The sequence below is a fragment of the Oncorhynchus keta genome, chromosome 11, assembly GCF_023373465.1.
Source record: "Oncorhynchus keta strain PuntledgeMale-10-30-2019 chromosome 11, Oket_V2, whole genome shotgun sequence".
In the NCBI taxonomy this organism is placed as follows: domain Eukaryota; kingdom Metazoa; phylum Chordata; class Actinopteri; order Salmoniformes; family Salmonidae; genus Oncorhynchus; species Oncorhynchus keta.
Window position 1 is genome coordinate 50,853,418 of NC_068431.1, and position 144,179 is coordinate 50,997,596.

Consider the following 144,179-nt stretch of genomic DNA (forward strand, 5'->3'; position numbering starts at 1 on the left):
TTGGCGTTATTATCATTGACATTGATGGGCACACAATTCCCATGGACGTTTATCACCAGTAGTGCATTATCACAGTCCCCAAATCCAGAACAAATTCAAGAACGCGTGCAGTATTATATATAGAGCCCTTATTGCAAGGAACTCCCTTCCATCTCATATTGCTCAAATAAACATCAAACCTGGTTTCGAAAAACAGATAAAGCAACACCTCGTGGCACAACGCCTCTCCCCTATTTTATCTAGATAGTCTGTGTCTATGCATTGATATGTAGGCTACGTGTGCCTTTCATTTTGTTGAATGTAGTTCTGTCTCTGAGCTGTTCTTTTATAATGATGTTCTGTATTATGTCATTCTGTATTATGTTTCATGTTTTGTGTGGACCCCAGGAAGAGTAGCTGCTGCTTTTGCAACAGCTAATGGGGATCCTAATAAAAATACCAAAATACTAAATACCAAAAATACCAAAAAATATGCTGTCACTTTAAACCATGCATGTGCCTTTGCCTATTGAGTCCCAGTTTGGTTTCGGTGGATACATTCAGATACAGTAACACAGGCGCCTCTCCAGAGGCCAGATGCCCTCACTGCAGTCCTTCCAGGGCCAAATTAACTACACAGATTATCCACGGGGTTACATTGTATAAGGTAAAAACTTATTTGTTTACAGTGAGTGGTATGAACCTGGTCAAAACTATTGTTCAGATTGTTGTTAAAAAAACAAAACAGTAATTAAATAGAGCCAGACTGACCAACCAGTACATTATATTTTTTAAATATATATTTTTTAACCCAAAACAGGCTCCATGTGGTATAAAACATATTTTCTTGCTAAAAGAATACGGGTTGTTTAAATATCTTCTACCAAAAGCCAAAAGAGTCAAAGTTAACTTGATATTTTTTGCGGACAGTCAGAGACAACACTTGGCTACCTACTAGGTGTCTGACTCTAAGAGCAGTTGTCTGATGCCACACATTGTATTTCACTACACCTCACCTCAATAGTCATCACCAGGGACCATACAGACTTGTTGCTTTCATGTTAGGCTACTGAATACATTTTTTCTTTAGTTTGACCTCACTAATACTGAACACGTTACAAATAACTAAGGCACTGGCACACCTGGGCCTATTCTCAGGCAGATGGCAGTATTTCAAATGAAAATCTTCATGTTGGTTAAAAAAAGAGTCTGAGAAATTAATACAGGAATAATACTTAACCTTTGGGCTCTTCCATTCTAGTAGGGAAGATTAATATTGTAATGAGTGCTTAAATGCCATGCAATTTTTTTTTGCAAGTACCTGGTTAAATTAAAAAGCTAGGTAGCAATCTGGAAATTAGAAACATATTTTACCTGGGTTTCAATTGCACCTTGCTCCTTCATCTTCTATTTAATCTTAATGATTGCCTGATTAGCATAGCCAGCCAGCTAGCAAAGTTACCAGCTCCAGCCTCAAACCACTCCCCAAGCAGCAGCTTAATGTCTTCCCCTCTATGCAAAGTGACAACTCATTCCTCATAGAGTAAATGTATATAATGATGCCCTCCCACCCTCTCAGCATACAGTGATGGACTGCTGCATTGGAACATTGTACAGAGTAATCTCCTCTTTTAAGGGCAGGCTCTCAAACTGGTTAAAGAGCACTTATTTCCCAGTTTTTCAGATTTTGAGTTGTTCTAACACTTAACAGCCTGGTGATATCAATTGTGAGGAAATCTCTTCTCGTATCAATTGTCGTTCTGCCAACACATTTAATCCTAAACATTTGACCATTTTTGGAATTTGTATGATACAAAATATATAGTTTAGCATTTTTTGTGACAACGACAAAAAAGAGGGTTGACATTAGGATATCAATAACAATTTGTTTGGAAATTTTGTGCTTAAAAAGTGGCACCATCTTAATCCCATAACCTTCATGTTGCTCTGCAATTATTGATCAAAATCATTTGTCACTGACATTCTTTCTCAGAATCATTTTGCATTCAGAGATATGTTGTTATGCATTCTTTGACGTGACAAAAATGACAATAATTAATATTGCTAACTGTACTGTAACTACACTTAGAATACACTGTAATGAATGTGGACGAATCATAAATCCCTATAAAGTTCCTTCAGTGGATGACAATTGTACTTGGTTGCTGTAGGAAGAATACATCCATTCCTGTATGCTTGCCATTATAGTCTATGCACCATGCAGACAAAGCGGTTGTGTGAAAGACAGAAGACGTAGAAAAGGAGAGAGTGAGAGAGAGAGAGAGAGAGAGAGAGAGAGAGAGAGAGAGTGTGAGAGAGAGAGAGAGAGAGTGAGAGAGAGAGAGAATGACTGCCTCATCTCAATTTTGCATCCTTCCTTAGAGTTATTGTAATGTGAAATATTGCAGTGGGGCCAGATACAGAACACCATCTCCCTTCAGAATAATGAAATGTTTTTATTAATGCAAGCATCACACAAATCAATAACAACAATATATTACTGGTGATTGTAATTGAATGTTTTCCTAATTTTACTGTCACTTGTGATAGATACTCATGCCCATTACAGCGTTTCAAATTCATTACACTTTCTTGTCTCTTGCTGGATTGAATGTTACAGGAGTCAAGTAATCCATTTGGGCTGTGACATGTGCCAAAAAGCTGATGGACTCTTAATTTAAATAAAATATCGCTCCTTAATTCTACTTAAAAGGACAAGCTTGTTATTTGAGTGTGGGTGCCATGCTTAATTTTTTCAAGAAGGCCCACATTGATGATATAATGACACTTCCGCTATGCTTGCTGCCAAATGAAGGGTGACTGATCCCTGAAGTAAGACCGCCAATCTATTCTCTGCCTTGGGATGTGGTTTGGTCTATAAAGCTGAATCACTGAGCCTGAATTACTTGTCACAACCATTTTGGCATCTTGAAAGTCATCTTGCTATATTTGTAATCACATTGTAATTACATTTATTTATATTTTTCTATGTGTTCATTTGATGTATTAATTGTAAGTTGTTCCCCACATATTTCCCCCAAGTTGAAAAGAAAGAAGAACAAAAAGTTCAGCTTTATTAGAGCTGATAGAATTCAAGCCAAATCTTTGAATAAGCCCTTCGAATACTGGTTGCATTTTCAGGATTTACATATAACCACAGCCCTTAATCATATGATTCCACTTGGTTGTCTGTCCAGTTCTGAGAGAACTTGAAATCCAAGTCTCTTTCATTGACTATACCACTATTCACAGCACCCTCAACACCTGTCAAGTTGCACTGCTCTGGTTAACTTCATGGTTCTCCATATCATATCCCTTCAAGTAGAAGGAACAGGAGGACGAATGGCCTAAGAAACCTTCATACCCCCCTCCCAAATAATCCACAGCTAGAATGAAACAGAGCCGATCAGACACTCTTTAAAATGCATGAGCCATGATAAAGAGTTAGCTACATCTCTAACGGTTCTCTGAAGCAACAATCAAAGGAAGCGGAACACATAGAAGTGAACAGGGAAAGGTGTGGGCACTTGGAAGATAAAGAGTTCTTGATTTTTCTCAGAAAGCAAGGCAGTGCTTGCTGCATTGATGGTCTTTTGTAAGACAGCCAGGAAAACCGCCTCTGAACATACCCCTAAATGGCACAGGATGAAACTGTTCCAACCATTTCAAACCACACAGGTTTTTTCTTTTTAATTTTACTTGGATTAAAAAAAGAAGCATATCCCGTGAGAGTAAGCAAGTGACACCAAGACACCCCTGCATCACAAAACTTGAGACAAACACTCCTGTTAAAAGCTTCAACACTGCGGTTCAAATTTAATAGGGAAAAGAGGGGGGGGGGAGAAAATGCTTGTTTTCAGCCATCTGTCAGGGCTGTTTTAAGTTATATGAGATTTTTGAAAAGGAGACCGGTGATGATCAATTGATGATTCCTCTAAACCAATAAACACCTGTCTGCATAGCTTGGCCCAGCGAACAACAGGGATAGCTGCAAACACTACCTAATGAGCAAGTCTCAATATTCTCGAGGAACCCTCTCTGCTTGGTGACATAGTAGGTTACTGCCCAAAACCTTACACGGGATGGGAACAAAAGTTAGTGGAGTTTCTACAGCACAATGCCTGGTTAGCACAAACAGACAGCTGCTGCCCATCATGTTGAACAGTGCTTGAGACAAGTATGTTGTCTGGGTATGGAATGCATGATGCATCTCATGCTATTGTGACAAAACAAGTGTCCTATCAATGTAATGAAAAACGTCACCCATTTAAAACCATGACTCACTTGAATGAAATAATGAACATGGAGATGACCTCTACTTGTGTAGAATTAAACAATGTTTTTAGAAGTACTCTCAAGGCTGGTTCTTTTTTTTAACTGCAGGGCTTTTAGAAAGCACTTAAAACCACAAAAGGCAACCGATGATAATGAATCCAAATGGTCAAACTACACACTGGTTGAATCAATGTTTGTTCCATGTCATTTCAATTAAATGACATTGAATTACCGTGGAATAGACCTTGAATTGACGCCTGTGCCGTGGGTAATGTGTACTACTGTCTACAGCTCCTAGCTAACTGTATGCCAGGTGCAGCTTATATCATCAGCTTAGTTTGACCTCTTGTTCTTTCAATGTATTGAACCAGGATATAGACACAGTGTACATTCATTGAAACGGCATTTAAAGGGAAATTACAACCCTCATAATAACTCTTTTAAATGCATGTTCGTTTTCGAAACAACACTCAATACATCATTACCTTTACAACCAGCACATCACTCAACAAGCAATCAGTCCAACCCACTGAAGTTTACAGCATACATTAACAGGATTGCAGGCTAAGCAGCAGTCAAGCACCGGACGTTTGTGAAGATTACCTCATTCTGGCTGAGATGGAGAAAGGAAAGAAAGGATAATGATGAAAATCTTTACAAATATATACTTTACCTGATTTGTCCGTTGGCTGAAACAGTTCCTATACGCAGAATCGGGTCATTGCCATGTTCTGCCATTGACAGTAGTGATGCCAGCTCTTGGCCAATGTGGCTAGTGGGGTATACCATCTACAGTTGTCGACCAGGAGAAGTATGCCCGGTTGAGCCTAGGTTACTCTTTACTGAGTTCGTCATTATATTTGGTTGGCCGTCCTGTGAATGGTTTGTGACCGGAGTGTATGCTTGATGAAATGGTGGAGCATGTGTTGTTGTATTGTTGTAAGTATGTGAAGAGAGGGAAAGATTGATGTGTATGGGTTAATTGAGGTTGGACGGGGTTGGGGAGGTTTGAAAGGGATTTTTGGAATGGGGGAGTGTTTGATGGAAGTTAGTATGACTCTTTTTTATTTGAACTTAGTAGTAAATAATAAGGGAGATGGATTTAGATGTTTGTGTTAGTTTTCTTTTTATCCTAATGTAATGTGAACTGTGATTGACCACATACTCCAGCACAGTAGGTGGCGGCATGCACCTTTAACATTTCTTTGCATGAAGAAGAAGAAGAAGGAGAGGAGGAAGAAGAAGAAGAAGGAAAAGAAGGAGAAGGAGAAGAAGGAAAAGAAGGAGAAGAAGAAGAAGAAGAAGAAGAAGAAGAAGAAGAAGAAGAAGAAGAAGAAGGAAAAGAAGGAGAAGAAGAAGAAGAAGGAGAAGAAGGGTATGCAGCAACCACCAGTGCACAATGATGATCATATGCATTATCATATTCTGACCATTTCAGAATGTTGCCTTTTTATTCTCATCCCTTTTGCAAATCCCTCAGAAGCCTGTCTCAGTTTGATCATTTTGTTTTAGGGATAACTCTAGTTAGGCAAATCGTATATATATAAACCTGAACAAAACAAGCATTGTTCAGGTTTGTTTGTTAAAAAACAGGATAGCACTAAAAAAGATACACAAACAGGTTCTTATAACTCCGACAATAAAACAGACTCGCGACTAAAGTGTGACCATGCTTTCACAGACCATGCTTTCACAGACCATGCTTTCACAGACCATGCTTTCACAGGCTTTCCTGGTTGATTTACAACTGAACAAAAGCAGTGACAAATCATTTCAGGATGAAAGAAAAAAGAGAAAACAGCTATCCACTGCATTTAAAAATAAACAGTGAATAGAATTACAACTTCATTCAAAAGACAATCACCTTAAGACTGCTTAAACTACAAAAAGGTGTCCCCAAACACATGAAAACAACTGAAAAACAAAATGACCTTATTGCAGTGTCATAGCCCTAACCTACAAAGCAATACACATTTGGATTGTGTCGACCAGTGTCAATCAGCACTGATACAAATAGCCTACCTTATCAGAAAACTCCAACCACACCAAAAACATTTCTTCAAAACAGCATAGTCACAAAATGGTTACCCTGGCTCATAAGTAGACTTGCACAGTAACAGCACAAAACACACAGACCACCTTCAGGGAAAATGGTAGGGGATGCGATTATCTGGCCCGGGTTGCCCCGGTGGGAGGAGTTTGCACCGGGGGAAAAGTGATTGCATTCGCTTTGGAACCAGGCTGCCTCCTGGGCGTGAACCAGCGGCCACGGACGGCGAAGTCGGCTCACAACAAAGTCACATAGATTAAGCATGTGGAGTAATAGGATTCTGTGTTTTCAGATGCAAAATGTATTGCTTTTGATAAAAAAAATATGTAATCTGCCTTCACAATGAAAACTAGTTAGAGAATTTCAACATACTGTATATTTTATGGAAAAACATATGTTGTATGTTTCTGAATTATTGTTGACAACATGACCGAGTGGTATAGATTACTGTTCGATTTGAGAAGGGCGCTCCTCCAGGTGGGTCTGGAGTGCTTTTATATGTTGTACATGTTCCCCACCAATTAGGGTCCCCTGGGAAACATGGACCAAAACTAAGATACCTCTTACCCTATATGAATGCCTGAGATATTAGGGATTGATGGAAAGTTTTAGGACTACTGGAGGTGTTCATCAGTGCTGATGCAGTGTATCTTGTTGTTATTTATGTTATCACCTTAATCTCTATTTTAGTTTACTTATAGTTACATCTTTACTAATATGATATTACTCATGTTTATTATTTAAGAGAAAATACATGGGATACTTTTTGATTTAATCATTGTGTGTGTGTATACACACGCGCGCACGTACATGTGACGTCACAGCTATTCTGTCACATGATACAGTGCTCACCATGGCGGCGGACAACCTACCATCCGAATTTGATGTTATCATACTCGGGACAGGTAATAAACTATTGTTGGTTTGCCAGTGTGTGTACTTTCAACCTGTTTCTTGATAACTGTGCCTCTGAAATTGGGGAGGGTGCAAGAATATTGTCTAAAGGTTTCATCCAAAACTGTGAAACGGCTGATAGCGTTTGTTGCTAACGCTAGCCGCTTGTTGTTGACGTTAGCAGCTAGCTAGGGAGTTACCTTGCTAATTAGGAGCACGGAATATCTAACATGTATACCTGTACCATTTGAATATAAAACGGATAACTAGCTATAGCCTTAGCAATTCGTGTCATTTTCTGAACGCGTAAAAAATGTGTGTTTATAAACTCACCATTTCAACATCGATAGCTAACTTTGACAACGTCATCAGCTTCCTTGATGGCAACGTCTGTGTGAATGTTAGCTATCAGCTATCTGAATTCTTGCTTTCGTGTCCATGTTTGATGTGAAGAGTTAGTTAACTGAATTTAACCCCAACAACCAACGTTTGCACATGGTACAAAAGGTAAAAATATACAGCCAAACAGCTAGCATTAGTAAAGGCATCTCTCTAACTTAACTTACTGCTTGCTCGCAGTTGAGAGAAGCATGCACTGTCATTGTGACTAGCCTGGGCTACTGTTAGGTTTAGCGTTCGCTACCCATGTTTAGCCAATGAAATGTAGAACTGTTTGTGTCCAACCACCACATACAGTATATTTTCCTATCTACCTGTTTATAAATGCTAACTAGACTACAGGATATGAAATGTAACATGTCATTATCAGGTTCTTCAGAATAGAAATGGCTTGATCAAATGTTCAGCCACAGATGAGTCTAATGTGATGCTATCTATCTTACACATTCTGCACCTAGCTAATTGTAATTCTACATAATTATTTTGAAACTAAAACGTCTACATGCGTATTTCTCAAATCCCTAACACACCCATGACTGTTTCAGGGTTGGGTATTTTACTTTCTAAATGTAATCTGTTAGGCCTACAGTTACAGTTATCTGTCCAAAATTGTCATCAGTAATGTAACTTTTTGTTTGACCAAACTCGGTAACGTAATCTCATTACTTTGTTACTTTTTGATGCTTCCCATCATATATATTATGTTTTTTCCTCACACACAAATTTCTTGAGGCAAGCCAAAGTTCGGTAGCTGAAGTCTTTACCCCTTGGTCAACAGTATGGATTCTTCAATTAAGTGTTTGTTGTCATTCAATGAGAGACTCATTGAAATTCATTTTCATGCAAATTGTTTCACTTGGGAAATACTACCCCACACATAGTTATCTAAGATTAATTTGTACTATTTTGAGGAAATGTATACTGGCTACGGCATCTCAAGAGGGACACTATTGCCGCTTTTTTCTTGTTTTTCAAGCGCAGGTCTTTTAAGGGAGTATGCCAGGCACAGACTTTCACTTCACCTAGCGGAGTTCTGTTAGGAGCAAACAGCTTTTGGTGCAGATGACTTTAAAGGACATTAAAAGAAGACAAATTATCTAACAAACGCATTTGTTGTGTCATCATGGTCTCTGGCTTGTGGACAGACTCACTCTGGTGGAACATACTTGCAGCTTCTTTTTAATGCTGAATTTCATGTAATTGAGTAAACAGAAAGGTGTCATAGTGTATTTTTCTCAAACATCCTTTCTAAAATTAAAAGTAATCCGAAAAGTAATCATCTAGTTTTTCAAAAGTATCTGTAATCCAATAACAATATGTTTTGCTGGTTACGTAACTAATTAGTTAGTTTTTTTTGTAATCAGATTACATGCCACCGATTTACATGTAATCAATTACTCCCAAACGGTGTTAGTAATGATATGAACTCCGTTCACGTCACTGGGTTGATCTTAGGCTACATTTTAATTCACCAGTGGAGACTGCTGAGGGGAGGAAGGCTCATAATAATGGCTGGAATGGAGTCAAACACATCAAATACATGGTTTCCATGTGGTTGACTTGATACCACTCCATTCCAGCCATTATTATGAGCCGCCCTCCCCTCAGCAGCCTCCACTGTAATTCACTATAGGCCAGCTGGCCTACTCTTTGATGAATCCCCAGCACTGGTTTCATTAAATGTTCTGGTAAGACAATGCAATGTTTTTTCTTCATTCAGAATGATGACCTGGGCTTACCAATAAGAATCTAGCCCCAGTAATAGCACAGGAAAGGATACAGGTGCTCTAATTCATTATGTTCAGAAATCAGTCCATGCACAGACCTGGTACAAGGCACAGAACTGATGCCAGCAGGGGATCCACTGTAGGAGCTCACCAGTGCTGGGATTCGCTATGCAATGGAGGAGGAAAATAAATATTAAAAATGACAGCTCAGATGCCTATTGCTATAATTCAGCACTATGATTGATGGTGTGCAAATTGAATATCTCTGGCCCACTTCTGGTTTTGCTGGTGCAAAACTTCAAGCCAGCTGGTCCCCATACTGTGGGTGACAACACTGCACTGATGACCCAGTCTATTTCTGTGCAGGCAGTGTTCTGTGTCAAGGTTGGTCAGACAAGCATTTTTTCCCCCAGGTTCCCCAGCCTCTGTCTTTGTGTTGGGTCTGTGTGCAATAGGTGGCCGTGGACAAGGAACAGTTGTTTATGAATATAGTGGCCCCCTAATGACACCTGTTTTCCATCTGCTGGCCCTTCACCTGTGTGAGGCAGGGTGTTCCTGTTGGTTGCACCCCGTCAGTCCCCTGTTCACACACCTCTGACGCTCACCAGGGGGTGACACAGGGGACCTCTGGTCTACGTGGCTAGTTCTCTTTTGGACATCTGCGAGTTTGATGTATGAAAGTCTCTTAAAGGGGGTCTAGCCAATTGTAGGCCTAATTCTCTGCTTTACAAATATTTTGTCAATTTGTTTTTTAAATTTAAATAATTTGACCTTGAAATAATTTTCATCAGCATAGCACCCCTGGGCCATTGCAGATCTTTTGTCCAGTCATTAGATTAATATCCCTTAAATAGCCTACGTTTTGACATTTTATTCACTTAACATACACCCATATCCAGACTAGTGAGTGTATCCACAGTAGTGAGTGCATACGTTTTCTGACTTTTTTTGTTTGTTGCACTGGTCCTCCGTGGGAATCGAACCCACAAGCGTGGCGTTGCAAGCGCCATTCTCTACCAACTGAGCCACACGGGACCTTTATTTTGAAATGTTCGACAACAGCCAAGTGAGCTGGATGGGAGGTAGCAAGTCAGCACAGGTAAAACCTACAAGGACGTTCTACAAGCTAGCCTAAGTGGAATGGTATCATGGCAAATCGATTGTGTTCCCGGGACAGCAGTGACAGAGATTCACAATTATTCCCGTTCTCATAGTGGAACTGGTCTTGTGCAGAGTCTTAATAGAGAGGCAATAAAGCAAACGGAGCCGGCATCTTGCTGAGCCGTTCCCTGCTGTTGTGTTAATGTAACTATCCATCTTGGTAGGACCTCCAGTCACTGCCATGAAGGGCCTCCATTAGCAGGACATGTGATTATGGAACTGAGCCAACAATCTCCAGCTTTACTAGTTGACACATCTCTGACTTGCACTTAGACTTCTTGCTTTGTCGTCAGGTTTAAAACGACAACAAATTGTCTGGTAAAATAACGCACGAGTTGATTTGACACCTTCAATCTCCGATTGTTCTGAAATCGTTTGTTGTTAGAAACCGATAAGTTTAGCATTCCTGCAGCATTATTTTGTTTAAAAAAAAATGATCTCTGAGAAATTAAGCTTATTGAATGCACCCAAATTGCTTGTTCTTTTAATAGGATTCATTAAAAAATTAATAATTATAGTACCTAACATCTGATTTGTACCAAACTTTTTTCTAACTATGAGTATGACATGAGGAATCCAAAGAAAGGGTTGTCTTTTGACCATGGACCCCCTACCACAATTCCACCCCAACAACGAGTATGTAGTATCAGTTCTCTATGTCTTGACAAGTAGTATGGAGCTGCGGCTCAAATTATTGTTTATCCTATGTAATGAATTTTGTGACTTTTTTTCCCCGTTCATAGACATTACATCCTGATAGTACCAGGTTCCGACCACTAGATGGTAAAAGTTTGAAGAATGATCAATGTTAAAGGGATAGTTCACCCAAAATACAAAATAACATTGGTTTCCAGTTTGAGTTATGACAGCAATCCATGCTTTGGTTTTGTTGGGCACTGTGTCTAATGCTAACTTTTTAGCATTTGTGTCACAAAATGGAAATAAAATTACAAAAAGATTTCACCTTTTTATTTTCGGCCTGGCAGGCTAATGTGTTTCGGCAGTTATGCCTTCACCAGAGCATCTAGCATTGGATGGTATTGGATGTGTGCCACAAATGCTAAAAAGTTAGCATTTGAAACTAGGGCTGTGACAAAAAAAACAAGACGTGAATTCACAATTCAGATATGGTGCTGCGTACAACCGCTAGGGGTCAGTGTAGTTCAATCTACAGCAGTCCTGGCTTCTTACCAGACAGCGCTCACTTTATTGCTGTTTCCCCACCCACTCAACAACGATGGTATTAATGCAGTTTTAGGTTCTCTGTTGTGTTCCTCTCCCTTTATGTTTTCAGTTGTCAGTACATGGGACTTCATGTCCCACTTCTCATCAATGTGATGGCTCGTTGCAGTGATGTACCACAAGTGTGTTCATAGACGTCTACAATCTGTTGTTAACGTCACATGTGGTGTTTGAGCGCTCGTACTTTGTACTTGCAGAGCAATCATTGTACAATTTCTCCATCGGGGCCATCACGTTTTTTTCTTCTGGTTCCAGATATGCCATTAGGGTATTGAAGCCGGCATCCTCTACAATTGACAATGGCTGCATATCAACTGCAATCATTTCTGTAATAGGTGCTGTGATTTTTCTCCCTCTGTCCCTTATCGCACTGCTGCCAGCAACGTGTTGGGTGTCACGGTGCCTCCCTTTCAGCATTGCACTTGTACTGCCACTGTAGCTCAGTTCCACCAGGCAAATTGGGGGGTTCTTAAGAAAATAATAACCTAATAGCAGGAACAGCACCATCTAGTGGTCAGAACCTGGTTATATCAGGATGATAGGATGGGACATAAACCCAACAACTTCTGTCTCATTTATCTGAACAGGGGGGGGGGGAGACTATAACAAATTCACTGAGTATACATTGCATAGGATGAAGATACAATACTTCCGAGCCGCAGAACCATACTACTTGTCAGACATAGAAAACTGAAACTATATACTGGTCATTGGGGTGGGATTGGCATGGTGTGTGGGGGGATCCGTGGGTAGCTTCTGACCACTTCTTTGGATTCCTCATGTCTTACTCATTGTTAGAAAAAAGGGATGCAATCAATTAGCTTAATTTGTCAGAGATCAAATGATGTTTCAGCAAAATAATGTTCCCCGGAATGCTTATCTTATTTTCAGAGCAATCTGAGATGGTGAGTGTCATGGTTTGCAGAAATTACACGGAACGTCCCAAACACAAAACACAATGGCGATTTCAAGTCACTGGGTCATCATCTTCTTGTATTGTAAGCTGGATGTTAAAACAAGATGGGCCTACCGCACAGGGTAAGAAAGTCTATCAACTATAAAGACTTCACAGTTAAGACTGAATAGAATGGCTGGATTTCATTTTGAATCCCATTTTAACGGTGTGTGTGTGCGTGCATGTGTGTGTGCGTATACGAGTGACAAGAGAAGAGGATGTGACGGGGTGGTGTTGACTGAAGTGCCTTCCCATCCTGCTCTGTCTGCTGAGGGCTTGCTAGTTTCTTTTTGCCTTCCCAAGCGCTCTCAGCCCGACTATAAATAACACGTCAAATGACTTTCAAGGTGGAGAGAGAATCCATTTTGGAATGTTCTCTGAAATGAAGAGTGATTTATGATTACATACAATTCCTGCTGAAAGCATTTTGGCTTTGCTCGGTCATCAAAGTCCTGCCGGCCCCCTATCTATTATTTATCGTGAGGCCTGTCTGTGTGGCATCAGTGCTTTATGGCAGGTAATGTTTGTCTTTAGCAAACATGATGTGGAAAAATCAATACCGGACCCGATAAATGGCATTAAAAGATGGCATCGGAGGTTATTTACAGTTTCTAAAAACATCTCAAGAATGGCCTGGTGGTTAGAGATACAACTATGTCATTTTTTTTTTTTTTTACGCGATGTAGTTCATTGAGAGAGAGAGTATTTTATACTTAAGTGTCCACGTAAATCTTTCTTTGTGCTGTCCCACCATTGATACGATTGGACACTGGCTACCTATACTTCATGTTCTTGCATAATCCTTGGTGAGGCTTGCAGCTGTGTACATCTTTGGCAGCCTACATGCCTAATGTCGAAATGGTGAGGACACAAATGGACAGAGTAGCATATGTGGAATGAGAGCGTACAGTGCCAAGGTGAAACGGCATAAGCCTCTGGCTTTCCGTTGTGACTGAGAGATGCTCTCTGTTAAATGACACCGGGAGAGGTTTGGAAGTGGCGGCATGTACATGAGAATAAATCACTTTCCCATTGTGTGTGCGAGATGGGACAGTGCAAGGCCAGATGAGAAAGAAGAGCGATGGAGAGACCAGGATGCCTTGGTGGCTTAATGGAGTTGTTTTCTGGGCTCTATCTGTGGCACTGCCTCTCAATCTCGCTTACCCTAACCCCTATCTCTGTGGTGTGACTCCTCTGCCCTGGCCCTTTTTTTTACCTTTTTGTCTTCTCCAGGAAACGGAAACCTCCGGAATGAATTAGGATCTTTCTCTTGGCTAAATGAATACCAGGTGGATTTTTTAAAATTTTCTTGATGTGCTCTTCACGACAGAGGATAGCGCTTTCTTTCCCCTCGGGGCAGGAGCCATTTGTGCTGTGGAAAATGTAGCGCTATTCAAATGGAACTCTTCATTTTATTTGATGCCTATTGTTCATGAACCTTGTTCAACTGCCAACACCACTAGGACTCCAAATGCCGTAAGAGTCTCATTCTAGACATTTCTTTCCCATTTGACAATAGAATAAGCAATACACTAAAAGAAATACTCATCACTTCCCGATTCAGCAGGCACCGCCAATGCAGTGAATTGCTTGCAAATAGGTTCAGGTTGAAAAAAAATATATCTTAAATTAAATTTAAACTATTCCATTCAGACAAAAGCCACGTGGAAATAATGGGTTGAATGGCTTCGTCTTGGGCTTGACAATGTGTCTCCTGTCTCTGTTCCTTTTCAGGCCTGTCTGAGTCTGTTATTGCAGCCGCATGCTCCCGTGTTGGACAGAGGGTCTTGCATGTTGACAGGTGAGTCTGAGGGGGGTGAGGTGGGTGGGTAATGGTATGTTGGATTGCACTGGGGTGAGATGGTGCTCTGGTTAGGCATTCATTCTGTGATTATTTTAGATACAAATTCCAAAATAGCCTATTTTTAAAAAAGTACATTCTGGGGTGAATATTTTGTCAAATTGGTTCATTTTAAAGTTACTGGTGCATGATTGTGTATTAAGTCATGAAGACATGACTTAAATTCTTACTTGCAATGTATGCTCCATCCTACAGGAGAAACTACTATGCTGGAAACTGGGCCAGTTTCACATTCAATGGACTGCTGTCCTGGATCGAGGAGTACAAAGTGAGTTTAGCTGTGTTTGCGATTATCTTTTGAAATGTAGCACATCATCACAAGCATCACATTAACTGATTCAACCAATGTGACTAACTGGAGGTGTGAATATAAAATGGTCCGCCTGCTCTGACCTTTTTTTAAAGAAGATAATGTGTTAACTGTGATCGTCCTGAGGGTTCTTGTGAGAGGCCTGGGTAATGGCTTCACGTTGGCCTACAGGCCGGGCGCGTGCAATATATTGTGTGCCCATTTGGATGTCACACATTTTCTGTAGCTGTGGCCTGTCTCCTGTGTCAGCAGGCTGGCCAGAGTGAGGAGGCTGTACGGGAGGACTGGAAGGAGAAGCTGGAGGAGGGAGAGGAGGCCCTGGCGCTCAGCTCGATGGACACGTCCATCTCCAACCTGGAAGTGTTCTGCTACGCCAGGTACCACTGAAGACAATCGGTCCCCACACACACACACACACACACACACACACACACACACACACACACACACACACACACAGGGGACAAACCTCTGCCCCACCTCTCCATTCTTCTAATTTTCAAACAGTCTCCTTGATGAGGGCTTCATTTAGAATAAAGCACTACAGAAAACTCTACAGGAATTAGCTTACACGGCACTGCCAATGGCCGTTTATAGTTTTGTTTCGACACCTACACACCTGTTTTAATGTCCTCCTAACCTGCTTTGTGTTGTTGGCAGTGAGGAACCTGAGGAGGAGGAGGTGGCTGAGGCTGCGGCTGCAGCCTGGTCCGTCCCTCAAACACCAGACTCAGAGGGGGAGGTAGAGAGGTGTCTGCTCGAGAGCAGTTCTGTGGAGGAGGAAGAGCCAGTGGTGGCCAGTGATGAGGTGTCTCCAGCCTCTGGACCTGATGCTGGGACAGAGCAGACCCAACCGGAGGGGCAGGAGAGAGAGGTGCCCAGCCAGGCAGAGGAGACTCAGGGGGAGGCGCAGCAGGCCAGCCCCTCTCCAGCTGAGAGGCAACCAGAGCCCAAGAAAAAGATCACCTATACCAAGATTGTTAAGGAGGGACGGAGGTTCAACATTGACCTTGTGTCTAAGGTTGGTACAGTATATTGAGGTGTTAAAACATTTGAGGGGCATTGCTCCAAATGAACACATTGTTCTGTGTATGTGTATTTGTCCCTGTAACCTAATGTTTAATTGACTTTAAGGCTAGACCATTTTAAATGATGCAGCTAAATGCATTCTGTTGCTTATTTGTTCAATTGTGACCGTCCCCAGCTTATGTTCTCTCGTGGCTCACTGGTGGACCTCCTCATCAAGTCCAACGTCAGCCGATACGCAGAGTTTAAAAACGTCACCCGCATCCTTACCTACCGTAACGGGAAGGTGGAACAGGTAGAGAACACACACACACACACACACATGCAGAACTGTAAATTCTGTCAGATTTAAGTGACTTTCCGATTAATGTCAGATTAATGCTGTGGCACAAACAGCTTTTTAATCTCTGCTGAACAACATTTTTACATTATCTTCAATGTGATTTACTGTGATTTACGTTTGATTTACTGAGTGGTGGTTATGACCATCGGTTTTTAATTTGAGTACTTCAATCACTCTGCTCAAGATAGCTGTCCCATGTTTGACCCCACACACACTCACCCCCCCCCTTTTTTATTTTTTACGCCTCCCTCACACAACCTCACAATTACTTTCTCTCTCCCTCTCTTTCTCTCCCCCTCCCTCCCTGGCTGTCTGCAGGTGCCCTGCTCCAGGGCTGATGTTTTTGGCAGCAAGCAGCTGACAGTGGTGGAGAAAAGGATGCTGATGAAGTTCCTCACCTTTTGCCTGGACTTTGAGCAGCACCCAGAGGAGTACCAGGGTAGGAACTCCCCCCTCTCCCCTACCCCTGGGGATTTTTCTCCGGTCCTCTACCCCCAATGTTCTCTCTCTATCGCAGTCCTTTACCCCTGGTCCTCTCTTTTCAGTGCTCTCTCCCTATCTCAGTCCTCTATCCCTCACTCCTCTACTTTCTCAGAATGGCGCTACAATGGATAGCAGCCGTTTTATAGGCTCCGGTCCAAATCTACTTTTACGTTGATCTGAACTGTTTTTTTGTACATAATGTTTCCGCCATTGTTTCCTATGACCGGAAATTGCTTCTGGACATCAGAACATCAGTCACTAACCACGATTTGGATGAAGATTACTACTTCAAAGAGTTGGAGGCGCAGGACTTACTGCTCACCCCGGACCAGGCCACAGTCATCGAGACTCTAAAAAGGTGGTGTAAGAGAGGCTGACGTGCGGGCACCCTGACGAAACTAAGTCGGCGAGTACATAAACCGCCTCCACCCTCCGTTCTATTGGTGAATGTACAATCACTGGAGAATAAACTGGATATGCGCCGTTCGAGATTATAATATCCTATGTTTCTCGGAGTGGTGACTGAACAAGGACATGAATAATATGCATCTAGCAGATTATTATTTTTGTCTGGAGGACAGAATGGCATCGTCGGGTAAACTCAAGGGGAGAGGTGTGTCTCTCTTTGGAGGACGTTTTAAGGTTCTGAGTCTCATGATAAGCTGTAGACGATATTATTTACCAAAAAAGTTTTCAATCCATCATACCTAATTTCTACCAGCATGTCAGCTGAGGCAAAAAAAACCTCTAGATTGCCTTTACTCCACGGATAGAAATGAATATAAAGCTCTCTCTCGCCCTCCATTTGACAAATCTGACCATAATGCTATCCTCCTCATTCCTGCTTACAAGCAACAATTCAAACAGGAAGTACCAGTGACGCGCTCGATACAGAAGTGGTCCGATGAATCTGATGCTCAGCTACAGGACTGTTTCGCTAGCGCAGACTGGAATATGTTCTGGGATTAATCCGATAACATTGAGTAGTTTACCACATCAGTCATCGACTTCATTAATAAGTGCATCGACGATGTCATCCCCACGGTGACCGTATGTACATATCCCAACCAGAAGCCATGGACTACAGGCAACATCCGAACTGCGCTAAAGGGGAGAGCTGCCGCTTTCAAGGAGCGGGACACTAATCTGGACGCTTATAAAATATCCTGTTATGTCGTCCCATCAAACAGGCAAAGCGTCAATACAGAACTAGGATCGAATCATACCACACTGGCTCTGACGCTCGTTGGATGTGGCAGGGCTTGCAAACTATCACAGATTATAAAGGGAAATCCAGCCGCAAGCTGCCCAGAGACGCAAGTCTACCAGAGGAGCTAAATGCCTTCTATGCTCCCTTCTAGGCAAGAAACAATGAACCATGCATGAGAGTACCAGCTGTTCCGGAAAACTGTGTGATCACGCTCTCCGTAGCCGACGTGAGTAAGATCTTTAAACACATTAACATTCACACAGGGCCAGATGGATTACCAGGATGCGTACTCTTGAGCATGAGCTGACCAGCTGGCAAGTGTCTTCACTGACATTTTCAACCTCTCCCTGACCCAGTCAGTAATACCAACATGTTTCAAGCAGACTACCATAGTCCCTGTGCCCAAGAACGCCAAGGTAACCTGTCTAAATGACTATCGCCACCTTGGCACTCACATCTGTAGCCATGAAATGCTTTGAAAGGCTGGTCTCAACACCATCATCCCAGACACCAAGGACCCACTCCAATTTTCATACTACCCCAACAGATGACGCAATCTCTATTTCACTTCAAACTGCCCTTTCCAACCTGGACAAGAGAAACACCTATGTGACAATGCTGTTCATTGACTAAAGCTAAGGTAATTTCCCTGAGACTGAACACCTCCCTCTGCAACTGGATCCTGGACTTTCTGATGGCCTCCCCCAGATCGTGAGGGTAGACAAACGCATCCGCCACACTGACCCGCAACACGTTGGCCCCTCAGGGGTGCGTGCTTAGTCACCTCCTGTAATCCCTGTTTACCCATGACACGACTCCAGCAACATCATTAAGTTTACCGACGACACAATGGTGGTAGGCCTGACCACCGGTGATGAATAGACCTGGCAGTGTGATGCCAGGACAACAACCTCTCCCTCAACAAGACAAAGGAGATGATTGTGGACTACAGGAAACGGAGGGCGAGCACGCCCACATTCACCTCGGGGCTGTGGTGGAGCGGGTCGAGAGCTTCAAGTTCCTCGGTGTCCACATCACTAAGGATCTATCATGGTCCACACACCAACGAAGTCGTTAAGAGGGCACAACAACGCCTCTTCTCCAGGAGGCTGAAAAGATTTGGCATGGGTCTTCAGATCCTCAAAATGTTCTACAGCTGCACCATTGAGAGCATCTTGACAGGCTTGCATCACTGCTTGGTATATGGCAACTGCTTGTCATCCGAGTGCAAAAACTACAGAGGGAAGTGCGTATGGCCCAGTACATCACTGAGGCCAAGCTCCCTGCAATTCAGGACCTCTATACCAGGCGGTGTCAGATGAAGGCCTTGGAAATTGTCAGACTCCAGCCACTCAATTCATAGACGGTTTTCTCTGCAACCGTACATCAAGCCGTGCCGATGCACCAAGTCTGGAACCAACAGGACCCTGATCAGCTTCTACCCCCAAGCCATACGACTGCTAAATAGTTAGTCCGGGTAGCTATTTGGCTAAATATCTGCATTCACCCTTTTTGCACAAACATCTTTTACCCATCACATACACTGCTGCTACTGTTTATCTGCCACCTTATTCCTAGTTATGTGTACATGCTGTATCGACCTCAGTTACCTCGTATCCCCTGCAAATCAACTCTGTACTGGTACCCCGTGTGTATCGTCAAGTTATCATTACTCATTGTGTGTTTGTTACTTTTATTATTACGTGTTTTCGTTTTCTACACTGAACAAAAATATCAACGCAAAAATTAACGATTTTACAGAGTTACAGTTCATATGAGGAAATCAGTCAATTGAAATATATTCATTAGGCCCTAATCTATGGATTCGACATGACTGCGAACAGAAATATGAAGATGTTGCTCACCGATATCTTAAAAATAATAATAGGTAGGGGGCATTATTCAGAAAACCAGTCAGTATCAGGTGTGACCACCATTTGCCTCATGCAGCGTGACACATCTTCTCATAGTTGATCAGGCTGTTGATTGTGGAATGCTGTCCCACTCGTCTTCAATAGCAGTGCGAAGTTTCAGGATATTGGTGGGAACTGGAACACGCTGTCGTACATGTCGATCCAATCCAGAGAATCCCAAACATGCTCAATGAGTGACATGTCTGGTGATTCCAAGAATTATGTAGGTATCCTTGCGACGTGGGGCTGTGCATTATTATGCTGAAACATGAGGTGATGGCGGCGGATGAATGGCACAACAATGGGCCTCCAGTATCTTGTCAGGGTATCTCTGTGCATTCAAATTGCCATCGATACAATGCAATTGTGTTCGTTGTCCGTAGCTTATGCCTGCCCATACCATAACCCCACCACCACCATGGGGCACTCTGTTCAAAACGTTGACATCAGCAAACCGCTCGCCCACACAACGCCATACATGCTGTCTGCCATCTGCCCGGTACAGTCGAAACTGGGATGAATCTGTGAAGAACACACTTCTCCATGGTGCCAGTGGCCATCGGAAGTGAACATTTTCCCGCTGAAGTTGGTTACGTCACCGAACTGCAGTCAGGTCAAGACCCTGGTGAGGACAATGAGCATGCAGATGAACTTCCCTGGAACAGTTTCTGACCGTTTGTGCAGAAATTATTTGGTTGTGCAAACCCATCAGCTGTCTGGGTGGCTGGTCTCAGACGATCCCGCAGGTGAAAAAGCCGGATGTGGAGGTCCTGGGCTGCCGCGATTACACGTGGTCTATGGTCGGTTGGACGTACTGCCAAATTCTTTAAAATGACATTGGAGGTGGCTTGTGCTAGAGAAATGAATATTAAATTATCTGGCAACAGCTCTGGTGGACATTCCTGCAGTCAGTATGCCAATTGCACGCTCCCTCAACTTGAGACATCTGTGGCATTGTGTTGTGTAACAAAACTGCACATTTTAGAATAGCCTTGTATTGTCCGCAGCACAATGTGATGATCATGCTGTTTAATCAGCTTCTTGATATGCCACACTTCAGGTGCATGTATTATCTTGGCGAGGGAGAAGTGCTCACGAACAGCGACGTAATCACATTTTTGCCCAACATATGAGAGAAATAAGCTTTTTTTGTATATGGACAACCTCTGGGATCTTTTATTTCAGCTCATGAAACATGGGACTAAGATGTTACATGTTGCGTTTATATTTTTGTTCAGTGTAGAAACTTTTTATTTTCTTTCTCTCTGCAATGTTGAGAAGGGCCTGTAAGTAAGCATTTCACTTACGTAACTCTAAACCTGTCATTTATGAAGCATGTGACAAATAACATTTGGTTTGATGAATTGATCTCTCTCCATCTTAGGCCTCTCCCTCACTCCTACCTTCTCTCCTCTCCAGACTTCTCGGAGCATTCCTTCTGGGACTTCCTGCAGACCAAGAAGCTGACGGAGAACCTGCAGCATTTCATCCTTCACTCCATTGCCATGGTGATCCCGGAGGTGGGCACGGTGGAAGGCCTGAGAGCCACGCAGCACTTCCTGCGTTGTCTGGGGCGCTACGGCAACACGCCTTTCCTGTTCCCCCTCTACGGCCTGGGGGAGATCCCTCAGTGCTTCTGCAGGTCAGTGGTTCCTCATGTCTGGGTTTACCTCACACCACTGGTACATGATGACGAGTCTATCCTACTGTACATATTAAAATGTCCACACGACTATAAAGTCACTGAATTCCAACTATGTGTTTGGATGGGAGGTGATCTTTGTGATTAGGGGGATGGCGATGAGACCTGGGTTTGTGCTCTGACTTCGAGGCTCTCTGCTCCGCTGGGCTCTGGATGGCAGCTTTTAGCACTGCAGGTCTTCAGGGAGCTCTCCTGTGAAACTGTAGCACTTAGAGCCGAGTGAGCTTCAGGATGTGTCCCCCACGGCTGCTGCTCATACTGGGCCATGGCGGCTCACAGCCAGGCAATGGGAGAACAGCTCCCCAAAGGCCGTGGATGCTGCTGGATATAGCCTATAGCCCTGAACACTTGTCTCGGGGTTATGCATATGACTCTGCCTGCCTGCCTGCATTTCCATCCTCTGAATGGGAGATATCCACACCAGAGGTGTGTTGAGCTGAATGCATGGGTGCCAACATCCCGAGCGGAGCTGCACATACGACAGAGCAGCCTTGACCCTGGAGATGGAAGGTAAATGTTCTTTTGCAGCTGCAGTGCTGTCATAGTCAGTGCCATGCATCTGCGTCAATTTGCATCCGACTAAATCCACCATGGAGATTGGCTGCACACCTCGCGGTACAGAGGCGTTATAACACAGACCGGGTTTTAACCTTAAATGAATCATGTTGGAAATGAGAGCAGTATGTGCTTGAGCTGTGAAATGCATTTATTCCCTGAGAAACTGGTTTTGGTTGAAGCAATTATTGCAGAATTGTTGCTTTATTATAATAAACTTTTTTTGTTCTAGTTATTCATAGACAATTATGAATACATAGTTGGAGCAACAGAATGGAGCCATGTCTTGCTCATCTGCTTTTACCTGTCAGAGTACATGTAGAGACATAACTCCAACATGTAAGAGATGGAGGTTGGATTCATCTTCTACCTGACTTTTAGAATTTTAATAAAGGTTCCTCTGCTCGAGGCTCAGTCATTTGCATATTTGATTTTCCCACTCCTTCCCCCTAATCTACTCCTCCGACGTTCAGATAAGCAAGGTAAAGAGCCGACACATGATCACACCTGTCTGTCGCCGCACAAATCTCTCTCTCTCCCTCTTAGTGGCAGTGACTCTGTTGTTCATGCATACTGGATTGCCATGTCTTTATTTTTGTTCTACAGGTGGTAACAGTTGGAATTGAGCTGTTACTTTTAACCTCACTAGTTTTAAAACTATTTTTGGAATAAAAACGTAGCGCCTCACCTTGAGCACAAACCCTGACTCTGTTGGTCTGTAGTCGAGGTCATTTTTGTTCTCAGTGTCTCCTCCCAAACAGTGTAGGTAGCGAAGGTTCCAACATTTTGTGTTTTTGGAACGTTAGAACGGTGAAGAGGTGGATGGAGAGAACAAGAAGAAGCAGTAGAAAATGTCTGAAAGTGATGAACAAAAGAAGCGGGGTAGGGAGTCCGAGGTAGAAAAAGTATTTGAGAGCGGTGTGAGTGAGGGGTGGAAGGGAGGCGGGATCATCCATCAATGTGATACCTGCCTTGCAGGTGATGGATGGATAGATGGCCGTGCAAACTCAATAATGCTCACTCTCTCAGGTTATTCACAGATCAGCGAGCAGCACTGCTAATAAAGTGATGAAATGCTTTTGTGTCCTTGCCTGGATTATTCCTCAAGTTTTGACAGGGAAGACTCTTTTTAATTTCTAAATAACCTTTGGCGCTTTGACTGCAGTAGTCCGTCTTCTGCCTCTGTCCCTCGCACCGTTCTATGGCGTGTGACCGGGGGAGTTAGACCTCCATTCATTTACCCTGAAAAAGAATTTGGCCGTGACACGCTTTGATTTGCATGCCGTGTTGCCACGCTCCAATCAGACAGCAGAGTCAGAATGAAACAGATTGAGAGGATGGGGAAATGCATTAATTAGTGCAGATGATTGTCTGTTGAGCATTCAGTCACAGATCATATTTCCTCATCTTTTTTTTCCACACTCATGGAGCAATAAACATCTAATTTATTCGGATCCAACAGGATTTAATTTTGTGCAGAAGGCCTCGCCAGGCGGCATGGTGCTTTGTTTTCTTTTAATTATTGGCCAACCATTAGCCCCCCACTCTGCCTCCCAGCTCCCCAGATTACAGCAGAATCTTCCAGCAATGATTTTGACAGGTAAGTGCTCTGTGTACGCACTGTAATTTTGTTTGTTTAGCGTGTCCTGGACATGGTGAGGATTTATTGTCCACGTCCGTGACTGCCGGTAAAACCCTCTGAAGAGCATCTGAAAAGCATCTGAAATCCAGGACCCTTTTAAAACCTCCCACCCTTTTCTCCTGCTTGGCCGTGGTGGAAGAATGTATGCATCTACAGAACCCTCTCTTCCACCGGGTCTTCTAAGGGTTGAGTCTGGGCTTAGTTCAGCACTGGAACATCTACAGGAGACTCAAAGTGAGCTTGAAGCACACTGTATTGCTAAGCAGTGCTCCTCAATACACCCACTCTCTCGTACACTTTACAGATTTATCTCTGAACTGTAAAGGAACCCGAATGTATAATTTTTTTCAAGCATTTCTCCATCGGAGGAGGAGGTATGCACAGCACTTGCTGGCCCTACAGGTTTGTCAAAGGTTGAGAGAAACACCCCCGGACGTCAATGTCATGACTATGAGATGAGAAGTCTAGCGAACACTGCAGCGATTCAAGACCTAGAGGTGGACACGTCCAGTGTAAACTTGTAAATGCGTTCTCTGCCATCGTCTAAGGTATGGGATTGAGTTGTCAAGAAAATGTGAACTGCCAGCCTTTTTCTAAGGCTGTTCTATTTATTTCTGCCTTGCTTGAGATACTGCCGCTAGAGCCTCGAGCTTATTTCTGCTCTTGTTACATTACCTTTTAATTACAGAAATAACTAGTTGGAGGCAGTTGTTTTGTATGAGAGGGGAGAGGAGGGTTGTCGAAGATTTATTTTGGATGTGACCTTCTCCACACTAGCTACAGCTGTAATCAGTGGAATTAATAGCGTAATCAAATTATACACAAACTCATAAATCATCGCCGAGCGCACTGTCACGGAGTTCGGCTATTAATGGCCCCTATTGTTTTGCCACCGTATTAAAAAATCACGTCCCCTGATTCCCGCCTTGATAGGAACTGAAATGCCATTTAGAGGCTATAAAGACCGGGGGCTCAGAGGGGTCCCAGATTTTCACAACTGTTAATTTAGCAGCGATGCAGAGTGATGTCGCAGATGCCAAAGGGGGGGGGGCGAGTCAGGGCCGGCCGCGCTTCAACGGCGCCTTTTCAGCCGGGGGATGGCATCATTGGGACAGACAGCGGCCAGTTAATTAGAGTAATATCAGCTTAAACGTCTGTCAGTTAGGGTTAATGACATCAAAAGGGGTTCCCTGGCGTCTGAATGGGGTTCTGTAGAGGCCATGCGATGGGCCTGGATGATTGCCTGTGAGTTTTATTCTCTTGATGTTTTATTAAGATGCCATGTCTGGTAATTCATCTATGGGGCAGGTACAAACCTTTTTTTGGAGCAACGGTGGTGGTTGTCTGTGAGGTAGGCGTGTCTTGGTCCCTCCTCTCCATTCCTCCCTCTGTTTTCTCTCGACCTGCTCTCCCCGGTCCGTCACAGCTGGCAGAGCTCCCTTAAACCCCAGCCATCTCTCTCCGTTATTCCCACTGTGTTGAAAGAGCCCGTGCCAGGATCATAGACCTGTGCTGTCTGTATGCAGCTGCGTCTCTGTGGGTGGGAGCGCACATTAACCTGGCCAAAGCGCACAGTCTGCACTGCGTTCGCCACTGTTTTACTTCAAAGTAATTCAACCCAAGTACACATGATTTTTGCAAAGTTTTGCCAAAGCAAGGATCATCCACAGTTTTTATATGTAATTGTCACCATCATTAAGTTGTTTGAGGTGATTTGAAAAAAGTTACAATTATTTGTCAAATACACATTTTGGAGTATTTTATAATGCATTGCAGTGAATATCCTATATGTTTATTCACTGACTGGCCACTGTCTTAAAGGACTTGTCTCTTTTGTGTATTCTTCTCAGGATGTGTGCTGTCTTTGGAGGGATCTATTGTCTTCGCCACTCAGTTCAGTGTCTGGTTCTGGACAAGGAGTCCGGCAAGTGAGTATTCCATGGCCAATTCACCACAACACACACACCAGTCCTCTCCCCTCCCCCTCCACAATAAAGAAGTGTGAGAACAAAAAAAAAGTGAGAACAAAGCAGTAAAAGAGAGATGGATTTGTGTTCAGGGCTGAGATAACAAAAAAGCTGCCCTGTTCTCGTCAAGCCCCTTTGTTCCAGCCCTCCAATCAGGGAGCAACCTCGATTAGAAGTAATTTGTGTATGTGGTCCTCCAAAACAAGGAAAGAAGACGGGGTCCGGAATATAGATACGAAATTAATTCTCTGGGAGACGGGAGAACCAAACCCCCCCACCCCCCACCTGAAGCAGCCAAGCTCGGAAGACAAATCACAGGCCCTGCCACTTGGGCTGGCGATGAGTGATGCTGGTTTTTCCTCGTGGCCTTACCTCCACTAATTGATTTTCATCTGAAGACAAAAAAGCCCTCTGTTACTGCCTCTTAAAAAATGAGAGTTCATCTCCAGTCTCCCTTGATTAATCTGCGCTGATAATGTGCGTCAGGCCCTACTAGAAAGCCCTTTTAATGAGTTTCAAAGGTAGATTGTTGTCATAAACTAGGTTAGATTAGTTTTTTTTTTTGGAAGGCTCGATATTGAGATTCTTTCATCTTGGTGGTGGGTGACCCTGGGGGCCAGGAATCTTGTGGTGGAGCAGTGTCGTGAGGAGTAATACTGTATGTGCTCTCTCTCTCTCTCGCTCTAATACTCGGCCCAAAGACTGAAACTCCCAGCCCCTGTCTCTACAGCCGGTCTCTGATGTTGGCCATTGGGGAAATACTGCCTTCTGGGACCTCAGACTGGAAAGTGCAGTTCCTTTGATAATGTGTTCCTCTTTGTGCAAAATGCTAATGGTACTCAAGTCTTTGGTTACGGCTTTCTTTTTCATTTGACGTATCCACGTGCAGCCGGTTGGGATTTCCTAGAGTGCTCGTGGTTCATGGTTTTTATCTACTTACTACCCAGCGCTCTGCGACGCCTAATGCACGCCACACACTGACTGGTCCCCTCTAGTCAAAGCGCCATTTTTAACACATTGATATGTGCTAAGGCACAGACCCGAGTCAGAACCAGTCCCAGTCTCTCCTAGTTTTCTGTGTGAACGGCGTTTCAGTTTGGAGCTGATCCAATGCCATGTCAGTCAGCGCTAGAGAGAAGTCCATAAACGAGCGGTGAGGCGTGGCCGAGAGGGCCAGCGCTGTTCTCCACGTGCGCCGCACAGGTGTCCACTGCTCCTTGTTCCAAGGCAAGCCTAATACATCATCAGTGGGGGGAAAAGTTTTGCGAAGGTGGAAAAAACTGGCAAGGTGTCTGCCAGGCTGAACAATGATTTTAATTTCCCCGGCGTCATAAATTACCTCCTTATGTCTCCTCTTATTACATACATAAAGCTGAAAAGGGTAGAGGGAGATTAATAATGCAGCACCAGCAGTGGATGATGTGACCTAACATCCCAGCTGCCACTCGTCTGTCCTGTCCTGGACCTGCTCCTCCACACTACTACAGCAGACACCTGCACTGCCTGTCTGCCTGTCTCTCCTGACTCCACTGACCAGCCGCTTCACTCCTGTCACTATCCATCCCTTAGTCTTAATGCACTTTGATCCTAGTCACTTTCAACAGAGGAGAACTTGCCTGTGACAGTCATGTCCGGTAAGTCATGCGGGGGGGTTAGTTTGTTTCACTTGGCCAAAGTAAAGAGTTCCTTCCAGTTGAGATGTTTATCAAAGTCGTAACTGTTCATGGCTGTGTATAAGGCTGTGACCGTGAATGCTATGTATGAACACTGTTTATGAACTACAGTTCTGATCAATAAAGCCTGCCGTGGCCTTGTGGGTAGGGAGACTGTAATCATACTATTAGATGTTAGGTCCAAGCTGGACCTTTTTTTTAATGTCTCGGCTCAGGCTATGCTTCCAGGTGTGCGGATAACAGGGGATATACATTTAGTGTTGAGGCACATTTACTTGATCATCCTATTTAAGATCGAAAATATTAGTTATGTTTATTTAGATATATTGCACTCGTGAAAGGTACTTTCCAGGATGCGTTTTTTTTTTGCTTCAAAAACCGTGGGTGTTCTCTCAGGGATGTGAAGGTTGTGGCCTGTATCCCGTCTCCTATATCCCATATCCCACTCCATTGGTTTAGGATTGATTTGAACTGCCAGCTCCCACTGCCAAGCCCCCTCCTAGTAAATAAATCTTCATTTACATAAACAGTCCATCCTGCAGTCAATCTCTCCTAGGTGAGGATTATTCGGAGGGGTGCGGTTTGGAGGGGGGTGGGAGCGAGCGTTTTGGAGTGCCGCTTGCCTTCTCCTTTATTGTGTTGTGAAAGTCCATTTCAAGGATGTCACCCCAAGCCCATTAGTTTGGATAATGAGCCCTATAAAGCACATTTATAACTCTTGACATAACAAGCAGACAGATTCCCCACCGTTCCCCCTCTGTCGGAGAGGAGCAACGCAGGAAGGTCACACTGCTGCTGCCCAGGACTGGGGGCTCAGAGGCTCGCCTCCCCTCATCCTGCCTCTCCTAGCCTCACCTCGCTCGCACTGGCTAACTCACAGATTGCACCAATCTGGCCAATGTTTTGGGTTCTGTTTTGTGCTTGCATTGTTTGGACAAAAAAAAAGAGAACGTATTCAACTCTGGCTTTTCTTACAAAGATTAATGAATCAGCCCAGGCCATTTGTATTTGTTTCGACGGTGGTGCATTGAGAAGCTGCCAAAACAATCCTTCTCATTTGTGCTGGACTATAGGCTGTAATGTTCTGAGGCACAGATGCCAACTGTTTTCCCTTTCTTGACAAAGGTCATTAATTAATACCATCTCATGAAGCATACAGCTCAGGTCGGTAAAGGTGTTTGGTATAACAATGGAGTGTTTATTTTTGTGTTGGCCATTTTTTTCCCCCGGACTAAAGGTCCCGACGCTTCTGATCATGTTCTGCGCATGTGTTTATTTGTTTATTCTCTACTTTACGCACACGTCTCTGCTCTACTGGGGCGGCAGGGAGCCTAGTGGTTAAAGCGCTGGGCCAGTAAACGAAAGGTTGCTGGATCAAATCCCCGAGCTGACAAGGTTAACAAAATCTGTCGTTTTGCCCCTGAACAAGGCAGTTACCCCACTGTTCCCTGTAAATAAGAATATGTTCTTTAACTGACTTGGGTAGTTAAATAAAGGTTCAATTTAAATTTAAATAAAAAAAAAATACTCAGAAAACCGGCTACTCTGGGGAATGGCTGTCAATGAATAATAAATATTGAAGTTCGATCAAAGCTGAATCAATGTCTGCAAGATCACACAATGACAGAATATAACGTTACTGTAATAAAAAAACACCACTACATTTTTTTCTTTCATGTGGCCAAAACTCAACAGCGCGCACCACTAGGCAAAATACACAGGGAGGCTGTTAGTTTGTTCAAGGTGAAATTTCACCATTTTTCAAACAGCACCACCCCAACATCAACATATGTGAATATGGCTTTTCTATGTTTTGTAGTAAAAAAAACAACAGAGGAAAACAAGTGTTTCCAATTACATCAACCAATTAGCGGGCAATTTCTACTCGTAATTAGTTAAAATCGTGACGCACATTGATGACATCATTAGTGTTTATCCCCCCCCCCCCAACGAAACATAGAAACGCGTCATTTTCACATATGTTGATGCTGGAGGTGATGAATATGAAGTAGACATTTAGAGAAATGTCCCTTTAACACAATATGCTATAACGCGCTCACTGTACATCATTCAAAACAACACTGTACGCTACTTCACTGTATAACTCTAAATGCATATCCCCAGAAACCGATTTGAGATCAAATGGATGGTATGTAGATGCTGCATGGCCGTTTCACTGGTAAAACTTAGAAGAATTATCATTCATGATTGACTGTGAGAAATGTGAAGGGAAGGAGACCAAAGAAATGTGTCCGTAATGTATAGGTAAAGAAACACATGCACAGAACTTGATCCGAATATGCGCAGAAGCTTTGGGACCTTTCTAATCCGGGGGGAGGTGTCAGGGACAAGTCGTATCCGACACCACTCAATAAATGCAAATCAAAACCGCATCTGCAGACTTAAGCAACATATTTCTGGCATACTCCTGAGGACCTGTAATACGCCCACGCCATTTTGTTCACGGTGGACTCATAAGCCACAGTCCCCGCTGTTAAATCCGTGGGGCGGTTTTAGGGTCATGAAATATTGTGTGGATGAAGGGCGGCTGGTAGGTAGGTGGTGGGCGGGTTGAATAAATAAAACGATGCATAAAAAGAAAATCCAGAAATGTATGGTTTTAGTGCAATTCATATCTGTAGGCTACATTTTGAGGTTTTTCTTTCATTATTTTGTATCTGGCATTCGTGTGTAAGCCTAAGCTTTAGGGCCTAACTGTATGAGTGCCAAATACACGCCAATCACCAAATGCTTTTGGGACTTAGGCAGAAAAAGTTAACGTCGTCCCACTGAGGCAAATCGGACAAATTGGGAACTGTACATTTTCTCTATTTGCGGGTTAGAATCGGGTGCAGGCCTCCGATTTTCACTGGCATACAACTGAGTGTACAAAACATTAGGAACGCCTTCCTACTCAGAACAGCCTCAATTTGTCGGGGCATGGACTCTACAAGGTGTCGAAAGCGTTCCACTGGGAACCATGTTGACTCCAATGCTTCCCGCAGTTGTGTCTAGATGGCTGGATGTCCTTTGGGTGGTGGACCACGAAAAACCCAGCATCGTTTCAGTTCTTGACACTCTCAAACCGGTGTGCCTGGCACTTGTTACCCCGTTCAAAGGCACTTCAATCTTTTGTCTTGCCCATTCACCCGCTGAATGGCACACATATACACAATCACTGTCTCAAGGCTTAAAAATCCTTCTTTAACCTGTCTTCTCCCCTTCATCTACACTGATTGAAGTGGATTTAACAAGTGACATCAATAAGGGATCACAGATTTCAACTAGATTCACCTTGTCAGTCCATGTGATGGAAAGAGTTTGTACACCGTGTTTAGTCGGGCAGTTGCAGATGGGTTATTAGCAGGTGCGGGTGACACACTTAATATAAAATCATTTAAAAAGTTATTAATTCATTTTAAATAATTATAAAACTATTTCACTCATATTGTAATACATTTTTGGTCATATTTCATAAACATCTTGAAACACGGGACAGTTACTTTTTAATGATTTTTTTTCTTCCCCTTGTTCCAGGTGCAAAGCTGTGATTGACACTCATGGTCAGAGAATTAGCTGCAGTCACTTTGTGGTGGAGGATGGCTACATCGGGGCAGACCAGAGGAAGAACACGGATTCCAGGTGAGAGTGGCTCCCAATACTGCTCCTCAGCACCTTCTCTACCTAGCCATTGATACTGGTCTCACCTACAGTTTCAGGCAGCACATGAATTTAGTGAGAACAGTGCAAAGCCTCCATAGAGGTGACATTTCTCCTGAAGTCAACTTGTGAGAAGGGGTCTCTGTGCCGATAAGGGGGGCATCTTTCCTCAGGTCTTTTGTGTGGTAGGACAGTTTCAGTGGTGTCATGGTGAAAGGGCTGATTATCCCAGACACACACCACAGACCTGGCTGCAGGTGACTGGGCTCTGCTCTGCTCTGCTTTGCTCTGCTCTGCTTTGCTCTGCTCTGCTTTGCTCTGCTCTGCTTTGCTCTGCTCTGCTTTGCTCTGCTCTGCTTTGCTCTGCTTAGCTTTGCTCTGCTTAGCTTTGCTCTGCTTTGCTTTGCTCTGCTTAGCTCTGCTTTGCTCTGCTTTGCTCTGCTTTGCTCTGCTTTGCTCTGCTCTGCTCTGCTTTGCTCTGCTCTGCTCTGCTCTGCTTTGCTCTGCTCTGCTCTGCTCTGCTTTGCTCTGCTCTGCTTTGCTCTGCTCTGCTTTGCTCTGCTTTGCTCTGCTTTGCTCTGCTCTGCTTTGCTCTGCTCTGCTCTGCTCTGCTCTGCTCTGCTCTGCTCGCCACACCGCTGCCTGCCTCCGTCAATGGAGACCTTGACATTTACACCACTGACCCCAATTAAAGCATGACTAATGCTCTTAAAGACAGCAGCGCAGAATGACTGGGCCGGGCCCGGCCAGAACCAACCCGGCCACTGTTCTGTTGTAGCAAGGCCCAGACTGGACTGTCTCACAGCCAAAATCTACCGCAAAAACCCCCCCCCCAAAAAACAAGAAAGGAAAACAGTGCTGTAATAATCTAATAATATTGGTGCTGCTGTTTTTTTTTTCTCTCTCCTACTGTTGTGCCCCCCCCCCCCTGCCCCTTCCTCGCTTTCATCCATCCTCTCTCTTTTCACAGGCAGATATCCAGAGCGGTCCTCATCACAGACCGGTCAATTCTGCCATCCGATTCTGAACAGCAGGTTGTTCTGTTCTCCATATGGCTCGTCCCCTATCCTGTGTCCCACACAAAGAGATGTTTTGACATATTCAAAGGGACCCCCCCCCCCCCCACCCCCTTTACAAGCACAAAATACATTTAAATGCTATTCAGATATCCAGTGTGGCTTAGCGGTATTCCTGCCGAGCCTGCACTTTTTGCTACTCCTGTTGTTTTGCATTACATTATATTTTATGCTCTATCACATTTGTATAGATTCTTGGTCCGCGTTCAAGTTCTCAGCGCAGAAACAGCAAAACATCAAAGCTAATTTGGGAGATCACTACAATAGTTCTGACGTGCGGCTGTCTACCGTTTTTAAGATCTCCAAATAAATTGTGGAAAAAGTAACCAGTTCAATGAAAGCCCCCCTAATGCTGTTTGTTGTGACTGGTTTGGAATTTGATAAAATAATCCTACCGGCTGGAGAATGGGAATTGACATGCTAGCATTAGGTACGCTAATTTGAGTGCCAGTCTTCGATATGGATATGAAAAACATGGAATAATGGCATAGAACACGTTGAATGAAATCTGATCAATCCAATTCCCCTAATGTGTCTGCATAAAGAGAATATATCCATTGAATTTTCATCCCTTCTTTCATGGCACAAGTTTTTTTTTCTCTCTCCCCGGCTGAAATCCGGCTTTGAATATCACTCACAAAGGACAGAGGGAAAACCGTGTGTAATTTCTGCTCATTAGGTAGTGGGGAGAATATGAAATTAATTTCTGTGTCTTGACACAGTGTGGAAATGGAATATTACATGACTGTGTGACAAAACGTAATTAAATATGGTCTCTTTTGTAATTAGCTGTTGGATGGTCCTGTGGAATGACAGTGTGGACCGAGGCAGATACAAGGGGGAGATTGGCCCTGGCTGTCTCTGTCCCCTGCTTTTCCCCTCATGGGAGAAACTGACTTTCCTTCCTTAAATTTGTCCACTTGATTAAAAAGGAGTGATTTCACTTCTGCTCCAGCCAGAAAGGACATTATAATAACATCCAGGGGATTCATATAAAAGGATTACAGGGATCCCATTACTTAGAACTGCAGTTTGGTAATAGGCTTTAGGATTGTCTTGCACACTTCATTAGGGCTGTGTGTGTGAGTGCCTTACGGAAGCATTGCACTTTGTGTGGTTCAACTCTGTCGGTCTGTCTAACGTACCTGTCTGTCTAATGTACCTGTCTTGTCTCTATATGCACTGTAGATCTCCCTGGTCACTGTGCCTCCCGTGGAGCCTGGTGGTCCCCTGGTCCGTATCATAGAGCTCTGCTCTTCCACCATGACCTGCATGCTAGACACCTGTGAGTCCAGCTGCACCCCGGCCACTCACCCCACTCACCCACCCACTGCCCGGGACAGGGGGTAAGGGGGGTCTTATTAGGCAGCGCCATCTACATAGAGGGCCGTTGTTTTAGAAAGGTGATTCCACGATGCTTAGAGGAGGCAGTTCTGGCGGACTAGCTGACATCAGGGTTGTAAGGCAGACTAGAATTAATAGATGAAATGAGACTGAAAACCAAGATTGAGAGTAGTGGGGTGAGTGAATGATAGCGCCTCTGAACATTCCATCTCCTGTGTGTGTACAGAGCTTTGGGTCAAACTGCTGCTGCTTTACCGGGTCACTGAATCAGTCGTTCAGACAGCTGGAAATATGACCCGGTTTTCCCTTTGAATTGTGGCTCCAGTATCAACGACGACGATGATGATGATTCCATCGTTAACCGTAGTGTTATTTATGAGTGTTATTGTTTTTAGCAATCCCGGTATTATTTCCCAGTCAGTCATCATACTTAGATAGATGAGCAATGGTGACAGCTGCCCAGTGACCATCTCCATCTCCATAGGGGAGGTGGGGTGGGCGAGAGGGGAGTAATCAGCAGAAGTCCACTCCCTCACTCTAGGAATAGAGTCTGGAATGATGGAATTGTGAAGTGAAGCCATTGCTCCTAGTGTGTGTGTGTGTGTGTGTGTGTGTGTGAGAGAGAAAGAGAGAGAGGATGGAGATGGATAGCTGTAGCATCCCTTAAGTAATGTAGTTCTACCTGAGTGGATCAGTTGCAATCATAAGATGATGATGAGCTTGACAGGCCTGCGACACACACACACACACACACACACACACACATAAGGTAAACCATTCATCTGCATTGAATGATACTTGCAGAGTTTACAGTCTACAGAATATCTATTTATACTGGTGAATATATATATATCAGGCCAATCTGATCCGAGTGTCTTCCTCAAGGGCAACTTGGTTTCCTGGGATTTGAACTAGCAACCCAATGGGAACAATGGTGTTTTGCCATTTTCAAATGGAAATTTGGCCATGAAATTAGCTGTCTTAACAGTAAAGTCTTCTCTCCCTGGCTACTTTAAAACTTAAAGGCCTGAAGACAGCAGATATGCATCCTGATTCTCCATCTGCTAGCTTAGTTTTCCACAGAATGAGCATCAAGTGTCTCAGTGGACAGCCCTGCTGTACAACAGTGTAATCCTCCCAACTCTCCTGGTCTTTTTTGTTTGGGCCCTGAGCTGACAGAGTCCCAGTGTGAGTAGAGTGTCACATACGTCCTCTGAGCAGCATCTCCATGGACCCTCTGGCCAATGACGCACCTCTCATCCCACTGGGGAGGCCTGTATCCTCCATCCACCCTCTACACCCCCCTCCAGCCAGCACGGCACAGTCAGGAGCTATCTTGTTCCCATTGTTGTAGTTGCTCCTTTTGAACCCCCCCCCCCCAAAAAAAAAAACCTGTCAACCTGCGAGAAAGAATAAAAAGGAGAGGAGATAGAGCCCTACAGTTGTCTTGAGCTCTTGGGATTGACCAGGATCCTATTCTCTGGATCCCAGCGCTGCCACCGTTAACATGGTGTTCACAATACCGCCCTGCAGGAGCGGGGCTGAACGCTTTGAAGATGAAACCACCTCTTCCCCCCTCTGAGGTCCAAACTCCATGCATCCAAAGCCCAGCTCCCTCCAACCCCATCCTCTCTGGGCACTTTTCATGGAAGAGTCCCAGCCATGCTGTGGAGGAGACACTGACATGGCCTAGCTGTGCAGTGTGTTAAGGAATAGGTTGTTCGCGAACTGACTGTGGAGAGTAATTAGACAATGTTCCATCTCTTTAGGGAAGGTCCCGCTCACATGCTACAGGATAGACGGGCTGATGTGAACTTGGAGGACAACATCTGCTAAATGACGCAACAATGATATTCTGCTTGGCTAATTGACACCGGGTGTGTGTATGTGTGTTCTTCGTCTACCTCCCTCACACAGATCTGGTGCACCTGACATGTTCCTCCGCCTCTGGCTCCGCCCGAGAAGACCTAGCTCCTGTGGTGTCCAGGCTCTTCCACACACCAGCTAGTCCTGGAGAGGAACCTGCAGAAGGTACAGTACGAAACGCTCACCTGACCCCCTACCCCGCCTCTTTTTTATACCCTCAAATATCCATCTAACCTCTCCCCCCTCTCCTGGCTTGATTTTACATACCACCACCTTCACACATCACTGTCACTACATGATTCGAAATAATGTGCTCAGATGTTCTAAGTACCTCGTGATAGCCATTCCTAAAGAAGAAAGATCAGGCTAGTTTGTAGTTGGGTGAGAATGCGCTGACATTTTGTCCGGGGTTTGCTTGAAGACGTCATCAGTAATACAGATGATTGATATTGATGGCTGCGTGCCAAACCGGCGTTAGGCCGTTGTCCCATTGATTCCCATTACCTTCTGTCAGGCTCGGCTTGGTTCCTTGATGGCGAATTAGCACGCGACCTCGGACGGAACCTCCTTTTATTACGCCGAATTATAGAGATACTGCTTCAACATGTTCCTCTAGAGATGTTTCCCTGGACCTACTTTATGTCCTTAGGGTTCTCACTTGTCATGGAGCTGTGTTTTTTTTTTTTGTAAACATTTTCTTTCATTTAACACACAGAACATGAGTATGGATCTTTTTGAGCATGGATTAAATGAAGTACCTCAGTTGATCATCTTGGCCTCCTTGGGTGCTTCCTTTTTGTGAGTAGCCAACCTTTTGAAGCGCGACAGATCATTTTTTCCCCCCTCTCACACATCGGCCACCATTCATTCTAGCCTGAGCGCAAACCCTCATGCTAGCTTTCTACCTACAGAACAGAATTGGTCACAGTATTTACTTAGCAAGGAATGGAGTGGAAATGTAATGTTTAATTAGCTCCAGCATCCCATTTGGCCTGGACTCATAACTTATGAATCTGTCTCCCTCATGGGGAACAAATTTGCCTCGAGAAGCAATAACTTTTGCCATTTTGGATTTGAAACCATTTATTGCTACTTAATGCAGATAAATCTAATATATTGGAGTAGTCAGTTGTGTTTTTACCGAGGCGGGGATCGGTTTTGTCCGTGGTAGGTTATGGCTTTTCTCAAACCTCGTTGAGGTCAGTTAAAATAGCAGCTCCATTCTGTCCGAAACCAACACAGAGATCCACAATCGCCTCTTCAAGCCATTTGTTGTTTTATTGCTGTTTCTCTACGGCTGTGAGACAAGGTCATCACGAAAGTGACAGGCGTGATTGAGATCCCTCTCCTTTTCTCTTCTCTTTCTGACATCCTCATTCCCTTTTCACCACCACGTCTATTTTCTGACTCATCATCTCTCTTTTTCTGCTCCCTCTTAAAAAAAATCTCTCTCCCTTTCACCCTGTCTCTGTCTCTGTTCCTTCATTTTGCTTTCTCCCTGCCTGTGTGTACACGAGTCTCTCAGGTGGTAGGCCAGCGCCGTGCAGTGCAGTGTGGGGCTGTGCTCTGTGACGCCACCCTTTTTATCACAGGAATGAGGTAGTAGTATTTTAATTAAAATGTCAGAACAAATACTGTGAGAGTTATTGAGGATGAATCACTAGATAAGGGGAGCAGTGGGCCAGAACAGGTCAAAGAGACAAAGTCACCTGGCTGGCTGGCGGCTCCTCATTCATCCACTGGGTAGGAGGTGTGGTGCTGCCGGGGGGGGTTGGAGAGGGACATGGAGCGAGGGGTGCACAGCAGAGGCTCTGGGGGGGTGGAGGTTGTGGAAGGTTAGGGGTAGGGCTGGAGCAGTCGGGGGCAGGTGCACATCTGGCAGGTGCACATCTATGAGCAGGATGAGGACAGGTTGGATTGGGCTATCTCCTACTCTAGATGATCCCACTGGCTCCTACTCTAGATGATCCCACTGGCTCCTCCTCTAGATGATCCCACTGGCTCCTCCTCTAGATGATCCCACTGGCTCCTCCTCTAGATGATCCCACTGGCTCCTCCTCTAGATGATCCCACTGGCTCCTCCTCTAGATGATCCCACTGGCTCCTCCTCTAGATGATCCCACTGGCTCCTCCTCTAGATGATCCCACTGGCTCCTCCTCTAGATGATCCCACTGGCTCCTCCTCTAGATGATCCCACTGGCTCCTCCTCTAGATGATCCCACTGGCTCCTCCTCTAGATGATCCCACTGGCTCCTCCTCTAGATGATCCCACTGGCTCCTCCTCTAGATGATCCCACTGGCTCCTCCTCTAGAGGATCCCACTGGCTCCTCCTCTAGAGGATCCCACTGGCTCCTAGTCTAGATGATCCTGCTCTAGCCACTTCATTGGAAAAAGAGTTTGAACCAATGCAGCCTTGTGAAATCCGGTGTTTTTAAAGAACGAATGCATTCCAGAAGAGACTGTGTGTTGATGTGTGGTGGCAGGCCGCCCAAGCAGAGAGCCAGTGGGTGTTAGAGGTGGCTGATATTTGGGGGTGTTAAGCTCCAGGCGTGTAGAGGGCCCCGTCAGGAGCACAGCTCTATGCTAATCTGACATTTCTCACATCTGTGACAGGGCTGTGTGGAAAAACTAAACAATGATGACTAAGACGTCGTTGGTGTGTATTTGGTCAGGTGTGTGTGTGTGTGTGTGTGTCATTGTTTGTGTATTTGGTCAGGTGTGTGTGTGTGTTTGTGTATTTGGTGTGGTGTGTGTAGGTGTCTTTGTTTGTATTTGGTCAGGTGTGTGTGTGTGTCATTGTTTGTGTGTGTAGGTGTCGTTGTTTGTGTATTTGGTCAGTGTGTGTGTGTGTGTGTGTGTGTGTGTGTGTGTATGGAGGTGAGGATGTGTGGATGGACAGGGGTGTATGTTTTGATTTGGTCAGGGTTGGTTTGTGTATGTGGTCAGGTGTATGGAGTAGGATGTGTGGATGGACAGGTGAGGGGTGTATGTTTGATTTGGTTGGGTGTATGTGGTCAGGTGTATGGAGAGTGTGGATGTTGTGGATGGACAGGTTGTTGTTTGTGTATTTGGTCAGGTGAGTGTGTGTGGTCAGTTTGTGTATTTGGAGAGGATGTGTTTGGATTTGGTCAGGGGTGTATGTGTATTTGGTCAGGTGTAGGTGTCGTTGTTTGTGTATTTGGTCAGGTGAAGATGTGTGGATGGACAGGGGTGTATTTGTCAGGTGAGTAGGTTGGGTGTATGTGGTCAGGTGTATGGAGAGGATGTGTGGATGGACAGGGGTGTATGTTTTGATTTGGTTGGGTGTATGTGGTCAGGTGTATGGAGTCAGGATGTGTGGATGGACAGGTGGTGTATGTTGAGGTTGGGTGTATGTATTTGGTCAGGTGTATGGAGAGGAGGTGAGTGTGGATGGACAGGTTGGGTGTAAGGTGGTCAGGTGTATGGAGAGGATGTGTGGATGGACATTTGGGTTGGTGTATGTGGTCAGGTGTATGGAGAAGATGTGTGGATGGACAGGGGTGTATGTTGAGGTTGGGTGTATGTGGTCAGGTGTATGGAGAGGATGTGTGGATGGACAGGGGTGTATGTTGAGGTTGGGTGTATGTGGTCAGGTGTATGGAGAGGATGTGTGGATGGACAGGGGTGTATGTGGTCAGGTGTATGGAGAAGATGTGTGGATGGACAGGTTGGGTGTAAGTGGTCAGGTGTATGGAGAGGATGTGTGGATGGACAGGGGTGTATGTGGTCAGGTGTATGGAGAGGATGTGTGGATGGACAGGGGTGTATGTGGTCAGGTGTATGGAGAGGATGTGTGGATGGACAGGTTGGGTGTAAGTGGTCAGGTGTATGGAGAGGATGTGTGGATGGACAGGGGTGTATGTGGTCAGGTGTATGGAGAGGATGTGTGGATGGACAGGGGTGTATGTTGAGGTTTATGTTGAGGGAGGGTGTATGTGGTCAGGTGTATGGAGAGGATGTGTGGATGGACAGGGGGGTGTATGTTGAGGTTGGACAGGGGTGTATGTGGTCAGGTGTATGGAGAGGATGTGTGGATGGACAGGTTGGGTGTATGTGGTCAGGTGTATGGAGAGGATGTGTGGATGGACAGGGGTGTATGTTGAGTGTTGGAGAGGTGTGGATGTGGTCAGGTGTATGGAGGGGTGTATGTGGAGGATGTGTGGATGGACAGGGGTGTATGTGGTCAGGTGTATGGAGAGGATGTGTGGATGGACAGGGGTGTATGTTGAGGTTGGGTGTATGTGGTCAGGTGTATGGAGAGGATGTGTGGATGGACAGGGGTGTATGTTGAGGTTGGGTGGCCTTTTGAAGTGTCGTCACGTTGATGGTGCCACACCTCTGCTGCTCACCAAATTAACTAAATCACTCTGCTACCCAAGGCAGGAAAAGTAACACATATTATAATTGTGTGACATTTTGGTAATGACCACACTGACATTTCAGACTGACACCTTTTTCCCTCTCTTTCTTTGGGTACCTTTTTTTTTTTTGGTCCCTTACATTTTAAAGGGTAATGATACAGAATGACGGTTTTTACGCTTTGAAAACCAGGAGCCTTCTCGCAGCTCCAAATCATCCTCTCTCGTTTTTGTTTGACCGCTTCAAGTCTCACTCACGGACCGATCAAAGAGTGTCAAGAAACACTTTCCCATGTGCCTTGTCGGCAAACCAAATGTCACCCCATTAACAGGAATCATGCTTCCCCACAGATAAGCTGTGTTGAAAGGAGCCTGTTAAGTTCCCGTCTCTTCTCAAACACCGACGGAAATATTCCTACACGACTAAATTGGCACCATTATGGCTGAGCATTTCTACCCGGAAATATGAATTGAGTTAATGATTCAATTGTTTGGTGACTTACTGTTACTAATACCCTGTTCTCTAGGGAATTTGTTTCACCGGCAGACATGAGCTGCATCCGTATAGCGGTAACATACATTATATGTTCCCGAAACACTTCAACTAATGTCAGATGATTCCTCTTCAGTGCGGCTTCTGTCCGTGCACGGCTCTCCGTAGAAATCTGAACACTACATTACATTCATGACGCCGGTCCTTCCCCTATCCAGGAGAGGAGGAGAGCAGGGGACCGACGGTGCTGTGGGCCCTGTACTTCAACATGAGGGACACCTCTGCTGTGGACAGGAGCAGCTATGACCTGCCCAGTAACGTACATGTGTGTGCCAGCCCTGACACCGCCCTGGGCAGTGACCACTCCATCAAACTGGTAAATGACAATGTCCTAGAGATATATATACATGTTTTACTGTCATTTATCATTGTTAAAAATTGAGCAAATAATTGGCTCACGATGACTTGCGTCACTAGCCTGGAAGTGTACTGTCCAATGGGGCTGATGGCGTAGATTGAGTTGTCCTCACCTGTCTTTGTTGTGTGTGTGTTCGGCGTCGTCTGTCATCTCTCTCCAGGCCGAGGCAGTGTTCCGCCAGCTTCTCCCTGACGAGGAGTTCTGCCCCCCGGCCCCCAACCCCGAGGACATCATCTACGATGGGGATGGGCCCCAGGGGGAGGGCCCGGGCTTTGAGGAGGCTGCACCAGAAGAGGGTGCTGGTGCCCAAGGAGGAGAGAGCGCTGGGAGGCAGGAGGGAAAGGAAGCAGTGGGAGAAACGAAGGGGGCGGGAGACTCCGTAACACCGGAAACTGGGGCTGGGGATGAGCCGAGCCCCACCAGCGATGAATAGCCCCTCGCACCGCCCATCGTGTACAAACAGACTGCTGCCTTCTGCCTCAGAGTCCTGGCATGCACAGCAGTCAGTCAGCACTCCTCTGAAGGCATAGCTGGACTCTGTGGTCTTGGTAACCACATAGCGTTCTCATCCCCAGAAAGCCTTAGAGGGATCATCTTCACCATCCTTGATGTGGTCACCTGCAGAGACATTTATATATATATATATATACATACATATATACAGTATTTACATTGATATGCACAGTATATTAATGGAGTCATTTCTTTACTGGGCACTATATAGCAGCCTGCTCACTGTATTTTTCCTCTCACCTGAGGTTGATGTAAAGGTTCTTCTTAGTGTGTGGGGGGGCTGTTCTTTCTAAAAAGCCATTGCATTGTGATGTGTGTTCTTAATCAGGGTCTCTGCCGTAGAGCCCAAAGAAATGGTTGCCTTTTTCCTTTTTGTACTCACGTTAAGAGTTTCGCTCAGCCAGAGAGGACGTGATGCTGTTTTGTTTCCCGCCTCTTGTGTATGTCTGGAATGGGTTTTCTGGGCGTTAAGGCCTTACAGGAAGTATAAGACGCCTCATCGCAACGCAACTTGCATGTTTTCACACACACTGCTGCGCCATCCAATTGTACTCGAACCCCACGTCTCTTTTAATGTGCTTGAGTATTTCAACTCTGTTCTCTCATGTGCATTGTCGCTGTCACTATCCTTTTTAAAAGGTTGACAACCATTAAAGTGCTACCGAACAACGGCTCCTGTATGTCGTTTTACAAAGTCATATGACAGTGAAGTTGGAGATCAGTTTCCAACTGAATTGGAAGAGGAGAGGTATAACAGAACAGAGGCAACAGCAGCAGACGGAGCGCTCCAATGACACGCCCCAGCTCTGTGGCTTTGACAGGTGTGAGCCAATTTCCGTTCGGGGGAGAAAAAAAATCTGCTACAACTGTAACAATGTGTGATGTGGCTGCAGCTGTCGGTGGAGCACGACACACTCACGTTAGCATGGTGTTCCTGCTTCCAGAACAAACAAAGCTCCACAGTTTACCTGGAAAGAAAGGGAGGTGAGAAAGGGAAGGTAGAGAGCGAAGGGTTTGATGACATTTGTTTTGTGGTGGCGTGACAGAACAGATGGCTCATTACGCCTGTGAATGCTCTGCTCACGGGGCTTTGTTTTGCCGTAATTTGATCTCCGCTCTGTTGAGAGTATTTACAGATTCAAGGGAGATGAATTACTGTAAAACACATGGCTGGGTCATTAAGAGCTGGCAAATATGCTCTTATTGGTATTGGAGGAGAGGATGAACCTAAAAACAACCTCATTGAGGGGAGGATTATCAAGCTACATCTAGAGTAGGAATATAGTAGTAGTATTTTTCTTACGGTATACGTTCCTGTTGTTTGCTTAGTTTAGTGTCACTTACCTGACTATTCCTGGAGACAATGTATGGCTTTTGTGCTGGATATCTGGGCCTGAAGGCTATAGAGAGGAGCAGGCCTCACTGTCACCTCCGTAACATCAACAAACGCTGCAATGTCACCCTCATCTGTTACGGCAGTCAAAGACCTTTTAGTGCAGGGCATCAAATCAAACTGACATATCCTCATTCAAACATACTTCCCACTTAATAATCGCTTGTATTTCCAGGATATTTTCCTCATTTAGTGTCACCATTTAGTGTTTGGAGACTCATTGTTCTTGTTTTTCTCCACTTAGTGAACCAGCCTCTCAATGGTATCATTGGGAATCAATTTTCTGCATGGAGAGTCGTGACATTAAAATGCAAAAGGGTAAAGAGAGCCACAGGCTAGACACCTAGCGGGGCAGATTTCACTCACTCTATGGGGGCAGACTCATAGAGACGGCAGAGAATGTGCTCTTATGCACAGTAGATTTTTTTTTGTGACAGGAAATGCTTTCTGTAGATTTCTTCAAAGATAATTTACATCAGACGTCCTTTTCTGTGGAATGCTGCGGAAGAATTGTTTAGGAATTCAAACGTTCTGAACTTGTTTCAAACATGAGCATTGGTGAACACCCAAATCAGTGAAATTACTATACACACCCTGTACAGTAATGAATTATGCCTAAATGGCTTGCAAAAGAGTGTTTTTCACATGCTTAACTTGTTTATTTGCATTGTCCCTACCTAGTGAATGATCTCCGATTGAGTGAATGATCTCATTTGTACTATTAATCATTAGCCATTCTGCCTATGGAAAATACAACAGGTTCTTTAGAATGTTACTCTCCAGTAAAATATTATATAGAATAGAGGGTAGACCTTCAGTCAGATTTGTTTTTTTGTAAAGACCTGTCCCAGCTAGTTCACAGTCCTGAGTGAACATGGCGGTCATGTTAAATGCACTCACTGACATCTAGTGGCGTTCTACGGTACTGTATCTTACTTTTTTCCAGAGAGCTCCTGATGATGCTACCAGTGACCACCTGACCTTGCATCACTGCAGTAATCTCACACACACACACACACACACACACATTTAATGCGTGCGCGACCTTTTCCAAAGTGCAGCCATCTATTTGGAGCTGTGCCTGTGTTAGTGAGGAGAGGATAGAGAGGATGGTTCCCCTCTTCATAGTGGGTTTTGAACGATGTTGCTTGGAATTTGGTGAGGATGGATCATTGAGGGGATGATGAAACCCACAGAAGAGAAAAGGGTATGTGAAACATTTTGTTGAAATACCTTTTTAGTGGAGTCCAAATAGTTTCCATGATTCCATCAAACTTACATTTGAGTTATTCAAGTCATATTTTTTGACAACACAAAAAAAAAACGCTTCGAGCACCTGTACTCCCTGAGAAAGTGTTTGTAAGATGGGCCTGACAAAATGTCATCAGTTCTGCTGTTTTGTGTCAGTGTGTTTTGCTCGTGACGAGTGGGTGAGGATGACCGAGAGCCAAGGTGGACACGAGCCGAACCGAACTCAAGAGTCGAGACCCGTCGTTGTTCGCAAGAAACAAAGAGAGGGCACATTCAAACTGCGGGTCATCTTCTTGGATGACAGTGAGAGCATATTTGAGGTTGAGGTGAGAAGTGTATTTTTCACAACTATATTCCAGTCAACTTGTGACCAGAAGTCACAAGTATTCATCGATTTACACACGGGCCAAAAGACAGTCACTGCCTTATGTGTTTGTCAACGGAAATACCTCTGCTTATTGTAAACAGAAGTATATTCAGATGCTATCATTTTTATTATTACAGTTAAATAAATAGATTCTTCTTCTTCCAATTGTACTCTGTTGGCAATGCATTTCACTTCCTTTTAAAACCCCATTATCCCTGTTGACCGTATGCAGTATTTTTCCATCCAAGCCATGGGGCATTTTGTGCATCTATGTCATGAGTGAAGGGACAATAAGTGGATCAACGAAGAAGAGGTTGCTGAGTGGTCCAGTACAGACGGATGTGAATGACTGCAGGGCAGCTTTGAGTTAGCAAGGGTTTTAAAGTGTCTAAGGTGGCCCGATTTCCTCATCCCCTTGGGATATTGAACATAAAGCGCCTTCATTCGTTCCAGCCTACCTCTCATCATTTGACTCTTTCTTTATTCTGCAGTGAAACGCATGGTCAGGTCATGTCAAAACTCCTCATCTTCACACAGCTTAGTTGGGGAAATAAGTAATGATTCAGATCTGGTTGTGATCCGTGTAAGCTGAATGACGTATTTTTAGTAAAGAAAATGCCAAATGAACACTTCAAAGTATAACTTTCGTATTTACTGTTTACAGCAACGGATCCTTGGAAATGATTTCTTCAACAAAGTATGTGGGCACCTGAAGCTGTTGGAAAAAGAGTATTTTGGCCTTGAGTTCCGTCACCAGTGTGGCAGTTATGTAAGTCATTCAGTAGAACACATACTGTACTGTAACTCAAATGTAGGTTCGACTAAGGGATGAAAAGAGGAGTGAGTAACACATGATTTGGGTTCTCCATCTGTAGATGCTTACAGACTATCACTAACATTTCAACTGACTATACTAACTCTTGCCCTAATCAGTGGTGGAAAGTATCTAAGTAAAAATACTTTGAAGTACTTACTTAACTATTTTTTTTTTAGGTATCTGTACTTTACTTTGCTATTTATATTTTTGCCAACTTTTACTTCACTACATTCTTAAAGAAAATAATGTACTTTTTACTCCATACATTTTCCCTGACACCCAAAAGTCAATTATATTTTGACAGGAAAATGGTCAAATTCACACACTAACCCTAACCCTACATCCCTGGTCATCCCTACTGCCTCTGATCTGACGGACTCAAACACAAATGCTTCGTTTGTAAATATGTCTGAGTGTTGGAGTGTGCCCCTGGCTGTCCGTCAATTTAAAAAAAAAATGGTTTGCTTAATATAAGGAATTTGAAATGGTTTATACTTTTACTTTTTGATACTTAAGTACATTTGAGCAATTTCATTTACTTTTGATACTTAAGTATATTTAAAACCAAATATTTTTAGACTTACTCAAGTAGTATTTTACTGGGTGACTCACTTTTACTTGAGTCATTGTCTATTAACGTATCTTAACCTTTACCCAAGCATGACAATTGAGCACTTTTTCCACCACTGGCCCTAACCTTAAACCTTATCCTAACCCTAACCCTTATCCTAACCCTTATCCTAACCCTAACCCTTATCCTAACCCTAACCTTAAACCTTATCCTAACCCTTATCCTAACCCTAACCCTTATCCTAACCCTAACCTTAAACCTTATCCTAACCCTAACCCTTATCCTAACCCTAACCCTTATCCTAACCCTAACCTTAAACCTTATCCTAACCCTAACCCTTATCCTAACCCTAACCTTAAACCTTATCCTAACCCTAACCCTAACCCTTATCCTAACCCTAACCTTAAACCTCATCCTAACCTTAAACCTTATCCTAACCCTAACCCTTATCCTAACCCTAACCTTAAACCTCATCCTAACCCTAACCTTAAACCTTATCCTAACCCTAACCTTAAACCTCATCCTAACCTTAAACCTTATCCTAACCCTAACCTTAAACCTTATCCTAACCTTAAACCTTATCCTAACCTTAAACCTTATCCTAACCTTAAACCTTAAACCTTATCCTAACCCTAACCTTAAACCTTATCCTAACCCTAACCTTAAACCTCATCCTAACCTTAACCTTAAACCTCATCCTAACCCTAACCTTAAACCTTATCCTAACCCTAACCTTAAACCTTATCCTAACCCTAACCTTAAACCTCATCCTAACCCTAACCTTAAACCTTATCCTAACCCTATCCCTTATCCTAACCCTAACCTTAAACCTCATCCTAACCCTAACCTTAAACCTTATCCTAACCCTAACCTTAAACCTTATCCTAACCCTAACCTTAAACCTTATCCTAACCCTAACCTTAAACCTCATCCTAACCCTAACCTTAAACCTTATCCTAACCCTAACCCTTATCCTAACCCTAACCTTAAACCTCATCCTAACCCTAACCTTAAACCTTATCCTAACCCTAACCTTAAACCTCATCCTAACCTTAAACCTTATCCTAACCCTAACCTTAAACCTTATCCTAACCTTAAACCTTATCCTAACCTTAAACCTTATCCTAACCTTAAACCTTATCCTAACCCTAACCTTAACCCTTATCCTAACCCTAACCGTAAACCTCATCCTAACCCTAACCTTATCCTAACCCTTATCCTAACCCTAACCTTAAACCTCATCCTAACCCTAACCTTAAACCTTATCCTAACCCTAACCTTAAACCTCATCCTAACCTTAAACCTTATCCTAACCTTAAACCTTATCCTAACCTTAAACCTTATCCTAACCTTAAACCTTATCCTAACCTTAAACCCTAACCCTTATCCTAACCCTAACCTTAAACCTTATCCTAACCCTTATCCTAACCCTAACCCTTATCCTAACCCTAACCTTAAACCTTATCCTAACCCTTATCCTAACCCTAACCTTAAACCTTATCCTAACCCTAACCCTTATCCTAACCCTAACCTTAAACCTCATCCTAACCTTAAACCTTATCCTAACCCTAACCCTTATCCTAACCCTAACCTTAAACCTCATCCTAACCCTAACCTTAAACCTTATCCTAACCCTAACCTTAAACCTCATCCTAACCTTAAACCTTATCCTAACCCTAACCTTAAACCTTATCCTAACCTTAAACCTTATCCTAACCTTAACCCTTATCCTAACCTTAAACCTTAAACCTTATCCTAACCCTAACCTTAAACCTTATCCTAACCCTAACCTTAAACCTCATCCTAACCTTAAACCTCATCCTAACCCTAACCTTAAACCTTATCCTAACCCTAACCTTAAACCTTATCCTAACCCTAACCTTAAACCTTATCCTAACCCTAACCTTAAACCTCATCCTAACCCTAACCTTAAACCTTATCCTAACCCTTATCCTAACCCTAACCTTAAACCTCATCCTAACCCTAACCTTAAACCTTATCCTAACCCTAACCTTAAACCTTATCCTAACCCTAACCCTTATCCTAACCCTAACCTTAAACCTCATCCTAACCCTAACCTTAAACCTTATCCTAACCCTAACCTTAAACCTCATCCTAACCTTAAACCTTATCCTAACCCTAACCTTAAACCTTATCCTAACCTTAAACCTTATCCTAACCTTAAACCTTATCCTAACCTTAAACCTTATCCTAACCCTAACCTTAACCCTTATCCTAACCCTAACCTTAAACCTCATCCTAACCCTAACCTTATCCTAACCCTAACCCTTATCCTAACCCTAACCTTAAACCTCATCCTAACCCTAACCTTAAACCTTATCCTAACCCTAACCTTAAACCTCATCCTAACCTTAAACCTTATCCTAACCCTAACCTTAAACCTTATCCTAACCTTAAACCTTATCCTAACCTTAAACCTTATCCTAACCTTAAACCTTAAACCTTATCCTAACCCTAACCTTAAACCTTATCCTAACCCTAACCTTAAACCTCATCCTAACCTTAACCTAACCCTAACCTTAAACCTTATCCTAACCTTAAACCTTATCCTAACCCTAACCTTAAACCTTATCCTAACCCTAACCTTAAAGGGATAATTCGGAATTTTGGCAATGAGGCCCTTGATGTACTTCCCCAGAGTCAGATGAACTTGTGGATAACATTCTTATGTCTCTCTGTCTAGTATGAAGGAATTTCGAGGTCGTTTTGCAAGCCAATGCTAACTAGCTAACTAACATGCTGGCAGATATCCATAGACTTTCAGTCACTGTGCTAACGCTAGCAAGCAGTTGCTTATCAACAGATAGTTTGTTGATATTATGACCATCTGTCGAGCATCTACTGATGGAATATCCAAATAAAGTGTGAACAAAAAAGGTACACTAAATGATGTCACTCCAAGCTTTGGATGCTAATCTGATCTGTATTTCTAATCCCAGATGTGGTTGGAACTGCTAAAGCCCCTGGCCAAGCAAGTCAAAAGTAAGTTGCAGGTACAGTTGAAGTCGGAAGTTACACCTCAGCCAAATACATTTAAACTAATTTTGTCACAATTCCTGACATTGAATCCAAGTAAAAAAAAACATTTTTTTTAGGATGGTTAGGATCACCACTTTATTTTAAGAATGTGAAATGTCAGAATAATAGTAGAGAATGATTTATTTCAGCTTTAATTTCTTTCATCACATTCCCAGTGGGTCAGAAGTTTACATACACTCAATTAGTATTTGGTAGCATTACCTGTAAATTGTTTAACTTGGGTCAAACGTTTCGGGGAGCGTTCCACAAGTTTCCCACAATAAGTTGGGTGAATTTTGGCCCATTCCTCCTGACAGAGCTGGTGTAACTGAGTCAGGTTTGTAGGCCTCCTTGCTCACACATGCTTTTTCAGTTCTGCCCACAAATTTTCTATAGGATTGAGGTCAGGGCTTTGTGATGGACACTCCAATACCTTGACTTTGTTATCCTTAAGCCATTTTGACACAACTTTGGAGGTATGCTTAGGGTCATTGTCCATTTGGAAGACCCATTTTCGACCAAGCGTCATCTTCCTGACTGATGTCTTGAGATGTTGCTTCAATATATCCACATACTTTTCCTCCTCATGATGTCACCTATTTTGTGAAGTGCACCAGTCCCTCCTGCAGCAAAGCACCCCCACAACATGATGCTGCCACCCCCATGCTTCACGGTAGGGATGGTGTTCTTCGACTTGCAATCCTCTCCCTTTTTCCTCCTAACATAACGATGGTCATTATAGCCAAACAGTTCTATTTTTGTTTCATCAGACCAGAGGACATTTCTCCAAAAAGTACACTCTTTGTCCCCATGTGCAGTTGCAAACCGTAGTCTGACTTTTTTATGGCGGTTTTGGAACAGTAGCTTTTTCCTTGATGAGCGGCCTTTCAGGTTATGTCGATATGGGACTCGTTTCACTGTGGATATAGATACTTTTGTACCTGTTTCCTTCAGCATCTTCACAGGGTCCTTTACTGTTGATCTGGGATTGATTTGCACTTTTCGCACCAAAGTATGTCCATCTCTAGAAGACAGAATGCGCCTCTTTCCTGAGCGGTATGACGGCTGCGTGGTCCCATGGTGTTTATACTTGCGTACTATTGTTTGTACAGATGAACGTGGTACATTCAGGCGTTTGGAAATTGCTCCCAATGATGATCCAGACTTGTGGAGGTCTACAATTTCTTTTCTGAGGCCTTGGCTGATTTCTTTTGATTTTCCCATGATGTCAAGCAAAGAGGCACTGAGTTTGAAGGTAGGCATTGAAATACATCCACAGATACACCTCCAATTGACTCAAATTATGTCAATTAGCCTATCAGAAGCTTCTAAACCCATGACATAATTTTCTATAATTTTTCATGCAGTTTAAAGGCACAGTCAACTCAATGTATGTAAACTTCTGACCCACTGGAATTGTGATACAGTAGGTTCTAAGTGTAATAATCTGTCTGTAAACAATTGTTGGAAAAATTAGTTGTGTCATGCACAAAGTAGATGTCCTAACCGACTTGCCAAAACTATAGTTTGTTAACAAGAAATTTGTGGAGTGGTTGAAAAACTAGTTTTAATGACTCCAACCTAAGTGTATATAAACTTCCGACTTCAACTGTAATTTATGCAAAGGCTTGTGAATTCTGCTATGTGGACTGAATCATGCTATCTGTCGTACTAAAACAATGGGGAATGAGCATCAAGGATATTGTTCCTCTCTCCTACAGACACCAGTGATCCAACGTTCCGCTTCATAGTGAAGTTCTTCCCCCCAGACCCAGGGCAGCTGCAGAAAGAACTGACCAGGTAGGTCACTCTCTCTTGTTCTTCTGTTGAAAAAGGTTGTGCCAATTGACATTTGCCCCAGCTATACAAATGGTTTGGACCTCTTGACGAAGGGAACTTATTTGGTACAGAGAGACATGATGCTTATTCAAGACAAATTCAAGCTTATTCAAGTTCCCTCTTGCAGGTACCTGTTTGCATTGCAGATTAAACAGGATTTGTCCAATGGGAGTCTTACTTGCAATGATAACAGCGCTGCTCTCCTCGTCTCACATTTACTGCAGTGTAAGTAGAGCCCCTGGGGTTTGTCGTTGAAGAGTAAAGCCACATAATATGATCATGATAACAATTGAACTACAGTTTTATCATAATAGTGGCTTGTGTTTGTGGTGATGTCTCCACTCTTTCCTTACACTTGTAGCAGAGCTAGGTGACTACAAGGAGGAACTTGACTTGCAACATCTAGCGACCAAGAACTATGTACCCAACCAGGAGTGCCTCCACAAGAAGATCCTGCGCTTCCACAAGAGGCACAGGTAGATACCTCCCGGGCTCAAGGGTCAGAGGCTTGGGGCTCTCTGGTAGCTGGGAGGGGGCAGAATAGGGCCTACACTGCTCACTGAAGTAGTTAATGACTCAGGCATACCAGGTGTGAAGGCGTGATGGTTCTGGCAGTGAGGTGACTGTCGCATCGTGTTGAGGTGACAGGGGGTTTGGTGGTTAGGTGAATGTAGGCTGTTGCTGGTGCTGCGTATGTTCCAGGGGCCAGACACCAGGTGAGGCAGACAGCCAGCTGCTAGAGGTGGCTCGGAAGCTGGACATGTACGGGATCCGCCCACAGGCTGCCAATGATGGAGAGGGAACCAAGATCAACCTGGCCATCACACACTCTGGAGTGTTGGTCTTCCAGGTAATGGCTGGGCTCGTCACAAAGACCTCTTAATGAGATGTACAGGAGTTGTTCATAGGGCATGTATAATATACTATGTTCTTGCATGTTATTACAGTGGATTGTACAGTGTGGACTATGTCTTTTTTAGAGAGACAGGCGCTGGAAACAGATATGCCAAGAAGTAAACAGAACCAAGAGAGAAGTATTTAATACAGAGCTTTACATTTGGACTGCTTGTCAGTTTGTACTCTTGAACTATGTTTCTCTCTTCTCCCAGGGCAACACCAAGATAAACACTTTCAGCTGGGCCTCAATCCGCAAACTGAGTTTTAAAAGAAAGCATTTTTTGATTAAACTCCATGCTAAGATTGTGGTGAGTTTTTTTTTTTTTTTTTTTTTTTTTTTTTTTCCGTTTGAGACGTTAAGTGTGACTGAGTGGTCGAACAGGATTTTATTAGTTACCAGGTGTTTGTCTGTTTGTTGGTTACATGTGGTTTTATTCAAACAACATGCTGCTTTATTTCCACAGAAATGATCTCTATTACATGTGTGTTTGTGTGTGTGGTCAGCCCTCTCGTAAGGACACGGTAGAGCTAGCCATGGCCAGCCGTGATGTGTGTAAGGCCTTCTGGAAGACGTGTGTAGAGTACCACGCCTTCTTCCGTCTCTCTGAGGAGCCCAAGTCCCGACACAAGTCCTTCCTCTACAGTAAAGGCTCCTGCTTCAGATACAGGTCAGACCACTAGATACGTAAGGGGGAATTTATTCATTTGTCAAAAGCCTTTACCGTTTACTCAGTTTGATAACACTGTGCTACCCCTCTCTCTAGTGGTAGGACCCAGAAACAACTGTTGGACTGTGTCAGGAGAGGGGGGAGGAAGAACATGCCTTTTGAAAGGTTACAACACTTATTGGGGAGGTTTCCCGAACACAGATTAAGCCTAGTTCTGGACTGAAAAGCAATCTTAATGGAGAATCTTCATTGAAGTTGTTTTTAAGTCCAGAAAGAAAGGTTTGCATTGCTTGAATATGGTTAAGCCAAGCAATAAACCCTTGTCTTTCTAAACCTCTATGTTCCAGGAAGTTCTACAAGGCCCACTATGATAACAGGCAGTGCAGGTCCTCCCCTGACCTCCTCACTGATGTCTCCAAACAGGTACAGGGCCTTCTATTATATGGATTTCTTTGTTGTATTATTATTCAAAACAGAATTTAAAGGGTGTTGAGACCGAGTGAAAGACACTTTAAATCAATTGCGATTTGATTGATAAACAATTAGCATAATTGCATGTGCTCTAAACCAAACTTGTAAATGCACAAGTGCAATAGGAGATTTCCTGTGAGTCAATTCCAACGGCTCACTTCTGCATTTTTTTGTTGTTGGTCAGTTTGTTTTGACAACGGAGGTTTGTGATATGAGGTAAGGTTGTAGTATGACCACACATGCTCTTTTGAGATGACAGAACTAGGTGTCTCACAGTTCAGTTCCTCCTGTATGCGTTTCAAACCTCCGGCTCAGTGCCAGTCTCTGTTCTAAATGCATTCCTGTGTCTCAAGGTGCAAATGGACTCCTGTTCTTGCTGAAGCTGAATTTTCTTGCAATGTGTTAGACTTCACGCCACCTCCATTCCCTTAAATTGGTCCGCATGCCTCGTACTCTATGTGCCATCAAGCAAGCAGCACTTTGTGTACTCTACTTCTGAATGGGTTTCACCATCTTGCCAATGCAAAGTATAAGTGAGCCAAATCAATGTTGATGCTGTCAACATTGACACCATCAGACACCATCCCAACAGACATTTTTGGCAGAAAATGTCTTCTGGAAAATGTGAACTTTCATGCGCATTAATAACAAACTTGTATGCTATCTGTCAAAACAAATCAAATTGTTAAATTAGGAGCCTATTTGGTTTTGTCACAGAAAAAGTCAGGAACCTTCCCGCTAGCCATGATGGGCTGAGATAATGGCTGCGCTGGACATGCAGAGAGATGAGTTTGGGTTGGTCTGCTATGTAGCACGCTTCTGTCTATAACAAAGGTCTGCTCAGTATGTGTACGTAATGATTTCTAAAGTGGATTTTTATGAAAGATAGCACAAATAACTGCAAAAGTGTTTGCCCTCCACTTTCTGGAGGTCAGAGCTTTGAAATCTGTGGAATGCACGGTGGAAGTAGAGGATGACAGCTTAGTAGGTCGAAGGTTCAAATATGCGGAGGGAGTCAAAAAGAGAAAATACAGGCTGTTCTATGAAACACCTGTCTCCAGATTACATCTTCAAAACTAAGGGCAACCATGGCATCTGTGGCAGAGAGGGAGAAGCATTCATCCATGTTTACAGGTAAGAGAGTCTACCTAGCTACATTTTCAGATATTATACATTTCAAATTTAGTTAGAAAGTAGTTTATCTAATTAAATCGTACTGTTAGCTAGCTAATGTTAGCTGGCTGGCTCGCTAACTAACATATATTTTATTTGATATAATATGTGAAGAACAGTATGACCTGCACCGCATTTTTCTGGTCTCCGAACCCTTGTCCCCCTCCCGGTCTCAGTCTTGACTCGGTCTCACTCCCAGCATTACCCATGCAGAGCAAGGGTAACAACTACTCCAAGTCTCAGAGCGAGTGACGTTTGAAACGCTTTTGGCGCGCACCCCGCTAACTAGCTAACCATTTCACATCGGTTACACCAGCCTCATCTCGGGAGTTGATAGGCTTGAAGTCATAAACAGCTCAATGCTTGAAGCACAGCAAAGAGCTGCTGGCAAAAGCACAAAAGTGCTGTTTGAATGAATGCTTACGAGCCTGCTGGTGCCTACCATCACGCAGTCAGACTGCTCTATCAAATCATAAACTTAATTATAACATAATAACACACAGAAATACGAGCCGTAGGTCATTAATATGGTCGAATCCCGAAACTATCATTTCGAAAACAAAATGTTTATTCTTTCAGTGAAATATGGAACCGTTCGGTATTTTATCAAACGGGTGGCAACTCTAAGTCTAAATATTGCTGTTACATTGCACAACCTTCAATGTTATATGTCATAATTCCGTAAAATTCTGGCAAATAAGCCAGGCGGCCCAAACTGTTGCATATATCCTGACTCTGCGTGCAATGAACACAAGAGAAGTGACACAATTTCACCTGGTTAATATTGCCTGCTAACCTTTCTTTTAGCTAAATATGCAGGTTTAAAAATATATACTTCTGTATATTGATTTTAAGAAAGGCATTGGTGTCTATGGTTAGGTACACGTTGGAGCAACGACAGTCCTTTTTCACGAAGGCGCACCGCAACGATTATATGCAACGCAGGACATGCTAGATAAACTAGTAATATCATCAACCATGTGTAGTTATAACGATTGATTGATTGATTTTTTAAAAAGATAAGTTTAATGCTAGCTAGCAACTTACCGTGGCTTCTTACTGCATTCGCGTAACAGGCAGGCTCCTCGTGGAGTGCAATGTAAAGCAGGTGGTTAGAGCATTGGACTAGTTAACCGTAAGGTTGCAAGATTGAATCCCTGAGCTGACAAGGTAAAACTCTGTTGTTCTGCCCCTGAACAAGGCAGTTAACCCACCGTTCCTAGGCCGTCATTGAAAATAAGAATGTGTTCTTAACTGACTTGCCTAGTTTAAAAAAATTGGTGTCCAAAAATACAGATTTCCGATTGTTATGAAAACTTGAAATCGGCCCTAATTAATCGGCTATTCCGATTAATCGGTCGACCTCTACAACCAACAGTACGGCAGACCCCCAGGGCCAGGACTGAGCAGCCCAGCACCTTGGGATTGCCTAAATAGTTATCTCCCCTGACGTGGGCATGTTTTCAATACAGACTCCTTTTGTTGTACAGTATTCAGTATAAGGCATCCAGACCTTATGGAAGTTGCATAGTATACCCTTAATCTTGTAATAAATCAAATCTAGCGATACATAACTTGGTTATCCTCCCACAATGGATGGAAGAAATGCCAACCTTCCAATTAATGGCGTTTGCATTTCTTAGCCTCTATAAATTCTAGATTACACAGTTTCTTCTGATAACAGCCCCCAGTATCCACATTTATAAGGAAACCAAAAGTGAGAATCTGTAGACATGCTGAGATTAAAGAATGTACTCTTTGCCAGAATTCAGTCAGCCTTCACAAGACTGCAAATATGTCCCCTTTTGTGTTTTAGACCTCTAGCAGAATAATGACATGCATGATATTCAGGTTCACTGGATGGTCAAAAAACGGCAGTAATTTATGTCTGAGATTATACATGATTGGGCATTCTAACATCTGTATCCGTGCATCATCAGTAGCGTCTCCCAGGTCTTCCTCACATTTTTCTTTGACATGTTTTGTGTCATCGGGAAAAGCCTCTATAAACCCTGGATACAGTTTGGATATCAACTTTAAAGGTCTGTCAGACTGCCTTAAAATAGTTTCAATCTTTGAAGCTTCTGGCTTGTCCAGTGTTTACTGCACTGAGAGAATAAAGTGTTGTATCTGCAAAGTTCACCTCTGCGCTGTCACAGACTGGTCTTCTCTGGCTGCTTGACCCTGATGAAACCCCTGTCACCATCTGATCCTGCGCAAATAATTACCTTGGTGTACATTTATACATTATATTATCCAAGAATAGAATCAACGGTTCAATAATTGAAATGACCATTATTCACAGATCCCAGACTGTAGCCGGAATACCCATCAACTCAAGATGGAACTTTTCATCCATTCACTATACCTCAAAATTCACATAAGCTGCAGGGACACCTGTCACCATCTGATTCTGCTAAGACATGATGAGCACAGTGCACAGTCAGTACACAACACTATGACAATGTTGCCTGTAGAGCTGTTTATACCGTGTCAGTCTAAAAAGTAGGGAATTAGCTGGGAAAACTGAAGATCAACAATGTTACATTGCTATAGTGACTAATAAAAACTCACATTGCTCTGAAACAACATCAGAATATTAGTCTTCAATCGGTTGGCTACTGATTTCATTGATTCAGGTGTAGTGTGATTTTGGCTAGCTCTAGCTAATTGGTACAACATCAAACTGACTTCTGTTGAAACGGGACAAAACAAAGGCTACAAAACATTTCCATACACACAACAGCTGTTAAATACTGCCACCTGACAGATAGCTAGAGGCGAGCTAGACCTGATCTGGCTGTGGTAGCTACTGGAAAGCTAACTAGCTGCTAGTAGTTCATTCCCTTCAGTCGAGAGGGTATTAAACATTAGCTAACATAACATGTCAGTTACACCACTCGCTCAGCACTGGGAGCAAATAATTGTTTTCAAACAGCAGTTACCTTGCCAGCTAGATCAATCAACTAAGGAGTAGACAGTTTCTGCTCTGCTTTCTTATGGAACTCAGAGAAAAAGCTCAACAGAAAGCAGCTGCTTCTGTTCATCTCGCTGTGCCGGAAAACAGCCTTCCCAACGCTATAAGGCGTCTGCATGATCCTAAAGCACACCGGCGCCGCATTTTGTATCACACTGTGATAAATACAATTTGGGGGGACAATTAAAAAAAAAAATGAATGTGTGTGTGTGTGGGGGGGGTCCATGTACAATGGTGAAAGTTACACACCTGCTGTCAGTGATATCAGGGTGTGTGTGTGTTCCAGGTGTATGAGCAGACCTGTGGGTTCCCCCATCCCGACTGTGCCCCGGGTGGGAAGCGCAGTCAGTCTGCTGTGGAGGTGCTGTTCACCACGATGGATCTGGAGGGCCCCCCGCCCCACTCTGCACACACTTCTGCCTTCGGCCAGTCTCGCTCCTCTTCCTTCTCTGGGGCTGAGCCAGGGCCCACAGCGCTACAGGGGCCCAAGGGTCTTCGGTGCCACAGTGAGAGGGCCACCCAGAGCTTCAACCGCAGCAGCAGTGTGGCTGAGGGGCCTCAGAGGGGCCGACTGCTGGCCAATACACAGCAGCTGGTCCTGCTCTACCCCAGCCCTCACTCTCACCTTTACCCCTACCCCTGCCTGGAGCTGCACCCCATCCTGCCCCTCTCTGCTCAGGCCTACATGTCTGGCTGCTCCTCTTTCTCCTTGGACCACGCTCCAGCCCCACTGCCTCTGTCCCACTACGGCCCAAGGCCTGCTCCCCAGGCCGCCCTCCTGGACGAGTTCATCCGCTCCTCCAGTTTCTCCAACCCCTCCTCCTTGTCTCCCGGTCTGCGGCGCCAGCGTCATCACTACAACGTGCCTCCAAGCATGGCTATCGCTCCGGGGCTGTATGCTGCCACTCTGGCTGGTTGTGGTGCTGGTCGGAGGGAATTTGGCAGAGAGGAGACGGCAGGCCACTTCAGTGATGACTCCAGCTACCAGGCAGGCCTGCCCAAGCGCTCCTGGAGCCAGTCTGATGTGAAGGTCCTCCGGCCCTCCGCTCCAGCAGCAGAGTTCCGCCCTCTAGGTCACTACCCTCACCTATCACGCCGACACTCGCCTGCACGCCCAACACACCTCCCTCTTAACCTGTCCCCCATGCCTGAACGGCCCGCCTCTGTGTGCGTGCTAGGGGCCGGGAGCAGGACAGGAAGTGGAGAGATCAGCCTCAGTGACTCAGACGTCATGTTCCCATACTACTGCCCAGGGCTAGGGAAACTGGTGCGCTCTGGCCCCCTGGCTCGGATGCGCATTTCATCTGGTAGTCTGCAGCTGGACGAGGGGGAGGAAGACTCCTTTAACTTAAGTGACCCTGAAGGCAGTGCAGCAACAAAGCAGTCATGAGCCAATCAGAGCGTTAGTATTTGTAGTGGCGCTATCCCTAGCCAATCACAGCGTATTCTCTTTGGTGGGCCTGTGGTCACAATGGGAGGTCCTACTGACCCGATAAATCTCTAAAAAGGGTCTTTGTGACCATACCCCCAGTCTGAGTCATTCCCACAGGCCCCGATGGTTCCGGTCACTGGTCATATTTGAAGATGAAGGCATGAGAGACACAGCAAACTGATGGACCTGACTTCATAAGTATGCCTTGAAGAAACCGTCAGACAATTCACATTGTTTGGGAATAGACTTTACATTAACAAATGTAATTACTTCCACCACATAAGATGAGTACTCTGATGAAAGACAAAACAGACCCTCTTCCGAGTCTTACCATTTCAGTGCTGGATTTTGATGGACCTTATAGGCTACTGTACTGGTCTCACCTCACTGTCAACAGTCTAAGGAACTCCAACTGTTATTGGAATATTCCTAATGAAACAAGCCTTTTGAAAACGTGGTTTCAAAGACCGCAAGGACTGTGGAAAGAATGACTTTCTATGCACTACTTAGCTGCACATAACAGGAAGTGGACCGTCTACAGAAACAAAATGGGAATACTGTCGACTTGTCCACCATTCTGCCGTTGAAAGATACTGATGCAATTCAATGTATTTTCATGGAATACTGACACATTCAATAAAAATAAAAAACAGAAATTCATAATTTAAATATTTATTTTCAAAACCAAACCAAAATGAATTTTGCAACGATTGAAGCAAAGACTATCCAATATATACATTTGACAGCTTCCTGTAAAGCTAAGTCAACAGTTTCTTTTATAAAGTTCAGATACAGAAATATAAAAAAAAAAAACTTGTTTTCCACCTGCATGTAATTGATGAGGAAATACAAAAATATGCAATGATCAAATGCATTATTGCCTTCACAAACATATCATTACTATTTAATGCATTCGATGATACATGACCATAATTAAATAGAGAATATCACTACAACTAAGTATTAGGCACCATTGGATGTTAAGTTGGCATACATCCTCCCTTCCAAAAGGGGCTCTGTCACCACCACACCAAAGATGGCACCCTTTTGTATGTATGCGTCTGAGCTTGGCTGATAACATTCTCAAGAAAATATTTATTTGGGATTTGTTCAAAAGGACGCGACTCCCCGTAGAGTACTCAAGGACTCAGACCAATGTTTCAAACATTACAATACCGACATTGCCATTTCACTTGAGCACTTGTCAAGTATTTTTGGTAGAGGGAGAGCATAGTGTCTTTAAGACAGAAAAGTACCCCGTCTCCCTTGAGATCTAGTCTAAGTAGGGAAATAAACTAGCAAGCATATTTAGAAAAAGCTGCACCCCCATCAAAGTGTGTGCAGTGCATATTTCCTTCAGAAGTAGATCTCCAAAGCCTCCAATAGGATTGCCCTTCTCGAGCTACGATCCCCTAACATAGATATGATTCGGATCTTTTGGAATGAGAGGGAGCGCGATACATCTTTTGCACAGCAAAGTCTTCCCATTTCCGATACAGTCTTTCCTAATGCCCAAAACAAGTGACCCCCTTTCCAATTGTCACCGAACAGAAGTTTCCGTTTACAGACATCCACTGGTCTGAGCCTTTCCCCCACCCACGGACTGCTCTCAGCAGAGGTATTGAACTCCTGTGGTTTGACTAGATATGCAGTTCTCCAAACAGCAGGTTTCTAAATGCTACAAGTGACATGAAGATGGTAAGCTAGACATCAGAAACAAGTGCAGTACACTGAACATCTACAATATAGCTACTTAAACATTTTTAGTAGCAGTAAAAAAAAAAATGAACTCAAAATTGAAAACTGAACTATCCTTAATATCTGACTTAAGTAGACGTCTTATGCTCAGCAGAAGATTGATGTTACGTCCTTATAATAAAAATTTAAAAAATACTTAAAATATTACAAAACTAAAATACTGTTGACTAATATAACAGTAACACGCTTGAGCCTACTTTTAAAATGGGTTAAATAAAATAGCATAAACATATTTCAACAAATATACATACAAATAAAAAATAACATTTTTGGTTATAAGATCAGTGAGTGTGCACAGCAGGAGTCCTCCCTCTTTCCCTGCATCCAATGGTCCTGCTGGGGGCTGATCAGAGGAGAGGCATGGAGGATGGTGGGAAAAGGAATGGGGGATGATGGGAAAAGGCATAGAGGCTGATGATGCACTCTGGAGGCGTGGTCCTCATCAAGCGTCTAAACCTGCCCTCCACATGCCACTAACTCACAGAAAATCTGATGGAAAAGTCCACAGAAAGAAAACACAGTTGAATGCCACCTGCTCCAAATTGTAACATGTAATCTCCAGAAGAACCATCCAGCCAATAGTCTAGTCTACGTCACTACCTATAGCCCCCCCCCTCCCCTGCTGTCCCCTAACTCACCTCTGGAACTTGTCGATGATCCGGTTGACCATCTTGTCTGTGACTCCAGGGCAGATGTCCTCAGCCATGTGGAGGTTTTTCTCCAGCTCCTCTATCCCTCCCTTCATCTGTCCATCCCTGCGCTGCAGCTAGGAGCAGTGGAAATTGAGAGACAGACAGGCAAAACAATATAGATGACTCATCTCATCTTTACAACTGTTAGAAAAGAGCGCTGGTGTAGCAGTCTCTACCTCAGTGAATACCGGGGCGATCAGTGTGGTCAAGCTGGCAGACTTCTTCAGGAGGCCTTGGTCCTGTCATCAAATGGAAAGCAGAGGAGAACATTTTTGACTCATGATACTCTCCCGAATTGTTTGCATTAGCCCACTAATCACACAACATTGTAATTACATTCACTTCCCTGTCCTCCCACCTCAGACCAACTCACCGTTCCATTGGACACATTTGGGTCTTTCTTCTTGCGAACAGTAGTAAAGGACCAGCCTGGCTGGGAGGAGTCATTCTCCTTGTTGCTGGACTCCCTGGGAGAGACACAACAGATAGGATTATCCACAGGTTAAATGTTACTGTAGTTCAGACAGGGTCTCCGATCAAATCTTTACCAACTCTTAGTCAAGGGGTACAATGTTAAGAGCCTTCACTACTCACGAGTCAGAGTCTTCAGAGCTGGAGTCTCCGTCACTGTGTCCCTCAGCTTTCCAGCGTTTCAACCGGTCTATCAGCTCAGTGAGGTAGGACGTCTTCTTGGCATTCTTCACTATGAACTTGTGCTTCAGAAGCTCCTTCGCTGTTGGCCTCTATAAAGGGGAATATTGGCTCACAATTAAAGGCAGCCTAACCATGGACAACGATATGGACTACCACTAAATAATGCAAGATTGTCTTTTATTTCTCATAGTTCCATTACTTGACTAAGTGCTCAGGCACTGTACTTACAAATGAAGGGTCTTTGTTGAGGCAGGAGTCTATAAACTCTTTGAAGGTCTTGGAGAAGTCTCCACTGAGGGTGGGTGGGGTGTTCTTTGGTATGAGGAAGAGGACCCGCATGGGGTGCATGTCTGAGTTGGGAGGCTCACCCTTGGCCAGCTCGATGGCAGTGATGCCCAGAGACCAAATATCAGCCTGGTGGAGGGCGAGTGTGTTAGAGAGGGGCCTGGTATTCAGTGAAATTAAGTTTGCGGGATTTGACAGCATGTTTGTGTCATGAAAAGAGGACACGCCTTCAATTTCAAGTGCCCTCCACTAAAGACAGAAGAGAACAGAAAGCTGGTAACCTTGGAGTCATAGGCAGACTGTTGGATGACCTCAGGGGCCATCCAGAATGGCGTGCCCACGAACGTCTCCCGTTTGATCTGGGTGTCTGTCAGCTGGCCCGCCACGCCAAAGTCTGCCAACTTCACTTCGCCACACTCGGACAGGAGCACGTTGGCCGCTGCCAAACCACACACAACCATGATAATGCCAACAGCAATGAGTGAAATCAATACATGGCACAAGAGCAAGACTACCGGATATATTAACCCTAATACTGCAGCTCGTCTCTACGGAAGATATTAAACACACACACACACACCTTTGATGTCCCTGTGAATCTTCCTCTCGGAGTGGAGGTAGTCCAGACCCTTCAAGATCTCCTTCAGCATGGTCGCAATCTGAAACTCGTCAAATGCCCCTGCTCGCAGCTAGACACAAGACACACAGTGAGCACACATACCACATACGCAAACCCATCAACAGACATGGGGGGGGGGGCACTGACATATTGTAACCCTTACCAGGTCCAGAGCTGAGCCACCACCAAGGTACTCCATAATGATCCATAGTTTACTGCCCTGTACAGAGAGAGGCAGAAAAGAGGGAACCATTAGACATGATTTTAGGCCGAGGCGCCGTAGGTAACCCCCCCCCCCCCCACACCCTTGTCCCACCCCCCGGGAAAGATTTGTATCATGTTCTGCACCCGTTTCTTTACCCCTAGGCTACTTTACCTCCAGGCTACTGTTGTCACCCTCCCTTCACATTTCTCACTGTTTAACCGGTGAAAACGTCCATGCAGCATTTGTATTGCGGACCATCTGATCTCAAAACGGTTTCATGGGAATATGCATTTAAATCTTTAGGTTATGCACATATTTTGTCTAGTGGTCTGTTCAGAAAAATGTCACCATTCGCACAATCCTAAAATCTCATAGTACACGAGGCGGTGTTTTGTCTCACAGTAACGTTATACTATTATAGTCGGTTCTCATGTCCAAAACGATCTTTATATATGATCGTGCAGACATTTTTTTTATCTTTGATTTAACTTGATTAAAACGAGCGCAATCAAATTAAGTTAATTGATTGCACTCAAATTGGCCATTGAAGTTTTGGGGTTCACATTTTATTTTATTTATTTCACCTTTATTTAACCAGGTAGGCAAGTTGAGAACAAGTTCTCATTTACAATTGCGACCTGGCCAAGATAAAGCGGTTCGACACATACAACAGAGTTACACATGGAGTAAAACAAACAGTCAATAAATAATACAGTAGAAAAATAAATCTATATACAATGTGAGCAAATAAGGGAGGTAAAGGCAAAAAAAGGCCATGGTGGCAAAGTAAATACAATATAGCAAGTAAAACACTGGAATGGTAGATTTGCAGTGGATGAATGTAGAGATAGAAATAATGGGGTGCAAAGGAGCAAAATAAATAAATACAGTAGGGGAAGAGGTAGTTGTTTGGGCAATATTATAGATGTCCTTCAGTAGTGGTTTCTTTGGAGCAATTTGACCGTGAAGGCCTGATTCACGTAGTCTCCTCTGAACAGTTGATGTTGAGATGTGTGTTACTTTTTTCAATATTTATTTTAAACTAGGAAGGTCAGTTAAGAACAAATTCTTATTTACTCTAATGAACTTATCCTCTGCAGCAGACAATAACGGACTGGCCATCTGGCGCACCGGGAGTTTCCCCGGTGGGCCGCTTGACAATTGGGGCCTGAGCAAAGCAAAATATAAATAACCCCAGCCCCCGCTCAAATAAAAATAACCAAGTGCTGTACGTCTGACTGGCCCAGGCGAGTGTGCTGCCAGCCCTCTGCCACTGTGGTTGGGTATTACATCTGTCAGCCTCTCTCCCCCAGCCAATTACTTTTGGTCCAGTCCATTCTAACTTTACCTGGGCCCCGCCCCTTTCCCATCTCTGTTAAGTGGTGACATTGGGATAAATAATGGAGCGGAGCAAGATGGACAAACAAAAAGAGAACTAACGTCAAGGCGGTGCTGAAAAGCAGAGAGAGAAGAGGTTGAAGTCCCATGAGGCTGATGCAGCCAAATGTTTGAAAATAAATTATTAACATTTGGCGCCGTTACCAGTCAATCTCAGCCTAATGAGCCCGTAGGCGCTGGCAGCAGAGAGGAGAGAGAGCAGCCCATTGAGCCCAGCGATACCAGTTCAACTGTTAGTCAAGGTTTTGCAGCTGAAGCGGTAAGACGGAAGACAATAGGGATAAAATAAGCAATGTTTGGGTTTGGCTAGCTGGCTATTCAGCTATAAATCGGGTGCCTTTTGTTGAACCAAGCTCTCGTCAATGTCACTTTACGTGAACCAACCAATCACAGCCTGGATGGGGCGGGACATAAAATAAAAACAAAAAGGGTTGACGTGCTACAGCAAACTTTCGAAATGTTGAACTCATTGTTAGTACTTAGCATTAACAAATTATAGACTAACCACCAACGTAGACCATTTCTCTTGCACAAGGATTTAATGACAGAACAAAACCTACAAAAATTATACTTGGCTGGATACTTCATATACATACAGAAAACACATAGGATAAAACAAAGCAATATTCCAAGCCACAGCTCCATACTACTTATCAGACAGAACTTCTACTGGTTGTTGGGGAGGGATGGGGGTGTGGGGGGGGGTCCGTGGAGGGCTTTTGATCATTTTATTGGATTCCTCCTGTCTTACTCATTGGTAGAAAAAATTATTATCCAAATCGGATGTAAGATACTATATTTGTTGACGATTATATGAAAAAAAAAAAAAAAAAAAAAAGCCAATTTGGGTGCAATCAATTACCTTAATTTCTCAGATATCAAATTATATTTTAACCAAATCTTTCAGGAATATTCATTTGATGTTTCAAACTAACGATTTCAGAACAATCCGAGATGGTGGGTGTCAAATCGTCTTTCTGGTGCTTTTTGAGGTGGAACGAGTGGCGGTGTGCGCGTGTGTTACCTTGAGGTAGGAGCCGTAGTACTTGGTGACGTAGGGGCTGTCACACTGGCTGAGCACGGTGATCTCCTGCTGGATGTCCTCCATCTCATCCTCAGCCTCCTCCAGGTCTATGGTCTTGATGGCCACCACATTCTGGGTGCGGTTGTCGATGCCCTTGAACACCTCGCCGAAGGAGCCCTTCCCAATACGCTCCAGCTTGGTGAACAGCTCCTCAGGGTCTGTCCGGGTGTTCTGAAGGTTCAGAGACAGAGACATAGCAGTTATGTGGCTAACAAAAATAAATAAATAAACATTCATTACCCCAGGACACCTCAACAGGTGACAATCCAGGAAAATATATATATATATTTTTTATAGAGGACTGTTTCAGCATAGACCTGATCATTTATTCACGGGACTTGCGTTTCAGCGTAATCTTCTTCATCAGAGCCTTATTTTACGTGGCTAGTTTATACTGCTGAATGAGTCGAAAACAGGTAGTTGCCATTTCTTTAACTGACGTGGAACGGTGTGGCTACATAGTTTAAATCGATAGGCCAGGCTATAGAAAACTGACGATCAACTGTTTTATAAAAGAATAGCCTACCCAATGTGAAAAATCCACATGGCCTAATCTGCACTGTAGCCTATCCCTAGATGACCACAAGCATGTTTGCAAAGAGAGCCTGTTGGATCCAAATAAATGATAAACTGTCTCCTGTTAAGCTTATTATTGCCAAATCTTGTTCTAAAATGTGGGACATTTCAAATACAGCAAAGGTGAAAAGGGTGTGGCATTGAGATCACTTGGAAGCAGATGTGTTTTGAACGGAAAATGGGTTTCCACAGACAGATCTTTGCCCTTGTGCATTTCTCAGTGTTTCCAATATTTTAATTTAGCAGCGGTGGTCTGCCGCTGCCAAGTCATGTCCTCCACTCAAAAAAAAAACTAAGTACGTAGAAAAGATAATGCCGTTATATATTTTTTGAAATAAGATCAACTTTGAGAACTTAACCACCTAAATAAAAACTAGACGGTCAGGGAGAATCTAAAATGTAAAAACAAAAAAAACGTAATGGCATGGGGCCCCCATTGATATGGTTATAATGTTTGAGTCACTCAAATGGCATAAGAACACAGCATATATCGTGGATAAATGTGTAGAATTCCAGGATATTTGCTTTAAAAACAGCAAACTGGTAGCCACCGCTGCTGAAAAAAATACTAGGGGAAACACCAATTTATTAATCTGTACAGAGAGTGGTGGAAGTCAGTGGCACCAGCCTTGATCTCTCTCTCTCTGCTCTGACTTAAGAGCCCTGTCTGGCAGGTTGGCACAGAGGCAGGAATAGATGACTTTCTTGTCTTTGGTCACCTTTGGGTGTGTGGGGCTTCAGTGTGACAGGACTGCCTAGAATGGCAGCAGCGTCAGTGTCTGGGCAGAGACTGGCTCATGGCGTCACACAGAGGGCCAGAGCAGCTATAAGAGGCTGTATCCTGCCCCAAGTCTCACGCATCTAGACCGTTCTGCCTCAGATAAAGCTGTGGGCACTAGGCTAATCTGGAGACTGCCCAGGCCAGGACCTTAATCAGTTTGTTACCGCCACATGGCAGAACATGTTTGGCTGGAAATAACTTCCGTCAACAGAATTTCTTGGGAGGAAGCTAGCGGTCTAAATCCAACAGGCCTATTCTGATTCAAAACTAAAAGCTGAAGAGAATAGGCCCCTGCGCATATTGTGGAAAGAACATGCAGGCAGCATGCCCAACATTTAACATACACACGTCCTGTGCATGGGCCCGTTTCCAATGCACTGTTGACAACTAACCTAGCGCAGACTCGGGTGTTCACCCACAGCAAACAAGAGTAAGGAATACTCCCTCTCAGGCCACACCCTCTTAAAAGCTGACAGAACACTTCAAATGTGGCCAATGCTACTGGTCATTGTTGGCAGTATCATACCAGTCTCACAAAACAGTAAGGCTTGCCGGGCCTGATTTAGGCATCAGACTTTGGACTGCAGGTAGGCCTAATGCCCATACCAGAAAACAGAGGAAATCACAAGGGAGTTGCTGATCTCGAGAGACAGAGAGAGACAGAGAGAGAGAGAGAGACAGGTGGATATCCTGCATTTAGGAATTCATTTGCCAGAGCAATGAAGCATGGTGAACAAACGTCATTACTAAAGCCCCAGGGAAATTACTAATATCAACCACCTCTCATCAATGCAGCCTTCCTGCTGTTGCACGAGGCAGCTTGAGTACTGGAGTGCTGCAAAGTAGCCTTAATGCCCATGTTTTGCAATGACCATACTAGAACTTGGCAGGGAGAGAATAATCTGCAGATGAGAGAATGTTCATATTTGTCACAATTTACTTTCCTTGCCTTATAATATGTTACATTTCAGAGTTGTTAGATAAGTGTGGCTAAACTGAAATAGAAAACACCTAAAGCCTAATCCCCCAATTTAATAAATTGGTACACAAAATATAACTGAATAAGCATGGAATCTTTTAACGTCTCACTTTGGTAAAGTAATGTCATAGTTCCACCCACAAGTGTTCTCATAGAGCAGCAATCTTCCCTCTAACGTTCAAATCATCAGCGACAGAGATGAGACCTAACGCTGTAACGTTATTGCACTGAAATGTTCTCATCCATATCAGATTACAGGCTGTAAATGCAGAACAGCAGTTGTGGCTTAGGCCTATTTCAAGTCCCAAATCTAGTGAACGGTGACCATATGGCAGCCCAAACAATATAGAATTTGCCAAGGCAAAGGATACACAAAAGATGCTTTCAGTAGACCAGAGGCAAACACCTGTGCCTTTCTATATACAGTTGATGTCGGACGTTTACATAAAGTCGCTTTAAATGACTCCGACCTAAGTGTATCAACCACTCCACAAATTTCTTGTTGACAAACTATAGTTTTGGCAAGTCGGTTAGGACATCTACTTTGTGCATGACACAAGTCATTCTTTCACTTATAATTCACTGTATCACAATTCCAGTGGGTCAGAAGTTAACATACACTAAGTTGACTGTGCCTTTAAACAGCTTGGAAAATTCCAGAAAATTATGTCATGGCTTTAGAAGCTTCCGATAGGCTAATTGACATCATTAGAGTCAATTAGAGGTGTACCTGTGGATGTATTTCAAGGCCTACCTTCAAACGCAGTGCCTCTTTGCTTGACATCATGTGAAAATCAAAAGAAATCAGCCAAGACCTCAGAAAAGAAATTGTAGACCACAAGTCTGGTTCATCCTTGGGAGCAATATACAAACGCCTGAAGGTACCAAGTTCATCTGTACAAACAATATTACACAAGTATAAACACCATGGGACCACGCAGACGTCATAACGCTCAGGAAGGAGACAAGTTCTGTCTCCTAGAGATGAACGTACTTTGGTGCGAAAAGTGCATATCAATCCCAGAACAGCAGCAAAGGACCTTGTGAAGATGCTGGAGGAAACAGGTACAAAGTATCTATATCCACAGTAAAACGAGTCCTATATCGACATAACCTGAAAGGCTGCTCAGCAAGGAAGAAGCCACTGCTCCAAAACCGCAATAAAAAAGCCAGACTTCGGTTTGCAACTGCACAGGGGACAATGATCATCCACTGGTCTGATGAAACAAAAATAGAACTGTTTGGCCATAATATGTTTGGAGGAAAAAGGGGGAGGCTTGCAAGCTGAGGAACACCATCCCAATCGTGCTTTGCTGCAGGAGGGACTGGTGCACTTCACAAAATAGATGTTTTTTTAAATGTATTTGTAATAATGACAATTACAACAATACTGAATGAACACTTATTTTAACACATCAATAAAAATCTATTTAGCCTCAAATAAATAATGAAACATGTTCAATTTGGTTTAAATAATACAAAAACAAAGTGTTGGAGAAGGAGATGTGCAATATGTGCCATGTAAGAAAGCTAACGTTTAAGTTCCTTGCTCAGAACATGAGAACATATGAAAGCTGGTGGTTCCTTTTAACAGGAGTCTTCAATATGACAAGGTGAGAGGTTTTAGGTTGTAGTTATAGTATTTATAGGACTATTTCTCTCTATACCATTTGTATTTCATATACCTTTGACTATTGGCTCTCTCCATGTTCTTATAGTACAAGACCATTGCCAGTGTAACAGTATCCAGGCTCTTCAGTCCCATCCACCTGGCCTGCTCGCCCCTACCCTGGGCTCAGCCCAGTCAAAACCAGGAACACATCGACGCCAACAGCCACACTCTTTAAGGAATACCTAGGATAGGATGTAACCCTTAAAAGATTTAGATGCACTATTGTAAAGTGGCTGTTCCACATGTCATAAAAGCCAATTTGTAACTGGATAAGGCCCTTGCAGAGTTAAAAGGTTTTGGGAATAACTACTCCAAGTCTCAGAGCTTATAGTATTGCCAGTGAGCTTCAGTCCCTTTGAAACGCTGACCCATTAGCGCGCACCCCGCTAACTAGCTAGCAATTTCACATTGGTTACACCAACCATTAGGCTGATAGGCTTGAAGTCATAAACAGCGCTGTGCTTGCGAAGAGCTGCTGGCAAAACGCACTAAAGTGCTGTTTGAATGAATGCTTACGAGCCTGCTGCTGCTCTATCAAATCATAGACTTAATTATAACATAACACACAGAAATACGAGCCTTTGATCCTTAATATGGTCGAATCCGGAAACGATCATCTCGAAAACAAGACGTTTATTATTTCAGTGAAATACGGAACCGGTCGGTATTTTATCTAACGGGTGGCTTCCCGAAGTCTAAATATTCTTGTTACATTGCACAACCTTCAATGTTACGTCATAATTACGTAAAATTCTGGCAAATTAGTTCGCAATGAGCCAGGCTGCCCACACTGTTGCATATACCTTGACTCTGCGTGCAATGAACACAAGAGAAATGATACAGAGAAATGAAATATGCAGGTTTAAAAATATATACTTCTGTATATTGATTTTAAGAAAGGCATTGGCGTTTATGGTTAGGTACAGTCGTCCAACGATTGTGCTTTTTTCACAAATACGCTTTTGTTAAATCCCCATCGCTTATATGCAACGCAGGACCCGCTAGATAAACTAGTAATATCATCAACCATGTGTAGTTATAACTAGTGATTATGATTGATTGATTGTTTTTTATAAGATAAGTTTAATGCTAGCTAGCAACTTACCTTGGCTTACTGCATTCGCGTAACAGGCAGGCTCCTCATGGAGTGCAAAAAAAAAAAAAAAAATACAGATTCCCGATTGTTATGAAACCTTGAAATCGTCCCGAATTAAAAATCGGCCATTCCAATTAATCGGTCGACCTCTAATACACACACACACACACAGTGCATTCGGAAAGTATTCAGACCTCGTCTTTTCCACATTTTGTTACATTACAGCCTTTTTCTAAAATGAATTACAATTATTTTTTCCCCATCAATCTACACACAATACCTCATAATGACAAAGCGAAAACAGGTTTAGACATTTTGGGAAATGTATTAAAAATAAAAACAGTAATACCTTGTTTGAAAAATACAGTTTTTCTGGAAGCTGTGCCATTTCCCCCACGTGGGCCAGCCCCCTAGCAATTCAAGTACTAGCCAATGAGCTTCCGGCCCTCGACATTTGAGTGACAGCTAGCAAGATACACACAGCAGAGCAAGAGCAATGACATGGTGCACATATCTGCACATATGTGATGTAGTATGCAACTTTCTGGGACCACTTTTGGCTCATGAGCGCTACTTTCAGAACAATCGGCTAAAAAGTATACAGAAAGTACAGATGCTCTTTAACAGGCTGAGCCAGAAGAGCTTCAATGCACTTTGGCATAGAGTCTACAAGTGTCAAACTCTATTGCTGGGATGCGACACCATTCTTCTGCGAGAAATTCCATCATTTGGTGTTTAGTTGATGGTGGTGGAAAACGCCGTCTCAATTAGGTTAAGATCTGGTGACTGAGACGGCCGTGGCATATGGTTTACCTCATTTTCATGCTCATCAAACCATTCAGTGACCACTCGTGCCCTGTGGATGGGGGCTTTTTTATCCTATGTGGGACTTCGCTATTACACTGTTATTATCAGTAGTATTTCATTATTATTATTCAAGTTATTACCTCTAAATATTAGTCTAGTATACAAATTAAGAAATGTCAGCTGAAATGTCAGAAATGCAGATTCCGATTTTGACGCACTAAACCATTCCCACCCAGTCAGGTGCGTTTTCCCCTCCACCTTCCCCGATCGATTCGCATAACGTCACCAACGCTACTGGGGTCATTCTCTATGGAAATATGTTTTTCAGAGGACGCAGTAATGAGAGAAAAAAATATGTTCCTGGAAAAATAATACGCTACTGAAAATATTATGATAGAGGCTATGCATCCTATAGGATGAATCATGAAGAGAGCTGGGCTACGTTTCATTCAGTTGCAACACATTTAATAAGCGAAGAAACACAAAACTGGCACCTGTTGTCATTCCTCGCACATATGCTGACCCTGCAACAAGACATAGGTTGTTGTTTTCTATCTGATTAAAAGAGATGAAGTCCAGACAGGCTTGGCCTATTTTAGGAAATGGACATACGGAAAAAAGTGAACTCATACATGCACACCACCCACCTAAGAGGACCCATCAATCAAGCTGCCTGCAGCGCATCTAACTCAGCCATAAGCAAATCACATTTGTCCTTTCCCAAAAACATATTAAAAACCTTGCCTTCAAATCCTCTGTGGAATATCAAAATTAATGTTAAATCAATGTAGCCCATCATATAAATTGACGAGGATCAGTGGTGGAAAAAGTACCCAACTGTCATACTTCAGTAAAAGTATACAGTACATTCGGAAAGTATTTAGACCCCTTGACTTCTTCCACATTTTGTTACGGTGCAGCCTTACCCTAAAATTGATTCAATCGTGTTGTCCCTCAATCTACACACACAGATTGTAATAAATTTGCATAAAAAATATCACATTTATATAAGTATTCAGTACTGTTACTCAGCCCCGCCCCCCTTTCGGGAAAGCTGACCACGACTCCATTTTGTTGATCCCTGCCTACAGGCAGAAGCTAAAACAAGAGGCTCCCACGCTGAGGTCTGTCCAACGCTGGTCAGACCAAGCTGACTCTACACTCCAAGACTGCTTCCATCACGTGGACTGGGACATGTTTCGTATTGCGTCAGATGAAAATATTGACGAATATGCTGATTCGGTGTGCGAGTTCATTAGAACGTGCGTCGAAGATGTCATTCCCATAGCAACGATAAAAACATTCCCTAACCAGAAACCGTGGATTGATGGCAGCATTCGCGTGAAACTGAAAGCGCGAACCACTGCTTTTAATCAGGGCAAGGTGTCTGGTAACATGTCCGAATATAAACAATGCAGCTATTCCCTCCGCAAGGCTATTAAACAAGCTAAGTGTCAGTACAGAGACAAAGTGGAATCTCAATTCAATGGCTCAGACACAAGAGGCATGTGGCAGGGTCTACAGTCAATCACGGACTACAAGAAGAAACCCAGCCCAGTCACGGACCAGGAAGTCTTGCTCCCAGGCAGACTAAATAACTTTTTTGCCCGCTTTGAGGACAATACAGTGCCACTGACACGGCCTGCAACGAAAACATGCGGTCTCTCCTTCACTGCAGCCGAGGCGAGTAAGACATTTAAATGTGTTAACCCTCGCAAGGCTGCAGGCCCAGACGGCATCCCCAGCCGTGCCCTCAGAGCATGCGTAGACCAGCTGGCCGGTGTGTTTACGGACATATTCAATCAATCCCTATACCAGTCTGCTGTTCCCACATGCTTCAAGAGGGCCACCATTGTTCCTGTTCCCAAGAAAGCTAAGGTAACTGAGCTAAACGACTACCGCCCCGTAGCACTCACTTCCGTCATCATGAAGTGCTTTGAGAGACTAGTCAAGGACCATATCACCTCCACCCTACCTGACACCCTAGACCCACTCCAATTTGCTTACCGCCCAAATAGGTCCACAGACGATGCAAACTCAACCACACTGCACACTGCCCTAACCCACCTGGACAAGAGGAATACCTATGTGAGAATGCTGTTCATCGACTACAGCTCGGCATTCAACACCATAGTACCCTCCAAGCTCGTCATCAAGCTCGAGACCCTGGGTCTCGACCCCCCCTGTGCAACTGGGTACTGGACTTCCTGACGGGCCGCCCCCAGGTGGTGAGGGTAGGCAACAACATCTCCTCCCCGCTGATCCTCAACACGGGGCCCCACAAGGGTGCGTTCTGAGCCCTCTCCTGTACTCCCTGTTCACCCACGACTGCGTGGCCACGCACGCCTCCAACTCAATCATCAAGTTTGCGGACGACACAACAGTGGTAGGCTTGATTACCAACAACGACGAGACGGCCTACAGGGAGGAGGTGAGGGCCCTCGGACTGTGGTGTCAGGAAAATAACCTCACACTCAACGTCAACAAAACTAAGGAGATGATTGTGGACTTCAGGAAACAGCAGAGGGAACACCCCTATCCACATCGATGGAACAGTAGTGGAGAGGGTAGCAAGTTTTAAGTTCCTCTGCATACACATCACAGACAAACTGAATTGGTCCACTCACACTGACAGCGTCGTGAAGAAGGCGCAGCAGCGCCTTTTCAACCTCAGGAGGCTGAAGAAATTCGGCTTGTCACCAAAAGCACTCACAAACTTCTACAGATGCACAATCGAGAGCATCCTGGCGGGCTGTATCACCGCCTGGTACGGCAACTGCTCCGCCCTCAACCGTAAGGCTCTCCAGAGGGTAGTGAGGACTGCACAACGCATCACCGGGGGCAAACTACCTGCCCTCCAGGACACCTACACCACCCGATGTTACAGGAAGGCCATAAAGATCATCAAGGACATCAACCACCCGAACCACTGCCTGTTCACACCGCTATCATCCAGAAGGCGAGGTCAGTACAGGTGCATCAAAGCTGGGACCGAGAGACTGAAAAACAGCTTCTATCTCAAGGCCATCAGACTGTTAAACAGCCACCACTAACATTGAGTGGCTGCTGCCAACACACTGTCATTGACACTGACCCAACTCCAGCCACTTTAATAATGGGAATTGATGGGAAAATGTAAATATATCACTAGCCACTTTAAACAATGCTACCTTATATAATGTTACTTACCCTACATTATTCATCTCATATGCATACGTATATACTGTACTCTACATCATCGACTGCATCCTTATGTAATACATGTATCACTAGCCACTTTAACTATGTCACTTTGTTTACTTTGTCTACACACTCATCTCATATGTATATACTGTACTCGATACCATCTACTGTATGCTGCTCTGTACCATCACTCATTCATATATCCTTATGTACATATTCCTTATCCCCTTACACTGTATGTGTGATTACTTGTTGGTTATCACTGCATTGTCGGAACTAGAAGCACAAGCATTTCGCTACACTCGCATTAACATCTGCTAACCATGTGTATGTGACAAATAAAATTTGATTTGATTTTATTTACTTTGTTGAAGCACCTTTGGCAGCAATTACAGCCTCAAGTCCTCTTGGGTATGACGCTACAAGCTTGATACACCTGTATTTGGAGAGTTTCTACTGTTCTTCTCTGCAGATCCTCTCAAGCTCTGTCAGGTTGGATGGGGAGTGTCGCTACACAGCTATTTTCAGGTCTCTCCAGAGATGTTAAATCGGGTTCAAGTCCAAGCTCTGGCTGGGCCACTCAAGAACATTCAGAGACTTGTCCCGAAGCCACTCCTGCGTTGTCTTGGCTGTGTGATAAGGGTCATTGTCCTATTGGAAGGTGAACCTTCGCCCCAGTCTGAGGTCCTGAGCGCTCTGGAGCAGGTTTTCATCAAGGATCTCTCTGTACTTTGCTCCGTTCATCTTTCCCTCGATTCTAACTAATCTCCCAGTCCATGCCGCTGAAAAACATCCTGACAGCATGATGCTGCCCCCACCATGCTTCACTGTAGGGATGGTGCCAGGTTTCCTCCAGACGTGACACTCGGCATTCAGGCCAAAGAGTTCAATCTTGGTCTCATCAGACCAGAGAATCTTGTTTCTCATTCTCTGAGAGTCCTTTAGGTGCCTTTTGGCTAACTCCAAGCAGGCTGTCATGTGCCTTTTACTGAGGAGTAATTTCTGTCTGGCCACTCTACCATAAAGGCCTGATTGGTGGAGTGGTGCAGAGATGGTGGTCCTTCTGGGAAAACCTTCCAGAAGGACCACCATCTCCCCAGAGGAACTCTGGAGCTCTGTCAGAGTGACCATCGGATTATTGGCCACCTCCCTGACCAAGGCCCTTCTCTCCCGATTGCTCAGTTTGGCCATGCAGCCAGCTCTAGGATGAAATTTGGTTCCAAACTTCTCCCATTTAAGAATGATGGAGGCCACTGTGTTGTTGGGGACCTTCAAATGCTGCAGAAATGTTTTGGTACCCTTCCCAAATCTGTTCCGACACAATCCTGTCTCGGAGCTCTATGGATAAGTCCTTCGACCTCATGGCTTGGTTTTTACATTGTCAACTGTGGGACCTTATATAAACAGGAGTGTGCCTTTCTAAATCATGTCCAATCAATTACATTTACCACAGGTGGACTCCAATTTATATAAAAAATCTCAAGGATGATCAATGGAAACAGGATGCACCTGAGCTCAATTTCAAGTCTCATAGCAAAGTATTCATTCTTATATATACACACTTATATACACAAACATTTCTAAAAGCCTGTTTTCGCTTTGTCATTATGGGGTATTGTGTGTAGATTGAGTTTACTTTCCCAACGCACTGTAGATACCTTAATAGAAAGTTACTAAAATAAAAGTATTTGGTACTAAATACACTTCGGTATCAAAAGTTAAAGTACAAATCATTTCAAATTCCTTATCTTAAGCAAAGCAGACGGCACCATTTTCTTATTCTGGAAGCTGTGCCATTTCCCCCACGTGGGCCAGCCCCCTAGCAATTCAAGTACAGGCACACTCAGACAATTTACAAATGATGCATTTGATGCATCCCGTTACGGGGTCTGAGACGCCGAAGCTTCCCACGCTTAGCTCTGACCAATTGAACACCCTAGTCATTGGCGACTCCATTACCCGCAGTATTGGACTTAAAACGAATCATCCAGCGATCATACACTGTTTACCAGGGGGCAGGGATACCAACGTTAAGTCTAATCTGAAGATGGTGCTGGCTAAAGCTAAAACTGGCGAGTGTAGAGAGTATAGAGATATTGTTATCCACGTCGGCACCAACGATGTTAGGACGAAACAGTCAGAGGTTACCAAGCGCAACATAGCTTCAGCGTGTAAATCAGCTAGAAAGATGTTTTGGCATCAAGTAATTGTCTCTGGCCCCCTCCCAGTTAGGGGGAGTGATGAGCTCTACAGCAGTCTCACAACTCAATCGCTGGTTGAAAACTGTTTTCTGCCCCTCCCAAAATTTGTAGATAATTGGTCCTCTTTTTGGGACTCACACACAAACAGGACCAAGCGTGATCTGCTGAGGAGTGACGGACTCCATCCTAGCTGGAGGGGTGCTCTTATGGAGTCTGCCACTAGCACAGTCAGTGTAGTCAGCTCAGCTATCCCCATTGAGACAGTGTCTGTGCCTCGACCTGGGTTGGGCAAAACTAAACATGGCGGTGTTCGCCTTAGCAATCTCACTAGGATAAAGACCTCCTCCATTCCTGTCATTATTGAAAGAGATCATGATACCTCACATCTCAAAATAGGGCTACTTAATGTTAGATCCCTTACTTCAAAGGCAATTATAGTCAATGAACTAATCACTGATCATAATCTTGATGTGATTGGCCTGACTGAAACATGGCATAAGCCTGATGAATTTACTGTGTTAAATGAGGCCTCACCACCTGGTTACACTAGTGACCATACCCCTGTGCATCCCACAAAGGCGGAGGTGCTGCTAACATTTACGATAGCAAATTTCAATTTACAAAAAAAAGAGATGTTTTAGTCTTTTGAGCCTCTAGTCATGAAATCTATGCAGCCGACTCAATCACTTTTTATAACTACTGTTTACAGGCCTCCTGGGCCATATACAGCGTTCCTCATTGAGTTCCCTGAATTCCTATCGGACCTTGTAGTCATAGCAGATAATATTCCAATTTTTGGTGACTTTAATATTCACATGGAAAAGTCCACAGACCCACTCCAAAAGGCTTTCGGAGCCATCATCGACTCAGTGGGTTTTGTCCAACATGTCTCTGGACCTACTCACTGTCACACTCTGGACCTAGATTTGTCCCATGGAATAAATGTTGTGGATCTTAATGTTTTTCCTCATAATCCTGGACTATCGGACCACCATTTTATTACGCTTGCAATTGCAACAAGTAATCTGCTCAGACCCCAACCAAGGAGCATCATAAGTTGTGCTATAAATTCACAGACAACACAAAGATTCCTTGATGCCCTTCCAGATTCCCTCTGTCTCTACCCAAGGACGTCAAGAGGACAAAAATCAGTTAACCACCTAACTGAGGAACTCAATTTAACCTTGCACAAAACCCTAGATACAGTTGCATCCCTAAAAACTAAAAACATTTCTCATAAGAAACTAGCTCCCTGGTATACAGAAAATACCCGAGCTCTGAAGCAAGCTTCCAGAAAATTGGAACGGAAACGGCGCCACACCAAACTGGGAGTCTTCCGACTTGCTTGGAAAGACAGTACCGTGCAGTATCGAAGAGCCCTCACTGCTCGATCATCCTATTTTTCCAACTTAATTGAGGAGAATAAGAACAATCTGAAATTTATTTTTGATACTGTCGCAAAGCTAACTAAAAAGCAACATCCCCCAAGTGAGGATGGCTTTCACTTCAGCAGTAATAAATTCATGAACTTCTTTGAGGAAAAGATCATGAATATTAGAAAGCAAATTACAGACTCCTCTTTAAATCTGCGTTTTCCTTCAAAGCTCAGTTGTCCTGAGTCTGCACAACTCTGCCAGGACCTAGGATCAAGAGAGACACAAGTGTTTTAGTACTATATCTCTTGACACAATGACGAAAATAATCATGGCCTCTAAACCTTCAAGCTGCACAGTGGACCCTATTCCAACTAAACTATGTTGAACATAAAACAGCTCTCTATCGACTGGATGTGTACCAAACTCACTAAAAGTGGCAGTAACAAAGCCTCTCTTGAAAAAGCCAAACCTTGACCCAGGATTTTTTTTTTTTTTAACTATCGGCCTATATCGAATCTTCCATTCCTCTCAAAAATGTTAGAAAAGGCTGTTGCGCAGCAACTCACTGCCATCCTGAAGATAAACAATGTTTTTGAAATGCTTCAGTCTGGTTTTAGACCCCATCATAGCACTGAGACTGCATTTGTGAAGGTGCTAAATTACCTTTTAATGGCATCAGACCGAGGCTCTAGATCTGTCCTCGTGCTCCTAAACCTTAGTGCTGCTTTTGATACCGTCGATCACCACATTCTTTTGGAGAGATTGGAAACCCAAATTGGTCTACACGGACAAGTTCTGGCTTGGTTTAGATCTTATCTGTCAGAAAGATATCAGTTTGTCCTCTGACAAATCAACTATAAATGTTGGTGTTCCTCAAGGTTCCGTTTTAGGACCACTATTGTTTTCACTATATATTTTACCTCTTAGGGATGTCATTCGAAAACATAATGTTCACTTTCACTGCTATGCGGATGACACACAGCTGTACATTTCAATGAAACATGGTGAAGCCCCAAAATTGCCCTCGCTAGAAGCCTGTGTTTCAGACATAAGGAAGTGGATGGCTTCAAACATTCTACTTTTAAACTCAAACAAAACAGAGATATATGCCATTCCTAGGTCCCAAGAAGCAAAGAGATCTTCTGTTGAATCTGACAAATCTTAATGGTTGTACAGTCGTCTCAAATAAAACTGTGAAGGACCTCAGCATTACTCTGGACCCTGATCTCTCTTTTGACGAACATATCAAGACTGTTTCAAGGACAGCTTCTTTCCATCTACGTAACATTGCAAAAATCAGAAACTTTCTGTCCAAAAATGATGCAGAAAAATGTATCCATGCTTTTGTTACTTCTAGGTTAGACTACTGCAATGCTCTACTTTCCAACTATCCGGATAAAGCACTAAATAAACTTCAGTTAGTGCTAAATACAGCTGCTAGAATCCTGACTAGAACCAACAAATTTGATCATATTACTCCAGTGCGAGCCTCCCTACACTGGCCTCCTGTCAAGGCAAGGGCTGATTTCAAGGTTTTACTGCTAACCTACAAAGCATTACATGGGCTTGCTCCTACCCATCTCTCTGATTTGGTCCTGCCGTACAGATCTACACATACGCTACGGTCACAAGACGCAGGCCTCCTAATTGTCCCTAGAATTTCTAAGCAAACAGCTGGAGGCAGAGCTTTCTCCTATAGAGCTCCAGTTTTATGGAATGGTCTGCCTACCCATGTGAGAGACGCAAACTCTGTATCAACCTTTAAATCTTTACTGAAGACTCATCTCTTCAGTGGGTCATATGATTGAGTGTTGTCTGGCCCAGGAGTGTGAAGGTGAACGGAAAGGCTCTGGAGCAACGAACCGCCCTTGCCGTCCTCTGCCTGGCCGGTTCCCCTCTTTCCACTGGGATTCTCTGCATCTAATCCTATTACAGGGGCTGAGTCACTGGCTTACTGGTGCTCTTTCATGCCGTCCCTAGGAGGGGTGCGTCACTTGAGTGGGTTGAGTCACTGATGTGATCTTCCTGTCTGGGTTGGCGCCCACCCTTGGGTTGTGACGTGGCGGAGATCTTTGTGGGCTATACTCGGTCTTGTCTCAGGATGGTAAGTTGGTGGTTGAAGATATCCCTCCAGTGGTGTGGGGGCTGTGCTTTAGCAAAGTGGGTGGGGTTATATCCTTCCGGTTTGGCCCTGTCCGGGGGTATCATCGGATGGGGCCACAGTGTCTCCTGACCCCTCTTGTCTCAGCCTCTAGTATTTATGCTGCAGTAGTTTGTGTCGGGGAGCTAGGGTCCGTTTGTTATACACTGCTCAAAAAAATAAAGGGAACACTAAAATAACACATCCTAGATCTGAATGAATGAAATATTCTTATTAAATACTTTTTCCTTTACATAGTTGAATGTGCTGACGACAAAAACAAACAAATTATCAATGGAAATCAAATGTATCAACCCATGGCGGTCTGGATTTGGAGTCACACTCAAAATTAAAGTGGAAAACCACACTACAGGCTGATCCAACTTTGATGTAATGTCCTTAAAACAAGTCAAAATTAGGCTCAGTAGTGTGTGTGGCCTCCACGTGCCTGTATGGCCTCCCTACAACGCCTGGGCATGCTCCTGATGAGGTGGCGGATGGTCTCCTGAGGGATCTCCTCCCAGACCTGGACTAAAGCATCCGCCAACTCCTGGACAGTCTGTGGTGCAACGTGGCGTTGGTGGATGGAGCAGGACATGATGTCCCAGATGTGCTCAATTTGATTCCGGTCTGGGGAACGGGCAGGCCAGTCCATAGCATCAATGCCTTCCTCTTGCAGGAACTGATGACACACTCCATCCATATGAGCTCTAGCTTTGTCTTGCATTAGGAGGAACCCAGGGCCAACCGCACCAGCATATGGTCTCACAAGGGGTCTGAGGATCTCATCTCGGTACTTAATGGCAGTCAGGCTACCTCTGGCAAGCACATGGAGGGCTGTGCGGCGCCCCCAAAGAAATGCCACCCCACCCCACCCCATGACTGACCCACCGCCAATCCGGTCATGCTGGAGGATGTTGCAGGCAGCAGAACATTCTCCACGGCGTCTCCAGACTCTGTCACGTCTGTCACATGTGCTCAGTGTGAACCTGCTTTCATCTGTGAAGAGCACAGGGTGCCAGTGGCGAATTTGCCAATCTTGGTGTTCTCTGGCAAATGCCAAACGTCTTGCACGGTGTTGGGCTGTAAGCACAATCCCCACCTGTGGACGTCGGGCCCTCATACCACCCTCATGGAGTCTGTTTCTGACCGTTTGAGCAGACACATGCACATTTGTGGCCTGCTGGAGGTCATTTTGCAGGGCTCTCGCAGTGCTCCTCCTTGCACAAAGGCGGAGGTAGCGGTCCTGCTGCTGGGTTGTTGCCCTCCTAGGGCCTCCTCCACGTCTCCTGATGTACTGGCCTGTCTCCTGGTAGCGCCTCCATGCTCTGGACACTACGCTGACAGACACAGCAAACCTTCTTGCCACAGCTCACATTGATGTGCCATCCTGGATGAGCTGCACTACCTGAGCCACTTGTGTGGGTTGTAGACTCAGTCTCATGCTACCACGCGAGTGAAAGCACCGCCAGCATTCAAAAGTGACCAAAACATCAGCCAGAAGCATAGGAACTGAGAAGTGGTCTGTGGTCACCACCTGCAAAACCACTCCTTTATTGGGGGTGTCTTGCTAATTGCCTATAATTTCAACCTGTTGTCTATTCCATTTGCACAACAGCATGTGAAACAATGGAGTTGCATTGTGTTGTTTAAGTGTTCCCTTTATTTTTTTGAGCAGTGTATATTGAGTACTTCTCCTGTCTTATCTGGTGCCCCGTGTGAATTTAAGTATGCTCTCTATAATTCCCTCTCTCGGAGGACCTGAGCCCTAGGACCATGCCTCAGGACTACCTGACATGATGACTCCTTGCTGTCCCCAGTCCACCTGGCCGTGCTGCTACTCCAGTTTCAACTGTTCTGCCTGCGGCTATGGAATCCTGACCTGTTCACCGGACGTGCTACCTGTCCCAGACCTATTATTTGACCATGCTGGTCATTTATGAAATTTGAACATCTTGGCCATGTTCTGTTATAATCCCCACCTGGCACAGCCAGAAGAAGACTGGCCACCCCTCATAGCCTGGTTCCTCTCTAGGTTTCTTCCTATGTTTTGGCCTTTCTAGGGAGTTTTTCAGCGTGCTTCAACACCTGCATTGCTTGCTGTTCAGGGTTTTAGGCTGGGTTTCGGTACAGCACTTTGAGATATCAGCTGATGTACGAAGGGCTATATAAATAAATTGGATTTGTGTTTAGTGAGTCCACCATATCAGCAGCAGTAGGGATGACCACGTGTTCTCTTGATAAGTGTGTGAATTGGACCATTTTCCTGTCCTGCTAAGCATTCAAAATGTAACGAGTAATTTTGGGAGTCAAGGAGAATGCAGGGAGTAAAAAGTACATTATTTTCTTTAGGAATGTAGTGAACTAAAAGTTTGCAAAAATATAAATAGTAAAGCAAAGTAAAGATACCACAAAAAACAACTTCACGCCACTGACGAGGATAAAGAGACAATAGACAACTATTAGAAAATAGAAACATGCACGCAACCTGTCCATAGCCTACTGATCAGCCTGTCCATAGCCTACTGATCAGCCTGTCCATAGCCTACTGATCAGCCTGTCCATAGCCTACTGATCAGCCTGTCCATAGCCTACTGATCAGCCTGTCCATAGCCTACTGATCAGCCTGTCCATAGCCTAATGATCAGCCTGTCCATAGCCTAATGATCAGTCCCTGTCCATCAGCCATAATGATCAGCCTGTCCATAGCCTAATGATCAGCCTGATCAGCCTGTCCATAGCCTAATGATCAGCCTGTCCATAGCCTAATGATCTGCCTGTCTAATGATCAGCCTGTCCATAGCCTAATGATCAGCCTGTCCATAGCCTAATGATCAGCCTGTCCATAGCCTAATGATCAGCCTGTCCATAGCCTAATGATCAGCCATTGATCAATTTTAGTGAAAGCAATGCGGGTGATGAATACACTTTCCCCCAACACACGTTTAAATATTGCACTATAAATTGGCAATGAACTGGAGGGGAAGTTTGAATGGCAAGAGTGACATGTAGCCTCGCTCTGGTGTGATATGATCACATTGGCTAAATTGATACCTTGCTGCACTGATGCATTGCAAATATAAAATTAAAATAAAAAATAAAAACAGGCAGAGAAATGAATGAATAATTCACACAATTAACCCAGACCTGCCATTGGCAGTTTTGACATGTCAGTGGCAGTGTCATCAGTTTCTCTTTCGCATGTTCAATTTTTACATCTAACCATTTGGTTTGTTTGGTTAAGTATTTCTCACGTGGTCAAATGTGAACGAAGTTTCATCCGTCATTGAACTACAAACACTTCATTGAAGAATCCCTGCTGTCGACCAATCACCGACGAACGGGGAGTTGACTTTGGCTACCAAAACTTCGACAAGCCTCAAGAAAAAAAAGGTACTTGAACCCTGCCGAACACCAAAAAAAAACGAACACAAACGTCTTCATAATATATGCGCGAACTGTTTCGACTGGGAAGCATAGGTCACGTCTTGCGCTACCGGTGCTGGCACATGCGCAGATCAAATACACCGCTGGAACGCTGATTCAAGGGTCGAGTTTAGTTACATGTCCTAATAATTCACGGGTTTTAATTGTCTGTATGCTTACTTTGATTTTGACATTACGATAAGCAGAGTTAAGTGTGTCCATGACTATTGCCATACGTTACTCGGCCTAGTACTGCCATAATCAGTTTAACATCCAATTATGATTGTACATGTAGCTGAACGTACGTTGACAGACGTGTCCTTCCTTCCCGCGAACTGCCGACATATACCCGAGTGCTCAAAAAGCTGGTTAGCTAATTGATTTGTGTCATGCCCTCAAAACGGTCTAGCAACAATACACCAACTGGATACAAAACTAGCTAAGTTAACTACAGCGGCTAAGTTACTTTGCTAACGTTCGTTAACTACCTAGGTATGAAGTTACACACTAGCAACGCCCTGCAATCTTGCTAACTGACGTTACTCAACTAAATGCAAGAAAGCTATTTAACGTGAAATGGTTGTTATTGAAAAAAGTTGGGAGGCCTCCACTTACCTGCATCCCAGGCACTTGCACCGCAACCGGTGACTGGGCCATCTTCCGCATCCAAAGGAACAACAGAAAACCAACCGATTAACGTTTTAGATAACTAGCCTAGCGAACTAACGTTAGGCAACCCAGTATGCGGTTTATTATTCGCTAGTTAACGGTAGCAACCTCTTTTTCTTTGAAAAACGTAGCTAACTGCTAAAGTCGTCGTAGCTAGCTGACATTACACACCCAGCCTTAACGCTAGGCTAGCTACTTCAAAACAACAGACGACTGACTATTCCATGACATCGATCTTGATGTTTTAACATTCATTTATAGTTGTAAAACACTGTCTTTGATGTTACGACAGGCTATTCATCTGTGGATTTAGCTAGTAAAAAAAATACATCCAAAAGTGCAAGCAGTCGACGACTTGTTGTCAGAACTACGTTGATGTGGCTGGCTGGCTTTATGCCATGTTCACATGCGAGTGGGAACTCGGAAATTTCCAACTTGCTAACTGGTTATCGTTATACACGTGCTGCGTTCAATCAGTCAGCAGGTCGAACATTTGAGTTCCCTAGATCCGACTAGTAGTTGAACGCAGCAAACGTTATTAGCGCTCAGCAGTTGGATGGAGCCGAAAACTGTACAGAGACATTCGCGTCACTGCTTTCTCTCCAATTGTGTGATTGCGGCCCTCAATTTGGGGCGTTCCTGTATGTGGGAATTACTACGTCTGCTGTGTTCCGGAGTCCTCGTTTAAAATGGATAAAAAGTAAAGGGCTCCTGCAAATGCAGGAATACCCACATGCAGGAACGCCCCAAATTGCTGACCGCAATTGCACCCTTCTGCTTTTGCCAATTTGCTCCAAAATCTTGTAATTTCAATTCCGGTTGTTTCTTGATGTGGGCCTTCACCAGGAAACACCCACTTGTGCCTGCCTTTGGTCAGTAGTGATGGGCATTCCGGCTCTTTCCAGTAAGCCGGCTCGTTCGGCAGTTCACCAAAAAGAGCCAGCTTGTTTAGCTCCCAAACGGCTCTTTAAAAAAACATGTTTTGTATTTTTTCAAGTCAAACCGTTTGCGATAGTCAAACTATGATTTGTGTTAAAACAATTTAATGAAATGATTAAATGAAATCATACCCTACCTTAACCACAATGTATTTAAAAATGCATTGGTTTATGAAAAATAATGCTAGTAAACATTTGCATTTAAAGTATCACGTTTTAATATATAAAAACAAAGTGCATATAAATCTAACAAATTAAAACTAATACAATCTGAACAACATAAAATAATATTGTACTATATCAAAGAAAAATAAATCATGCGCAACACTGCAGCATCCCACTTACAACATTAAACTGGTCCCTCTTTTCTCTCTCTTCTTTATTGCCATGTTATAACCAGCAGCACACAGCAATGCTGACCATATTTAGCTTTTATGAGAGATTTGCATTCAGACCCTTCGCTATGAGACTCGAAATTGAACTCGGGTGCTTCTGGTTTCCATTGGTCATCCTTGAGATGTTTCTACAACTTGATTGGAGTCCACCTGGGGTAAATGTAATTGATTGGACATGATTTGTAAAGGCAAAAACCAAGCCATGAGGTAGAAGGAAGTGTGCGTAGAGCTCCGAGACAGGATTGTGTTGAGGCACAGGTCTGGGGAAGGGTACCAAAACATTTCTACAGCATTGAAGATCCAAAAACACAGTAGCCTTCATCATTATTTTTTTATTACATTTTTTTTTTTACCCTTTTCTCCCCAATTTTGTGATATCCAGTTGGTAGTTACAGTCTTGTCCCATGCACATATTCTATGAGAACATTTCCTAATGGTACTCTGAAGTAGCCTTGGTAAAAGTGACTCCGCAAAATATCTTAAGAGTGTATTCAGTATATAGATACTGTAGCTATATAGACAAAACTGACCCCCAAAAATATGGTAATGAGTGATTTACAATTTGTGATTCAAAGCCTGACACGGTACTAAATATCTCTCGTCAGCGTTGTTGAAAACAAAAACACTGAAAAAACAATTATAACATATCAACCCGTGGTGAACAGGCAGGCACATTTTTTTCTGCTTGTAATTAAGTGTTTTTCACCACATAGAACTTATTGTCAGTTAGCCTACACACAGAGCTGCATGATACCATTGTTCTCTACCTCAATCCATGGAAACTGTGTCCTGTACTTTACTCGTCTTCAGTACTGACACAGCAGCCCTATTGGAAAGTATTGTTCAGGCTGGTACTGGGTTACTGCAGACTTAGACAGTCTTGGGCTACAGTTCAATGTTTTTACCCAGTCACAACCAGTCTGAAGAAGAAGAATTCACACAAGTGTTGTGTCTGGACTATCATTAAATGTGAAGAATGTATCTTATCAAATCAATTCTCTATGTGTCATTTAATTACGCAATTAAACTAATCATGCAACTTCAATTACCTAGGAAGTCAGGGCACCACAGGAATATGTTGTTTATAGAGTTTTAATTCCCGAATATAACTCAGATATTTTCTTATCGAGTACAGTCTTGTATTCATGTATTTTATTACCTCATCAGTTCTCATTAGATATCCAAGGGTTTGCGACGTTCAGTACATGAACCCTAGCCTCCATAATGAATCAGCGATATACAAATTGGCTTAATTATTTATTTACTAACTAAACAAATCACAGAAACACATGAACAAACAATATAGTTATTGGTTACTAACACAACGCATTGAAAAGTCCCTAGTGGGCTAAACCATTATGTGAGGCTTGGTAGACAATGGAAAGGGGTGGGGACAGAAAGAGCGGGAAAGACAAAATGGATTCACGACCCAGTTGATAATTATATTAATTGAAATGCTAATCCTTTGCACATGAACGGTCGCTCATTGGAAAATAATTGCAATGTATACATTTACGACCGTATGTCGTTGTCTTCTCTGTTGGAATCGTCGGTCCGTCTGCTGGAGAGTCAGTTCATCAGAGAGTCTCTGGTTAACGTCCACAGAAGTCAATGTCGTTCGCGGTTGTAGCTTTCTCAGCGGCTCTGGATAGTGTCTGTTGTTATGGATATGTCAGGCGTACAGGTGGCCGTTGCATAGAATAGATGCTTCCGCGGTTGTCGTTATTCTCGTACTAGATTTACGCAATTTCCAGCTGCAGACTAGTAATTCTACGTCTAGGATTTGCTCTTATTCTGTAGTGATCAATAGTCTCAGAGTTTAACCATTTCCAGCCGTGTGGCAATCACTACACGCTGTCTGGTCTCCTGGGCCTATAGAGTTGTAGTTCTTAACCATTTCAACATGTAGCGCCAGCTCCATGTTTTTTAGTCTAATGTAAATTTAGTCAGGAGTGGGTTTTATACGTCTGAGAAAAGGGCGCTCCATGACGCCGACAATGTCTATGCTCATGTGGGCGTGGCCACTGATTTGGTTAACTATATGAAAACCCATATTTTCTCATTTAGAAGGTTAACATCACATTACATCTTTTCACAAATAGTTTCATGTTTAATCACAAACATTTTACAATATTTAGATGTAAACTCCATAATTAAGAAGTGTACACAACCAAAGACACAGTAGAGGGTTTCCTATCCTTCATGAGATCACCAAATGAAACACACTTGTCATGACTGTCCCTTAAGTGTTCACGGACCACTCCCACATTCCCAAAAATATAAATATTGTTTAAATTATGTCCAAGGGTCTCTTGTGTTCCAGTTTACATTCCAAGATCGAACACTACAGAGCAGAGAGGCAGCGTATTTTATGACCGCCATAAAAACAGCCGACTTCCCGAAGAGGGGGCACGCTGTAGAGCGGACCCACTGTAACCTGATCCTAACTCTCACAGGAGAGTTATGACACGTGTGGTTTAAAAAACTGTGACTGCAATGCCAAGATCTTCATGTAGCCTAGGCCACTGGTATTGTTTTGAACAGGTCCATTTGGCGGTTGGATGCGAAGAAGCCGTGAGGAAAGCCCACTCCAATCAAAGCTCAGACAGTCCCAGCTGTGTCTCTTTGGCCAACCACTCACCATTGTAGGCATCCTTGCTCCATCCTTATTGACTTTGTGCTTGTCCTTTTAGGAGTAGTAGGAGACTGCTGTGTACTTCCTCGAGACAGAATGTCCTCCATTCTCAGATTTCCTCAGTAGCTACTCTCATGCCCCGTCAGGATGTACAAGTTGCTTAAGGCAGATGGATTGTCCGTGAGAGTACTCTGCAAGATAATGTCCCTGAAGAATAAAAGCATATGTTAATGTACATTTTTTAAATTTTGCTTCAGTAATTTGACAAAATCCCATAGTTAAGAGACATGCCTTGAGGTTCCCAAGACTCTGAATATTCGACTTTCATCCGTGATCTCTTGTGTAACCTATGAAAAATGTAAAAACGTCACAATGTTATTTTATTGTCAATATGAGAATTGACAATACAGTCTGACAATACAGAAAAGCTGGACTGGTGTTTTGGTCTGCATTACCTCATCACTATTCAAGCTTCTACCTTTAAGCCCATGCTTCCAGAAGGCCAGAACACTATCCTGCAAACATACTGCAAATAACAATTTATTCGCCTCCAATCCAAAGACACAAAGCTAAATGATTAGAAGGCAGCACTCATCCATTCCCTTACCAAGAGTCTCAATGGAAAAGTCAAAGGTCAACTTTGAGGTCCTCCCTTTGCTTGGATTTCCATTCAGATTCACAATTTTCACAGTGTCTGCAAAGGTCAAATGGGAAAATTGTCACAATTCAATCTTGATTTTTTTTCTTCTTCATTCAAGGTTTCTTACCACTCTATAGAACACTGGCACATCCAATATTCCTGATCAAATTATACTGAAAGCAGAGTATTGAAAGAAAGGAACTCACTCTCCAGAGTGATCAGTACTGTGTCTCTGTCCAGCTGAGTCACCTGCATCACCTTCAGAGATTGACTACCTGTGAAAATGTTACAAAAACATCACAGCTTGCACACTGCTCATCTGTCTAGATCAGTGGTCACCCTGTCGATCGCAATTCCTAGTCGATTACCAAACATTTTTGTAGAAAAGCCAACGATAAAGGCTTTCGCTGTCGTTGTTAAGTGCACTTGGTTCAGAAGCCCTGTGCACCGGGAAGGCAAAGTGTTCCCATTTTGAGCCATCTACAACATCCGAGCGTTCAAGACAACTGGGATCCGACTGGGACATATATTTTTTTAAACAGTCGTCCAACTCAGAATTCCAATTCTGACCTTAAGATCACTGACGTCACGATTTGACCTCTTTTTCTCCTCCAGAGTTCCCAATTGTCTTGAAAGCACCATGACCATGAGATGCAGGTACCATCAAGTCCAGTAAAATAAAAAAGTTAATTTGCAAATTATTTCAATTTATGCTCTGCTGTGCCTCGCAAGTGCTACACCAACTGATCTATTTTGTTATTAAAGCTCAAGTTTTTCTAATATAATATGGTCTGAGAAGAATAGTGGCAGGCCAGGTATATAGCCAATATGCTGTGATAATGTATTAGGCCTACTGCACAAACCTCATTCCTACCAGTGGCGTTATCCTTTTTAGATAAAACTATACTAATTATATTCACATCACCAAATAACTTATTAAAACACCTTTTTCTGGGGCCTCTCGGGTGGCACAGTGGTTAAGGGCCAGCTGCACCAGCTGTGCCACCAGAGACTCTGGGTCCGCACCCAGGCTCTGTCGTAACCGGCCGCGACCGGGGTCCGTGGGGCGACGCACGGTGTTTCCTCCGACACATTGGTTCGGCTGGCTTCCGGGTTGGATGCGCGCTGTGTTAAGAAGCAGTGCGGCTTGGTGGGTATCGGAGGACGTACGGGAGTTGTGGCGATGAGACAAGATAGTAGCTACTAACAATTGGATTCCACGAAATTGGGGAGAAAAAGGGTGTGTGTAAAAAATAAAAATAAAAACTTTTATAATGAAGGTCTACAGTAGCCTCGGGAGAAGTCTGTAGGGTAGCACCATGGTGTAGCCGGAGGACTGCTAGCTTCTGTCCTCCTCTGGGTACATTGACATCAATACAAAACCTAGGAGGTTCATGGTTCTCACCTCCTTCTATAGACTTACACAGTTATTATGACAAGTTCTGGAGGACGTCCCCCAACCCATCAGAGCTCTTGCAGCATGAACTGACATGTTGTCCACCTAATAAAAATATTAGATAATTAATCTAGTACTGAAAGCAGAAGCTACAGCTAGCTAGCACTGCAGTGAATACAATGTGGTGAGTAGTTGACTCAGAAGTACAATAGTTGAATAGTTTTGAAAAAAGTAATTTCTTCCAAAATTAAGAAGAAGCGAGAGAGAGCTAGCTATAATGTGTTGTTTTTTTTAAACGTTCACTTTGCAAGAGAATACAGCTAACTAGTTTAGCCTACTCAAACACCCAGCTCAAACAGACAGGGATGATATGTTAGCTAGAAGTCCACAAGCGAAGGAAAAAGGTTAGAGGAGGAGAAGGCATAGATAGTAGTGAGAAGGAATTACATATGCAACGAGCAAAGTGATCACGCTGTTTTCATGTGGCTGCTATGAAAGTGAGCTGTTCTTGTCTATTAATATTCTATATTATGTCATGTTTGATGTTGTGTGGACCCCAGGAAGCGTAGTTGCTGCTTCAAGATTGTTGGTCACGCGGACTAGGATATGTTCTGTGTTGCCTCTGAGAATAACATCGCCGAATACGGTGACTGAGTTTATCACGAAGTGTATAGGAGATGTTGTACCCACTGTGACTATTAAAACCCATGGTAAGGTGACTGTGAATATTGCCTAATATAAAACAGTGTAGTTTTCCCTCTAACGCAATCATACAGGCAAAACGTCCATGTAGAGAAATGGAGTCGCAATTCAACTGCTCAGACACGAGACGTATGTGGCAGGGTCTACAGACAATCACGGACTACAAAGGGAAAACCACACAGACGGCATCCCCAGCCGCGTCCTCAGACCAGCTGGCTGGTGTGTTTACGGACATATTCAATCTCTCCCTAACCCAGTCTGCTGTCCCCACTTGCTTCAAGATTGTTCCTGTACCCAAGAAAGCAAAGGTAACTGAACTAAATGACTATCGCCCTGTAGCACTCACTGCTGTCATCATGAAGTGCTTTGACAGGCTAGTCAAGGATCATATCACCTCCACCTTACCTGACACCCTAGACCCACTTCAATTTGCTTACCGCTCCAATAGATCCACAGACGATGCCATCGCACTGCACTCTCCCATCTGGACAAGAGGAATACCTATGTAAGAATTTTGTGAATTAACTATAAGCTCAGCATTCAGCACCATAGTACCCTCCAAGCTCATCATTAAGCTCGGGGCCCTGGGTCTACTGAACCCTCGCTCTGTGCAACTGCGTCCTGGAATTCCTGACGGGCCGCCCCCAGGTGGTGAAGGTAGGAAACAACACCTCCACTTCGCTGATCCTCAACACTGGGGCCCCACAAGGGTGCGTGCTCAGCCCCCGCCGGTACTCCCTGTTCACCCATGACTGCATGGCCATGCACACCTCCAACTCATTCATTAACTTTGCAGACGAAACAGTAGTAGGCCTGATTACCAATTATGATGAGACAGCCTACAGGGAGGAGGTGAGGGCCCTGGGAATGTGGTGCCAGGAAAAAAAAAACCTCTCAACGTTTAACAAAATAAAAGGAGCTGATCGTGGACTTCAGGAAACAGCAGAGGGAGCACGCCCCTATCCACATCGACGGGACTGCAGTGGAGCAAGTGGAAAGCTTCAAGTTCCTCTGCGTGCACATCACTGACGATTTGAAATGGTCCACCCACACAGACATTGTGGCGAAGGCGGCGCAACAGCGCTTCTTCAACCTCAAGAGAAATTTGGCTTGGCACCTAAAACCCTCAAACTTTTACAGATGTACAATTGAGAGCATCCTGTTGGGCTGTAATCACCGCCTGGTATGGCAACTGCACCGCAGGGCTCTCCAGAGGGTGGTGCGGTGTGCCCAACACATCACCTGGGGCAAGCTACCTGCCCCTAGGACACCTACAGCACCAGATGTCAGAGGAAGGCCAAAAAGATCATCAAGGACAACAACCAACCGAGCCACTGCCTGTTCACCCCGCTATCATCCAGAAGGTGAGGTCAGTACAGGTGCAGCAAAACTGGGACTGAGAGACTGAAAAACAGCTTCTATCTCAAGGCCATCAGACTGTTAAATAGCCATCAAAAGGCTGCTTCCGCCAGGTTACGTAACCCTGCACCTTAGATGCTTCTGCCCTATATACATGGGCGTAAAATCACTGGCCACTTTACTAATGGTACACTAGGTCACTTTAATGATGTTTACATATTTTTGCTTTACTCACTGTATTCTATTCTACTGTATTTTAGTCTAATATTTCTATATACACACCTTAATTCCATTAATTTACTTTTAGGTTTTTGTGCATTGTAAGATATATTACTGCACTGAGGGAGCTAGAAACACAAGCATTTTGGTACACCCGCAATAACATCTGCTAAACATGTGTATGTGACCAATAAAATGTGATTTGATTTCACAACAGCTTATAGGGATCCTAATAAAATACCAATACTATTCATTCCGCCGATTCTGTTGAAAGAGCGTTTCTTAAAATGGAAGCAATAGGAACGGTGATAGAAATACCTGAATTTGTCCAATAGAAATTCACATTTGCAACTGTTGCACTCATGAGTACCTCCTAGATCAGCTACATACATGCAGGCAAGAGTGTGCAAGGCGGTATTGAATGTGTCACTGTCTGTCACCTTGATCACTCACTCACGTTGTAAACTTTCATTCATAGGCTAGGTTGTGGCAACTGCATGATGGGTATAGGGTGAAATTAGAGTATCATGTAGTAAACTAAACCTATCTATGTTACATTGAGCTGGGTGAATGGAATATGAGCGACAGTCATCCAATATGCTGTAATAGAAATAGTGCCATGTTCATAAGAAAATTATCTTCCCCCCTCATCTTAAACGGCAACAACCACCACCGATTCCTACATATATATATATTTTTTTACATTAACCTAAAAAAAACATTTAAGTCATGTTTAAAACAAATTCTGAGCGGTAGATCTCGGCTTGCTTTTTGACTGTGAAAGTGATCTTGAAGGTTGGTGACTGCTGATCTAGATTAAACTAGATAAAATATTCATGGAGGTACCTGTCTGGGCTCTGGGTGTGTCATTCAAGTGGATGATGTCAAAGTGGACCTGCTCACAGGTCTTCACAGGGGCCTGTAACTTGCGCACACCCACACACACCTGTGGCAACTCCTCTTTCTCCAGGACAAGCAGTTCAAAGATGGGGAGGCTTTCTGGGAGACTCACAGCGATATGCTGAGAGGGATAGGAGAAAGCGGAACGGAAGAATGCGTTGTGATGCTTTTCTATTTAAAAAAACACAATGCTGAACATTGTATAGAGATGCATTGGGAATACACACCTTGAGTTGCATGAACTTCTGCAGGGGCTCGTACCACAGCAGTAGGACAAGGCCAGTTGGTACAACAGCACACAAAAATGTGCTGTCAGTGTACGGGTTATGCACTGAGAATAGATGAGGCAGAAGAGAGAGAGATGTCACCTTAGTCATAAAGACGGTACAGTACATCTCCATTTTTGACTAAAATAACATGTTCCTTACCAACGCTGCAGCGTCGACAGCCTTTGGTGTCTGGTATCTTTCCAGACACAGAAAACCTTCTACAAAGAGAACACATTAACAATAACTTTTTTTAAATGTAGAATTTCCAGGATGATTTCCCTTCCTCTCAGGCTAATATCAGTGAAAGGTATGGGCCTCTCTCTGCCCAGGGGTGGGGTGTCCCTACCTTGAATTGATCCTCTCGGTGAGGCGGTGGGTGTTGATGGACAGGTGGCCCTGCCTCTTCGGCAGGTGTCTGCGATGATCAAACAGGGTGGTCAGCCTCTGGGAGCACAGCTGCGATGATTTCCCTGTGGAGCACAAAGACAGTAAACACACGTCTAGATGGAACACACTGTATTAGGGTGTGTTGTCATTGTTGCTGGTGCGAGGGACACGGAGGGCCCTACCTGAGATAGACATTAGCACATTGTTCATGACATACAGCCAGCTGCACCTCTGGGGTAATAACTGAAAAACACAGAAAATATTATTTTAAACAGACTGGTAGAAAAACACATATACGTGTGTGAGTATACACACACACACACACACACACACACACACACACACACACACACACACACACACACACACACACACACACACACACACACACACACACACACACACACACACACACACACACACACACACACACACACACACACACTTTACATTTTGTACAATTGGTGTTAACATGATGGTACCTTCTCCATTGTGTCCTCATGGAGCTCGTTGAGGTTCAGGGTATAGATGCCCTCCTCTGTCCCCAGGATGAGGTGTTGATCTGAGGGAGGAGAGTCAGATATTCTCCCCGAGCTATGACTGGTTTGACAGAAGCTCTATTGACTGATTGTTATCCTTTATAGCCTGTGCTTACCTTTAGTCTTTGGCAGGACCCATGTGACAGCACAGTGGATATTTAATGGACAGCCATTAAACACCTTGGAAAAACAGGCCCCCATCTAGAAAAGATTGTGTGGTTCGATGTATCATTTCAATGCGGTATTTTCTTATTGGTAGCTATATATCCAGACATCTTGACTTACATGGACTTTGGGGGTGGGTGGAAGTCCATGGCAATCACCTCTCTGTAGAAAAACAAATTCCACAGAATTATCAGTCATCATTTTTGCAAAAGTGATGCGTTTAAGAGGTGTGTCAGTAACTTGTCTGATGGGGACTCACCGAGTCCTCAGTTTTCCTCCTGAGTGTGCTCCATTCTGGAGACAGTGGGGGCTGCTGGGCCTTGGCGGCCGCCTTTTCCGGCCTCTGTCCAGACCCTTCAGCGCAGTATAGTGTCTCAGGATGATGGATTTGAGCCTTTTCTAAAGTTGGTAATGCAGATTGACATAATTAGTAGTTGATGTCACTACCTTTACACAATGACTCCTTAGATTGTTTTAGTTAGTGTTTGTGTGTGTACAGGATGTGTTGCGTGTGAGTGGATGCTGCACCTTCAGAGGGAGAGGAGCAGTTGGTGGTGTCAGCAAAGATGGTAGAGTTGAAGAGCGAGGGGTCAGCCAGGGTGGGGTCTGTGAATGGAGGTGTGACAGGGGAAGGGGTGGAGTCATAATTGCCAGTGCATTCTATGGGGCAAGTAGTGTCAGTGGACGGGGGCATGGTGTGCCTTGGGGCAGGACTGAGGACCCCACTCCTCTTCACTGTGCCACATTTATCCATATCATCATCATCATCATCACCATCATCTTCTTCATGAGAGTGCTGCAACAGATGAACACAGACGCTGGTGCGGTTCCAAAGAAACAGTGTGGAGTGCCTGAGAGGATAAGATACAGTCTGTAGTTCCCTCTCACCTCAGCAGAGGGCGCTCTCTTGACGGTTAACCTCCTGCAATGGATATCAAACAGACCGCGTTATGGGAATTAAACACGTGTAGTGATTTGGGATGTGCAGAATTGTTTTAAATTCCTTTGCATTCAGCTTACTTGGTGTGTTTGTTTGTAATGGGAATTATATTTTGGTGTGTTATTAGTAATGTAGGTAAGTGCTATGAAGAGATGTATAAAGACGGTTTTATAGCCTCACCTTTCAAGCAATGCTTCCTCGACACACTCCAGTAGACTCCTGCACCTCAAATGTAGAGTAGATTAAGTTATTACTGCCTTCATTTGTAATTTATTACGGCCGATTTGTCATAGGAAGTCAAATAAACGCTAGCTTACGAGGAGTTCTTTTCATCTCCTGAAATGCTCCATTCGTCATATGATCCCTGTTAGGGGAAAATATATTAATATACTGTCAAGTCAACAAATAAATGTATTGTTTTTCTATGTTGAACATGACATTCATAGAACAGAGGTTAGACACAGATGATAGGCTACTCACCAGGTCAGGAGAGGGGTCAGTCTCCTTCCTCATGGGAGGGCCAAATTTTAGCAGATCAACTGGGGGGAGGGGGAAAGTGTCACAATCCCCACATATACAGTACCAGTCAAAAGTTTGGACACACCTACTCATTCAAGGGTTTCTCCTTATTTTTTTAAAACTATTTTCTACATTGTAGAATAATAGTGAAGACATCAACACTATGAACAAAAAAGTGTTAAACAAATCAAAATATATTTTATAGTTTGAGATTCTTCAAAGTAGCCACCCATTTTCCTTGATGACCGCTTTGCACACTCTTAGAATTCTCTCACCCAGCTTCATGGGCTAGTCACCTGGATTGTATTTCAACTAACAGGTGTGCCTTGTTACAAGTTAATTTGCGGAATTTATTTCCTTCTTAATGCATTTAGCCAATCAGTTGTGTTGTGTCAAGGTAGGGGTGGTATACAGAAGATATACCCATTTGGTAAAAACCAAGTCCACATTATGGCAAGAACAGCTCAAATAAGCAAAAAGAAATGACAGTCCATCATTACTTAGGTTAGTCAATGTGGAACATTTCAAGAACTTTTAAAGTTTATTCAAGTGCAGTGGCAAAAACCATCAAGCGCAATGATGAAACTGGCTCTCATGAGGACCGCCGCAGGAAAGGAAGACCCAGAGTTACCTCTGCTGCAGAGGATAAGTTCACTTCAGTTACCAGCCTCAGATTGCAGCCCAAATAAATACTTCAGAGGTCAAGTAACAGACATCTCAACATCAATTGTTCAGAGGAGACTGCATGAATCAGGCTTTCATGGTAAAACTGCTGCAAAGAAACCACTACTAAAGGACACCAATAAGATACTTGCTTGGGCCAAGAAACACGAGCAATGGACATTAGGCCAGTGGAAATCTGTCCTTTGGTCTGAGGAGTCCAAATTTGAGATTTTTGGTTCCAACCAGTGTGTTTGTGAGATGCAGAGTAGGTGAACGGATGATCTCTGCATGTGTTGTTCCCACCGTGAAGCATGGAGAAGGAGGTGTGATGGTACTTATTTAGAATTCAAGGCACACACACAACCAGCATGGCTACCACAGCATTCTGCAGCGATATGCCATCCCATCTGGTTTGCACTTAGTGGGACTATCATTTGTTTTTCAACAGGACAATGACCCAACACACACCTCCAGGCTGTGTAAGGGCTATTTGACCAAGAAGGAAAGTGATGGAGTGCTGCATCAGATGACCTGGCCTCCACAATCACTCTACCTCAACCCAATTGAGATGGATTGGGATGAGTCGGACTACAGAGCGAAGGTAAAGCAGCCAACAAGTACTCAGCATATGTGGAAAAGCATTCCAAGTGAAGCTGGTTGAGAGAATACCAAGAGTGCAAAGCGGTCATCAAGACAAAGGGTGGATACCTTGAATAATCTAAAATATATTTTGATTTGTTTAACACCTTTTTGGTTACTACATGATTCCATATGTGTTATTTCATAGTGTTGAAATCTTCACTATTTTTCTACAATGTTGAAAATAGTAAAAATAAAGAAAACCCCTTGAATGAGTAGGCGTCTAAACTTTTTACTGGTACTGTACATATAATACAGAATAACACCTTCAAAATATTGAATTACTGTCGTAGAAAATCCTCTTCAATATCATCATCATCATTTTTTGTTATGAAAATGATATGAGAAACACACACTTGTTCTAAAACTAGTCACTGGCACTACTTGGTGCCAGTGACTATCCCCTTGTGTCCTCCTGACCTTGGCTGCTTGCCCCTGCATACGGTAATGCTCCGTCGGCCATAACAATGGCTCATCAGTAATTCCAGAGTCCTTGAGAAGCTGTGGATGCTAGGATCTGAGAGTTACTCACACTGCTCCTCAGACGGAGTCCTCTGGACCGACAGGGGTTTCCCTAGAGACTGGATCTTATCAGGGAATGCACTGCATGTCTGCAAACCCACACATACACAGTAGTAGACAGGCCATTAGTGACATATGTATCTTTGTAGTACTAATCCACAGAGTACAGTGTTGTGCCCAAGCATACATTTTAGGACAGGAGACGAGAGTTCACCTCAAGATCACACTCATCCATAGTGTGTGAGGTTTGCAGAACAGGGTTGCTGGCCATGTCCAGCAGTTCAATGGCCAGGGTCCTGGTCAGCCGCTGACTCACAAAGGGGTGCTGAGAAGAAAACAGGTCATGTGGGGTCGTGTCGGTCACCTAAAGGACTATGTTTAGAAACTACATATAGATTCTGCACTTAGGGACATACAGTGCCTTTGGAAAGTAAATCAGACACCTTTACTTTTCCCACATTTTGTTCCAGCCTTATTCTAAAATGTATTTTAATTTGGCTATCTACACACAATACCCCATAATGACAAAGCAAAATGTTTTGCAAATGTACTAAAAATGCAAAATTTTACGTCAGTATTCAGACCCTTCGCTATGAGACTTTAAATTGAGCTCAGATGCATCGGGTTTCCATTGATCATCCTTGAGATGTTTCTACAACTTGATTGGAGTCCACCTGTCGTAAATTCAATTGATTGAACATGATTTGGAAAAGGCAAACACACGTCTATATAATGTCCCACAGTTGACAGTGTATGTCAGAGCAAAAACCAAGCCATGAGGTTGAAGGAATTGTCCGTAGAGCTCCAAGACAGGATTGTGTCGAGGCACAGACATGGGGAAGGGTACCAGAAAATGTTGATAGCATTGATGGTCCCCAAGAACACAGTGGCCTCCATCATTCTAAGCTGGAAACAGTTTGGAACCACCTAGACTCTTCCTAGAGCTGGCCGCCCGGCCAAACTGAACAATCGGGGGAGAAGGGTCTTGGTCAGGGAGGTGACTAAGAACCCGATGGTCACTCTGACAGAGCTCCTCTGCGGAGATGGGAGAACCTTACATAAGGACAACCATCTCTGCAGCACTCCACCAATCAGGCCTTTATGGTAGTGACCAGACAGAAGCCACTCCTCAGTCAAAAGGCACATGACAGCCCACTTGGAGTTTGCCAAAAGGCAACTAAAGACTCAAGATTCTCTGGTCTGATGAAACCAAGATTGAACTCTTTGGCCTGAATGCCAAGCATGGTGGTGGCAGCATCATGATGAGGGGATATTTTTCAGCGGCAGGGACTGGGAGACTAGTCAGGATCGAGGCAAAGATGAACGGAGTAAAGTACAGAGATCCTTGATGAAAACCTACTCCAGAGCGCTCAGGTCCTCAGACTGGCGTGATGGTTCACCTTCGAACAGGACAACGACCCTAAGCACACAGCCAAGACAATGCAGAAGTGGCTTCAGGACAAGTCTCTGAATGCCCTTGAGTGGCCCAGCCAGAGCCCGGACTTGAACACGATCTAACATCTCTGGAGAGACCTGAAAATAGCTGTGCAGCAACACTCCCCATCCAACCTGACAGAGATTGAGAGGATCTGCAGAGAAGAATGGAAGAAACTCCCCAAATACAGGTGTGCCAAGCTTGTATCGTCATACCTAAAAAAGACTTGAGGCTGTAATCGTTGCCAAAGAGTCAACAAAGTACTGACTAAAAGGTCTGAATACTTACGTAAATGTGACATTTTCAGTGTGTTTTTTTTCTCCTTAAATGAGCTAAAAATGCTTATTTTTTCTTTTTAAACAACTGTTTTTGCATCGTCATCTTGGGGTATTCTGTGTAGATTGATGAGGGGGAAAAAAACAATTTAAATCAATTTTAGATTAAGGCTGTAACCTAACAAAAATGTGGACAAAGTCTAGGAGTCTGAATACTTTCCGAAGGCACTGTAAATTCAACAGGTTTTCATGTACTTTGATGCCATCTTCTTGTTCTCGTCAAAAGGATGGAACTCTGAGGTAGTACCTGTAACAACTTCTCTGCAGTGGGCCTTTTGCGAGGGTTCTTGGTGAGGGATACTTTCACAAAGCTGTGGAAGTCAACGGACCTAAAACAGGAGAGAGACCACTGGTTATTACCACAGGGGCTAATTGGCTCCTAGACACTGTGACATTTATATTATCCTTTTTTATTTATTAGCATTTTATTGGCCCTTCCCTTCAGAGGACAACATGTGCTTTGTTTTAGTATTTTGTTACTTATACATTATTCCTACATTTGACATACATGGTACCCTTATACACATGTCAGAAATACATTTTGATACACATTAAATGGTACTCAGACATATCCTGTATACATGATATGGTGTTTTCGGTCCTAACTATTACAGATCTTGAGCTTTTAAATCGTACTCCTCAGCAATTCGTTTTTCATTTTTTATATCAATCAGTATATTTGAGTTTAACTATAATATTTGTTGTAATATTTGTTCTGGCTTTCAGGGGGATGATATTTAAATTGTAACCAGCTTTGTATGGCTCGTTTAAAAAAATAAAAGGCGATACTTTGAACAAGGTTTCATTTTCAATTAACCGACAAAGAGAGTTTGTAATCTGGATACAGGCAAAAAGGACATTTTTGAACAAAGGATGAGCCAGCTAAACTACTTTAGAAGCAGTTTGGGTTTAACTTTTGCAGACAGAGGTTTAATGCTTTAATGTGTTATCATTTTTAGCCTCTCATACTCGTATTCATTACATAAATACATTATTAGTTATGTTGCTCATATGACTTTTTAATTGTAAACTAACTTCTACCATTTGGACTTGTCCTTCAGTTTGGGAGGCTGGAAGCTGCCCTTTGACATCACCATCAAGGCCCTGTGGGGGGGGGAATCAAAATCTTATAACAATAACTTAATGTGCAACATGTTGCAGTTATCCAAATCTGATCTGTTAATATGACTGGATACAAGAACTAGATTTAACTGACAACATTGTTATTACAGAATCTGTATAATTATAATAATGAGAGGTGACATCCCAGCAACTGTGCCCTCACCTCATTGGGTGCAGGTCAAACATTGGAGGCTGAAGCTCTGCCAGCTCGATAGCGGTGATGCCCACTGCCCAGATGTCACATAGCTGGTTGTACCCGCCTTTCTTCTCCACTGCTGCGACCTCGGGTGCCATCCTAGAAGAGCAACGCTGCCCGTGGATAACTGTGGTAAACCATGATAATGGGCCTTGTTTTGGTGCCATGGATGGACATAGATCACTCACCAGTAAGGTGTGCCTATGAAGGACTTCCTCTTGGCAACAGAGGCATTGATCTCAGCTGCAACGCCAAAATCCGCTGGAAGGAAACGATGGCATGAGAGGTGGAGACAAATATTTGAGTAAATATATTTTAAAATAAATAAATCAGGGACTGGGTGTGTCCAAGGGCAGTAGTACTTGTTAAGTAGTTTTTTGGGGTATTGGTACTTTACTAGTTCTATTTTTGACAACTTTTACTTCACTACATTCCTAAAGAAAATAATGTACTTTTTACTCTATACATTTTCCCTGACACCCAAAAGTACTAGTTACATTTTGAAAATGGTCTAATTCAAACACTTATCAAGAGAACATCCCTGGCATCTCTATTGCCTCTGATCTGACAGACTCACTAAACACAAATGCTTCATTTGTAAATGATGTCTGAGTGTAAGAGTGTGCCTGCCCATGGCTATCCGTAAATAAATAAACAAGAAAATAGGGCTGTCTTGTTTGCTTAATATTAGGAGTTTTAGCAATTACATTTACTTTTGATAATTAAGTCTATTTAAAACCAAATACTTTTACTCAAGTAGTATTTTTCTGGATGATTTTTACTTGAGTCATTTTCTATTAAGGTATCTTTACTTTTACTCAAGTATGACACTTGTTACTTTTTCCACAACTGTCCACGGGAGAGCGGATATGCGAAAGTGGGTGACAGTGTGAGGGTGGAGGAGTCACTGACCCAGTTTGACATCTCCTCGCTCTGTTAGAAGAACGTTGGCTCCCTGTGAAGAACCCACATTGACACAATGAGTGCACCGTTTCACTCTCCCACCAGGACAGTCCCAAGCTCCGAATACACAGAGAGACATACACTCCCAAAATGACATTTCTGTAAGTAGTTCCAAAGCGCCAGACCAAATGATTCAATTCAGATGAGTGGTAGAGCGAATTGTTCACATGTTTTTATATCCAACAGGATTCTCTATACATTACTTTTATGTCTCTGTGCATTTTCCCAGTCTCATGTAAGTGACGCAGTCCCTGCAAGCACAGAAAATCCAATGACAGTGGTATCTCAGCGCAACGGTCAAGCATGATGTTTACGAATTTACAATGTCAATAACGTTACATCCAAATGGAAAGTTTCACAAGAGAAAAAAAATGGTTAAACGCTTTATCCAATGAATAACGCTGCATATCATTTCATTCTCACCTGGAGTGTTTCCCTGCACACATATGCAATCTGCCTCTCGTTCAGGGGGCCAGTAGCTATGGAAACATAACAATTAAGTGAGTAATTCAAAAAGAGAATAATGAGGGAGAACAGTAACTAGTTGAATCTTGACTTGATACACTGGGACGATGCCATTCATATACATTATCTACCAGGGTGGGTGTTAAAGGGGGAACGTTCTCCAACTGTACCATGATAAATGTCCTGCAGGGAACCTCCGCCGCAGTACTCCATGCAGATCCACAGCTTGTTATTTCTACCAAAGGAAAAAGCGCACCGTTAAAGCAATAGCTCGGAGTTTCATATCAAGTTTTAACGTTTGATTGCAGACCAAACCTGAAGTAGCTGCCGAAATAGGCCACAATGTTCTTGTGAGTGCATTCTCTAATCATGGTGATCTCCTGTTGGATTGATGAGATATCGTCACCTGACAAGAGAAGAGCAAACTCATTTATATTCAGGAATACTGTGACGCAATGTGAGATAAAGATTTTTTTAATTTTTTTTAATAATCATACTTTGGGATAAATAGCCTACCAGGATCTAGTTTTACAACTTTGATTGCAGATACCACAGACGTCTTGATGTCTCGGGCCTGTAGAGAAGAGAGAGTACAAAAACGTTTGATGTTTTCCTGATCATTTGACATTGTGATTTCATTTTTTTTTGCTGTGAATGTTATGGGTACTGGCATGACCGTTAAAGTCATGAGTGCCACAGACTCAGTTATACATTGGGAAAACGAATAATAGCCGACCACACATCAAGTTGAAAGTAGTTCTAGGTATATTAGATTTAAAACCAGGGTTTTATTCACTTTGAACCAAACAGAACCAAACGGAAGCAAACTGAACAAAACTGCGAGGGAACTAGCTTATTTGTCAGATCGAAACTCTCGTTTTCGTTGCATAACACAACTGTTTGGGATAATGATTACACCTCAGCCGATTAAGTATCCTATTTGAGGGCCTTGTGCTCACACTTTGTTTTCCACTGATAAAACATGGGTGATAAGGGGAAGTACACCCTTATCTGTATGTCTACAGATCATACAGACACAATGATTATGTTACCAAGCAAAGCAGTGAAAGGACATGTGGGAACTACGAGGCCCTTGTCAGCTACCCTCGAAAAAAAGACATCTGATATGGAGCGGTACTTACTTCCTGTTTTGTTTCTGTAGTAAAAAAGACGTCCTGTGATGAAAGTAATGTATATTATGCAGTAGAACTTTTACATCCTCAACTAAATGAGACTATTATTGCTAATCTCAGCTCAAGATCACTCTCAAGACATGACTTAGCAACTAATCCATCTATTATTTTCTGATGTTTTCTATATTTTGTTTTACATAAATCTTTCCCATGCTTTACAAGGGTTTCTTGGGTATGCTACAGTGAAAATGATATATTTGCTGGCCATGCCAAATATCCGAATTTAGGTCAGGGTTCTGGCCTGGGTGTATACAGGGAGTTTCTCACGGTTTTGACACAACTTCCTTTCTCAACACATTTTTGGTTTCCTGTTACTAACTGCTACAACCAAGGCGCCATCTCACATAACCACAAACTCAATTAGTATTTTCTTCTGTTCTATACTGCATTAACTTTATTTGGTGTGCTGGATCTTGTTTTGTTTTTTTAAACACATGACCACATACAGTGCATTTGGAAAATATTCAGACCCTCCCCTTACACATAATATCCCATAATAAAAGAAAAACAGATTTCTGGAATATATATGCACACACTACTGTTCAAACGTTTGGGGTCACTTAGAAATGTCCTTGTTTTTGAAAGAAAAGCAATTTTTTGTCCATTAAAATAACATCAAATTGATCATAAACACAGTGTAGACATTGCTAATGTTGTAAATGAGTATTGTAGCTGAAAATGGCAGATTTTTTATGGAATATCTATATAGGTGTACAGAGGCTCATTATTAGCAACCATGAATCCTGTGTTCCAATGGCACATTGTGTTAGCTAATCCAAGTTTATAATTTTAAAAGGCTAATTGATCATTAGAAAACCGTTTTGCAATTATGTTAGCACAGCTGAAAACTGTTGTTCTGATTAAAGATGCAATAAAACTGGCTTTCTTTAGAGTAATTGGATAATCAGCATTTGTGGGTTTGGTTACAGGCTCAAAATGACCCGCCATACACCAGTCTCAACGTCAACAGTGAAGAGGCGATATAAAAGATTAAGGTGGGCAAAAGAACAGACACTGGACAGAGGAACTCTGCCTAGAAGGCCAGCATTCTGGAGTCTCTTCACTGTTGAGACTGGTGTTTTGCAGGTACTATTTAATGAAGCTGCCAGCTGCCAGTTGTGCACCGGGGCCTCCCACTACTCTTTATATTCTGGTTAGAGCCAGTTTGTGCTGTTCTGTGAAGGGAGTAGTACACAGCGTTGAACGAGAGCTTCAGTTTCTTGCCAATTTCTTGCATGGAATAGCCTTCATTTCTCAGAACAAGAATAGACTGATGAGTGTCAGAAGAAAGTTTTGTTTCTGGCCATTTTGAGCCTGTAATCAAACCCACAAATGCTGATGCTCCAGATACTCAACTAGTCTAAAGGCCAGTTTTATTGCTTCTTTAATCATACGTTTTCAGCTGTGCTAACATAATTGCAAAAGGGTTTTATAATGATCAATTAGCCTTTTAAAATGATAAACTTGGTTTAGCTAACAACGTGCCATTGGAACAAAGGAGTGATGGTTGCTGATAATGGGCCTCCGTATGCCTATGTAGATATTCCATTAAAAAAAATGCCGTTTCCAGCTACAATAGTTATTTACAACATTAACAATGTCTACACTGTACTTCTGATCCAATTGATGTTATTTTAAAATGGACAACAAAAAAATACAGCTTTTCTTTCAAAAACATGTAAGTGACCCCAAACTTTTGAACGGTAGTGTATGTACACACGTCAAAAGTTGACACACCTACTCATTCAAGGGATTATCTTTATTTTTTACATTGTAGAATAGTGTGTGAAGTGAATAGTGAAGACATCAAAACTATGAAATAACAAATATGGAATCATGTAGTAACCAAAAATATATATTTTAGATTCTTTAAAGTAGCCACCCTTTGCCTTGATGACAGCTTTGCACACTCTTGGCATTCAACCAGCTTCAAGAGGTAGTTAGTTACCTGGAATGAATTTCAATTAACAGGTGTGCCTTGTTAAAGGGTCATTTGAGCCAATCAGTTGTGTTGTGACAAGGTAGGGGTGGTATACAGAAGATAGGGCTATTTGGTAAAAGACTAACTCCCTATTATGGCAAGAACAGCTCAAATAAGCAAAGAGAAACAACAGTCCATCATGACTTGAAGACATGAAGGTCAGTCAATCTGGAAAATTTCAAGAACTTTGAAATGTTCTTCCTGTGGCAGTCATGAGGACCGCCACAGGAAAGGAAGAACCAGAATTACCTCTGTTGCAGAGGATAAGTTCATTCGAGTTAACTGCACCGCAGATTGCAGCCCAAATAAATGCGTCACAGAGTTCAAGTAACAGAGACACATCAAGAAGAGACTACGTGAATCAGGCCTTCGTGGTTGAATTGAACCACTACTAAAAGGACACCAATAAGAAGAACAGACTTGCTTGGGCCAAGCAACACGAGCAATGGACATTAGACCAGTGGAAATCTGTCCTTTGGTCTGATGAGTCCAAATTTGAGATTTTTGGTTCCAACCGCAGTGTCTTTATGAGACGCAGAGTAGTTGAACGGATGATCTCGGCATGTGTGATTCCCACCGTGAAGCATGGAGGAGGAGGTGTTATAGGGTAGGGGGTTTTTACTGGTGACACTGTTGGTGAATTATTTAGAATTCAAGGCATACTTAACCAGCATGGCTACCACAGCATTCTGCAGCGATACGCCATCCCATCTGGTTCGCACTTAGTGGGACTATCTATTTGTTTTTCAACACACCTCCAGGCTGCGTAAGGGCTATTTGACCAAGAAGGAGAATGATGGAGTGCTGCATCAGATGGGATGACCTCCACAATCACCCAACCTCAACCCAATTGAGATGGGTGGCTACTTTGAATAATTGCTTGATTAGTTTAACAGTTTTTGGTTACAACATGATTCCGTATGTGTTATTTCATAGTTCTGATGTCTTCACTATTATTCTACAATGTAGAAAACAGTAAAAAATAAAGAAAAACCCTTGAAGGAGTAGGTGTGTCCAATCTTTTGACTGGTACTGTATACAGTTCAAGTCGGAAGTTTACATACACTTAGGTTGGAGTCATTAAAACTCGTTTTTCAACCACTCCACAAATTTCTTGTTAACAAACTATAGTTTTGACAAGTCAGTTAGGACATCTACTTTGTGCATGACACATACACACAAAGTCAGAAGTTTACATAAAAACTTTGCCAAATACATAAAAAAATACCACCACCCTACTCCACTATTTATATCCATGTAGTCCTACCTCAGGCCAACATCCTGAAACGATGGGACACCACCATTTAACACACCCTGTAACTCTTCTGACATCAAGTCTCACACACCTAAATACCTCCCTGCAGCTGCCACCACAACCTCAATTGTCTGCGTCTTACGTTCCATCCCTGTAGTAGCTGATAACTATTACTATAAACTAGAGATCGACCGATTATGATTTTTCAACGCCGATACCGATTATTGGAGGACCAAAAAAAAACGATACAGATTTTTTAAAATGTATTTGTAATAATGACAATTACAACAATACTGAATGAACACTTATTTTAACTTCATATAATACATCAATAAAATCAATTTAGCCTCAAATAAATAATGACATGTTCAATTTGGTTTAAATAATGCAAAAACAAAGTGTTGGAGAAGAAAGCAAAAAGTGCAATATGTGCCATGTAAGATAGCTAACGTTTAAGTTCCTTGCTCCGAACATGAGAACATATGAAAGCTGTTGGTTCCTTTTAACATGAGTTTTCAATATTCCCAGGTGAGAGGTTTTAGGTTGTAGTTATTATAGGAATTATAGGACTATTTCTCTCTATACCATTTCTATTTCATTAACCTTTGACTATTGGATGTTCTTATAGGCACTATAGTATTTCCAGTGTAACAGTATAGCTTCCATCCCTCTCCTCGCCCCTACCTGGGCTCGAACCAGGAACACATCGACAACAGCCACCCTCGAAGCAGCGTTACCTATGCAGAGCAAGGGGAACAACCACTCCAAGTCTCAGAGGGAGTGACGTTTGAAACGCTATTAGCGCGCACCTCGCTAACTAGCTAGCCATTTCACATCGGTTACACCAGCCTAATTTTGGGAGTTGATAGGCTTGAAGTCAAACAGCTGCTGGCAAACGCACAAAAGTGCTGTTTGAATGAATGCTTACGAGCCTGCTGCTGCCTACTGCCGCTCAGTCAGACTGTTCTATCAAATCATAGACTTAGTTATAACATGATAACACACAGAAATACAAGCCTTAGGGTCATTAATATGGCCGAATCCGGAAACTATCATCTCGAAAACAAGACGTTTATTCTTTCAGTGAAAAACGGAACCGTTCCGTATTTTATCTAACGGGTGGCATCCATAAGTCTAAATATTCCGGTTACATTGCACAACCTTCAATGTTATGTCATAATTACGTAAAATTCTGGCAAATTAGGCAGCCCAAACCGTTGCATATACGCTGACTCTGCATGCAATGAACGCAAGAGAAGTGACAATTTCACCTGGTTAATATTGCCTGCTAACCTGGATTTCTTTAAGCTAAATATGCAGGTTTAAAAATATATACTTCTGTGTATTGATTTTAAGAAAGGAATTGTGTTTATGGTTAGGTACACATTGGAGCAACGATACGCACCGCATCGATTATATGCAACGCAGGACACGCTAAATAAACTAGTAATATCATCAACCATGTGTAGTTAACTAGTGATCTCCTCCCTCCTGAATCCTCCTCCCCCTCCCCCCCCCTCCTCCCTCTCTGCAGATGACTTCGTCAACCATTTTGAAAAGAAGGTCGACGACATCCGATCCTCGTTTGCTAAGTCAAACGACACCGCTGGTTCTGCTCACACTGCCCTACCCGGTGCTCTGACCTCTTTCTCCCCTCTCTCTCCAGATGAAATCTCGCGTCTTGTGACGGCCGGCCGCCCAACAACCTGCCCGCTCGACCCTATCCCCTCCTCTCTTCTCCAGACTATTTCCGGAGACCTTCTCCCTTACCTCACCTCGCTCATCAACTCATCCCTGACCGCTGGCTACGTCCCTTCCGTCTTCAAGAGAGCGAGAGTTGCACCCCTTCTGAAAAAACCTACACTCGATCCCTCCGATGTCAACAACTACAGACCAGTATCCCTTCTTTCTTTTCTCTCCAAAACTCTTGAACGTGCCGTCCTTGGCCAGCTCTCCCGCTATCTCTCTCAGAATGACCTTCTTGATCCAAATCAGTCAGGTTTCAAGACTAGTCATTCAACTGAGACTGCTCTTCTCTGTATCACGGAGGCGCTCCGCACTGCTAAAGCTAACTCTCTCTCCTCTGCTCTCATCCTTCTAGACCTATCGGCTGCCTTCGATACTGTGAACCATCAGATCCTCCTCTCCACCCTCTCCGAGTTGGGCATCTCCGGCGCGGCCCACGCTTGGATTGCGTCCTACCTGACAGGTCGCTCCTACCAGGTGGCGTGGCGAGAATCTGTCTCCTCTCCACGCGCTCTCACCACTGGTGTCCCCCAGGGCTCTGTTCTAGGCCCTCTCCTATTCTCGCTATACACCAAGTCACTTGGCTCTGTCATAACCTCACATGGTCTCTCCTATCATTGCTATGCAGACGACACACAATTAATCTTCTCCTTTCCTCCTTCTGATGACCAGGTGGTGAATCGCATCTCTGCATGTCTGGCAGACATATCAGTGTGGATGACGGATCACCACCTCAAGCTGAACCTCGGCAAGACGGAGCTGCTCTTCCTCCCGGGGAAGGACTGCCCGTTCCATGATCTCGCCATCACGGTTGACAACTCCATTGTGTCCTCCTCCCAGAGCGCTAAGAACCTTGGCGTGATCCTGGACAACACCCTGTCGTTCTCAACTAACATCAAGGCGGTGGCCCGTTCCTGTAGGTTCATGCTCTACAACATCCGCAGAGTACGACCCTGCCTCACACAGGAAGCGGCGCAGGTCCTAATCCAGGCACTTGTCATCTCCCGTCTGGATTACTGCAACTCGCTGTTGGCTGGGCTCCCTGCCTGTGCCATTAAACCCCTACAACTCATCCAGAACGCCGCAGCCCGTCTGGTGTTCAACCTTCCCAAGTTCTCTCACGTCACCCCGCTCCTCCGCTCTCTCCACTGGCTTCCAGTTGAAGCTCGCATCCGCTACAAGACCATGGTGCTTGCTTACGGAGCTGTGAGGGGAACGGCACCTCAGTACCTCCAGGCTCTGATCAGGCCCTACACCCAAACAAGGGCACTGCGTTCATCCACCTCTGGCCTGCTCGCCTCCCTACCACTGAGGAAGTACAGTTCCCGCTCAGCCCAGTCAAAACTGTTCGCTGCTCTGGCTCCCCAATGGTGGGACACACTCCCTCACGACGCCAGGACAGCGGAGTCAATCACCACCTTCCGGAGACACCTGAAACCCCACCTCTTTAAGGAATACCTAGGATAGGATAAAGTAATCCTTCTCACCCCCCTAAAAGATTTAGATGCACTATTGTAAAGTGGCTGTTCCACTGGATGTCATAAGGTGAATGCACCAATTTGTAAGTCGCTCTGGATAAGAGCGTCTGCTAAATGACTTAAATGTAAATGTAAATGTAGTGATTATGATTGATTGATAGTTTTTTATAAGTTAAGTTTAATGCGAGCTAGCAACTTACCGTGGCTTACTGCATTCGCGTAACAGGCAGTCTCCTCGTGGAGTGCAATGTAATCAGGTGGTTAGAGCGTTGGACTAGTTTAACTAAGGTTGCAAGATTGAATCATCCGAGCTGACAAGGTAAAAATCTGTCGTTCTGCCCCTGAACAAGGCAGTTAACCCACCGTTCCTAGGCCGTCATTGAAAATAAGAACGTGTCCTTAACTGACTTGCATAGTTAAATAAAAATTAAATAAAAGGTGTAAAAATATATATTTAAAAAATAAAATAATAATAAAAAGACATTTAAAAAAAGTATTATTATTATTATTATTTTTTTAATTGGCCAAATTGGTGTCCAAAAATACCAATTTTCGATTGTTATGAAAACTTGAAAGCAGCCCTAATTAAATCGCCCATTCCGATTATACGGTCAACCTCTACTTTAAACGCAAAAAAAAGGCCAAACAACAAGCGTCACAAACACCGGGAATCTTCCCCTTCAGTTGGTTAACTTTGACATTTATGGCTACCCCAGTAATCCCTCCTTTCAGTGGCACCCTTTTCTTCCAGTCGGTCAGAAGTTTACATACACTCAATTAGTATTTGGTAGCATTGCCTTTAAATTGTTTAACTTGGGTCAAATGTTTTGGGTAGCCTTCCACAAGCTTCCCACAATAAGTTGGGTGAATTTTGGCCCATTCCTCCTGACAGAGCTGGTGTAACTGAGTCAGGTTTGTAGGCCTCCTTGCTCGCACACGCTTTTTCAGTTCTGCCCACACATTCTCTATAGGATTGAGGTCAGGGCTTTGTGATGGCCACTCCAATACCTTGACTTTGTTGTCCTTAAGCAATTATGGCACAACTTTGGAAGTATGCTTGGGGTCAATGTTCATTTGGAAGACCCATTTGCGACCAAGCTGACTGATGTCTTGAGATGTTGCTTCAATATATCCACATAATTTTCCTCCTCGTGATGCCACCTATTTTGTGAAGTGCACCAGTCCGCCACGAACCCCCAGAACTGAAGCAACAAACCCCCAGAACATGATGCTGCCACCCCCGTGCTTCACGGTTGGGATGGTGTTCTTCGGCTTGTAAGCCTCCCCTTTATTCCTCCAAACATAGTGATGGTCATTATGGCCAAACAGTTCTATTTCATTTCAGACCAGGATGCAGGATGCACCTGAGATCTATTTCGAGTCTCATAGCAAAGGGTTTGAATAATTATGTAAAGGTATTTGCTAAAATTTCTAAAAGCCTATTTTGCTTTGTCATTATGGGGTTTGTGTGTATATTGTCAAGGGGTATGAATGAATACTTTCCAAATGCACTGTATACTTAGAGTAAAAGCTTAATCAGCATTTCCCTGAGCCTTGTTAGTCTCGTAAACCCGACCCTAGGCATAATACAGTGGGAGGCAACAAGTCTGCCTAGCCCTAGGGAGACTAGAGCCATTCTGATGTTTAGCCCTGTGTTCATGACAACCAAAACATCTAATACAGTTATGGAGAGAGACCATGCAGCATGCCGCCATGCACACATTGACGATACTAAGGATGGTGTAATATCACTTTTCCAGCAACATTATATCAGGGCGAAAAAAAGTGTTAGAATCACAAAACAATTTCTAGCATTTTTTTTTGTATTAAGAAAACCATCATATTCTGTTTTTAACGTTGACGCAGTCAACATACGACTAATGCTATAAATGACCATCTATTCAAACAGGTATGTGTCTGCTCAGGTAATACAGTCATATGCAAAACAATCACAATTCGGGTGGATTGATGCATATCCAGTAGCCTACGAAGGAGACCTAAGTGTCACTAAAGTACGAAATAATAGAGCGTGGCAAATTTAAAATACCTTAAATACATCTCCGTATGTACCACTGCCGATTCGGTGAATCAACTCGTAGTCCTCCAACGGGTTCGAGTAGGAGACACCAATTGCCTCCATCGCAGCAACGTCAGCCTCGACTCGCGCTGTCTAGCGACTAATGTTGATTCCTGTCCAGATGCCTGCCTGCACTTCCTCAGCAACAAACCATCAGAGGCAAAAGCCGAAATAAAAATGGCAGCTATAACCTACAGCCTTGTTATGTTCAGTGAACGGCAGCCTACCAGGGTTTATGTAAATAATAAGGCATTGTTCTTGCTCCTGAATGAAGAAAATAATCCGCATTTGGGGTTTTTCAGTGAAACAAAGCCCTGTCAAATAGTAGTAATTGTCCACCGGTTCTTGTTTTGTTTAAATCTTTCAATTTCATAAAAACATCTGGCACGCACGGACGCTTGCACGCACATGCCCAACGGGGTAGTAAACCCTCGCACGCACATGCCCAACGGGGTAGTAAAAACTCTGGGGAGAACTTACACTGGGGAGAATCCTTGAGGTTCTTGATACGTTAATTGATTGATTTGTTGATTGACTGGGTGATTATTAAGGTTATTAAATAGATGTAGAACACCTACGTCCATGGAAAATATATATTATGATTTATAAACGAGAATCCACTGTGTATAATATGTGGTATAAAGCAATGATAATGGCTTTCATTTGGAAAATATGACCTTATGGCTGGCAGGCAGCCTGGCGGTTAAACCGTTGGGCCAGTAACTGAACGGTTGCTGGTTCAAATCGCCGAGCCGACAGGGTGACAAAATCGGTCGATGTGCCGCCATCTGTCGATGATAACCTTAATTGCTCTGGATAAGAGCGTCTGCTTAATGACTAAAATGTCAATTGAGAGACGTGAGCTTTACAGCCGTGATGAAGATACGCCCCTCGTTGTGCTCTGAAATACGTAATCGTTCTCCTAGCAGCAGGACATTATTGCAGCAACATCTTGGATTTTATTTTTCAAAATCAGAGTCGGTTTGCAAAGAAATGCTAAACGGGGAATATCGGAGGGGGGAAAATGCACTCTAGGGCAATAAAACTGTTTTTCACAGCATTGCAACCACCTTTGATAATTGTATGTATTTATTTGTAAATATTGTATTATTTATTCCAGCATTTCTATTGAAAGTTTACATAAATGCTTGTACGTTGAAAGTCATGGTGAAGGCTATATTTAAAGAAATACACTTTTAATAAAATACAACTATATGTTATAGGTTTACTCAATCTGCAAAATTTGAAATGGTCGCCGCTTGTGCTGAGCAACAGGTTTAATACAGAGTGCTGGTGACTCCTTAATCCACCCACTCATTCACTGCAATGCAATACATTGTATATGGTATACTTATTGGGTTGAAGAGAAAAAAAAACACTAATACCTGTCCTATATAAACTGGGGTGGGAAATACTCTGTAGGCTCTCTACTAACCACATATATGTAGTTTTGGAGGGGGACCATGTCATGCATATCCTGCAACACTCCATAGCCAATACAATAATACACTGCAACTTTTTTTTGCCAATATGTATCCATGCACAGTCTATTACAGTGTATTGCATTTGGGAGCTATGGAGGGGGTGGATAATGAAGTGCTGCTGGATATGTACGACTGAGTAATTCCCATGCCACTTTAGCTGAGACAGGTAGAAAAGCAGGGGAGCAATTTTCAATGGTGACATGAACCCCCCCCCCCCGCCACACATTCTGAAATAGCATTTTTGTCCCCCACCAGTTTTATAATTGCACTGTGATACACAAAGTCTGTCCTCGGGTTGCAACACTCACTAGCGAGTTCCAAACTGCCTCCGGAAGCAACGTCAACACAAGAGCTGTTCATCGGGAGCCTCATGAAATGGGTTTCCATGGCTCGAGCAGCCATTCACAAGGCTAAGATCACCATGCGCAATGCTTATGCTTTGGCTGGAGTGGTGTAAAGCTTGCTGCCATTGGACTCTGGAGCAGTGGAAACGTGTTCTCTGGAGTGATGAATCACGCTTCACCATCTGGCAGTCCGACGGAGGAATCTGGGTTTGGCGGATGCTAGAAGAACGCTACCTACCTGAATGCATAGTGCCCACTGTAAAGTTTGGTGGAGGAGGAATAATGATCTGGGGCTGTTTTTCATTGTTAGTTCCAGTGAAGGGAAATCTTAACACTACAGCATACATTCTAGACGATTCTGTGCTTCCAACTTTGTGGCAAAATTTTGGGGAAGTCCCTTTCCTGTTAATTCATGACAATGCCCCCGTGCACAAAGCGAGGTCGATACAGAAATGGTTTGTCGAGATCGGTGTGAGAGAACTTGACTGGCCTGTACAGAGACCTGACTTCAACCCCATCGAACACCTTTGGGATGAATTGGAACTCCCACTGCAAGCCAGGCCTAATCGACCAACATCTGTGCCCAACCTCACTAATGCTTTTGTGGCTGAATGGAAGTCCCTGCAGCAATGTTCCAACATCTAGTGGAGATCCTTCCCATAAGAGTGGAGACTGTTATAGCAGCAAAGGGGACCAACTCCATATTAATGCCCCAGATTTTGGAATGAGATGTTCGATGAGCAGGTGTCCGCATACCTTTGGTCAAGTAGTGAATGCCTAGTCATGTTCATATAATGTCAGACGTAAATTGCTGCAGTTTAAGACCATCACTGGAACATACTATATACCAGTTAAACTGAATATCATGCACTCAGAAATGTAATTCCTCTGCTGAAGATGTAAAACACAAATGTTATGGTCTTGTGAATGCTGGCTGAATTCTGGCATAGATTATGTCCTTTTATCTCAGCATGTCTACAGATTCTCCCTGTTTTTGTTTGCTTGGAAATGTTGATAATGGAGACAGAATAAACTGTGTAATCTAGCATTTATTGTGGCTAAGAAATGCATTGCCATTAATTGGAAGGTTTATCCTCCCACAATGTCACAATGGGTGGCAGAAATGTCAAGTTATGTATCACTAGATTGGATTTAGTACAAGATTAAGGGTATACTATGCAACTTTCATAAGGTCTGGATTCCTCATATAGAATACTGTATGACAAAAGGAGTCTGTATTGAAAACATGTCCACGTCAGGGGAGATACCTATTTAGGAAATACCTAGCTGCTGGGCTGCTCAGTCCTGGCCCTGGGGGTCTGCCATACTCTTGGTTGTCACTCTGGCCTTGGCCTAACACACCTGAAACCAATAATTAGTGTTTCACTAAGCCATGGACCGCTAGGGGCAGGATGTGGTGACCCATCTATATTGTGTGCAAGTAAAAATAGCTCTACAGTACTATTAGGCCTTTGATATGAATTATATGGAGGATATACTGTTTCTGTGTGTTAATGTGTAGGAGCTGTATGTGTGTTTTTACCCAAATTTTGATTTCCAAACCTTTCCCTCGAAACATTTTAAAAAAAAGATGGGAAGGAAGTTGTGTTGGGGAGAGAGTTGAGTCATTGGCTAGATTGGTGGGGGCCGGGCGTGCAAGTGGCTCTGGCTGGCTGGGCGGTCTGGATGAAATTTGATATAGAGAATGTCTTAATAAAGACAATGAAAAGTTAAGTAATGGTCTTTTACCTAGCTTGATGACAGTGGGCATTTTGGTAACTTTTTGTTGTTCTAAATAGAAATGGCTGGAAGGGCTATGGGTCATATTAGATTGTGTAAGAAACTCAGGAAATTCGTTTTAGATGCCCCTAAAATGGGAGGACCCTCAGACTCCCTGCAAAGTTATGTTTATGTCCCCCTCACTTCTAAAACCAAAGTTGCACCCCTGTAGAAAAGTGTTCTCTTTACAGCCCAATGTTGTCAACATACCAGTGTCAAACTTGTATTTTTCCATTATTGGTAAAAAATGTTTTTTAAAAGAAACCTTTTTTTTTTTTTTCAAAAAATACTTATTGCCTTTTCTTTTTGTCACAATAACATTGGCCATTGCTTAAATTACATTTTTCAATCCACATTGCAGTTTTTAAATGTGGGTTTTTATTTTGAAAGTTTCGTCATTTACCATACGAACGTGACGTCATCATTTGCGCTTGTGCCAGAATACTAGATAGAAAAAAAACATTTCCAAAACGACCAACGGGCGTGGGGAGTCAACTCAGCATCCATCTGTCATCCATTAAAAAAAAAGAGAATTTGGAGGATTTTGACCAGAACATATATAGCTACACAAATCGAATTTATTACGTTTAAAAATGGCAGATCCGACGACACATTCTGCCCAGATTTCGTGCGCTACATCGACCAAAGAATCCACATATTACGGTAGGACGTTATTTTCTAAAGCGTTTTTGTGTTTAATGCAAACATTTTGAATTAGTTCGAGATCAGTTCAACCACCCTAGTATATATCGATGCAAGTTCGAACAATTGACGTCTGTCTGACAGCAAGCTGGCTGACCTAGTAGCTAGCTAACGTTCGCAATGTCACAACAGGACACACATGTTGGCTAACTAAGTAGAATAAAATGCATCAATAAATAACTAGCTATAGATAACGCCCTCTATATTTCGTTTAGAAGTGTTGCGAAATGCCCAATACCATAAATAATGGGACCGTTTAAGACCAAATAAGCCTTTGAATGTTCGAGTAGCTGACGTTAACTCACAATAGGTCGTTTGTTCACTCAGCTGATCTCTGATCTCTTAACTATGTAAGGTAACGATTGTATTTTCAATGTGTTGCAAGCTAACTAATACGCTACCTACTTACTGAGGCTAAAGCTGCAAGCGTATTCAAATAAAATATTACTTTAACATTTAACTAAAAGACTACTAAGACTCTTAACGTTATACTGCCACATTCAGGAGACTCCTATGGATACATGAGAGATGCCTAACTAGATTGGGAAGAGCACACGCCCCTATTCGAATGTTTCTAATAATCACCCTGCCTAAAATTGGATGAGCAGAAGCATGGCTACCAGCCTTTTGCTTTCAATAATCAAAACCAACCTTGTCAGGTCAGTGATTTTCTGTGTAGAAATAAGGATGCATTCCCTGTTCTGGTTGTTAGGCCACCTTTGTTATACCAGTCACCTTTAGTTGTGTACAAGATCATCACTTATTACATGTAGGTGAAATATGTAATTGATGTAGCCTAGTCCTTTCTGAACTGGCATCATATTCACAGGGGAGGGGCCTTTTAATTGTTTCTATTTATTTCACCTTTATTTAACCAGGTAGGCCAGTTGAGAACTTGTTCTCATTTGCAACTACGACCTGGCCAAGATAAAGCAAAGCAGTGTGACAAAAACAACAACAGAGCTACAAATGGGATAAACAAGCGTACAGTCATTAACACAATAGAAAAATATGTACAGTGTGTGCAAATGTAGTAAGATTAGGGAGGTAAGGCAAATAGTCCATAGTGGTGAAATAATTACAATTTAGCATTAACACTGGAGTGATAGATGTGCAGATGATGGTGTGCAAGTAGAGATACTGGGGTGCAAGAGAGCAAAATAAATAACAATATGGGGATGCGGTAGTTGGCTGGGCTATTTTACAGATGGGCTGTGTACAGGTGCAGTGATTAGTAAGCTGCTTTGACAGCTGATGCTTGAAGTTAGTGAGGGAGATATAAGTCTCCAGCTTCAATGATTTTCCATTTTTAATTAAAACAAAACTGCAATTCATTCAAGTTATTGGCAGCAGAGAACTGGAAAGAAAGGTGGTGAAAGGAGGAGTTGGCTTTGGGGATGACCTGTGAAATATACCTGCTGGAGCGCGTGCTACGGGTGGGTGCTGCTATGGTGACCAGTGAGCTGCGATAAGGCAGGGCTGAAGTCAAAGATCGGTAGGATAGTCAGTTTTACAAGGGTTTGTTTGCCAGCATGAGTGAAGGATGCTTTGTTGTGAAATAGGAAGCCGACTGTAGATTTAATTTTGGATTGGAGATGCTTAATGTGAGTCTGGAAGGAGATTTTAGTCTAACCAGACACCTAGGTATTTATAGTTGTCCACATATTCTAAGTCAGAACCATCCAGAGTAGTGATGCTGGATGAGCGGGCAGGTGTGGGCAGCGATTAGTTGAAGAGCCTGCATTTAGTTTTACTTGCATTTAAGAGCAGTTGGAGGCCACGGAAAGAGAGCTGTATGGAATTGAAGCTCATCTGGAGGTTAGTTTACACAGTGTCCAAAGAAGGGCCAGAAATATACAGAATGGTGTTGTCTGCGTAGAGGTGGATCAGAGAATCGCCAGCAGCAAGAACGACATCATTGATGTATACAGAGAAGAGTCGGCCCGAGAATTGAACCCTGTGGCACCCCATAGAGACTGCCAGAGGTCCGGACAACAGGCCCTCCAATTTGGCACACTGAGCTCTGTCTGAGAAGTAGTTGGTGAACTACTTTGAAAAACTAGGGGTCCAGATTTTGCAGCTCTTTCAGAACATCACCTATCTGGATTTGGGTGAAGGATAAATGGGGGAGGCTTGGGCAAGTTGCTGTGGGGGGTGCGGGGCTGTTGACCGTGGTAGGGGTAGCCAGGTGAAAAGCATGGCCAGCTATAGAAAAATGCTTATTGAAATGATCAATTATCGTGGATTTATCCGTGGTGACAGTGTTTCCTAGCCTCAGTGCAGTGGGCAGCTGGGAGGAGGTGCTCCTATTCTCCATGGGCTTTACAGTGTCCCAGAACTTTTTGGAGTTGGTGCTACAGGATGCACATTTCAAACTGCCTGTGTATATTGGTTCCTAACGTCCCTGAAAAGTTGTATATCGCGGGGGCTATTCGATGCTAATGCAGTACGCAACAGGATGTTTTTGGGCTGGTCAAGGGCAGTCACGTCTGAAGTGAACCAAGGGCTATATCTGTTCCTGGTTCAATTATTTTTTGAATGGGGCATGCATATTTAAAATGGTGAGGAAAGCACTTTTAAAGAATAACCAGGCATCCTTTACTGATGGAGTGAGGTCAGGATACACAGGCCAGGTCGGTTAGAAAGGCCTGCTCGCCGAAGTGTTTTCGGGAGCGTTTGACAGTGATAAGTGGTGGTCGTTTGACCGCAGGCAATGAGGTTGAGATACTAGTTGAAGACAGCAGAGGTGTATTTAGAGGGCAGGTTGGTTAGGATGATATCTATGAGGGTGCCCGTGTTTGGGGTTGTACCTGGTAGGTTCATTGATCATTTGTGTGCGATTGATGGCATCAAGCTTAGATTGTAGGATGGCGGGGATGTTAAGAATGTCCCAGTTTAGGTCACCTAACAGCATGAGCTCTGAAGATAGATGGGGGGGCAATCAATTCACATATGTTGTCCAGGGCACAGCTGGGGGCAGACGGTGGTCTATAGCAAGTGGAAACGGTGAGAGACATGTTTCTGGAAAGGTGGATTTAGAAGTAGAAGCTCAAATTGTTTGGGCACAGACCTGGATAGTAAAACAGAACTCTGCAGGCTCTCGCTGCAGTAGATTGCAACTCCGCCCCCTTTGACTGTTCTATCTTATCAGAAAATGTTATAGTTAGGGATGGACATTTCAGAGTTTTTGGTGGTCTTCCTAAACCAGGAATCAGACATGGCTAGGACATCCGGGTTGGTAGTGTGCGCTAAAGCATTGAATAAACAAACTTGGGGAGGAGGCTTCTAATGTTAACATGCATGAAACCAAGGCTTTTACGGTTACAGAAGTCAACAAATGAGAGCGCCTGGGGAATGGGAGTGGAGCTAGGCACTGCAGGGCCTGGATTAACCTCTACATCAACAGAGGAGGAGGAGGAGGAGTAGGATAAGGGTACGGCTAAAGGCTATAAGAACTGGTCGTCTTGTACTTTCGAAACAGTAAAAGCAGCATAGATTCAAAGCATAATGTACAGACAAAGGTATGGTATGATGTGAATACAAGGGAGGTAAAACCTATGCATTGAGTGACGATGAGAGATATTGTCTCTAGAAACATAATTTAAACCAGGTGAGGTGAGAGGAGGAGGAGATGCACTGCAGTACTTAATGCAGCTGTTGGCCACACCAGATACGGACTTACTTTTGATTTTGACCCCCCCTTTGTTCAGGGACACATTATACAATTTGTTAGTCACATGTCTGTGGAACTTGTTCAGTTTGTCTGCTGTTTAATCTTGTTATGCTCATACAAATATTTACACATGTTAAGTTTTCTGAAAATAAACACAGTTGACAGTGAGGATTTTTTTTTTGCTGAGTATATTTAAAAAACTCTTTGCTTTCAATTTGACATGATCCTATGAACTTCACATGTTGGTGCTCAGGGTCCTCTCAGGGTCCTCTCTCTACCTGGCCAACATCCAGTGAAATTCCAAAATGCTAATGAAGTATTTAACATTCTTGAAAATATGTTACACATCAAAATAAAGCTAAAATACTTCTTAATCCAGCCGCCGTGTCAGATTTCAAAAAGGCTTTACGGCGAAAGCAAACCATGCGATTATCTGAGGACAGCACCCCGCATACAAACGCATGAAAATCATATTTCAACCAGGCAGGTGTGACACAAATGTCAGAAATAGTGATATAAAAATGCCTTACCTTTGATCTTCTTCTGTTGGCACTCCAAAAGGTCCCAGTTACATCACAAATGGTTGTTTTGTTCAATAATGTCCTTCTTTATATCCATAAAAACTCAGTTTAGCTGGTGCGCTTAAGTCAATAATCCACTGTTTCCCTCCATCAAAATGCATACAAAATTAATCCCAAACATTACTAATAAACTTTTCCAAACAAGTCAAACAGCATTTATAATCAAACCTTAGGTATCCTAATACGCAAATAAACAATCAAATTTAAGACTGAGAATAGTATGTTCATTCCTGGAGAAAAATGAGAACACGCTTTCCTCCACACGCTTGGAAACATTACAGCCAAAATGGGAGCCACCTAGAAAAACTACACTTTCTGGGTCATTTAAAAAAATAAAAAACAGCCTGAAACTCTTTCTAAAGACTGACATCTAGTGGAAGCCCTAGGAACTGCAGTTTGGGAGCACTTGGGCTTATAATTAGTACTAGCCATTGAAAATAATGGTAAGCTGAATGTGTTGGTTTGTCCTCTGGGTTTCGCCTGCCATATCAGTTATGTTATTCTCACATACATAATTTTAACAGTTTTAGAAACTTTTGTATTTTCTATCTAAAGCTACCAATTATATGCATATCCTAGCTTCTGGGCCTGAGTAACAGGCAGTTTGCTTTGGGCACGCTTTTCATCCGGATGTCAAAATACTGCCCCCTACCCCAGAGAGGTTAATGGAAATGCCCATTATATAAATGAGATATGTGATCGTCCAACCGTCAGGATTGGCTTGATAATTAATCCTGCTCCCTCCTGTTTGTCCCTTGTCCTTCAAGTGATGGAGCTGGTGTACTGGCGGAACCCAAAGAAGTCTGCGGTGGCCTTTGGCATGTCTCTGCTGGTCCTTCTGTCCCTGGCCACCTTCAGCGTCATCAGTGTGGTCTCCTACATGCTGCTGGCACTGCTCTGTGTCACAATCACCTTCCGCGTCTACAAGTCTGTCATTCAGGCAGTGCAGAAGTCTGAAGAGGGCCACCCCTTCAAGTACGACAGCTCAGCTTGGGATATGATGGGAGAACAAGGATATATTCTTAGTGTACTTAGTAGTACACAAGGCACATTGAACTTTACCCCTTGGAGTCATTGTCTGATTTGAGTCGTTGTAGTTTAAGCTTAGTTTTGTTTTTTTGGTGATGATGGTAAATCTTTGTCTCCCTCAGGGCTCTGATGGAGAAGGACCTGACCGTTCAGCCTGAGATTTTCCGAAAATATGTGGATGTGTGCCTGACCTATGTGAATCTTGCCATCAAACAGGCCAGGCACCTGCTGCTGGTGGAGGACCTGGTGGACTCGCTGAAGGTACTTGCTTAAGAACTCACTTTTGAAAAACGATCTGGCATTAATGGCCACTTGTACTCTTAAGTCTCTACCCGGTACAGCCAGAAGAGGACTAGGCACTAGAGGTCGACTGATTATGATTTTTCAACGCCGATACTGATTTATTGGAGGATCAAAAAAATCGGACAATTTTTTTCCCTTTTTTTTATTTTTATATTTACAGTTGAAGTCGGAAGTTTACATACACCCTAGCCAAATACATTTAAATTCAGTTTTTCCCCAATTCCTGACATTTAATCTTTTAAATGATTAACATTTAATTTAAAAATCCCTGTTTTAGGTCAGTTAGGATCACCACTTTATTTTAAGAATGTGAAATGTCAGAATGATTTATTTCAGTTTTTATATCTTTCATCACATTCCCAGTGGGTCAGAAGTGTACATACCCTCAATTAGTATTTGGTATCATGGCCTTTACATTGTTTAACTTGGGTCAAATGTTTCGGGTAGCCTTCCACAAGCTTCCCACAATAAGTTGGGTGAATTTTGGCCCATTCCTCCAGACAAAACTATAGTTTGTTAACAAGAAATTTGTGGAGTTGTTGAAAAACAAGTTTTTTTTTTTAATGACTCCAACTTAAGTGTATGTAAACTTCCTACTTCAACTATATATATTTGTAATAATGACAATTACAACAATACTGAATGAGCAATGAACACTTTTTAACATAATATAATACATAACAAAAAATCTATTTGGTCTCAAATGAATAATGACATGTTCAATTTGGTTTAAATAATACAAAAACACAGTGTTGGAGAAGAAAGTAAGAGTGCAATATGTGCCATGTAAAAAAAGCTAACGTTTAAGTTCCTTGCTCAGAACATGAGAACATATGAAAGCTGGTGGTTCAATATTCCCAGTTAAGAAGTTGTAGTTATTATAGGAATTGTGATGCATCAACTATTTCGCTCTATATCATTTTGTATTTCATATACCTTTGACCTTTGGATGTTCTTATAGGCACTTTAGTATTGCCAGCCTAATCTCGGGAGTTGATAGGCTTGAAGTCATAAACAGCTCTGTGCTTCAAGCATTGCTAAGAGCTGCTGGCAAACGCAGTAAAGTGCTGTTTGAATGAATGCTTACAAGCCTGCTGCTGCCTTTCACCGCTCAGTCAGACTGCTCTATCAAATTATAGACCTAATTATAATATAATAATCACAGAAATATGAGCCGTTGGTCATTAATATGGTAAATATGGTAAAATCTGGAAACTATAATTTCGAAAACAAAACATTTATTCTTTCAGTGAAATACGGAACCGTTCCTTATTTTATAGAACAGGTGGCAACCCTAAGTCTAAATATTGCTGTTACATTGCAGAACCTTCAATGTTATGTCATAATTATGTAAAATTCTGGCAAATTTGTTCACAGTTCGCAACGAGCCAGGTGACCCAAACTGTTGCATATACCCTGACACTGCTTGCACTGAACCCAAAAGTGACACAATTTCCCTAGTTAATATTGCCTGCTAACAGGAATTTATTTTAACTAAATATGCAGGCTTAAAAAAAATATACTTCTGTGTATTGATTTTAAGAAAGGCATTGATGCTTATGGTTAGGTACATTTGTGCAAAGATTGTGCTTTTTTTCGTTTGGTGAAGTTGTCTGTGATTCGATAACTTAACAGGCACCGCATTGATTATATCCAACACAGGACAAGCTAGTTAACCTAGTAATATCAACTATGTGTAGTTAACTAGTGATTATGTGAAGATTTATAGTTTTTTTATAAGATACGTTTAATGCCAGCAACTTACCTTGGCTCCTTGCAGCCATAAGGTCCTTTTTGACGCTGCACTCGCGTAACAGGTTGTCAGCCTGCCACGCCGTTTCCTCATGGATTGCAATGTAATCGCCGTCCAAAAAGGCCAATTACAGATTTGTTATGAACATTTGAAATCGGCACTAATTAATCGACCACGTCGACCTCTGCTAGGCAACCCTTGGAGCCTGATTCCTCTCTAGGTTTCTTCCTAGGTTTCTGTCTTTTTCTAGCCATACTTCTGTCTCTGCATTGCTCTTTTGAGTTTTTAGGCTGGGTGTCTGTAAAGCAGACTGCTGATGTAAAAAGCGCTTTAAAGGGGGGGTTCTAAGATTACATATGGAATTGTTTTAAGATTGTCATACTATGGCTTATTTAGCTATTTGATTTTAAATTGTAGGACCCCTTTAGGTATCACTTGTGGGAGTCGTAGAGTAAAACCGAAACCACCGTCATGTTCGTGAGAGTCTCCCCTTTCCATAGTGGTCATAATAAATCAACCTCTTTTGGTGAGAAGATCGATTTTCGGGATGTCTCATGGTCTTACAAACACCGCTCTAGCTCTGCCACCTTTCACCACAGATGCAGAAGTGTGACACCGGCGGATGTGGTGGATTGAGACGCGTCCAATGTAAAAAAACATATCTAGTTTAAACTGATGGATTTTGATGGGGATTTTTTTAAATGTTACTCTAGGGGGTTAAAATACATTTGATTGATTTTGAGTGTGTGTTCATCGGCATTGGCTACTGCGGTCTAGGATATTTCCAATGCTATGGCCTTTAAAGATGCACTATGCGGAAATCGCTCAGCCATTTCCTAGTTGCTGAAATTGTAATATTTCAGTTTGTGACTCTCTACATTGTGTAGAGTCATTGTACCATCTAATCTGCTGTGAAACTTATTTTCCGTAACCAAACAGATTGTATTTTCAGCTGTTTGAAGCTGGTGTACAAAACCCAAAGCAAAAGACTCAAAAACGAAACTTAAGAACTGAAAGCATAGAAATAGCGTACATGGAACAGATCTACCACTTCTTACACTTGCTTTCAATGAGAATGAAATATCTATAACCCACATTTCTATGTGAATTTGGTTAGGTCGCCTAAAAAGTTACATACTGTAGCTTTAATTTGATTTAAATGATTATTTCTAGCAGTGCTTGATAGACTATTCTGTCATGCATGTGAGTCTGTCAGTCTAGCTTTATCTAGACTGAATGGCAATACACTTTCTTTATGGATTTATTTTGACTGTAGGAAAAAATGGTTGTAAATAGGGCTCATAATTTTTTGTCCATATACACTGTGGTCACCTTCTGTGCCGTTAGCGATATGTTTTCACAACCCTGAAGTCCACACTATTGTGCATTGAAACGGCTGGCTAAGAAAGCCTGAAAAGCCGTCATGTGATGATGACTGGCAGAGAGCGAAATACCTGGCTGATGTTCAAATTAGGGATGAAGAGTTTATCAGATGAAGAAAGGAGTGGATTACACAGCTGAAGGCAGCCAGTGTGTGGTATCCTAACAAGTTTTAATAAAGGCTACATATTATGGGATGCTTGTTATATTTTCCTTTTTTTCCCAAACAGATAAAAAACATGAGCTGGCGCACACCCAGAATAATAGTTTGTGTGGAGGTGCTGACTAACGGCGAATAAACTCCCAGCAATTTAATGGGTATTTACCAATGTTTCGCCATCACTGTGTTTATACATGGAGTGAACGACTTCCTTTATTTTCATAGTTTAACCTTTTTTTTTTTTTTTTCAAACACACACAATGTTAGAATTTCGATGATAATTACATTGATCGATTGTGGCGAAGGAAAATGCAGCCCTTATGCTTGTCATGGCATTTAGCGGTATAGTGTTGTTGTGGTCTGAAATGTGCTGGTCCCTCTGTTGCAGCTGGCTGGTTTCATGTGGCTGCTGACTTATGTGGGCGCTGTCTTCAATGGCATCACTATCCTGATACTGAGTAAGACACTCCAGTCTTTGATTTTATGTCTAATGTCCCAAAACAGTGTGGTGCACCCAGTCACTTAGACACGTTATGTTCATGATAGTCTGTTTTTTAGTATTCTCTAAGAACCTAGACGTATCATGCTTTTTTTCATTCAACTATTGGGATTATGTTGTTTTTACGTATCTGCAGTCCTGCCTAAAATGTTGTCCCTTATGGGATAAAGTATTTTGAATTGAAACAATCAGACCTGTGTTTACATTGGGGAGGTCTGAATGGTGTATAGTAGACATGGTTTAAGTTGCCTCGTGAGATCCTGTGCAGTACTGCTGGAATAAATTGCTCTTTTAATGGGTTGATAGTATTCAATGAATAGCGTTGTGTTAAACTATCATGTTAGAGGTGTGTCCAACACTACACTACATGGCCAAAAGTATGTGGAATTGTGGATACCATTTTCAAATGAGTGGATTCGGCTATTTCAGCCACACCCGTTGCTGACAAGTGTATAAAATCTAGCATAGAGCCATGCAATCTCCATAGATAAACATTGGCAGTAGAATGGCCTGTTCTGATGAGCTCAGTGACTTTCAATGTGGCACCGTCATCGGATGCCACCTTTCTAGCAAGCCAGATCCTCAAATTTCTGCCCTGATAGAGCTGCCCCGGTCAACTGTAAGTGCTGTTATTGTGAAATGGAATCATCTAGTAGCAACAACGACTCAGCCGTGAAATGTTAGGCCACACAAGCTGTACAGTCTTGGCCAAAAGTTTTGAGAATGACACAAATCTTAATTTTCAGTCTGCTGCTTCAGTTTGTATGATGCCAATTTGCATATACTCCAGAATATTATGAAGAGTGAAGAGAAGAATTGCAGTTAATTGCAAAGTCCCTCTTTGCCACGCAAATGAACTAAATCCCCCCAAAACATTTCACTGATTCTCTCATTAACCTCTCTGGGATATTCGGGACGGTAGCGTCCACCTCAACAACAGCCAGTGAAAGTGCAGGTCGCCAAATTCAAAACAGAAATCTCATAATTAAAATTCCTCAGGCATACAAGTATTTTACATAATTTTAAAGATAAAATTCTCATTAATCCAGCCAGTGTCTGATTTCAAAAAGGCTTTACGGCGAAAGCACACCATGATCGTTAGGTAAGCGCCTAGTCACAGAAAAACAGCCATTTTTCCAGCCAAAGAGAGGAGTCGCAAAAGGCAGAAATAGAGAAAATGAATCACTAACCTTTGATGATCATCAGATGACACTCATAGGACTTAATGTTACACAATACATGTGTTTTGTTCGATAAAGTTCATATTTATATCCAAAAATCAGAGTTTACATTGGCGCGTTATGGACAGTAGCTCCAAAACATCCGGTGACTTTGCAGAGAGCCACATCAATTTACAGAAATACTCATCATAAATGTTGATGAAAATACAAGTGTTATACATGGAACTTTAGATAAACGTCTTCTTAATGCAAAAATATATCTAAAGACACTGAAGCAGCAAACTTTGGAAATTAATATTTGTGTCATTCTCAAAACTTTTGGCCACGACTGTAGACGATTCTGTGCTTCCAACTGTGGCAACAGTTCGGGGGAACACCCTTTCCTGTTTCAGTATGACAATGCTTCCGTGCACAAAGCGAGGCCCATACAGAAATTGTTGAGATAGGTGTGGAAGACCTTGACTGGCCTGTACAGAGCCCTGAACTCCATCGAACACCTTTGGGATGAGTTGGAACGCCAACTGCGAGCCAGGCCTAATCAGTTCCCGACCTCACTAATGCTCTTGTGGCTGAATGGCAGCAAGTCCCTGCCGCAATGTTCCAATATATAGTGGAAAGCGTTCCCAGAAGAGTGTAATAGCAGCACAGGGGGGACCAACTCCATATTAATGCCCATGATTTTGGAATGAGATGTTTGACGAGCAGTTATCCACAAACTTTTGGCCATGTAGTGCATCTGGAAACCTCCTTAGAAATGACATACTTGACCGACGTCCACTCTGTTTCTCATTGACAGCTGATATCATTTTCTTCAGCACGCCTCTGGTTTATGAGAGAAATAAAGTAAGTGTGAATGGAAGCAGTTTTTATTTGGCATACAATTACTAATGTTTGTTATCAACCTGTGTGCTTGTCGGGTAAAAATTGTTCTCTTTCAGACTCAGATCGATCAATACATTGAACTGATTCGCACCAGAGTTGAAGTCACACTTGCAAAGTAAGGGCATTCTTTTTCTAATCATCAATGTGTAGATAAAGTGAAATCACAGAACACAATTTTCAGTTTTTCGGCAGTATAAGTGGACATTTTACCTTTGGAGTCATGGCATGAAGGAACGTAGCATCAGTACCTTCATGATCAACTGTCTTGGTGGGACCATTAAAAGGATTTTGTCTTTGTCCAGAAACATTATGACACCTAATGTATCTGTGTATATGAAGGTGAAAGGCCAGCCACACCAAACTTGTTCTAGTATAGTATTATTCATTTTTTTCCCCATTTCCTTTTCAGGCTTCAAGATAAACTCCCTGGGGCAGTAAAGCGCACCAAAGCAGAGTGACGGTCCATGAACCCTATTCAACAACTAATCTCCCTCACTTCTACTGCAACTCCAGTCCTACACAGCGTCGAACTAGTGGCAGTCATCGCTCAATATTCTATGTACCGTAACTAACTTGCATAGGGTGCAATGCTTGTGTTTTTGTTGTTGGAGCCATCCACATTCTGTACATTCTCTTGATCCTCAAAGACCATGTACTCCTTAACATATGATTCCTGGTTGAACCAGGGGGGGGGTTTAAGTCAGGAGAATCAGTGATTCACTTTTAATTATTTCAAGGATACAGAATGGTGTGTAACATCTCTAAAAAGCAAATGTTCGTACTCTAATCTGTTTTGCGGAGAAAGTTCTTTGTTGTAGTTTTGTACATTTTCACAATAAATCATTTTTAATTTATGAAGAAAAAAAAAACTTAAGCACTTGGTGTGTGTGTTTCTGTTTCTGAATTGTGAAGTTTCTGGGCCACTCAACGTTTTCAGCATCGTCTCAGTTCATCCTAAAGATACTTGGTCTCGAGTATTTTGTAAGTAATTCATCAAACTTGAAATAAAAATGAAGGAAACTCTGGAAAAAGCTCTCATCAGTCATGATTGATCCTGTTATGTGTGTATGAGCTGGGGAAACGGTTAGCAAAGCAAAGGCATACACAGATGTTCCAAACTTCAATATGGCTGCATTAGCATTTGCCCAATTTATTTGCAAAAGAGCAGCCTAAGAGGTGCGTAAGTAGGCTACATATGCCACTTCAATTATTGAATTAAAAAAATCCCCCCCCCCAAAACGTTTTTCAATGACACTCTGGCACCTTAACCGGAAGACTGGTTTAAGAAGTACAGTATGGTGATGGCACCCCATAGCCCTTCACTGAGTAGGCCACAGCGCAGGATATAGTGCCATCTGGCTCTCATCACATTTTACTTCCATCCCTGACAATTTGTGAATTTTGGGGGAAGGGGGAAAAGATGACATATGAAAGGTTTGAGTGGATGTAGGGAGGCTACAGTTCTTTATTCTGAGCAGTAGATGGCGGCAATGACGTGAACTAGGGAACAATTTGGTTAAAACATTGAGTGAATGATTGAAATTGCTCAAGCTGGAGCAAGATCACATCAGATGTGGTTGGTACTTCATATTGAGAAGTCATCCCATAAGAGTTATTAGTTTGATGGTGGTGATTATGATGACCGTGCCAGACTAACCAAACCTGGGGCCCTGGGGAAAAAACATTTTATTTTAACAAACACCATTTTGATGTTTTAATTGTACTAATTTTGCCTTGGGACTGAGGGAAACATTTTGTTTTAAAACTAATTTCCTGCAGTTCTACACATTTTGCCATGGTTTATGCTGTGTTCTTATGTGATCTGGGTGAATCAAACATAACTAAATCAATGGGGGTCAACCGGTGATGAAGAGGTCAAGGTGGATAAGATATAACTGTCCTTATACTGGCCAATAGACGTTATAAGAGAAGGATCCAGATATTCAGAGCAAAGAGTCTGTTGTCAATTATTCCTCAGCCCAGTTAGCCTTAAACAGTCACAGGACCCCTGTTGTCAATCTCTGATTGGCCAGGTTATGCATGGCTTTATTGTCCCTGTTTACACTCAGGGGCCACTATATGGCCAACTATGTACACAAGCAGTGGGTTCTATACACTGGGTTGGACCCCTTGGATATCTCAAGGGAAGTAAGATACAGTCAGGTCCAAAATGATTTGCACCCTTGATACAGATAAGCAAAGAACGTATAAAATAAATGATACAAAACTGAGCTATATTGTATGCTTTTGAGGGGGGGGGGGGATTATATTATTGTAAACTAATACAATTGCTCAGATTTGGTTTAACAAGTAATAAAAACAATTCCCAATACCTTTCAATTACTCACATTGCGAGGATAACGGCACTGAGCCTTTTTCTAAAATGTTTTATGAGAATGTTTTATTTTCATGTCATCTGACAATAGCACCGATAGTTCCAATCCAAATGTCATTTAACAAACTTCAGGAGTTTAGATTTGTTGAATGGCATGAAAATAGAGCTTTTTGGCCACACCTACCAGTTGTGGGTTTGGTGCATATGCAGAAAATAACCCCACACCTACTGTAAAATATGGAAGTGGATCTTTGATGTCATGGGGCGATTTTTCTTCCACTGGTCCTGGGGCCCTTAAGATCAACAACAATCATGAACCTTAATCAGTACCAGGCCATTATAGCCAAAAACCTGGTTGAGGCTGACACTTGGCCGCAAGTGGATCTTCCAGCAACACAATAACCCCAAGCACACATCAAAATCCACAAAGAAATGGTTCGGCTGGTGAGGTCCATGTAGTGCTCCCTACAGTGCTCCAGAGCCGCCTCCAAGGAGGAACGTCCACCAGAGCTGTTGCCAGATAATTTCATTTTGTAAATAGGTTAATTGATACTCACCAGACGGCTTGCTTGTTTGTTTGTTTGATTATTTTGGGATTTAAGGTCCGGAATGATATATCCATATTTTTTATTAAATTTTTACATCTCCTTTTGTTTGGGTATTTGGCCTGGCTGGGAAGCTTCAATTGCCGGTAAACACTGAATCCAGCAAATATACACTGCTCAAAAAAATAAAGGGAACACTTAAACAACACAATGTAACTCCAAGTCAATCACACTTCTGTGAAATCAAACTGTCCACTTAGGAAGCAACACTGATTGACAATAAATTTCACATGCTGTTGTGCAAATGGAAGACAACAGGTGGAAACTATAGGCAATTAGCAAGACACCCCCAATAAAGGAGTGGTTCTGCAGGTGGTGACCACAGACCACTTCTCAGTTCCTATGCTTCCTGGCTGATGTTTTGGTCACTTTTGAATGCTGGCGGTGCTTTCACTCTAGTGGTAGCATGAGACGGAGTCTACAACCCACACAAGTGGCTCAGGTAGTGCAGCTCATCCAGGATGACACATCAATGCGAGCTGTGGCAAGAAGGTTTGCTGTGTCTGTCAGCGTAGTGTCCAGAGCATGGAGGGGCTACCAGGAGACAGGCCAGTACATCAGGAGACGTGGAGGAGGGCAACAACCCAGCAGCAGGACCGCTACCTCCGCCTTTGTGCAAGGAGGAGCAGGAGGAGCACTGCCAGAGCCCTGCAAAATGACCTCCAGCAGGCCACAAATGTGCATGTGTCTGCTCAAACGGTCAGAAACAGACTCCATGAGGGTGGTATGAGGGCCCGACGTCCACAGGTGGGGGTTGTGCTTACAGCCCAACACCGTGCAGTACGTTTGGCATTTTCTAGAGAACACCAAGATTGGCAAATTCGCCACTGGCGCCCTGTGCTCTTCACAGATGAAAGCAGGTTCACATTGAGCACGTGACAGACGTGAGAGTCTGGAGACGCCGTGGAGAACGTTCTGCTGCCTGCAACATCCTTCAGCATGACCGGTTTGGTGGTGGGTCAGTCATGGTGTGGGGTGGCATTTCTTTGTGGGGCCGCACAGCCCTCCATGTGCTCGCCAGAGGTAGCCTGACTGCCATTAGGTACCGAGATGAGATCCTCAGACCCCTTGTGAGACCATATTCTGGTGTGGTTGGCCCTGGGTTCCTCCTAATGCAAGACAATGCTAGACCGTTCCCCAGACCTGAATCCAATTGAGCACATCTGGGACATCATGTCTCGCTCCATCCACCAATGCCACATTGCACCACAGACTGTCCAGGAGTTAGCGGATGCTTTAGTCCAGGTCTGGGAGGAGATCCCTCAGGAGACCATCCGCCACCTCATCAGGAGCATGCCCAGGCGTTGTAGGGAGGTTATACAGGCACGTGGAGGCCACACACACTACTGAGCCTCATTTTGACTTGTTTTAAGGACGTTACATCAAAGTTGGATCCGCCTGTAGTGTGGTTTTCCACTTTAATTTTGAGTGTGACTCCAAATCCAGACCTCCATGGGTTGATACATTTGATTTCCATTGATCATTTTTGTGTGATTTTGTTGTCAGCACATTCAACTATGTAAAGAAAAAAGTATTTAATAAGAATATTTCATTCATTCAGATCTAGGATGTGTTATTTTAGTGTTCCCTTTATTTTTTTGAGCAGTGTATATTTGTGGATCAACCATCCATCAATTCTTAAGTAAGAAGTATCCTCACTGTATAATGCTGAATAGATTTGTTGATTTATTTCATTGTCACAACAAATTACTTCAATCATTAACATTAGAATTAAAATGGCTGCGGTTGTTGTGTCTATTTCCAGCGATGTAAAAACTGATGTCAAGGAAAATGAGACCTGGAGCAAGGTTGTGGGTCGAAATACCCCGAAAGGAGACTGTTTTACCTCTTTTTATCATGGAGAGAGAAATCCTGACAAAGGAGGAGGCCATACCACAAAGGAGGAGCTCTACCACAGTCTCATACATGAAATTCATCCAAACCACTTGAGGTCAGCACAGAGAGTACGTGCACTCTGGCGTATGTATCTTCTCAGTAAGGAAGCAAAAGCCAAGATTCTGATCAGAGGAATAACAGTCAGAGGAAAACATGTCGTGTTCAAAGAGAATAATCTGTTCGGTTTGAAGTTGCGCGTGGCTGACCAGAACTCAATTCGAGTTACAATTAAAGAACTAACTGAATCTGCTGATGATAGTGTTGTGACTTAGTTTCTGGCTATAGCTGGATGTAAGGTGGTGGGGAGAGTGATGAGGCACATGATAAGATACAAGGGTCAACTTACAAACTCCTCCAGTGGAGATTGATTTGTGTATGTTGAAGCAGCATCCATCATTCCTATAACATGGTCTGTAAAGATGGGCCCCTCACTGGATCAAAGTATTTTATGATGGACAAGGTCCTGCGCCTATATAGGACTGGCTGACACAATCCCACGCTAGAGGGGGTCAGGAGATGCTAGAGTACAGTCCTACTCCACTGGACAGCATAAAGTGCATAGAGGAAACGTTGTCACACTATTTGCCGGACACCAATCATGTCCCCGTGAGTAGGGCAGACGTGTCCCATATCTCAGCCCGAAATGACTGAGATTGAAGAGAATAATTCCTCGGCTCCCAAGGACAAAGATGGAGTGAATTGAACATTGGAGAATGGTACCTGATGAGCCAGAGTCTGCAACATTGACCTCTCATTCCAAGAAAATGAGGAAGAAAAAAGAAAAATGCTAAAAATGAAGCTGGGAAAGTGGCTACTGAGACGAGTGACAATCATAACCCAATAGAAAACCTTGAGGTTAATAAGAGATCCCGAAGACGGTGCAACTCTCTGGGGAATACAAAAGAAGGCAGCCAAACATCAATGCTGGCCTTCATTCAAACAATCCAGAATCAACATACACCCAAGCGGCCCAGGGTACAAGCCCCCCAACAGAGTCTGGAGTTAGGTCACCTGCAGAAAGAAATATGGAGATATGGAGGATGTAATTCTGGGGAGAAGTGGAGAAAAGTCCCCCTAAATAGCCATCCAAACCGAAATCATTGATGAAGGATAGAAATCATCTATATTTGAGTAACCTATATTATCTGGTTCAGAGAAGGACATTCTGTGTTTGTGAGCATAACTTCTGTCGCTAACATGGCTTTTCAAGAGAATGAGCAATCTGCTGATAATTCCAACTCTTGATACATGTCCCAAACAAAACCTGCCTTCGAGTCAAACTCAGTTCCCTTAACCCAGGGATTAGAAAACATTGTACCATGAAACCTTTTCAAACCGTTAATCAGGCTAAAATGCTCTGGGACCATCGTTCCAAGCCTAGAAGAATATTGGGAGGTCATCTGAATATTCGTAGCATTATTTCTAAGAGTGAACAGGTAGAACATTTATTGAACGACTCTAATCTAGATTTTTTTCTGTTTCTCTGAGACATGGCTGAAGAAATCTCCTATTTCTGCCTTTAATGTCCAAACTGGCAGCTTCATTAAATAGGACCCGCAAAACAAGAAGGCCAGTATCCCAGAGTCGCCTCTTCACTGTTGACGTTGAGACTGGTGTTTTGCGGGAACTATTTAATGAAGCTGCCAGTTAAGGACCAGTTCGGTGTCTGTTTCTCGAACTAGACACTCTAATGTACTTGTCCTCTTGCTCAGTTGTACACCGGGGCCTCCCATTTCTCTTTCTATTCTGGTTAGAGACCGTTTGCTCTGTTCTGTGAAGGGAGTAGTACACAGCGTTGTACGAGATCTTCAGTTTCTTGGCAATTTCTCGCATGGAATAGCCTTCATTTCTCAGAACAAGAATACACTGATGAGTTTTAGAAGAACCTCTTTGTTTCTGTCCATTTTGAGCCTGTAATCGAACCTACAAATGCTGATGCTCCAGATACTCAACTAGTCTAAAGAAGGCCAGTTTTATTGCTTCTTTGATCAGAACAACAGTTGTCAGCTGTGCTAACATAATTGCAGAAGGGTTTTCTAATGATCAATTAGCCTTTTAAAATGATAAACTGGGATTAGCTCACACAAAGCGCCATTGGAACACAGGAGGGATGGTTGCTGATAATGGGCCTCTACGCCTATGTAGATATTCCATTAAAAATCAGCCGTTTCCAGCTACAATAGTCATTTACAACATTAACAATGCCTACACTGTATTTCTGATCAATTTGATGTTATTTTAATGGACCAAAAATTGCTTTTCTTTCAAAAACAAGGATATTTCTAAGTGACCCCAAACTTTTGAACGGTAGTGTAAATATCAACAAGACTGTTTGTATGTACTTCCCTAAGAAATCCATTGATTCTTCCCAACGAGTTGTTCTTGTTAATGAGGAGAATCTGAAAGTTGTGTCTAACTTCAGGTATCTTGGTTTCATTTTGGACTCCAACTCGACATGTAAGAAACATGTGAAGAAGGTGGTTAACACGGTTAAGTTTGGATTGTCCAACTTTAGGTTGATAAGACCTTTCCTTCCTCTGGAGGCCGCCAAACTATATATGCATGCTGTGATGTTCTCACATCTGGGATATTTCCTCACATGCTGGTCACAAGCAGGAGCTACTATCCTGAAACCAATTGAATCACTCTACAAACACTTAACATTTGCAATGCACATGGACTTGAGAAGCTGCAATGATTATTGTGCTTTTAAATTTAAATTTGAAACATGGCTAAAATCTATCCAAACCTGTACACATAAGTTATCTGTGGTTCCTCAAGACGACAGTTGATGATCGTGTTGTTGTTAGAATGATATATTATTGGATGTAATGTATTTGTATTTTGTATTGTTTTAGTGAGTATGTGTATTGTGGCTATGTAATTGTCCTTAGCTGCTCTGGAACTATGGGTGCAAACCCCGGCACATTTACATGGATGTTGCATTATTGTAATATTGCTGTTGATTAATGTGCATTATCCCCTATAAAAAAAATAAAAAAATAAAAAATAATTATTGACCACAAAATCAACATTTTGCATCTCAGTCTCCAGACTGAACCCAATTAAAAAATCTTTGGTTTCAATTGAAGTGGGCAGTCCTTAAGCACAGACAGAAGGATTTCAATGATCTGGAAAAATTCTGTATGGAGGAATGGTCCCTCCCAATGTATTTCCAATCTCATGAACATTTTTAGGAAAAGGCTTAGTGTCGTTATCCTCGCAAGGTGAGGTATTGAAACCGGGTGCAAATCATTTTGTCAGGTTAGTGTTTTTTGTCATGAATCTTATTCTGGAGAGTGGTCACTAGCTGGCACAGCCACAAAGTTATAAAATCTGATTTAATCCTAACCTTAGCCGCACTGCTAACTCTAATGCCTAACCCAAAAAGCATATTTTTGTTTTTATAAATTTTTACAAATTAGCCAATTTTGACTTCATAGCAAGCAGAAATCTTTCACTTCTGCCTCAAGAACAAGACTCATCCCAATAAACATCAACCCTGCATAATGTTGACCCCTATCTGTTTTAGAGAGAAATATATAAACAAAATCTCTTTCTCTGAGAAATTAGTATAAAATATTAGTATTAGTATAAAATAATATAATTTCAAAAATAAATTTTGGGGGGGGGGGCATATTTGTATTATTTATTTTATACAATCTTTTTTGTTCATCTTTATCAAGGGTTCCAGTAATTCTGGACCTGACTGTATATCTGTTCTATTGGTGAATGTGCAACCACTAAAGATCAAACTGGATGAGCTCCGCTCGAGACGATCCTATCAACGGGACATGAAAAACTGTAATGTGCTATGTTTCTCAGAGTCGTGAAACAACAGTAAGATGAAGGGGGGACTGGTGTGTTTCTTTATTAACAGCAGCTAGTGCACAATCTCTAATGTTAAGAAAGTCTCAGGTTTTGCTCGCCTGAATTAGAATACCTCATGATAAGCTGCAAACCATACTATTGACCAAGAGGGTTTTCATCTATATTTTTCGTAGCTGTCTATTTACCACCACAAACCGATGCTGGCACTAAGACCACACTCAACCAGCTGTATTGGGCCATAAGCAAACAAGAAAATGCACATTCAGAGGCAGCGTTTCTCTTTGCTGGTGATTTTAATGCAGGGAAACTGAAATGCGTTTTACTTAATTTTTACCATCATGCCACTTGTGCAGCTAGAGATGACAAAACTCTAGATCAACTTTATTCCACACACAGAAACGAATACAACACCCTCGTCTTTTGCAAATCAGACCGTAACTTCATCTTCCTGCTTCCTGCTTACAAGCAAAATCACAAACAGGAAGTACCACTGACGCACTTAATACGGAAGTGGTCCGATGAAGCGGATGCTAAGCTAGGACTGTTTCGCTAGCACAGATTGGAATATGTTCAGGTATTCATCCGATAAAATTTAGGAGTTTATCACATCAGTCACAGGCTTCATTAATAAGTGCATCGACGACGTCCTCCCCACAGTGACCATACGTACGTACGTACCCCAACCAGAAGCCTTGGATTACAGGCATCATCCACACTGAGCTAAAGGCTAGAGCTTCCACTTTCAAGGAGCGGGCACTAATCCGGACGCTTATAGGATATTCCGCTACAACCCCCGGTGTGCCATCAAACAGGCAAAGCGTCAATACAGGGCTAAGATCAAATCCTACTACGCCAGATCTGATGGTCGACGGATGTGGCAGAACTTGCAAACCATCACTGATAACAAAAGGGAAGCCCAGCCGATATGTGCCTATCGACGCAAGCCTACCAGACAAGCTAAATGCCTTCTATGCTTGCTTTGAGGCAAGCAACACTGCTCTCCATAGCAGATGTTAGTAAGGCCTTTAAACAGGTTAACATATTTGCAAGGCCGCGTGGCCAGATGGAATACCAGGACGAGTACTCAGAGCATGCGCTGACCAGCTGGAAAGTGCCTTCACTGACAATTTCAACGTATCCCTGACCCGGTCTGTAATACCAACTTGTTTCAGGCTGATTACCACAGTCCCGTGCCCAAGATCGCCAAGGTAACCTGCCTAAGTGACTATCGCCCCATAGCACTCACATCTAAAACCATTAAATGGTTTCCTACTGCTCTCTCTTCGTCCGCCCACGTGTTCTCGCACACCCCGAGAGCTTCTGGTCAGCGGGGTGGTGGCACCGGGATCCTCATCTCTCCCAAGTGGTCATTCTCTCTTTCTCCCCTTACCCATCTGTCTATCGCCTCCTTTGAATTTCATGCTGTCACAGTTACCAGCCCTTTCAAGCTTAACATCCTTATCATTTATCGCCCTCCAGGTCCCCTCGGAGAGTTCATCAATGAGCTTGATGTCTTGATAAGCTCCTTTCCTGAGGACGGCTCACCTCTCACAGTTCTGGGCGACTTTAACCTCCCCACGTCTACCTTTGACTCATTCCTCTCTGCCTCCTTCTTTCCACTCCTCTCCTCTTTTGACCTCACCCTCTCACCTTCCCCCCTACTCACAAGGCAGGCAATACGCTCGACCTCATCTTTACTAGATGCTGTTCTTCCACTAACCTCATTGCAACTCCCCTCCAAGTCTCCGACCACTACCTTGTATCCTTTTCCCTCTCGCTCTCATCCAACACTTCCCACACTGCCCCTACTCGGATGGTATCGCGCCGTCCCAACCTTCGCTCTCTCTCCCCGCTACTCTCTCCTCTTCCATCCTATCATCTCTTCCCTCTGCTTAAACCTTCTCCAACCTATCTCCTGATTCTGCCTCCTCAACCCTCCTCTCCTCCCTTTCTGCATCCTTTGACTCTCTATGTCCCCTATCTTCCAGGCCGGCTCGGTCCTCCCCTCCCGCTCCATGGCTCGACGACTCATTGCGAGCTCACAGAACAGGGCTCCGGGCAGCCGAGTGGAAATGGAGGAAAACTCGCCTCCCTGCGGACCTGGCATCCTTTCACTCCCTCCTCTCTACATTTTCCTCCTCTGTCTCTGCTGCTAAAGCCACTTTCTACCACTCTAAATTCCAAGCATCTGCCTCTAACCCTAGGAAGCTCTTTGCCACCTTCTCCTCCCTCCTGAATCCCCCCCCCCCCTCCTCCCTCTCTGCAGATGACTTCGTCAACCATTTTGAAAAGAAGGTCGACGACATCCGATCCTCGTTTGCTAAGTCAAACGACACCGCTGGTTCTGCTCACACTGCCCTACCCTGTGCTCTGACCTCTTTCTCCCCTCTCTCTCCAGATGAAATCTCGCGTCTTGTGACGGCCGGCCGCCCAACAACCTGCCCGCTCGACCCTATCCCCTCCTCTCTTCTCCAGACCATTTCCGGAGACCTTCTCCCTTACCTCACCTCGCTCATCAACTCATCCCTGACCGCTGGCTACGTCCCTTCCGTCTTCAAGAGAGCGAGAGTTGCACCCCTTCTGAAAAAACCTACACTCGATCCCTCCGATGTCAACAACTACAGACCAGTATCCCTTCTTTCTTTTCTCTCCAAAACTCTTGAACGTGCCGTCCTTGGCCAGCTCTACCGCTATCTCTCTCAGAATGACCTTCTTGATCCAAATCAGTCAGGTTTCAAGACTAGTCATTCAACTGAGACTGCTCTTCTCTGCATCACGGAGGCGCTCCGCACTGCTAAAGCTAACTCTCTCTCCTCTGCTCTCATCCTTCTAGACCTATCGGCTGCCTTCGATACTGTGAACCATCAGATCCTCCTCTCCACCCTCTCCGAGTTGGGCATCTCCGGCGCGTCCCACGCTTGGATTGCGTCCTACCTGACAGGTCGCTCCTACCAGGTGGCGTGGCGAGAATCTGTCTCCTCACCACGCGCTCTCACCACTGGTGTCCCCCAGGGCTCTGTTCTAGGCCCTCTCCTATTCTCGCTATACACCAAGTCACTTGGCTCTGTCATAACCTCACATGGTCTCTCCTATCATTGCTATGCAGACGACACACAATTAATCTTCTCCTTTCCCCCTTCTGATGACCAGGTGGCGAATCGCATCTCTGCATGTCTGGCAGACATATCAGTGTGGATGACGGATCACCACCTCAAGCTGAACCTCGGCAAGACGGAGCTGCTCTTCCTCCCGGGGAAGGACTGCCCGTTCCATGATCTCGCCATCACGGTTGACAACTCCATTGTGTCCTCCTCCCAGAGCGCTAAGAACCTTGGCGTGATCCTGGACAACACCCTGTCGTTCTCAACTAACATCAAGGCGTTCCTGTAGGTTCATGCTCTACAACATCCGCAGAGTACGACCCTGCCTCACACAGGAAGCGGCGCAGATCCTAATCCAGGCACTTGTCATCTCCCGTCTGGATTACTGCAACTCGCTGTTGGCTGGGCTCCCTGCCTGTGCCATTAAACCCCTACAACTCATCCAGAACGCCGCAGCCCGTCTGGTGTTCAACCTTCCCAAGTTCTCTCACGTCACCCCGCTCCTCCGCTCTCTCCACTGGCTTCCAGTTGAAGCTCGCATCCGCTACAAGACCATGGTGCTTGCCTACGGAGCTGTGAGGGGAACGGCACCTCAGTACCTCCAGGCTCTGATCAGGCCCTACACCCAAACAAGGGCACTGCGTTCATCCACCTCTGGCCTGCTCGCCTCCCTACCACTGAGGAAGTACAGTTCCCGCTCAGCCCAGTCAAAACTGTTCGCTGCTCTGGCTCCCCAATGGTGGAACACACTCCCTCACGACGCCAGGACAGCGGAGTCAATCACCACCTTCCGGAGACACCTGAAACCCCACCTCTTTAAGGAATACCTAGGATAGGATAAAGTAATCCTTCTCATCCCCCCTTAAAAGATTTAGATGCACTATTGTAAAGTGGCTGTTCCACTGGATGTAATAAGGTGAATGCACCAATTTGTAAGTCGCTCTGGATAAGAGCGTCTGCTAAATGACTTAAATGTAAATGTAATGTTTGAAAGGCTGGTCATGGCTCACATCAACACCATCATCCAAGACACCCTGGACCCACTCCAATTCACATACTGACCCAATAGATCCACAGATCCACAATCCACATTGCCCTCACTCACCTGTACAAAAGGAATATCTATGTAAGAATGCTGTTCATTGACTTCACCTCAGTATTCAACACTATAGTCCCCTCCAAGCTCATCACCGTGCTCAGGAACCTGTGACTGAACACCTCCCTCTGCAACTGGATCCTGGACTTCCTGACAGGCCACCCCCAGGCGGTAAGGGTAAGCAACAACACATCCGCCACACTGACCATCAACACGGGGCCCCTCATGGGTGTGTGCTTAGTCCCCTCCTGTACTCCCTGTTCACCCATGACTGTGTGGCCGTGCACGACTCCAACACCATCATCAAGTTTGTTGACGACACGACAGTGGTAGGACTGATGACGATGAGGCAGCCTATAGGGAGGAGGTCAGAGACCTGGCAGTATGGTGCCAGGACAACAACCTCTCCCTCAACGTCAGCAAGACAAAAAAGCTCATTTTGGACTACAGTAAATGGAGGGCCAAGCACGCTCCCATCCACATCGATGGGTCTGTAGTGGAGTTGGTTGAGAACTTCAAGTTCCTTAGTGTCCACATCACTAAGGAATTAACGTAGTCTACACACACCTGCGTAGTTGTGAACAGGGCAAGACATCGCCTCTTCGTCCTCAGGAGCCTGGAAAGATTTAGCATGACCCTCCGATCCCCACAAGGTTCTACAGCTGCACCATTGAGAGCATCTTGACTGGCTGCATCACCGCTTGGTACTGCAACTGTGGTAAGGCGCCCTACCGCAAGGCACTACAGAGGGTGGGGAATACGGACCAGTACATCACTGGGGCTGAGCTCCCTGCATTTCAGGACCTCTATACCAGGCGTAAGAGGAAGGCCCAAAAAAGGGACAAAGAGACTGTGTTCTCTGCTACCGCATGGCAAGCGGTACCAGTGTAGCAAGTCTGGAACCAACAGCACCCTGAACAGCTTCTACCCCCAAGACTGTTAAACAAGACGACTAAATAGCTCATCAAATGGTAACCCACTGCTACTACTGTCTATTATCTATCCTGTTGCCGAGTCCCTTTAACCCTACCTATATGTACATAGCAACCGCAACTACATCGACTCGGTTCTGGTATTCCCTGTATTGCCGTGTTATTTTTACTCGTCATTGTTATTCGTTATTCACTGTGTATTTATTCCTTGTGTCATTATTTACATTTTTACCCGTAAATAAGCATTTCACTTTTAAACTACACCTGTTATTTACAAAGCATGTGACAAATAAAATGGTATTTTATTTATGCACTGAGTGTACAAAACGTGCTCTTTCCATGACACCGACTGACCAGGTGAATCCAGGTGGAAGCTTTGATCCCTTATTGATGTCACCTGTTAAATCTACTTCAATCAGTGTAGATGAAGAGGAGAAGGCAGGTTCAAGAAGGATGTTTAAGCCTTGAGACATGGATTGTGTATGTGTGCCATTCAGAGGGTGAATGGGCAAGACAAAAGATTGAAGTGCCTTTGAACTGGATATGGTAGTAGGTGCCAGGTGCACCGGTTTGAGCGTGTCCAGAACTGCAACACTGCTGGGTTTTTCACACTCAACAGTTTCCCGTGTGTATGAAGGAAGGTCCACCACCCGAGCAGTGAATCAAATTCTCTGTCAGAAGTGGATGACAGACAGCTCCTTCAAGCCTTTATCCCGATGGATGCCAGTGGGACCGAATTGTCGAAGTGCACAAGGTACGTCGAAGCGCAGTGGCATCTTCTTGAGAGCAATGCGAGCGTCATCGGACATCAGGCTAACTTTACAGAGCCTGAGATATGTCTGGATGGCTGGACCTGATGACAAATCTACATTTCTGTGGAGCTGTCCATGCATTTCTGTGTAGCTATCCATGCACATTTTTACAGTGGGCTACATGCTCCATAAATAATTAGGCTAGGTGTTATAAAAGAAAATAATAAAAGTGCAGGTATGCAAAAGCACTTTTTACCCATTCAATTTTTTTAAAAAATGTATGAATGAAGTTGCATATTAGGATTACTATTATGATTATCTTTCAGTAGGCCTAATAATCTACTAACAGTGGCACTTATGACATAGCAAGGCGAAGAATGGGATAGGCCCATTAAAATCCTGCTAAAGAAAAAGCTTGATTGCGATCTTGTTTTCCAGCGGGACTTGGTCTGTACCCTCTGTCCTATGAAACCGATGAGCCAGACTATTTACAATGTTGGGGTCGTGGCATGGGGCCATCATATTTGGAGGGCTGTCAAACAGGGGAGCATCCTGTCACAGACATGGAATAGGGAAGACCGATGGTTGTAAGAGAGAGGTTGTTTGATGTACTACATTAAGAATGTGATAAGAACAACGTCCGTCTGTCTGCTACAAAATGGGATAGGTATTATCTCTACATCTGTGAAGTGTGTGAAGTGATACAATCTACCCTTGCAGCCATTAGCTAGCTTCAATTTTGACTACATGTTAAAACTTTAGCATTGCTAACTTACGTCAAAGATAGACACCCACTGGTTATAGAGCTGATATACATTTGATGAATCTAACTGCAAAGCAGGTGATGCCATCACAAAAACAAATTTGGTCAAATGACTTTCTTTACCTCAATCTTTATTTTTTCTCAATAAAATCTGCAGTCTGTCACAGGGTCTTGCTTCTTCATATTAGGGTTGAGGACTAAACTGAGCAAGTGCACAGTAAGTCACATTATTCTAGCTTGTTACTGATTGTAGGTATTGAGAGTGTTACAACTATCCCCGGCCTCCCTTACCCTATAAAGCGTCATTGTGTTCAACATATTCATCATGTCAAAGTAACTCAACAATCCACCCACTGGGCACACCACCTCATTTCAACGTGGATAATTGGGTAATCTTTGGTTGAGATGTTGATCAATGAGATTACAACCTACATTCACCCACTCAAAAAGAAGACAAAAGTTAGTAGAATGTCCAATGTGTTATAACTATGATTTCAACCATCTAAAAGCACAACCAAATTCCAGTGGAAAAACAATGTCTGATTTTTGGTTTAGCCGTCACCCAAATGTCTATCACTGTGCTTTCAACCATTTTAAAAAGCACACTAAAGTTGAAATACAATGTCAGAAATTGTGTTTATTTATACGATCGATTGTGTCATCACTGTGCTTCATCTAACAGTACAACCAAATGACCTGTATTGCAGTTGCGATTACATTAAAAGTACACCGTGCAAGTAATCAATGCTGTTAGAGATTCTGCGTAGATTACTACAGCAATTGTCAAGATCTCCACGGACCTGCGACCTTTGCATGCCATCTTGAACGTGCCCGCTTTATACGATTACATAAGAATACATCTATAGTTAAGTAACCTCAATGTGGCCATGGATGTTGTTTCTCATTTTAAGGTTGAATGTTAAATGAGTTTGTAATGTTGAATTGTGTTGAATTGACAACGCAGCCAAATATCAACATTTAAAGGAGATGCATCTAGGTGCTTGGATAGTTCCATCTGAGCCACTGGCTTCATTCCATTCATTGACTTGGATTTTTGGTTGCGATGGAGATTTGAATCCAACATATCGTTTATTAATTTGTAGACAAACTGGAATTAATGCCAGACTATGTCAATGGCACAGATGGAACTATCCAAGCCCTAGATACATCTCCTTCAAATGTTGATATTTGTTTGTGTTGACAACCTATCACAATTCAATATCATTAGAGGATCTAAGTCGCCAGACGTGGGTTTTTTTGTGTGATATGTGAAAGTTGGCACACGGTCATTTAAGTCATTCAAGGGAGACGTTGGTTACCTGTTGCCAGAGGTGCTTCCGGAAATGAAAACCCTGGGGTAATCGGGTTCTGGGAATAAAATCATTCTGACAAAATGTGATTTTTTTACTGTACATTCTTACTGTACATACA

The 144,179-nt window shown here is 43.3% G+C and overlaps 5 protein-coding genes and 1 long non-coding RNA gene across 11 annotated transcripts; 4 read left to right on the plus strand and 2 right to left on the minus strand.

The window, feature by feature from the left end:
• The first annotated feature begins 7,075 nt into the window (after nt 1-7,075).
• On the plus strand, nt 7,076-41,789 carry chm (CHM Rab escort protein). 2 transcript variants are annotated; one of them, XM_035781202.2, is made up of 15 exons: nt 7,076-7,209; nt 14,417-14,483; nt 14,739-14,811; nt 15,103-15,230; nt 15,514-15,874; nt 16,058-16,174; nt 16,541-16,661; nt 21,248-21,470; nt 25,578-25,655; nt 30,905-31,009; nt 31,998-32,061; nt 33,292-33,388; nt 35,365-35,478; nt 40,406-40,563; nt 40,766-41,789. In XM_035781202.2, exons 1-15 carry the CDS (start codon nt 7,158-7,160, stop codon nt 41,036-41,038), a joined length of 2,031 nt encoding a protein of 676 aa, XP_035637095.2. In that variant the 5' UTR covers nt 7,076-7,157; the 3' UTR covers nt 41,039-41,789. The 2 variants fall into 2 exon arrangements, with proteins under 2 accessions (XP_035637095.2, XP_035637096.2); XM_035781203.2 differs by having other exon boundaries at nt 15,106-15,230.
• On the plus strand, nt 38,797-40,398 carry LOC127906200 (uncharacterized). The gene is made up of 3 exons (XR_008060635.1): nt 38,797-38,929; nt 39,113-39,205; nt 39,524-40,398. It is a non-coding gene; the product is annotated as an uncharacterized LOC127906200 (long non-coding RNA).
• A 146-nt stretch (nt 41,790-41,935) lies between the features above and the next one.
• LOC118390538 (FERM domain-containing protein 7-like) lies at nt 41,936-59,096 on the plus strand. Of its 2 annotated transcripts, XM_035781199.2 has the most exons (13): nt 41,936-42,102; nt 43,919-44,088; nt 44,794-44,898; nt 48,478-48,520; nt 50,278-50,356; nt 50,523-50,620; nt 50,757-50,871; nt 51,098-51,245; nt 51,505-51,600; nt 51,797-51,960; nt 52,057-52,125; nt 52,308-52,383; nt 56,868-59,096. In XM_035781199.2, exons 1-13 carry the CDS (start codon nt 42,000-42,002, stop codon nt 57,969-57,971), a joined length of 2,370 nt encoding a protein of 789 aa, XP_035637092.1. In that variant the 5' UTR covers nt 41,936-41,999; the 3' UTR covers nt 57,972-59,096. The 2 variants fall into 2 exon arrangements, with proteins under 2 accessions (XP_035637092.1, XP_035637093.1); XM_035781200.2 differs by lacking the exons at nt 52,057-52,125; nt 52,308-52,383; nt 56,868-59,096 and having other exon boundaries at nt 51,757-51,940.
• Nucleotides 58,670-84,023, minus strand: LOC118390540 (serine/threonine-protein kinase 26-like). 2 transcript variants are annotated; one of them, XM_052457433.1, is made up of 11 exons: nt 83,561-84,022; nt 64,649-64,879; nt 62,185-62,241; nt 61,983-62,091; nt 61,684-61,841; nt 61,346-61,531; nt 61,058-61,206; nt 60,837-60,930; nt 60,640-60,702; nt 60,410-60,537; nt 58,670-60,260 (listed from the first exon to the last, which is right to left on the minus strand). In XM_052457433.1, exons 1-11 carry the CDS (start codon nt 83,609-83,611, stop codon nt 60,245-60,247), a joined length of 1,242 nt encoding a protein of 413 aa, XP_052313393.1. In that variant the 5' UTR covers nt 83,612-84,022; the 3' UTR covers nt 58,670-60,244. The 2 variants fall into 2 exon arrangements, with proteins under 2 accessions (XP_052313393.1, XP_035637097.2); XM_035781204.2 differs by lacking the exon at nt 58,670-60,260 and having other exon boundaries at nt 60,406-60,537; nt 83,561-84,023.
• Nucleotides 84,024-86,191: 2,168 nt separating this feature from the next.
• LOC118390541 (mitogen-activated protein kinase kinase kinase kinase 2-like) lies at nt 86,192-112,024 on the minus strand. Of its 3 annotated transcripts, XM_035781206.2 has the most exons (32): nt 111,658-112,017; nt 102,474-102,531; nt 102,273-102,363; nt 102,128-102,192; nt 101,916-101,971; nt 101,696-101,743; nt 101,442-101,484; nt 100,718-100,790; nt 100,497-100,628; nt 100,253-100,315; nt 99,459-99,540; nt 97,656-97,766; nt 97,452-97,530; nt 95,579-95,637; nt 95,416-95,462; nt 95,279-95,317; nt 95,047-95,080; nt 94,687-94,954; nt 94,418-94,557; nt 94,279-94,320; nt 94,110-94,194; nt 93,937-94,016; nt 93,637-93,697; nt 93,414-93,537; nt 93,227-93,285; nt 93,026-93,129; nt 92,745-92,919; nt 88,429-88,497; nt 88,190-88,276; nt 88,038-88,108; nt 87,874-87,929; nt 86,192-87,789 (listed from the first exon to the last, which is right to left on the minus strand). In XM_035781206.2, the coding sequence occupies exons 1-32, from the start codon at nt 111,748-111,750 to the stop codon at nt 87,702-87,704; spliced, it is 2,682 nt and encodes an 893-aa protein (XP_035637099.1). In that variant the 5' UTR covers nt 111,751-112,017; the 3' UTR covers nt 86,192-87,701. The 3 variants fall into 3 exon arrangements, 1 of the variants encoding a protein (XP_035637099.1); XR_004826958.2 differs by lacking the exons at nt 86,192-87,789; nt 87,874-87,929; nt 88,038-88,108 and adding an exon at nt 89,646-89,723 and having other exon boundaries at nt 88,209-88,276; nt 111,658-112,024; XR_008060637.1 differs by lacking the exons at nt 86,192-87,789; nt 87,874-87,929; nt 88,038-88,108 and having other exon boundaries at nt 88,196-88,276; nt 88,429-89,723; nt 111,658-112,024.
• Nucleotides 112,025-115,736: 3,712 nt separating this feature from the next.
• On the plus strand, nt 115,737-128,311 carry LOC118390542 (reticulon-3-like). The gene is made up of 7 exons (XM_035781208.2): nt 115,737-115,957; nt 121,018-121,225; nt 121,402-121,540; nt 125,264-125,333; nt 127,352-127,398; nt 127,494-127,552; nt 127,847-128,311. Exons 1-7 carry the CDS (start codon nt 115,888-115,890, stop codon nt 127,893-127,895), a joined length of 642 nt encoding a protein of 213 aa, XP_035637101.1. The 5' UTR covers nt 115,737-115,887; the 3' UTR covers nt 127,896-128,311.
• The last annotated feature ends 15,868 nt before the right edge of the window (nt 128,312-144,179 follow it).

Bases quoted from the DNA above. Each gene is read 5' to 3' on its own strand.
- LOC118390542 (XM_035781208.2), top strand. From the start codon at position 115,888: ATGGCAGATCCGACGACACATTCTGCCCAGATTTCGTGCGCTACATCG. The intron at 121,226-121,401 runs GTACGACAGCTC...TGTCTCCCTCAG, and splicing joins GAAGAGGGCCACCCCTTCAA to GGCTCTGATGGAGAAGGACC. The intron at 125,334-127,351 runs GTAAGACACTCC...TCTCATTGACAG, and splicing joins CATCACTATCCTGATACTGA to CTGATATCATTTTCTTCAGC.
- LOC118390540 (XM_052457433.1), bottom strand. From the start codon at position 83,611: ATGCGGAAGATGGCCCAGTCACCGGTTGCGGTGCAAGTGCCTGGGATG. The intron at 61,842-61,982 runs GTGTGTGTGTGT...GTGGTTTGGCAG, and splicing joins GATTCACAGGGACATCAAAG to CGGCCAACGTGCTCCTGTCC. The intron at 60,703-60,836 runs GTGAGTTGGTCT...ATTTGATGACAG, and splicing joins CAAATGTGTCCAATGGAACG to GACCAAGGCCTCCTGAAGAA.
- chm (XM_035781202.2), top strand. From the start codon at position 7,158: ATGGCGGCGGACAACCTACCATCCGAATTTGATGTTATCATACTCGGG. The intron at 16,662-21,247 runs GTAGGAACTCCC...TCTCCTCTCCAG, and splicing joins GCACCCAGAGGAGTACCAGG to ACTTCTCGGAGCATTCCTTC. The intron at 33,389-35,364 runs GTGAGTCCAGCT...TCCCTCACACAG, and splicing joins GACCTGCATGCTAGACACCT to ATCTGGTGCACCTGACATGT.
- LOC118390538 (XM_035781199.2), top strand. From the start codon at position 42,000: ATGTGGCTGCAGCTGTCGGTGGAGCACGACACACTCACGTTAGCATGG. The intron at 50,621-50,756 runs GTAAGTAGAGCC...TTACACTTGTAG, and splicing joins CGTCTCACATTTACTGCAGT to CAGAGCTAGGTGACTACAAG. The intron at 52,384-56,867 runs GTACAGGGCCTT...TGTGTGTTCCAG, and splicing joins TCACTGATGTCTCCAAACAG to GTGTATGAGCAGACCTGTGG.
- LOC118390541 (XM_035781206.2), bottom strand. From the start codon at position 111,750: ATGGAGGCAATTGGTGTCTCCTACTCGAACCCGTTGGAGGACTACGAG. The intron at 102,532-111,657 runs GTATTTTAAATT...TCTTCTCTACAG, and splicing joins CATACGGAGATGTATTTAAG to GCCCGAGACATCAAGACGTC. The intron at 95,081-95,278 runs GTGAGGCTATAA...TATCCATTGCAG, and splicing joins GAGGAAGCATTGCTTGAAAG to GAGGTTAACCGTCAAGAGAG.